At 54.8% G+C, this 121,896-nt stretch overlaps 2 protein-coding genes across 18 annotated transcripts; one reads left to right on the forward strand and one right to left on the reverse strand.

Annotated features, from left to right (window-relative positions):
* The first annotated feature begins 1,308 nt into the window (after positions 1-1,308).
* Positions 1,309-52,969, forward strand: NTNG2 (netrin G2). 10 transcript variants are annotated; one of them, XM_037036515.1, is made up of 12 exons: positions 1,309-1,481; positions 1,562-1,686; positions 5,095-5,218; positions 5,455-6,142; positions 25,453-26,096; positions 41,233-41,405; positions 43,077-43,103; positions 46,912-46,986; positions 48,277-48,378; positions 49,708-49,875; positions 51,290-51,424; positions 52,044-52,969. In XM_037036515.1, exons 4-12 carry the CDS (start codon positions 5,930-5,932, stop codon positions 52,277-52,279), a joined length of 1,773 nt encoding a protein of 590 aa, XP_036892410.1. In that variant the 5' UTR covers positions 1,309-1,481; positions 1,562-1,686; positions 5,095-5,218; positions 5,455-5,929; the 3' UTR covers positions 52,280-52,969. The 10 variants fall into 10 exon arrangements, with proteins under 10 accessions (XP_036892410.1, XP_036892411.1, XP_036892409.1 ...); XM_037036516.1 differs by having other exon boundaries at positions 1,581-1,686; XM_037036514.1 differs by lacking the exon at positions 1,562-1,686.
* Positions 52,970-58,691: 5,722 nt separating this feature from the next.
* Positions 58,692-121,502, reverse strand: SETX (senataxin). 8 transcript variants are annotated; one of them, XM_037036513.1, is made up of 28 exons: positions 121,288-121,502; positions 120,275-120,373; positions 115,029-115,124; positions 114,723-114,924; positions 113,343-113,553; positions 110,434-110,543; positions 109,107-109,326; positions 108,290-108,409; positions 105,015-105,186; positions 104,800-104,887; positions 100,492-104,307; positions 99,859-100,254; positions 97,959-98,058; positions 88,590-88,763; positions 86,199-86,431; positions 83,913-84,080; positions 83,208-83,358; positions 76,975-77,076; positions 76,690-76,805; positions 74,863-74,934; positions 73,055-73,204; positions 72,162-72,269; positions 69,515-69,702; positions 68,812-68,904; positions 66,947-67,111; positions 65,645-65,767; positions 64,685-64,772; positions 58,692-61,405 (listed from the first exon to the last, which is right to left on the reverse strand). In XM_037036513.1, the coding sequence occupies exons 4-28, from the start codon at positions 114,915-114,917 to the stop codon at positions 60,671-60,673; spliced, it is 8,094 nt and encodes a 2,697-aa protein (XP_036892408.1). In that variant the 5' UTR covers positions 114,918-114,924; positions 115,029-115,124; positions 120,275-120,373; positions 121,288-121,502; the 3' UTR covers positions 58,692-60,670. The 8 variants fall into 8 exon arrangements, with proteins under 8 accessions (XP_036892408.1, XP_036892407.1, XP_036892406.1 ...); XM_037036512.1 differs by having other exon boundaries at positions 99,859-100,196; positions 100,425-104,307; XM_037036511.1 differs by having other exon boundaries at positions 99,859-100,253; positions 100,425-104,307.
* Between the last annotated feature and the right edge of the window lie 394 nt (positions 121,503-121,896).

Consider the following 121,896-nt stretch of genomic DNA (forward strand, 5'->3'; position numbering starts at 1 on the left):
TGTCCTCAAGGCTCTTTCTTCTCCAAGCACCCCAACCAGGGGGCTGTCTGCTGGGCGCTGCCGTGACAGCCCACCCTGGAGGAGGCCCCTGGAAGCCACATGCCCCCTGCCAGACCACAGAGGAGCTCCTCCCACCACCCTGGGAGGCAGGCTGGCAGGAAACCTCCCGTTGCAGCGGGAGGGGACAAAGAATCCAGGGCCACCGGGCCTTGCCACCTGGGTGGCCTCTGCTCTGGCCCCTTGGGGAGTCCTCCCCGGCCCTCCTCCCGTGCTGGCAGGGGCCTGAGGCCCTCAGGCCCCGGGTCCCCCCTGCTCTGCACTCCCTCTGCATGGCTTGGCTTCTCAAAAGCAGGGCCCATCAGGGTGGAGGCGGCATGTGTCAGCTGGTATTCAGACTCTGGTAGTGCGCTCCAATCGCTCCCCCTCCCCATCTCCCCAAATCCACCCACCCACCCCTTTACCCACTGCTTGGGGCCTTCTCCGCGGCAGCACTTCGCGGAGGGAGTCAGAGCAGCAGCCTTGAGCCCTTGGCTGTTGGGGTGGGCGGACTGACTCACTTGGTCCCCGCCCCGGTGGCACCGATGGGGCAGCCCCCACGCCCATGGGCGCTGGCACCCGGTCAGGCCCCAGGGCCCGGGATTCGGGAAAGGAAGCTGCAGCCCTGCGGCGCCTGACCCGCTCTGGCTGAGGACGCGCCCTGCGCGCGGGGACCCGCCGGCCCCCGGGCCGGGGGGAGATGTCTAGGCAGCGACCCCCCAGGGCAGGCTCGCTCCCGCGGCCGCCTGCGGGGGCCACCCTGGCCGCGGGCCCGCCCGGACGCCCCTGCTCGCGGCGCCCCTCCCGGGGCCGTGGCGCGGCCCCCGAGCCTCGCCGTATTTCCTCCCTGCACCTTTAAGAAGACCGTTGCTCCGCGGTGGGATGGTGTGTTAAAGCCACACAGAGGAAGTTACGCAGCCCGGATCAGACCGGGAGATAAAAGCCGCGATGGTGATCGTGAGTGATGGCAGGAGGATTTAGCCTCGGCGTTAACTTGGAGCGGAGTGCAGGGGGGCCGTGAAGCGCCCCGCCACCCGGCTCGCCCCGCGCGGGGGGATGCCCCGGAGCCCCGACGAGCCGCCGCGAAGCCCACCCCGGCCGGGGGCAGCCCGGCGCCCGAGCGCGGGTCCTCTCCACGCCGCCCCGGGGGCCCGAAAAGTTTGCACTTGTTAGCGGCGACCTCCCGCTCGGCCGGGGCGGGCGATGCTGGCGGCGCGGGCGGCCCCCTCCCCCGGCCCGCGTCCCCGGGACGGCTGCGGGCGGCCCCCCCTGCGGCCGGAGGGCGCCCCAGCCCGGCGCTGACGGCCCGGCGGCGGCGGGAGCGGCGCGGGGACGGAGCAGCAGCTCGCAGCCCTCAGCCCGCGCCCCCACCCAGCGCCAGCCAGAGCGGGGAGGCGGTCCTCGGCCTCCCGGGTCTCCGCTCCGGGGAGCTGCTCCGAGCCGGGGTAAGGCGGGCGGGGAGAGCCCGGCCGGCGAGCGGGGGGAGCGCTGCTGCAGCTTTGCCAGCCTGGTTTCGTTTTTAAAGAGCTTCGGTGCCCATGCAGGCTTCCCGGGCCGGGAGCCACGGACGGCCGCCCAGCAGAGGCTCGGATGCAAAAGTTATTTGGTCGCGGCTGTCGCTGGCGGAGGACCGGAGCCGGAGAGGGGCGTGTGAGTGTGCATTTGTAGCGGCGTCTTAAAGGAGTCGCTTGTCTTCCGCGCCGGCTTTTCCCCACCAGGGGCTTTTTCCATCGTGCGCGCGTGTGTGCTGGGGATGGAGAATGCCTGGGTGTGTTTGCGAAAAGGAAATTCGCCCTTCTCTCGTGCCACTCCCCCCCCCCAATTTAATTGCCGCCTTGCAGAGCCCCCCCCCATCCCCTCACCCCCTTCTCATCTCTCCGAAAACTGGGCGTGAATTGCACAGCAAAACTCTGGGCCAGCCAGGACTGGAAACTTCTTTCCGAGCCGGGAGGGGTGGATTTCTGAGGGAGGGGTGGCGCAGGGACAGGTTTGGGGACGAAGTGGAGTCGCACCTCGAACTGGGTGGCGCGCAGATGGGGGGCGCGGAAGCGGCGGGAAGGCGGGAAGAGGACCGTGGGCTCGCGGGGTCACCGGCTCCGGAGTAAGTTGCCCGAGTGGGTCCGGGGCGGTGGGCGGGGGGTAGGGGCGGCAGGGTCGCTGCTGGCGGCAGAGCCGCGGAGAAGGACGCGAGTCCCGGGCGCCGTGTCGCTGGGCGTCTTCTCGTGAACGGAGGCTGCGCCCGACGAGGGGCACCCTCGGGGCCGGCCCGGCCTTAATTCAGGGCGTGATTATTCACTGCCCCGGTGGCCTGCACTCAACTTCGGAAGACAGAAAGCAGCCGCGGGTTTGCCCCGCACGTTCGCGCGCCGTGCACGCCGTTTGCAGCCGACCCGAAGCGCGGACTCACCCGGACCCCGCGGCGGGCAGCGGACACGCCCGGGCCCCCGCAGCCCAGCCGAGGCCTCTTCCTCGCGCCCCGTCTCCCGCGCTGAACTTTTCGGGGCTCCGCGGACGCCGAGAGGGCGTGGGCTCATCGAGAGGCGGAGGAGGGTCCTGTTCCGGGCCGGGCCACCGAGGCTCCGGCACCGGGATGCTGGTGGAGCCGGCGGTGAGAGGGGCACCGACGGGGCCCGGCCCGGCGCGGGGAGGGGAGCGGAGGGCCGGAAGGTGACCCCGGCGGGCTCCCCCTTTTCCGTCCCGGCACCACCCCGGCAGGCACTTTCGCCCTCCGTGGCTGCGCCCGCCGGGAAGGGAGCGGAAACCTCGGGGTGGCACGGTCCCGGGAGAAGCCCGCGGCACCCCCTGCAGCGTCCCCGCGGGCCCCGCGCCCACCGCGGCAAGTTTCCCACCAGGGCGCAGCCCGCGCGTCCGGGAGGAGCCAGCTCGGAGAGGCGCTAATTCAATAAGACAGAGAAATCGGAGTTCAGAAATCCCGGTAAAATCTAATTTTCGGGTTTTAGTGCCGTGGCTATCAGCCCCCTCGGCTCCGGACGACTCTGAAGAGAAAATAGAGCGCATCGACTCCATTTGTTTCGGGAGCTGCAGTTTCTTAATAATATCAGGCGAAGATTTATTTTTCAAGCAGAAAACGACCCACCGGGATACAACCTCTTACTCTGAAATTTCCCGGCTGGCTTCTCCCTCCCGCTTCGCGCCTCCTTATTCCAGGGACTGTGGCGTCTCTCCGCCCCCTCCCTTTTTTTTTCTCTTTTGGCAAAAACCGACTGTAATATGTGCGTGCTGAGTTCACAATTCCCCCACGATGGCAGCAACGCCCAGCTGATTGACTAGTTGTAAACACATTTATTACCCCCCGCTCCCGGCAGATTTTGTTGTTGTCCGCCGCCGCCCCATCCCCCCCGCGCCCGTTTTCCAGGGAACGCATGGCATTTAAGCCCACAGAACTGCAATGCAATTAATAGATTTGCGAGTGGCCCCGCGCGCTCATGCCTCCGGGCCTCTCGGCCTCCGGGCCTCGCTGCCTCCAGTCCGGCGCCGGCGGGGCCCCGAGCGGCGGAGCAGCCGCCAGTCCTGCGGGCGGGAGGCAGGAAGCCCGCAGCCGGCGCCCCCGGTGCCCCCCGCCGGCAGGAGCGCCCTACCTGTTCGTGAACAGTTGGGACGCCGCGGCTGGCAGATTTAATTAGGGACCTGCTGTTTCCTGGCGGCACAGAGCTCGCTTGGGTAGAGGGAAGCATCGAAACCTTTGCTGGCCGAGCTATTTTATTTTTACTACATTTTCTCGGGTTGTAAAAATAATCGCCAGGCGGGTTCTTTCTGAGAGTTTTCTAGTCAGAAGCGCATTCAAGGCCCGGCAGACTCGATAACAGGTTTCTCTTACAACAGCCAGAGGTGAGGCATGAGAATGTGGTCCCCGTTGCCCCTCATTCATCTCCATCAGGAGCTGCTTCAGCCGGAGGTGGGGGCAGGGGCCGCCTTAATTCAGATTTACGACCTGGCCCTGGAGCTTGGGGCGCTGGCTTCTCCTGGGGAGGTGCTAAGCCACCAGCCCCCCGTGGGACAACGTCCTCCCCTCTGGATGGTCCCGTGGAGCAGGTGTGTGTTTGTGCCCTGGTGGCCAACAGGCTCCACCAAAGTGTAGCTACCTCTTCAGGGGCCCTCCATGCACTGTGCCGGGCGGGGGGGGGGGACGGGGGGGGGGCCGTCAGGTGGGACTCAGTGCCCCTCTGCAGCGGGTGAGGAATTGTCACCATGGGGTGACAGCCAGAATAATCAATAACGCAGGCGTTCTGCTGTGACTCCCTGCAGTGACCTTTGCCCTGTTGGCGAGTGTTTTGGTCAGCATCCCACACTGGCCCGACTCCCGTTCCCCTGGCGATGGATGTATCAGGTGTCTGAGAACACACCACATCCCTGGAGCCCTGCTTTTTGCAAGATGACATTTGCCTTGGTCACATCTGTTTGGGCTTTTAGATCATTTCCAGTAGCTTAAAACCATAAAGCAACAACCATAACAGCGACCCGTTTCTAAACATGCCCTCTCAGGCTGCTTGCAGAGTTTCGGCCTTGGTCACAAAATCGAAATGACAAATCACTGTCACTCGGGTTGAAGTCTTCAACATCCCTGGTCTCTTGGAGGTAAAGATGAAACTCACCACTTCTGAGTTTGGAGAGACCTGCTCCCTGACCCTGGGCCGCTCTGGGGCGGATCTGTTTACTTGTGCCTGAAGGCACCGCCGCCCCCCACCCCCCTCCCAGGCACCCATATGTACAATCTCACCTCTGCTTTGACGTTTTGACTTGGTCATGGCGTTGGAAAGCAACCATTCCATCTTGGCTACGGGGGGTGGGGGGTGTCTAAGGGAGCCGCCGACCCCAAGCAGGGGCACTCTGCCGGCCTAACGCCCCCACGAAGCGAGGAAAAGACGCCTCCCCTTCTAAATAATGCGCCCAGTTTCCAAACGCGCGACTCCAATATTATAAAAATAACCCAGTTTTCTCGGGAGGCCGCGCTAATGCGGCCTCATTTTTGCGCACTTTGCCAGAACGCTTTTGTTCTCGCACGTCTTTATCCCCCCTTCTCTTTTTAATTCGTTGCAGGTGTTGTTGCTAATGAGTTCTCCTTCCTCTTCCCGTGAAAGACGAGCCAGACTCTTGAGTACCTGCATGGGCTGAGCGGAAGTCCCACAACTTCATAATAAGTTGCCGATGGCTACCAGCCAAGGTCAGCTGGCCCCCATTCCTGCCTGTCCCCACAAAAGCAGAGCCAAATGAACTTCTCCCCAGTTCACACCTCAGTGGCTTTTTTACGGTCCGGTCCAGCCTCACAATCGCTGTCACTGGAAGCCCGAGTGAAAAGAAATCTTTTATTGGTCTGCGATGCCGAGTGCAGCCCCACAGAGGCACATGTGTGCGGCGAGCACGTCCACCTCCTGATTTTATTTTCTCTTTACGACACAGGCCCGAGGGCTGTGCTGCCGGTGGTGTTGGGCACATCACCCATGAAGGGCCCTTCGATGAGCTGGACCGCCTGGAAGGACACAGATTAGCGGCAATCTGACCCGGCCCCATGCCAGGTCCCCGTGGGCCTCCTCCCTATCCCATTTCCACCCTCCGTCACAATTTGAGAGTCTACCTGACTCGATGAGATTCACCTCCGGGGGAGGCGTGATGGCAAGGTTAGGAGGACGCCGAGTCGTGGGCAACTTTCTGACCTGCCCATCAGCAGTCTGAGAGACGCTGGCTCTGGGTTTTCCGTGTCGTCGGCCTTTTGGAGAGAACGGGCTCCTCGCTGTTCCTCCTCGGCAGCCGCGCTCCAGTCCCCGGGACACCTGGCCTCTATCGCCTGGCAGATGTGGCATTTCCATGCCGGGGCCGCCGGTCCCGCCTGACCCAGCTGCTGCTTCTCCGAGGCCTCCCTGCGCACTGCACAGCCATGCTGGGCCTGCTGGCTCTCCTCCTGCCCTGCCTCCCACTGGCCTCGGGGGACTATGACATCTGCAAGTCCTGGGTGACCTCGGAGGAGGGCCCCACCTGGGAGTTCTACGCCTGCCAGCCCAAGGTGATGCGCCTGAAGGACTATGTCAAGGTGAAGGTGGAGCCTTCGGGCATCACGTGCGGAGACCCCCCTGAGAGATTCTGCTCCCACGTAAGTCAGCTTGCTGCTGTTGGGTTTGCTCTGGCCAGTGGGAGGGTGGGGCCTGGGACAGACCCCTGGGATGGGTGAGCAGAGTGGGAGGAACAAGTGCTAGGTTGGCCATCCTGCATTTTGGACTGGGACCAGGTCTCTGCCCTGCCTTGGAAATGTGCCAAAGCCAAGGCCACCCTGAGGACTCTGGGGTCAGGGGACATTATTCTCCGGGTGGGGAAACTCTTAGGCAGTGGACCATCACATCCCGTTCTCTTGGGGAGACCACAGTTGTTGAAGTTCCAGCCTCACAGATAAGCCCCGCCTCCCTTGTAGGAAGTCAGATTCTGGGCGAGTGAGCCAGGTGGATCGCAACCCTACANGCCTTGGAAATGTGCCAAAGCCAAGGCCACCCTGAGGACTCTGGGGTCAGGGGACATTATTCTCCGGGTGGGGAAACCCTTAGGCAGTGGACCATCACATCCCGTTCTCTTGGGGAGACCACAGTTGTTGAAGTTCCAGCCTCACAGATAAGCCCCGCCTCCCTTGTAGGAAGTCAGATTCTGGGCGAGTGAGCCAGGTGGATCGCAACGCTACACTCTGCCCTCCCTCTGCCTCCCTCTGCCTGACAGCCTCTTGTCCCCCCGCATCCAGCCCGGCACACAGTTTTGCCAGGCCCTGCAGGGTATGCCAGGCACCGAGCTGGCAGCTGGTGGGGGGAGGTGTGGTGGCAGTGCAGGGCGTCTGCGCCAGGGAGGCAGGAGCGGTCAGACCAGCATGGGCGGTGTGGCTGGGCCTCTCCGATGTCATCCCCGTGTGCCGTGCAGCAGCCCCGTTCACAAGCAATGGTAACAGCAGCAACCGCAGCAGGGACCACTTCGCTCGCCCCAGGAGTCTGTGGGCGGAGCCTACATCCCTCATTCGCTGAACCTCCGTTCAGCCAGGGTGATTTCTGTAGGAACTATCCGGCGCGGCTCTGGATCCGCGGCATCCCTGGGCCTCTGTGCCACCTTCTGTAAAATGGGGACCCTGACAGCACACACTCCTAGGTTGTAAGGAGGATGTGAGCTAATTTATACATGTGAAGTGCTCGAAATAGGGTCTGACACCAAGCAAGTGCCCCCAGACGGCGGCAGCCGTTGCCATTCCCATCACACAGGCGGAGATACTGAGGCTCAGAGTCACAACCCAGGAAGTGGTGAAAGTTCGAGTCGGATGTCCGGCCCCCAAGTCGCTGGGCTGACTGCCTGTCTAGAGGGGCCTTCCCCACTGGGCCCTGCTCTGGAGGCCCAGTGCCTGGCAGGGGACCAGGCAGAAGCTTACAGGAGGGGCTCAGTGTCATCCTTGGGGTGTCTGCTGCCTCCATGGCCCTGGGGGAGCCGCCTGGTCTCTGGGTTTGTAGCTGGGCTGAGCCAGTGTCCCTCCGAGGCTCCCGAGGAGGCCTCAGTCCCAGGGGACACACTGGTCCCCTCCCAGAGCAGTCGGCCCAGGTGGTTATTGGATGGACTGAGGAGAGAGGGCGGGAGGGAGGGAAGGCCGGGAGCTGGGGGCTGGAGTCCATGGGCATCACAGCACCGGGGTCCCCAGAGCTTCACTGGCTCAGGGACAGGCAAGGAGGCTGGCCCCTCAAGGTCAGGAGCAGGGCCAGGGGGAGCCCAGCTCTGAGCCTGCACCTCAGGCTGGCTGCCCACTCAGCTCACGTGAGGGCTTCGGCGCACACTCCCTGGGCAGAGGCAACCTCTGCCTCTCATGTTAGAGTCTTGACAGTATTGCTTCTGTTAAATATTAATCGTTGCCTTAATGTGCTGGGGGAGGGGTGGGGGCGGGGTGGCTAAATCATAAATCGCTGGGCCAGCTTCTGGTCAAGGACCGGAGGTGTGGAAATGACCATCAGATGCAAGTCCAAGGGCCTCTCCTGGCCAAAGCTGGCTTGGGTGCCCTTGGCCCTGGACCTCCGCCCTCACCCAGAGAACCCGGTGCACCTGCCAGGGTGGGTGGCCCCCCCCCAAGTCCAACCTGAGCCCAGAGCTTGGAAAGAGGCTTTTGACTCCGCCTGCTTTTCCCCCAGGAAGACAGACGGGAGAGGAGGGCCTTGGGGGAAGGAGAGGAGGTCTCTGATGCCTTCCTCGCAGGGGGGCCTCGGCGTCTGTCTGGACACCTGTCGGCTGGACTCCAATGTCCCATTGTGGCCATGCGCAGATCATGAGGATGGGCCTCTGCCTCGTCAGGGGGAAGGTGGCCTTTCTTGGGAGGCAGGCTGGCTTCCGGCTTCTGCAGGAAGGAGGGGGTCCCGTCCAGGTGGACTCACCCCCCCCCCCCCCCCCCCCCCGACAGCGCTGTCCGTTGCAGTTTCTCCTGAACAGGCCCTGTGTGTGTCTCAGTACTGGTCTCCAGGATGGTCTGAGGTGGGGACTGTTCTAATCCCAGTTTAGGGATTAGAAGGTGTTGCCTAAATCCGGCCAAGGTCACCCGGTTTAGAAGGCAGGCTGGGAGCTTACCCACAAAGCAGTGGGGTTCCCCCCTGTCCTAGCTTCAGCATCTTCCTCGACATCGTGTGGGGGAAGGATGCAGCCTGAGTGTGTGTATCCTGGGTACAGTGCCAGTGCATAGTAGGTGCTCAATGTGTGGCAGCTGTCATTTGCTTCTTTTTGCAGTCATTATGCCCTTGATGGTGTCCCTGCTTTATCTCCTCTGCCTCCCTTCTGCCTGGAGGATGCCACGCCCTGTGTCTCCAGGCTCAGGACTGCAGAGGAGCCAGCTCCAGCAGCTCAAACTCCTCCAGTCACAGCCAGTGTTCTTAACTGACCACCAGGGGGCGCCCTAATGGTAGCCGGGCAGCTCACTGCCCCCCTAACCTGGCCATCCCTGGTCTGGTCCCTATTGCCAGGCAACCCTTCTGCAGCAGGTTCTGGGCTGTCTCAACATCCCACCAACTAGAGCGGGAGCCCCAGAGCACCCTGAGAGTGCAGAGGGGCCAAGGGGCAGCTGCCCTTTCCGGGGTTCGGGGTGTGGACCCTGTCTCGCCCCAGGCTTGTGTCCTTCAGCAAAGCCGCCTGAGAACTGAATTGTAAATTCCAGCCTGGTGAGGAAGGGGCAGGGGAAGGAAGACTAAGATAAATGAATAAATAAAAACCGATTGGCTCTAAATGCACAATGAGAATTAATAGGGATGAGCTGTCAACCCAGAGTTCCCGGGCAAGGGCGAGAGGGCTGCAGGAGAAGGGAGGCGCCCGCCACCCTCCGATTTGCAGGGCCTGGCTGGCGGGGCTGCAGGGCAGAGGGCAGCAGCGAAAGGTGGTGCCCGAGAGGGTTCTCCACCCTTGAGGGCAACTGCCACGCCCGGACCCACCTCGGGTGCCAGTCTGCATGAGGAGCAGCCCCACAGTGCTCCAAAAGAGAGGGGACCACCGCCCTAAAAGGGGGGAACCCTTTCCTTATGTCTCTGAGGCAAAAACTAAGAACCCTTGAGCTTCAAGAGAGAGCTGGTAAAGAAGGAGGGGGAGAGAGAGAGAGATGCGGGCACCAGCTGCAGACCAGGCAGGCGGGTGTTCAAAGTGATCCCACAGCTACCAACCTGCAACCCCAAGTGTCCTCTCCCCTTGTTGGAGATGCAGGGTGCCAGGGCCCCCGCCCCCGACCTGTCCCTACTCTGTGTTCTGGCCCCAAAGCCACAGGGGAGAGCACGGGGACGGCCCTGGCAGCCTCTCCTGTCTTCCAGTCCCACCTCTCTGGTCGGCAGACCTGAGGTCGACCTCATGCCTGGCGCAGTAGGCAAGGAAACATGAGCTAACTCCTGCAGAGCCAGGTCAGCAATAAGAGAGACACAGCAGACAGGAGGGACAAAGGTGAGGCCCTTCATCCCACCCCACGACAGCCCTGGGGACGTGCCCCCTCCTTGCCCGTGCCCACACAGTCCCCTTCACCTGCAGCGCCTTCCTTTGCTTTCTTCCTGAGGCCTTCCCGCTCCCCTGGGTTACCCAGCTCAGTTTGGGAGGTTTGGGTGCGGCTCCACCTCCTCCAGGCGGCTTTCCCTGACTGCCTGGCCCAGGTGGGTTAGAACGCCCCCATCCGGGCACGTCCCTGTCATTGTTCTCACTGATGTGGCCTGATGGTCAGTGCTCAGGCCCCCAGGCTGGACAGGTGGAGGTGGACATCCCATGCTGCGTGACCTCTGGCATGAGGCTTAACCTCCCAGAGCCTTTTCTCCTTAAACTGGGGCTATTGCTAAAATACACCCACGGGACTGCCCTGAGCACCGTGCCTCGCACCAGGGGGATGCCCATTCTTTCTAGTTATCATATTCCTAACAGCTGCTCCTGTTTGGTCTGGGAGCTCCTCAAAGGCGGGGCTGTCTTGTTGGTCTTTGCCTCCCCCCCTCCTGGCTCAGCCAGGGCTCAGAAAGCACTTGCAGAATGAATGGGCAGCAGGAAGAAGGGCAATGAGGTCCGGGAAGGCCTTGTGACAGCCGAGCCCTGTGGGGAGCGCTGGGGCTCGACCAGCCTCCGAAGCTGCTGCTCTGTCCCCGAGCGTCCCTGTTCTGGGGGAGTCGTGATTGGATGACACCAGGAGACCTGCACAGCTCTGTCCTTAAGCAGGAAGTGACTTTGGAACCTGAGCTTCCCCCAACCCTCCCTTACAGCCGCTCAATGTCTTGAAACGCCCGAGGCAGGGCCCAGCTGAGGACAAGAATAGTTCCGTGCCTGACATCTTGTTGCACAATGAGGTGGCAGGACAGGGTGGCTCTGCCCATGAGGTCTGGGACCTGGGAGCGAGCCCTTGCCCCTCACTTTTCTGAAGAGAGTGGGTCTGGTCCAGAGCCTCACGGAGGGGAGGGGGCAGTATGACTGGAGCTTGCTCCAGGTGGGGGAAGGGCCTGGGGGAGACATCTTTCCAAAGAGAGTCAGAGACTGCCAGGTTCTAGAACTTTCCAGTAAACATAGTCCCACCTTCCCCAGGCTCATCTTCCTCTTCTGCGTATACGCTCCCCAGCCCTGGTTTTTCATTCATCTTTGTTTTTCTCCACACTCAAGGAGGAGGGGGATGGGGCATGGACAGACAGGCAGGCTGCCCCGCCCCCTGTGGGAGATGAGGACTCGGGGGTCGAGAACTCGGGCAGAAGGGGCTCGTGCTTCTCCCGCCTCTCGGGGTTGTGGCTCTGAGACTCGGTTTTCTTACCTGAAAGTGGGGGTGATGCCACACACGCCTTGAGGGACGCTCGTGCCAGTGAGAGGAGCAGGCATGTGAAAGGGCTCGGCGGGGTGCCTGGCACCAAATGATGTTCCGAGACGCGGAAGCTTTTCTTTATCCTAGAACGTAGCTTGAGAGACAAAGGGAGTAAAGCAGGAAACCCAGACTGAAGCTGATCCTGTGGGCCAAGTGTGGAATGCGGGGGAGAATCGCGTGGGCCCTGGCGGTTGCGGGGGCTGGGCACAGGGGTGGTCCAGGGTGGTCTGTGGCCTTGAGGGGCTGGGAGGGTTCAGAGGAGTGATGGCCCCGGGCGAAAGAAATTGCATGAGCACAGACATGGAGGAAGGGGGTCCAGGTGGCATGTGGGGGGGGATCGTGTGGGTGACCAGGACAAGCCACTCCACCTACTCTGATCCCCAAAGCCATGGGGGTGGGATGTTAGGGTGCCATGTGATGGATGAATAGAGCAAGGCTTCCCAGTGCCCCCTAAATGGCTCAGCCTCTCTCTGTCCGGCTGGAAGCCAATCTCCAGGGTCTAGGGGAAGGCCAAGGGGGTAGCCGAAGGGAAAGGAGCAGGGGACGGTGGACAGGCAGAGGCCTTGGGGGCCCACAGGGCAAGGAGGGCCCCAAGGCTGGACAGGGCTTGGCCGCCTCAAAGGACTAGCTCCGGAACCCAGATGTCACCACCCCAGGAACGGCCCGGGCTGCAGAGCTGTGTCCCCATCACATGGCCCACAACCCAGGCTCCCCTGCCTCTGGCCTGGCCCAGCCCAAGTGGCCCACACAGGTGCCAGGCTTCTTCCCAGGAGCCCAGAAAGTGGGAAGTGGCAGATGAGGCAGGAGCTGGTTCTGTTCAGCTTTGGTTTACGGGTTCTGATTTGCTTTTCCTCAGCATCAGATTTGCTGAAATATATGAAAATGCGGTTCTAATTCCCCAAGCACAGGCTGACTACTGGCGGGGGGTGGGGCAGCGTGTTAGAGCCAGCGCTGGCTGGGAGCCTGGCTGTTCTCAGCCCGCGGAGTCTCCCACTGCTGGGACACCAGGTCAAGCCCCCAGCCTCAGTGTCCCCAGCTGTGTGATGATGCTGGGGTTTGGCCAGATGACCCAGTTACTGGGTGACTGATTGCCAGATGCACCCTGGGGTTGGGGGAAGTGTAGGCTGGGGTTTAGTCCTGCTCACAGACCGACAGGAGAGGGGACTCCAGGCACAAAGCGAGGTTCCAGTGTGAATCCCATCCCCAGCGCAGGGTTCAAGTTCAAGTTCGAATTCCTTTACCATAGTATTCTCATAAATGAACATCAAAACAAAGACGAAGCTAAGTGCTACAAAATATAATGCAACATCTCAAAGAATCTGAATTATCTGCACATGTTGATTGCTGCCACCCCCACACAGCATCGTGTTGGGTTCCGGCACCCGGCGCGAGGATTTGGGGTGCGCCTGTGTCGCTACGGGGCCACCGCCGGTTTGGTTAGGGCCTGGCACCACGCACGGTTCAAACAGGTTTTCTGTGACGAAGGTGTTCTTCAATTTTTAAAGGGAGGTGAAATTTATGTCACATGAAATTTACCCCTGAAAATTTTTATTGCTGTAAAAACAAATATATAACATAAAATTTGCCTTTGTGTCCACTTGTAAGCGGACAGCATCCTGGCATTTAGCATGTTCACGACGCAATGTAACCACTACCCCTGTCTGCTCCTAAACGTCTCCGCCCCTGGGCAGGATGTCTGGTCCCCACTGGCAGTCACTCCCCAGGGCTCCCTCTCCAGTCCAGGGGTTTGCCCATTCCACGCGCTTCACACACAACGTGGGGCTTTGGGGTCTGGCTCCTTTCCCTCGGCCCATTGCTCCCGTGGTTCCTCTGTGCAGTAGCCACGGTCAGCACCTACTCCTTTTCGTGGCCGAGTGATATTCCACTGCATCACCTACCTCAGTTTGCTCATCCACCAAAGGACACCGGGTTGTTTGCGCCTTTTGGCTGTCGTCAACCAAACTGTTACACACATTTCTGTATGAGTTTTTTTATGCACCTATGTCTTCCTTTCTCTTGGGCAAATGCCTAGGAGTGAAATTGCTGGGTCAGACGGTAATTTTTATATTTCAGTTTCGGAAGAGCTGCCAAAGTTTTGTTCCGCAGCGGCTGTACCTTGTCCATCCCCATCAGCCCCGCCCAAGGTTCCAGTTCCCCACATTCTTGCCAACACTTGTTATTTTCCATTTTTGTTTTTTATTCTGGTCGACCTAGTGGGTGTGAAGCGGCATCTCACTATGGTTTTGATTTGCATTTCTCAAGTGATTTGCATTTGATTTGCATTTCCCAAGTGAAATCCTAATGATGCTGGGCATTGTCTGTTTACTGGCCATTTTGTGTGTCTTTACAGAAATGTCTATTCAAGTCCTTTGCCCACTTTTTCACTGGGCTGTTTGTCTCTTTGTTGTTGAGTTGCCCATGTCCTTTACACATTCTGGGCGCTGGGCCCTCGCCAGCCAAGATGTGAAGCCCCTCCCCCACCCTATGGGTGACCTTTCACTCCCTGGGATGGGTCCCTTGATGGACAAAGAATTTCTTAGTCAGGTCTAATTTATCTGTTTCTTCGTTTCATGTCTTATCAGGGAAACCGCGGAAAGTCCAAGGTTATAAGTGTCTGTTCTGTCTTCTTCCACGACTTGTATAGTTTTAGCTCCTCTGGTGAGGTTTTGGCCCGTTTTTAGTTAATCTCTGTACAGATAACACGCTCCATTTCGTTCTCTTGCACGTGGACTTCCGGTTCTCCCGACAGCGTTTGTCGAAGACACTGCCGTCTTCCCCGAGTGCTCCCGGCGCCCTTCCGGAGAGCCGGTCGACTGTAGATGGAAGTGTGTCCCGGCCTCTCACGTCACTGCGCCAAGGCACTGAGCACGGTGTCCACGTGGCCCTCCCAGACACCCTGCATTCGGGGACTCTGCTTCTGTCTCATTGTTGCCATTTCACAGATGTGGGGACCGAGACTCCAACACCGAGTGGCAGAGCCCGGGCTCCAACCCAGACCCCCGTCATTTAACCATAGGGCCACGGTGAGGCCTGAGGACGGGAAGCCCCTGTGCTCACCCCGGCCTCCCCCGGGGATGAAGGATGTGGATGTGCATGTGTGGACGTATGCACACATGCACACACGTGCACATGCACATAAATACACACATGCACTCATGTGCAACATGGAGTTGAGAACACTGGCAGGGCCTCCCAGACCGCCCTGCTGCCCCTGTGAGCCCTGTGGACCGACCCTCTCTCAGGTGCCTTTAAGATTGTGATGTTGTCCTATGTGGCTATGTATGTGTGTGCGTGTGGCCATTTGTGCCCAGCAAGTGTCCTGTCCTTGCCGGCCTGTCCTCCCAGCCCGGCACAGAGTCAGGGGAGGGGTGCCAGGGCTTCCCCCCTGCACCCTGGGAGACCCGGCAGAGTCCGCAAACCCATTTCTTTCCCAGTACCGGGCAGCGTGTTTGCTCCCACGTACCAGCTCCGGGGACTGCAAGACGGCTTTGCCCGGGGCAGCCTGACCTGTTTTTGTGGGGAAAGTGGGGGGAAATGCACCCAACAAGGGACAATACCAGACCTAAAAGTAGAGGTAGAGGGAGCGGCAGGGAGGGGCGGGTGGGTGGCCTCTCTGGGACCAGGTGGTCCAGCCCCCAATGTGGGGTCCCCAAGGGTCTGGCTGCCTCTCAGCCTGGGCCAGAGGCATGGGAAAGAGGGGAGGTAGGAAAGGGAGTGGGGGAGCCAGGTGTCACCCCAAGATGGAGAACTGTCCCATCGAAGGGCGCTGGAGGCAGTAGCCTCAACCGTGGCTGCACAGTGGGGGCTCCTGGGGAGCCGTTATCTGCTGGCCACTGGGACCAAGACCTGTCCCTGAGGGGCTGATGTGGTTGGCAGCTACAGTAGGGCAGGGGGGTCGTATTTTGTGGCTTCCTCCTCTCCTGTGCTTCTCGAAGGCCCCAAGCCTGGGTGGCGGCTGGGTCCTCCGGAGCGGAGAAGGCAGGGCTGGGCTGTATGGCCCCAGACTCTGCCAGGTCCTGTCCCACGCAGGGGTCCTCAGAGGGCTGCACAGGGGGGTCCTGGAGCCCCTGGCACCCCCCACCCAGGCTGCGTGGCCTCTGGGGGGCACCTGGGCGTTGGGGTTTGTTACAGCCCAGGACTGCGCTGGCCCCTTCCAGCCTTGAGCTGCCGCTGCTTCCATTCAGAGTCCTGAGGGGGAGTGTTTGCTCTCAGAACCCTTCCTGGTGTCTGAGCTGCAGGCACCCCATCCTTGCTCTGGCCCCTGGGTGCTGGGGGGCGGGCTCCCCACTTGCCCTTTGTGCCCAGTCACCTTTCTTCCCGGGAGGTGCTGGCAGCCAGCCTCAGGGCCTTCCTGCCGCTGCTGCTCTCGTCAAGACTGCTGGCACCGGGCCCCTCCCGTGGCCTTGTCCCCTGCCCCCCACCAGGCTCCTGGCCTAGGCGACTGCATTAACCCTCCTCTCCCTGGAGCCTTTTGCATGTCTGATCTGGCTCTTTTGCTTGATCACTCTATATGGGGAACCCTCCTCACAGCCTGGTCCATCGGCCTCCACCTGTGCACATCCAGCCCACCATGCTTGCAAGCCTGTCTTTCTGAAATTTCACCACCCCCAGGAAGCCTTTTGGGCTTGCTGTCCATGCCATTCACAGCACCAAGCAGGAGTGACTGCTCTGGTGGTCACAGAAATGTGGTCAACAGCCACCCCCCTAAGGGTTCAGAGGGCCTGGGTTCCCAGATGTGCACCTGGCTCCTGGGGGCCTCTGTCCCTCACCTATAAAGTGGGGATGACCGCTGACATTGTGTCCCAGGAAACTTTCCTTGGGTTGCTATACTGGGCTCCCCAACCTGCCCGGGCACCTGAGTCACCCCAGAGGGTTTTGCTTGGTTGCTTCACTGGATGGTTGGCTTGCTTGCAATCTGGAGCAGAGGTTCTGGCCTCAGGGCCAGGCGTATTTTCTCACCCTCCCCTTCCCTGGGGCTGTGAGGGGCAGCCAGGCCCGATCGCTGCTTCACCGGGGCTGTTTTGTACACAGAGGACACGCAGAAATAGTTGATGAATGAATATGTGAATGAATGTAGGGTGGATGAATGAATGTATGAATGAATATGTTCTAGTTCAGCATTGCCACTCCCACCCTCACCAAGGGCTTCATCCACAGAGTGATGCACCTGTCCAGGTGTGCCCAGGTGTGGGGCAGGGCCAGGGACTTCTTACTCATCCTCTGCCCCCCAGGGGGGAAATGGCTTCAGTAGTAAAATAATCCATCAGAACCACGTGCGTGGTTTGCAGACACGAAAGTCCACCGCACTGTCCCTCGGCCAGGGACTGACCGTGCAGCGAGAGGCGGCTCGGCGAGTGGGCTCCTTCGGAACATGTGGGGGCCCTGGGCACCCCTGCCCTCGTGGGCTCAGCAGAGGGTGTGCAGTGAGCCCCTCCCCTGCACCTCCCTGACCTCGGGCACGAGATCGGGACTGTGCCTTACCTCAGAGGGTGGCCATGACGAGAGAGAATGAAATCTCACGTAGAAGATGACCCCGCGGAGTCTGGCACGATACAGTTCTCAGTGCGGATGCTTCAGGCAGAAAAAGGAGGGGAGAGGCGTGAGAGGGTGGGAGAGGCAGGCACAGCCAAGGGCAGTTGGGTCTGGACTTCATGCAGAGGGGGTGGCTCTGGGACTCAGCAGGGTGGCTGCAGACACACGGGTGGTTTAGGAAGGACAGCTGGTGGCCGGGAGGGCTGGAGGCAGAAGGAGGCAGAGAGGGTCAAGCTTCCACCTCACTCCCCAGTGGGGGGACTCCCCTTGCAGGGTGTCCCCCCGCCAGTCCTCGGCCTCTTTCAGGCCCCAGCCAGGCCCCATTGTTCTGCTTCTCAGTAAGAAGGCCAAGGGCACCGCTCAGGAGAGCAGAGGGGGCTCTGCAAAGGCCCCAGGGACCTGGGGACGAGCAGCCGCCCTCCCGGAGCCCAGCCTCCAGCCAGACCAGAGGAGGGGCCCTGGCCGCCCTGCCCCCAACCCGCCCCCTCCGCAGCATTCAGAACCTCCTTGCCGCTCTTTTTTGCTCCGTGATAAAATATTTATGTCAGCAGGCAGGCCCTCTCTGGGAAGGCTGCCTGTGTCTAGCGTATGCTCTGCACGAGCTTTTAAAGAGCAGGACGTTCTTCCCACTCTCTAAGCATTTTCTGAGTCCTGAATCAATAATGCACTTTGCGGGGCTGCTCTTCCCCGTGCCCGCCCCCCACCCTGCTCTCCTTTCCTTTTGTCTCTCTCCTTTTCCTTTGGTTCCTTTTTCTTTCTTTCATCTTTCCATCTCTCCTAATTTAGTTTTATTTACTTAAAACACAATTAAATGGAAGCTGTTTGGGTGGGGAGGCTCCAGGGGGTGGGGAGGGGCAGCCCCCTGCAGGCCAGCTCCTGGGGAAGCAGGCTGTGCCGGAGGCGCCAGGAGGAGGGGCAGCGGGACTGCCCTACGGCCCTGGTGGGGAGGCTCTGGAGCTCCTGGCCTGCGGAGGAGGGCTTGGGCTAACCCAGCCTCCTGCTCTCCTTTTCTAATCAATTAGCAAATGTTTACAGCATAACCAGAGAAAACAGGACTAACGTGTAAAAGAAAGGGGGCAGGCCTAGAGCTAAGAAAAGATGTGAAACGTGAACTAAAACACATCATCAAACTTTCCAGGGAGTGAGCAGTTCAGTTTGGCCAATCTGTTTTTTTGTGGTAATGAGTTCCCTGACACCAGGGGTATGCAAATGGGAAGGGAGCTGTTCCTTCTCCAAGACACATGCCCAGATGTGTCTGGTCTGCTCACCTGGGGTATGGAAGTCACCTGTGGGGGGAGGGCCCAGGGGTCAGCCAGGATAGAACTTCCCAACCCAGACATTCCTAAAAATTTGGCTGTTGTGCCCAGGACAAAAAAGAATGCATCCTTTTTATTTTTTATTTTTTTAAGGAATAAAATTTAATTTCCTGGAGAGAGTAACCCTTGTCTAGCCAGAGCCTTGGCAAGACCCCAGCCTGCCCCCTCCAGCTGTTCCCCCTGCCCTCTGACCTGGGCTTCCCCTCAGACTCTCCCCGGGACAGCTCCGGGCTCCCCACCCCAGCAGGAAGGCCAGGAAAGGCTCTATGCGGGAGCCAGAGCTGGGGGGAGACGAGCATCCCTGCCCGGCTGCTGGGACAGCCTCTCAGCCAGCTGCTTCCAGCTCCCCTTAGTAACTGCACAGCCCTCCTGGGGGATGCCCGGCCAGTCACCTGCTGTTCCGGAGTCCAGGCTCAGACAGAATGTTCTAGAAGGAGGTATCCCTTTCCCCCCAAACAATGTGGGGAGCCGGGGTGGAGTGGAGAGCTGCCCTGGGCAATGAGATGCAATTCCTTTCATTAGGGCCAGGCCTGTGGCCCCTCGGCAGACCTCTGCCCTGCAGGCATCCACAGGGACCAGGCTCAGGGCCTTCGGGTGGGTTGGGGGCCATCACCGAGGCTCTCCGCCAGGGAGGGCAAGCCCCAGGGCGGCAACCGGCCCTGGCTCTGAGCCCTTCCACGCCTGAGTAGCGGTTGGGCTGGGAAGACACGGCTCCGGGGAGAAACAAAGCGCAAGAAAATAAGAGAAGCTCTCTGGGCAGCTGCAGCTCCTGCCCCGAAATGCCACGCAGGTCGGTTTCCGCAGGTCCCCAATCAGGGAGCTGTGACCTTGCCGATGTGGCTCCAGAGGGAAGGACAGAGAAGCCTGTGGGCGGGGATGGAGTTAGAGGCAGCAGCAAGAATCAATGAAACCAGAGAGGCGGGGAGGGGGTGGGGAGAAAGAGAGAAGGAGGGAGGAGAGAGTTAGAGACAGAGCCTGTCGAGGCATCTAGAATTAGAATCTGCTCCCAGCAGAATCTCCGTTTCCGCTTTGTTAATAATTTATCCCCACTGCAACTTTTCTTACCAATAAATAGGAAATCGTTTGTCAGGGAGAATTCCCATGGCACCACTCTCTCCCCGGAGCAGGGGAGGTAGGGCTGTCTCCACTCCCGTCCCCCCGCAGGGACCTGGGGACCCAGGCTCTGAGGTGTGGAGAGGTCACTGCCAGAACTCAGTCATTTCAGGAATGGGGCAGCTGAGGACAAAGCCCCGCCCAGGGTCCCACCAGGGCTCAGGGACTGCCTCCGGAATCCTAACCCCAGGCCCTCATGGGTCAGGGTGCTCACTACAGATTCTCAGGCCCCGAAGCTCCAGGGGCATGGAGCAGGGGGAGGGTGGGCCCAGGTCATCTTCCTGCCTCCCACCTTTGCTCCTGCTGGTGTGGCCTAGCCTGCCCCTCGGTGCCCCCGCATCCCAGTAATGGGGCGATGGCCGTTCTCCCTGTCCCTCCCCTCTGTACCATCCCCGGGCTCTCCCTGGCAGCCCCTCCACCACCTCCCACCGGCTAATGCGTGTCCCCCCCCGCCCCCCCGCAAATGGACAGGACAGAGGAAGTGTGACGGACAGGTTCAGAAAAACCTGTCAGCTGCTGCTCCCTGGGCCCGCCCACACACCTCGGTGGCAGTGCCCTGGGCTGTCTGCCTCTGGCGGAAGCCCATCGGGAGCAGAGCCCGTGGTTGGGGTGGCGGCACCCCTTCCCTTTTGGGTGAAGGGCACCGTTTCCCAACTTGTCTCTGAGTCTGACTGCCTGGCTCCTTGTCCCACCCCAGCCACCAAGGAGGAGCAGCGTGACCTCGAAAACTTTTCCACCTCTCCTGGCCTGCAGGCTGTAGACAGCCGGACTTGGCTCTCCAGGCAACCCCACGCAGTGTGTAACTCGGCCAGGGCCTTGCCTTTGCTGACGCCATGGGCCGGCAGTGGTCACGATGCGGTCTCCCTGCCTCCGCCACATGTGGGCCGGGCCACGTGGACGCTGGCCACGTGGCATCTAGCATCATTCTCAGCCCCGTGAGGTCAGCCTTCTCAGCCTCCCCAGGATTCCGTGGAGTGGGCAGAACTTTCCGGGGCGAGTGCCCGGGCAGTGCCAGGGGCTGGGGGGCAGCGAGGAAGGCGGCGGAGGAGGCCGCTGTCCTCAAGGCGCTCCCCGCCCTGCAGCTGCGGAGCTGGTGTGGTCAGTGAGTGGCTGAACCCGTTCTCCCCCTGCGCACCCACCGGCTGAGAACTGCTGCCTAGGCCCCCAGACCTGCCTCGCTGGGGCCCGCCGCTGCGAGAGTCTGTCCTGACGCAGGCTCGTGAAGGCCCTTGTTCTTCTTTCTCAGACTTTGTCCCAGTGCCGGTGACGGCCCCTCCACGGGCGCCTTGGTCAGGGGCCTGGAGGCTCACGTAGCCAGACTCCCAGGGGCACGGTTACCTCCGTGCCTGCCAACAACGACCTTCCCACTCAATTACACTTTTGCCGGCAGCTTGTCTGCGGTGTTTACAACCTGGCCTCTGACTCCCGCCGCACCCTTCGCACAGAAAACAACATAAAAGCAAGAACATTTAAGGGACCGTCACAAGGTTTGAAAAGCACGGCAGGAAATGGCTTCTCCACAGAGCTGTGCCTCTGAGTGTCTGTGGAGGCAGCAGAGCCGCAGATGTGAGGGACGCAGTCTCCCCAAGGTCCCCTGGGTTGGGTGCCCCTGATTCTGGAGGAAGTGAGGAGGGGCCGACAGAGGCTCGCTTCTGGTCTGTGGACTGGAGACATGGCAGGGAGGTCCTGGGCGTCACTGGGAGGAAGGTAAGGGGCCCGTCCGGCCCAGCTGGCGCAAGGCTGCCACCATCATCCCAGCCAGCAGCAGTCCCAAGTGTGACGTTCCGGCTTTTCCACTAGGGAGCCTCAGCCAGTGCGTGTTAAATAGTCATCACTACCAACTGGGGACGTTTTCTAGGTGTTTCATACACAGCATCTCACAAGATAGTGGGTGGGAAAATACAGACTCAGAGAGGTAAAGCAACTTTCTCCAGGTCACACAGCTTCAAGGGGAAGAGCTGAGACAGAATCCAGGGCCTTCTGATCCAAAAGCCCATTTCTTTAACTGCTCCAGGCTCCAGAAAGGGGGTCCCCAGCTGGGGGCAGAGGGCTCCACGAATCCCCCTGAATTTGCTTGGAAAATGCAGTGTATCACATTTTTCTGGAGAAAGCTCTGAGGCTTTTCATCAGGGGTACAATGTTTATATATTTTTTGGTGATATTCATGAAATATCTCAAGAAACAGTTACCACTTTAGATAATACAAAGGCCGGCTTTGGTGCCGTCTGAAAGGTTGTGGTGGCCTCAGCCAGGCCTAGCATCGTCCCTGGCAGAGGCCGCTGGGGGGGACTGTTTCATTATGAAACCTGATCCCACAGATACAAGAAGGCGGCAGAGGCTGACCCCTCGGCCTGGCAGCTGTCAGGTGGAGGTGGGGTGGGGGGTACACCCGCTTCCCGTCCCCGGCTGCCTCCTGGAGCCCTGCCAGAGCCTTCCGTGGGAGCCACGCCCCGTGCTCCTAAAGGGTTAAAGAAACCCTGAGATCTTGGGGCAGGAGGGTGGTGGAAGGAAGAAAAGGAGAGGCCTGTTGGCAATGGCTGGGGATTTATTTATTGTACTCGCTCTGCAGCCGGCGTGGGCTGTAAATACACAGGCTGATTCATTAGTTTCTGACCATCTGCTTCCCGGAGTGGGGACGGGAGCAGGGGGCTAGTGGGCCCTGCAGGTTAGGGCAGCCAGCCAGGCTGGAGCCCCTGTCCCCTGGCAGAACTGGCCGTGTCAGTCTTCTTGGTGACAGACAGGCTGGCGAGGCTGGAGTCTGGGAGGGATCCGATGTCCCCCAGTGGAGACCACCCGGAGGAGGGGCAGGGTGAGGGAAGGTAAGACGGGGACAAAGACGGACTGGGGGGGAAAGATGAGGTCGGGGTGACTCATAGCAGTTACTGGTTGACAGAAATAATATCAACAATCAATTAGATATACTAACATTAACCTATTTGTTAATAACTAATTAATATAATGACAATAACAGCCAAAATTTAGTGAGCAGTCACTGAGGTCCAGGCCACATATGGAGACTTCATGACACTGTCCCAAATAAGCACACACACAACTCCCTGGTGGATGCTGAAGGAAGTGACTTTAAAGACCGAGTCCGAGTCAAGCAAGGAGGGCTTCCTGGAAGAGGGCTCTGAGCACCAGGAGGAGGGAGCACAGGCTCAGAGGCAAGATGGGACGAGGTAGCTGGGGAAACGGCGCAACCCTCCATACTGTGCTGACAAATTTCCAGGGGGATAAGGAGACGGGACGGCACCTGGTGACAGTGTGCTGAGAAACTAGGCTCGTGGAGGAGGCCCCGGAGAGCACTTCCAGGGAAATTGCCAAAAACTCAGAGTTGCGGCCTGCCCCCAGGCCGCTCCTCCACCCTGGCCCCCTGTGGCTCGCCTGGGATGGGGCCTGCCTCAGTTTGTGAGGGCCTCGGGGTTAGTTAACCAATAGGTTCATCTTTTCAGGTTCTGGAGGCTTCAAGTCCAAGATCAAGGTTTGATGGACCCTTGAAGACCAAGGCAGGGTTGGCTGCTTCTGAGGTCTGTCCTCTTGGCTCGGTAATGACCAAGGAGCACCCTCTTGTGCCTTTTTGAGTGGTCTTTCCTGTGTACACACACACACACACACATACACACACACACGTGTCTCCCCGGTGCCCAAATTTCTCCTTCTTGTGGGGGCACCAGTCAGGCTGGGTCAGGGCCCAGGCTAAAGACCTTTTCACTTCACCCCTTCTTTAAGGGCCCAAATCCAAATCCAGTCACATGGTGAGGTGCTGGGGTTAGGGCTTCACCATGTGAATGGAGGCGGGGACACAGGTTAGCCCCTAACCATGTGTCAGGGGCAGTAGAAGGAGGTGGCCTGGGCCTGAGCCAAGGGGACGGTTTCTGGCTTGAGGGGAAGGGTGTGTGCTGACCTGGTTGGGAACCATGCCCTCCCCCCACCCCCCCCATGTCTAGGCGTGAACTCTGGGGCAGCTGCGCCCTGCTCCTGGCCCCGAGTGACACAGCCAGAGCCCATTCAGCCTCTGGGTTCAGGGTGCCCCTCCCCACTATAGCGCGGCCCAGCGACTGGGGAGGGGACCGTCCATTGCTGGCAGGCCTGCCTCCCTGGCCCCAGTAGGAAGCCTCGCCTCTGCAGGCCACCGAGCCACCCTGTAGGGCCTCTCACCTGCCCCCCCATTCAGGGGTGTGGCAGCCCAGGGTCCCCAGCTTGACCCCAAGGCAGCTCAGACCTCCTGTAGCTGAATCAGGTTCCTCTGCCTCCTGTGCTGTGCGTGAGGTTGCCAGCATTTTGGGATACCCCTGAGGTTGTCTGGGACAGGAGCAGGCTCTCCCTCAGAAGCCAGCATGGGTCTCAGTTTCCCCCTGTGTTTAATGGGGGTTGGACTCAGTAGCAAGCCCCTCCAACCCCCAGCCCTCTGTGGTCCTGGGAATCACAGGCCTGGCCAGGGGGGGTGAGCGGTGGCTGCACGTGGGTGGGGGGCCAAGGTCAGAGCTATTTCAGTCAAGGAGGCCTTTGTGGAACCCGCCTCAGTCAACCCCAGGGCCAGCCTGCCCACCACAGGGCCCAGGGTGGGCTGGGGACATGTCTGCCCCTAGAGGGATCAAAGGCGGCATGCTGGGGCTGTGGCAGGGACAGGCGTGTGCCACCCAGCCCCTGGGGAGGCGGGAGGCGGGAGGTGGCGCCTCACCGCCCCCAGGAGCCAAATCACTCATTGGAGAGCGAGCAGCTTTAACTCAGATCCAAGCCAGTTGTCATGGAGCAAAAGGGAGACCTGAAATATTCATCAAAAAAGCCGCGAGTGGCCTGGGAGCTGTGCAGTTCTTAGTGACGGGTTTATTTTTTAATTAATAGACTGGAGCTTTTAGAGCAGTTTTCTGTGTGCAGACAGTTGAGCAGAGAGCCCAGACAGCTCCCAGCTCGCTGTCCCCCACACAGCCTTCCCCTTACACCGTCCGCTGTTTGCAGGTGTGTCTGCTCCCGCTGGTGAACCAGCACCGCCATCTATGTGGCCTTATGAACTCATGCCCACAGTTCACAGTGGAGTTCACTCTGGGGGGGGGGGGCTGGTCTGCGGGTTTGGATAAATGCCGGATGTCACGTACGAGTGTCACACAGGGTCCTCCCCCTGCCCTGAAACGCCCCCAGGGCCACCAGCTGCCGTGTCAGTGACATTTTCAGGCCTCCATGTGGGTTAGCACAGTGGGCCGGACCTGGGGAAAGGATTTGAGCTGCCATGGAGGAGAGGTACCGCAGGTCCCCTGGGCCTCCCAGACGTGGGGTGGGGGTAGTAAGCCAGTGGGGCTGTGCCCTGCATTGCTCGCCGGCCTCCCCCACAGGGCCTGCCGGGCCGAAGACCTAGACACCACGGGCCACACGAATGCAACCCCTTGAGAAGAAGCCGTCAGCATCCTGTCAATGTGCCCAGGTCACGCAGGAGGCAGACTTGTAGGCTCTGCCAGGGACAGGTGACCATCGGGCTCTCCCTGAGGGGCTGGGGTGTGGCTCCCAGCTCCTCCGCCCGGGGGCCTTGGGCAGGGCCCTCACTCCCCAGGGCCAGGTTTCCCCACCAGAGGGGGAAGAGGGCGCTCCGGTTCTGAGTGTGGAGGTGAGTGAGTGAATCGGGGAACAGACGCGCCTCACCTCTGAGTGTGGAGGTGAGTGAGTGAATCGGGGAACAGATGCGCCTCACCGAGTGCCTGCTCAGCAGACACTCGCAGTGAGTGTAGGAGCCGCTTGAAGAGTCAGGCGTGTGGGAGTGTTCGCCGCACGCAGAGAGCAGGAGGGCTCACTGCCCGCCCCAGTGGGCTTTGGGGACAGTGGGCTCAGGTGGGCTAAATGCCAGGTCAGGACTGGCGGCTCCCGGTGTCAGGGTCAATGTGCTGAAGAGTTAGCCCTGCATCCTCCGTGCAGTGGCGTCGGGGGCAGGTGGGAGCAGGTAGGATCCTTCCTCCCTTGGTCATCCCTATGTGGGGCAGGGATAGCCGTGGGGTTTCCTGGGCAGCCAGAGTGTGGCATGCCTTCACGAGTCGGGGGCGGGGGTACAAATCGCCGGCCCAGGAAATGCTTCCCTGTGGCCCCTGGTTGGGCACACGGCGGGCCGGGCGTGCACCGAGCAGCCGGTGCCCAGCCTTACCTCCCCCCCAAACCCCGCAGGAGAACCCCTACCTGTGCAGCAACGAATGCGACGCCTCCAACCCGGACCTGGCCCATCCACCCCGGCTCATGTTCGACCGCGAAGAAGAGGGGCTGGCCACCTACTGGCAGAGCGTCACCTGGAGCCGCTACCCGAGCCCGCTGGAGGCCAACATCACCCTCTCGTGGAATAAGAGTGTGGAGCTGACGGACGACGTGGTGGTGACCTTCGAGTACGGCCGGCCCACCGCGATGGTCCTGGAGAAGTCCCTGGACAACGGGCGCACGTGGCAGCCCTACCAGTTCTACGCGGAGGACTGCGCGGAGGCCTTCGGCATGCCCGCCCGCCGCGCCCGGGACCTGCCGGCCTCTGGCGCACACCGGGTGCTCTGCACCGAGGAGTACTCGCGCTGGGCCGGCTCCAAGAAGGAGAAGCATGTGCGCTTCGAGGTGCGGGACCGCTTCGCCATCTTCGCTGGCCCCGACCTGCACAACATGGGCAACCTGTACGCGCGGCTGGAGAGCGCCAAGGGCCTCAAGGACTTCTTCACGCTCACCGACCTGCGCCTGCGGCTGCTGCGCCCGGCGCTCGGGGGCACCTACGTGCAGCGGGAGAACCTGTACAAGTACTTCTACGCCATCTCCAACATCGAGGTCCTCGGCAGGTAAGGCGTCTGCGGGGCGCCGGGAGGATGCCCCGTGTTGCCCGGGTTTCTCCCTGGGGGGAGGCGGGCAGTGGAGGATGAGCGTCCGAGCCGGACGCTGCAGCCCACGGACCCGGGAGGTCTGGGGAGACTGAGTGGGGCTGGGCAGTGTGGGCGGGGCTTGGGCTAAAGCCCAGTGCTCGGGAGGGGCTCTGTTGCTGTCCCCCGATTCAGTGACTGGGCACTTGTGTCCCCAGACCACACTTAGGCTCTGTGATTTGCTAGAACGACCCACCAAGCCTAGCACCAAGCCTGGCCCAGAGGTCAGGCAGGTACCATGCGGCCCAGGGTCCCCACCAGAAATCACATAATTGGCAGGAACTGTCTGATGTGGCCCCAGGCCCCAGGTCGTAAACAAGTCCACTCATCAGGCACGAGGCTCCCAACGGCTCAGCTGGGAGCCAGTCAGGGGCCAAACTTTTCTTAAAAAGAGTAAGTGGAGAGCCGAGGCTTGCTGAGTTAGCCCTTCACTCGCGGTTTTCCACGAGACAGTTTTGAGGACACTTTGCAGGGAGATAAAAGCAGCCTTTGATCCCCAGGACCTGTTCGGATTCTCGGGCCCCGCGCCAGACCTGCTGCAGTCGTGGACCCAGGGGTGGGCCTGGCAGTCTGTGCGCTCAGGAGTCCCCCAGCGGTCCTGGTGCCCACCCACGTCTCAGAAGCCCTGCTGTGATGGCTGGGGGCAGGGACCCCGGAGCCAGACAGCCTGGGCTGGATCCCCGGCTCTGCCCTCCCCTGGCTGGGAGGACAAGGACCACTCTGTGCCTCAGTTTCCCCACCTGTAGAATGGGGATGATGATCCTGCTTCTCTCCTTGGATTGTGCTGAGAGTTAAAACAGTTAAAGTTGACCTGAACAATTACGTGTCTGACACATAACATGTACTGATTTTTTTTAATTCCACTTGTTGGATAAACTAAAGAGAGATCAGAGTAATGGTGTCGGATTGCTGGGGCAGGCGGAGGAAGGCTCGGGTTGAGACTCCAGGCTGCCGGGGCGATGCGGGCAGGAGCACAGTGTGTGCAGGGCCACTCGGAAGCCCAGCAGGGGCAGCCCACAGCAGGCTCTGACGACTGCTGGGTGTGAGGTCTGACGGTGGACGGGTGACTCACCGTGTGCCGCACCCCTATCATCCTGTTTCTGTAAAACGCGTGGTGCGCCTGTGTGCATCTGTTGTGCGTCTTGAACAGACAAGGCGAAGCAGTCTGTGAACACGGGCCCTGGAAGGCCTCCCAGACAGGGGAAAAGCTGGACACGTGTGTGCTGCACAATCGCTGTGCTCGCCCCTGTGGACTGAGGTCAGGCGGGGGCACTGCATGGCGCCTTTGGTCGCAGCCATGCATTTTATTTCACTCAGACTCTGCATGTGTGCTCCAGGTGGGCCGAGGCAAAGGTAAGCAGTTCATGCGGCGGGGTCAGGTTCAAGGCCAGCCAGTGAGCACGAGACAGGTGCACATGCAGGGGCCTGTGGTTCTGACACCTGGACTTCTAATCCCCCCTACTCAGGACAGGGTATTTTAAATCAAGAATGTTCTGGAAGCCTGATGGAGGGCCAGTGCTGTGGACGCCAGGGTCAAGTTTCGGCTCCTGTGCCAGTTTCTCGCCTGTGTGTCCAGAGTTTGGGTGTCTGGTCATCTCGGCGACCTCTGCCTGCCCTCAGGCGCAGTGGTGATGCTGGCCCTCCCTCTGCCCGGCCATCCAGCCAGGCTTAGCGGACCCCACGCCTGCGGTGGCTTCAGCCCCTTGTCTGACTTGCTTTGGGGCAACAGTGTGATCAAGGGACACCTGTAGCTTCATTAGGTGGCGCAGGCAGGGTCCTGAGATTGGGCAGGCTGCAGGGTCCAGGCTGGATGGTGACAGTCTGGGCCGGCAGTGCCCCCAAACCTCCCACGGTAAAGGTGGTCTCATGGGGGGGACTTGCCGACGTGGGGCAGAGGGCACCGAGGAAGGGCCGGAGGGGCAAGAACGAGTCTCGGTTCTTCAGTGTCATCCAAATTAAAAGCACCTGCTGGTGCCAGGGCACCTGGGGGCTGTGTGCCAGGTCCCAGCCCCCTCTGTCCCCTCTCTGTGCCTCAGATTCCCACCTGTAACACGAGGATCAGAGCCCCCTGGAGCCCGCGTCTCTCTGGCAAGGTGGCAGGGCGGTCCCTGCCCAGCAGCTCCCAGGTCCCCTTGGCTCCCAGCCTCTGTGGGTGGCGGCAGCAGCCGTGGTGGTGACAGAAGTATGGCAATTAATTCACAGATAGAATAAGTACTCTTCAGGTGGCTGGTTGGCAGGCCAGCTGCAGCTTGGCTATCGATTAATCAGGTCTGGTTAGATGGTTGGGGAAGGGCTGTGACTGCCTCTGTTTTCCTTTCAAATTCCTCATGGAAGAGCCCAGCTGAGCCAGGGAGCCTGGCAGGCCCAGAGGGACAGGACAGGGTGTCAGAGGTGGGCATGGGGCCCATCCTGAGTGGGCACTGGGGACCCCCAGGGCTCTCGGGTTCTGGGCTTCTTCGGAATTTCATGACCCAGACAGGCACCTCCCTGGTGGCCTGGTCACAGTGGCAGCTGGTATTCATTGAGCATTTGCTACAGAGCCACTTCCTATTGAGCAGATTTAATAGTCAGTTGCTTCCTGCCCCCCACCCCATGGCTGTTGGATCCCTGAGCCCCACAGTGGAGGATACGGCATTGAGCAAGCTGGACCTGATCTCCACCCTGTGCAGCTTTCCCCATGGGGCAGCACGCCCCTCCGACCCATGTTTTCAGACGAGCAGGCAAGGTCAGGGGTGTAAGGCGAGCACACAGCTTAAACTAAACACCAGGCGGCCAAGACCCCGCCCAACATGTCTGAGCCCCAGTCCATCTCTGTGTGGGACCATGTCACCCTCCTCCCTCCTGAGGGCCAAGGTCTTTGATACTGTGGCTATTCCCAGCTCTGTCAGCTATTTCCAACTTCAAGGGGGACCCAGCTGGCAGGGCAGAGGCCCTAGGCTCGTGGGGCAGGGGCCAGAGCAGTGGGAGATGCCTGGGGGATGAGGAACGAGAACTAGTCATGGGTGAGAAGAGGGGCCGAGGAGCTGTGACCCCACAGGGCAGGGCAGCGGACAGCCTCCAGGGCTCCCATGGGCTTCTACTGGACTGAGCCGCATCTGCACGGAGGAGCTCCAGAAGGACCTCACCAGCTTGTGGTGAAGTGATACATTGTAAAAGCGTGTCCAGCATCACGTTCCTCTGGTGAGGTGTCCAGAGAGGCAAGGGACAGCCGCGTGGGGCCAGGGCTGCCTGGGAAGGAGGGCATGACCACACCGGCCCCCAGACGTTGCCACTCAAAAGAAAGTGGGAAGCATGCTCTTTTGGATCAGTGGGGGTTACTCGCCCAAAGGTCCAGAGGGGCCTAGAAGACAACATATGTGGGTAACATGGACCAGGAGAGGCAATAGGGAAGGGTGGGGTCTGTGGAGAAGTGGAGCGAGCAGGCCCCTCCCAGGACAACGGACCAGTATTGCCAGATCTTTCGGTGTTGCAAGAGAAGGCATGCTGCAGATATAGACGTAAAACCTGCCACAATATTTTTGAAAACCTTGCGCAGGTCAAACGAAACACACCTGGGGTTCACGAGCTGCCGGAGGCCCCTCTGCTGTGACGTTTCCATATCTTCTTGTGGCAGAGATCACACAGGCCCCAGACTAGGAGAAGTCAGCAGGCCGCCAGCAGGGCAGGCACTCTGGGCATGCGCAAAGCAGCCTTGCCAAGCCTGCCAACTCCAGGCCTGAGGGGGTTGGTCCTCCTATCCACGCCCCAGGCCCTGCCCAGGGGCAAATTCTTCTGCTCAGAAAATTCTCGGAGGTTCCAGGGGAGGAGTTCAGCTGAGCCTTGGCCAGCCAGGGACAGGAAATGAAGAGTGAGCTCCCCATTCCTGGAGGTATGCAAGCCAAGCAGGGTGGCATTTGTGGGCAAGGAGGAAGCGAGGGCCTGTGCCCCTGCTCTCTTCAGCAGGAGCAGACGTCGATGAAGTGAACAGGAAGTACAGACGCCGTTTAAAATGTAGAGGGTGGTGGGTGCCAGGCATTGTGTCCTCATCCCCTTCTACCTGGAGGAGGCTGAAGTCCTTGGAGAGATGAGACCTGCCAGGCCTCCAGGTCCCGACTGGCTGAGCCGGTAGGCTCCCCCAGATTCTGCTGGGGTCCCTGGGCCGCTGACACGCCTGGTTTTCTACTTCCTCGAGCCCTCCCCCTTTCTTGCCTTCTTGTCTTCTTCCCTAAACGTCCTGTTCCTATCGATCACCAGTAACTGGAGATGGACGGAACTCAGGACAAGAATAGCTGACGCAGAAGGGAAGGGAACCTGGCTCTGTGGTGGGGGCGGGGCCGGAGAGAGGCCCCGCCCCTCACTCGCAGGGCTGTGCGCTGGTCCTCTGCCTAGTCTCCCTCCGCCATGCAGCAGGGGAAACAGGCCAGAAGGGAGGTGTGGGTGCTCAGCCTCCTCTTTGGCCCCCCTATGGGTGCGGGGCCCGGGGCGGGGCGGGGCAGCGCAGGCCAGGCCTTCCTCCTCCTCCTGTACGATCAACTCTCTGCCCAGCGATCTCTCGGCCGAGGGGCATTGTGAGCCTCCTTTGCGTGTTTCCTCACTGGGTCTGCCTGTGACAATCACCGTCCCCAGGACACAGGAAATGAGATTTGGAAGTTAAGGAGGCAGTGAATGTGCCCATTCCCACGGCTGTTGCCAGAAAAACAGAGAAGGATGGTGTTGGCGCGGTTGTGGGAGCTGGACCCGCGTGCCGTGGGGGGCGTACAGTGGTGCGGGGCTGCCCGGAAGGATGCCCATCCCTCAGAAACCAGAGAGGACCCCACAGGACCCAGCGGCTCCGAAGGCACTGAGAGCAGGGACACGAACAGACGTGTGGACACGCACGTCCGGAGCAGCACTGTTCATAGAGGCCAAAGGTGGAAATGGCCGGAGCGCCCATCCACAGGTGATGGGCAAACAAAACGTGGTCCGTCTGCACGAGAGAGAAGTGTCCAGCCTTAAAAAGGAAGGACGTGCTGCCACCACTCGGACGAGCCCGGAGACACGGGATGCCCAGGGATGCCCAGGGAAGAGCCCGGGAATGCCCACGGTTGCCGCCTGACACGGCGGGGGCTCAGGGACAGGGAGTGTCTGGTATTGGGGGAGCCATAAAGTCCATGACATGTTTTCCATAAAATTAGACACATTTTTCACGTTCACCAATAACTTCACTGACTTGGATATTTTGAGTTAGGTCGACTTTCTCCCGCTATTGGCTTCTAGCGGGGGGAGGCCAGGGCTGCGGCTGAACGCCTTCCAGTGCAGGAGACAGCCCCACTGCAGAGAGTTATTTGGCCAAAATGTCAATAGTGCCGAGAAACTTGGCAAACTGCTTTTGACACGTTCGATCAGTCACAGCACCTTCTCCACACACTGCACGAATCTTTTTTTGCGTTTCAGTTACATTTTTACCTTTATTGAAATAATGAAGCACAATACACCGAAGATGTTGAGTGTTTTCTTCCATCTTCAATATTAAAATGGCTGCACAAAAATTCACCAATTTTGATTAAGTTTTTTTTAAATGCACGCTGATACGACAGCTGTCATGATACAATCTAACAAAATTGTTTCAAATGAAGTTAAAGACAACTAAGCACTACTAGATCCAGCAGACGGAGAAATCGTAATGGACTTTTCCGCCGACCCAGTCTTTCCCAGGAGTCAGGATTGACCCCCCTGAACACGCCACTTCCGGGAGCATCACTCTCCAGGACCCTCCCCTGCCACCTGGAATCTCTGGACCTCGTCTCCTCGTCTCCTCGTCCCCTCCCTCAGTCGACGGCTGTGCAGGAAAGAGAAGCTGATTTGAACGTGAGGCTTTGGCAGAGGGTTACCGCCCAGTGCATTGGTGTGGAGCCAGGCGGACGGACCGGGGGACCCAGCGCGGGGCCTCTGGCCCCCTGGCTGGAACAGGCTCCCGCACCCGCCTGCTGGCTCTGTGACTTACAGGCCCTTAGGAGCCAGAATTGAGGCGAAGGAGGCAGGCCGGACAGACAGGGCTGGACTGGCGTCAGACAGGGGAGGAGGTGGAGCCAATGCGGACGCAGGGACGCTCCACCCCTCCGCAGAGGGAGGCTGGGGCGGGTCCTGTTAGACCTGTCCATCATCAAGCACGCGATGCACTCAGAGATCCCCCCTCGTATGTGCCCCCGGTGGACCGCACACAGGTCTCTGCCCTAGCCACACACGTGACTCCACTTCCACAAGCACGCAGGAGCCCTCGGTCAGCTCGGGCCTCTACCCTGGGGAGTCTCAGGGCTTCTCCCCTGCAGGAGTGGCCCGTTCAGTTCTTGGGGTCCCGGAGTCTGGTCCCATTCTGGGGGGAATGTGCCCCCTCTGGTTCCTTCCCAGCCCTCCCACCAATCTCGCAGCCTGCGCAGGCTCCTAACATTGACCCCCATGACTACCCACCCTGGGAGGGGCCCAAGGCAGCAGGGTTTTGCTGGGGGAGTGGCTGGCCTCCTGCCCTTCCATCTTGCCCCTTCAATGTGGAGGATTTTTGTCCCAAACACAAACCCAACCATGTCACTTTACTGCATGGGGACCTTCAGTGGCCTCGAGTAGACTTCAGAATCAAGTCTACACTCTGTGACTCTGCTCACGTGGACGCTGGGCTTTCCCCCACGCCCCTGGGCAGCCTGGACTGTTTCTTCAGGGACACAGCCCAGGCCTCCCTGGACCTCCTTGTCCCCCAGGGCTCAGCTCAGAGAACAGCTCTGTCCCTCTGTCCCCTTCTCTGGCCTTCAAGGAGAGGAGCGCTCCCGCAGCCTTGTCCCAGCTCTGGTGGCCACATGGACACAGCTGGCCTGGCCCCCAGCCCCAGGCCCCGAGAGGGCAGGCTTCTCAGGGACGGCAAGGCCAGCACCGAGCCCAGGTGGGCAGGCTGTGCGCTTGTTAGATTCACCTACTCCCTCAGCCACGAACAGACAAACTCACTTACGCCCATGAACGAGTCTCGCTGCAGGCAACTCTGTCCAGGGAAGGGAGGGACCGGGGACGCAGGCGCTGCAAGGTGGGCAGGGATCCTCCACTGGGCCCATGCCCACCCACGCCCAGCCGCCACACATACACACGTGCTTCCTGGCCCCTCACCTGCACCCACCACCTGGGCCTGGCCCTTTCCTCTGGGGCAGTGGCGCCTCCCACAGGGGAAGGAATGACTTTGTTTCAGTGAGTTCACCTGCTTGTGCCCACCTGTCACCCCCAGGCCGCGCAGCGCCAGAATCCAGCAGCCCCCTCCCTGGGCCTGTGTCCTGTTTGCTGGGAAGCTGCCTCTGGCTTCGTAATGGGTAATAGGATTTACCAGTGGACTGCAGACGGCGATGCACGTTAAAGCGCTTAATAGGAAAGGACTTCGCACAGCCGCCCAAATTTGATTTGGCCAATGAACTCAATTGCCAGCCTAATTACGTTCCAGGAGGAGCGCCAGCCAGCATCCATCCGCATTACCCTGAGAAGCCAGGTCGCGTCAGGCAACCTCGGCCTCCCAGACCTCGTGCTCCGCACCTCTGCTCGCACTGCCCCATCCTGGGGTCTCAGGCCTTGACGGGGCACACTCTCCACGCTCTCCACACTCCTGCACACCCTCCCCTCTAACGCCCGAGGCCTGCTCTGTTCCACTGATGAGCTGGAAGTCACCAGGCAGAGGTGCACCAGGCACCTCCACTGCCCGGAACCCCCAGGGTCCAGGCTCTCCCCTGCGCCCACTGGTGCACACCATGTCTGAGGGGTCCCGGTCAGTGCCCTGGAGTCCTGGTGGGGGCCTGTGAGGGGAGCCAGCGCAGCCCCCTCCTCTCTGCCCAGCTCTGGCACCATCTCCAGCTCATCCAGACTCCCCGCTTCCTTGGTTTTCCCCCAAGGAGCCGATGACATCAGTCTTTCCGGCAGCCAGGGGTTGACCTACATTCCTCTTGCCCGCCCTGCCGTCTGGGAGTCTCTCCAAACACCCCGCTCCTCTCCCGGGGAGGAGGGCAGGGCCCAGATCACGATTTTCACGGAGCAACGGGGCTGGCCCGGGTCCAGATGGCGCTCCCGCCAGCAGCTCCCGGGCACCTCCTGCCGCTCCCCTCGGGGGCCCAGCACATTCGGCCTGGTGCCGGCTGGTGCCCCCACTGTCCTGGGCCCCGTCCTGTGTCCGTCGGGCACCCCACCGGGCCCGGCAGATGGACGGGATGGGGCGAAGTCAGCATGCCAGTTGTCCCCGGGCAGAGGCACAGTGAGCGTCCCACAAACTTGGGGTGTCTGGGACTTTGTTCCCCCGGAGCTGAGGACCGGTGCTTCCTCCAGACTCCTGGGATCTCCTGGGGCTCATGAAGGACTTGTCAGTTCGAGAGCAAGGAACAGCTTACCAGAGCCAGTGGCTGTGGCCATCTCTCCGGTGGGCAGGCAGCAGGGCCGGCTTCCTGGGGGCAGTGGGTGCCCCCCAGGGCAGACCTTGAGAGAGGTCAGGGGTCACAGAGGGCCAGGACTCAGCCACCTGGGCGAGCAGGTGGCAGGTGGGGCTGCCAGATGAGATGCAGGATGCATTTAATGTTGTATTTTAGATAAAGAATTAATCATTTTTAGTACTTATACTAAAAACATCATTGATTGTTTACCTGAAACTCAAATTTAGCCAGGAGTCCTATATTTTTCTTTGCTGAATCTGACGACCACAGTGACAGCAGGGGTGACTCAGAGATGGGGACTTGAGGGTGTCCCCTTTGTGGGCATCCGGGGACTGAAGGACATGTCAGTCATGTCTGCTCTGGTGCTGCCGGCTGCTGAGAGAGGCCTGGGCACGAGGGGACCTGTCCCTTGAGCCTGAGCTCGTGGGGGCTGCAGGGTAAGGCCGCCCCTCTCCCAGGGACCCCCACGCCCACTCTTACCTGCTGGCCATCAGCAATAGCAAATAGCCGAGAATAAGAGCCGGTGTGTCCGGAGGGCCGTCTGCGAGCCAGGCCCTCCTCGGGGACAGCCCTGCCATGTGGGGACAGCCCAGTCCCCATTTTACGGAGCAGGAGACAACAGCCCCCGAGCCAGGTCCTGGCCACCGCACACTTCCCTGGGCCGGCCGTGACGCCGACTGGCACAGACTCGGGCAGAAGCTTCTGCGCAAATGTGGCGCGCCACAGGGTGCCACAAAGGTCTGAGACCCGAAGAAGTGGCATGCTCAAGGTCACCCAGCAAATCTGCAGCAGGACCTGGCGTGGACCTGGCTGCTGACTCAGCATCCACCTCTCTCTCTCCCTCTCTCTCCCTCTCTCCCTGCCCGCCCCCCCCCCCCAGACCATCCAAAGAGTTAAAGGCGTGGGAGGTGGGGAGGGGACAGCAGGCCCGTGGGCTGGCCGGCCTTGCGCTGTCCCTCTGTTCATTATTAAATAATGCTTCCTGATGGATGAGCCGAAAAGTGCTGTGTCGCGGGGGCAGGCGGGCAGCTGACGGTTTTCTCGTGAGATTGATGGTTCTCGAAGGTCAAATTCAGAAAGTGGTTCCCTGGGAAAATTGATCCCGTGGACGCAGGGAAAGGTTTGGGCTGCAGGCACGGACGGGAATCTGGGCGGGGGCAGAAGCTGGTGCTGGGCGCGGAGGTCGAAAAGGGGGGGGCTCTTCCTTGCGCGGCTGCATTTCCTGACCAAGGCTGGTCCCCAGGATTGGGAAGCAGGGCCGTGACATGGGTGGTGGGCGTGGGGAGGGTCTGCTTCAGCGCCCCCCCAACCCAGTCTTCACCACCCCCGTGGAATCCACAGAAGGTGAGTGCTAGGGGCAGGAGAGTGGCCATGAGGTCCCACTCCAGCACCTGATGTCCCTGGGTTCAAATCCCACCTCCTCAGCCAGAGACCAGGCCAAGAATCCTGCATCCTCACCTGTGAAATGGGAGAGGTGCTTCCGCCCTTGCGCACTGGACAGCACCTGTTCATGCAGGAACGCCTGATAAAAGATGTGCTCCCCCTCCCCAGGGCCCCCGAAAAGAAACCCTAAGAGGCTAGCAGCCCTTAGGCTAGGAGGGGGAAGGCCATGCTGTGTTTGGGGGACCTGTGGGCTGGCTGGGTGTCTCTGAGCTGAAGTCCATCCGAGAACCAGCCCTGGAGACTCCCTGGGCTGCTGCCCAGAGGCCTGCTTGAGACCCTTCTTAGAGTGGGCTCCACCCCCTGTGTGGCCGCAGGCAGCTTACTTACCATCTCTGTGCCCCCTTTCCTGGTCTGGCAGAGGGAGCTCCTGGCAGTGTGTCTCCCCAGGACTGTGGTGGAGGGCCGGGTGTTCGCTCGAGGGGCGGTCCCAGGACGGTGCCTGGTGTCAGCTCCTTCGCCCGCAGCCTCTCTCTGAGGTACAGCGTGATGGGCTTGCATGGACAGCGCCAGGAGAGACATTGCAATGAAACTGTTCCCCGGGCCTGGTCACGCAGGCAGCCCCCCACCGTTTCCCACCGGTGTGTGTGTGTGTGTGTGTGTGTTTAGCAAATGCTGTGGCAGAGATCGAATTCCCACCCCAATGACATGCATTTTACATGCACACTCGATGGCTTCGGCGTATTTGCCACGTTGAACAATAGACTGTTTTCATCACCCTGAAGAGAAGCCCACTGCCCTTGGCTGGCACCCTCAGTCTCCCCTCCCCCAGCCACTTAAACACCTGCTGTCTCTGTGGCTTTGCCTCTTCTGGACGTTTTCTGTGACTAGAATGACACGTCATGGGGCCTCTGGGTCTGGCTCCCGTCACTCGGCATGTCGTGTTCGAGGTGGGTCCAGGTCACGGCAAGTATCAGTTCTCCAACCCTTTCTACGGCTCAGTAATATTCCACTGCACAGATGAGCCGCATTTTCCTCTTGTTCACGGACGTTTGCGTTGTTTCCACCTTGTGGCTGTCACATGGGACACGGGTATGGGTGTGCACATTCAAGGTTTCGTGTGGACGTGTGTCCCCATTTCTCCTGGAGGGACAGCCAGGGGCGGAGTCACTGGTCTATGAAAATTCTAAGTCTCACTTTTGGAGGATCTGTCAGATTTCTTTCCGACGCGTCTGCGCCGTCCGACTGCCAATTTCCCCACATCCGCCCCAGCGATCGGCATTCCCTGTGTCCTCGGTAACGGTGGCCGCGGGGGTGAGGCGGGCCCTCTGCGGCCAAGGCCGTGTTGACTTCCTGTTCCCGAGGGTTAGAGGTGGCAAGCGTCTTTTGTCACCCGTTTGTGCACCTTCTCTGGAGAACTGTCTATTCAGATTCTTCGCCCACTGGTAAAGACTGAGTTGTCTGTCTTTTTCTTATTGAGTTGTAAGAGTTCATCATCCATTCACACAATGAAGTCATATTCACGGGATGGAGAGACATCTCTTACCAGAGACACAGTTTGCAAAACTCTCCTCCCACTCTGGGGGTCGTCTGGGTGCTTTCCTGATGGTTCTCTGAAACACCTGAGAATTCTCTCAACTTCTGTTCCGCCCTGAGGCAGCGTTCCAACTTTGTGCTTTTGCACGCGGGTTCCCATGGTTTTTACTTATTTAATGATTTACTTCCATCACTGTACTGGTACGTTTTGGCCTCACCTACGTAATAATACCCCAAGTTTGAGGAGTGTGTCACTTGGAAGAGATCCACCACCACCAGCAGACTGTTTTACAGTTCACGTGCGTCCGCCGGGCGGTCTCGAGTACACCCACCCAGGGAGACACTGACTCCCGTGCTCACTGGGAGGAGGGAGCGTGCCCTGGCGGCAGATCTGATCGGAGGAGGGACTGTGAAGGGCCTCCCTGGAGAAGTGACGTTTGTCCCGGCACCTACACCTCCCCTAGGTGTTGGCTTTAGGAGGAGGGGGTGGGGCCCCCTCCTCCCCGGGTGCTCACCCCGGGTCCTGCAGGGAGGGTGGAGAAGCTGAGGCAGCCTCTGGGAGATGCGGCTGCTGGGAGGTCCAGGAGGGACGCCTGGGTTGGGTCAGGAGTGGCTGCCCGTGGGGCCTTGGGCGGCCTCTCCCCACCTGTAGGCCACTCCCAGCCTCATCACAACCTGCTTCTCGGGTGCTGCGGGGCTTCCTTGCACTTTTAACAACCGAGGGCAGCGTTCCCGCCGAGGTCGGGATGGCTGACTTTCCTTTACGTAGCTGGTGTCTAAAAATGTCTTGTCCTGAGGCCGGAGGCAGGGAGACACTCCTGGTTCCCCACGTCTGGCTGTGTCCCTTGGCCAGCTCCAGGGGGTAGTGAAGGGGAATTGAGAAGAGGAAAGAAACCCTAAAACCTTCCAAGGTCAAATACACTTTGCACACAAAGCTTTGTCACACCGAGTCAGACAGGTTCCACCTGTGGGGTGTCAGAGCCTTTCTCGTGCTGGTGAGCGCCCTGTTTGTTGTGGGGGGGGCAGGGGTGAAGGCATTGGGGAGCAGCGTGTGTGTCAGCTGCTAGGCTAAGCCTGGGACCTTTCTCTGCCACAGATCCCCTCTGGGGTCCCCAGGAAGGAGCGCCCCAGTGCCAGTGGGCGCCTGCCTGTCCCCTCTGTGCCCTTCCCAGGGCTGGGCACAGAGGCCCGCAGTACACAAAGTGGGGAAAAGGGGGGTTACCACGGTTCACCCACAAAAAGAGGGACAATAACTAGTAAGTGGCGCTGCAGGAATGAGCTGCGTGTCTCGCGCGCCCGCACCTGGGGACCCGCTTTTGTCTCTGTCTGCGTGTACGACTAGGGGTCAGAGCTCCAGGGAAACGGGGGGGGGGCTGGCTTTGCCACGCGTCCCTGCTTCACTCCGTGTCAGGGGGACCCCGAGACAGGGTGGGTCCAGGCTGGAAGGGAAGCTGGGTCCATCGCTGGACCTGGGACTTGAGTGCTCTTCTCAGCCCTAGGGTCGTCCTCCTTCCGGAAGGTTCTCCCCTCCTCACCTGAGTAACGCTTGGTCCCCCTTCAGGTCTTGGCTTGAAGCTGCTCTTCCCGGTGCCACCTGCGCACATGTGACTCAGGCCCTGGGGCTCCGGCTCCTCCCGAGGAGCACGGCATGCATTAATGGTCTGATCTTTAGAGAGGGAGAGAGGAAGGGAAGGAGAGGGAGAGAAATAGAAATATCAATGTATGGTTGCCTCTTGTGAGTCCCCTGCTGGAAACCGGCCTGCGCCCCAGGCATGTGCCCTGACTGGGAATCGAACCTCGATCTTCTGGGTCACAGGCCCGCGCTTCACCCACTGAGCTACACCAGCCAGGGCTGATTGCCGCTTTAAAGTTGAGAGTCTTCAGTAATCTTTAGGTTTTCAGTGAGTAGAAAATTGGGTAGGTTGCACAGAAAGTTCCCGATCCCCTACCTCGTCCTGCACGGCCTCCTCTGGTTAACCTCCGGCGTTTGGGACGGCAGACAAACCCACGCCGATACATTATTAACGGGCTTCCCTCTTGGCATTGTAGTTCTGTGGGTTTGGCCACGTGTCTGATGTCAGGTATCCACCATGACAGTGTCACACAGAATCGCTCCACCTGCTCATCCGCCCTCCCCCCACTGTATCTCCCTGCTGGGCCCCACACTTCATCAGAGTAGAGACCCCATCTGCTGTATACCCACTGTCCCCACCTGGAGCGGAACAGGTGCCCTGGAATTGTTTTTCTTTGCATAATTTAGTAAAACGGGATTCTATTAAACATGTTATTCTGCGGTTTGCTTTTCACTAATATTGAAATATATCTTGGACACGTTCCCGTGTCAGAATATAGAGCATTGTCTGTCTTTAACTTGTCACTGTGGAAGATTTCCAACACACCCACGACAGTAGGAAATACCACAGTGAGCCCGGCCGTTACCAACTCGTGGCCGCCCCGCCTCGCCCTGCCTCTGCCTGGGTTCTCCCTCTCTGCCGTCCTGAAGCAAAGCCCAGACAGCAATATTCGCCCATCCATGTTCTGGTGAGAACCTCTAAAACCGTGACCTCAGGACCCTCACTGCACCAGTGCAGGTGCGTTTGGTTCATCAGGTGCAGTCAGTTCGAATTTCCAGCCGTCTCATGAAGACACGTTCCGTTAGTTTGAGTTTGGAGGGTGCGTGGATGAAGATCCAGGTGAGGCCTGCACCCTGCTGCTGGCGGTCTGCCTTCGGGGTTCCTCTCCACCTGGGCCCTCCTCCGTCCAGGTCAGCCTCTGCAGTTCGCCGGCTCAGGGACCTGGGCCGGCCCTTCAGGGCTCCCCTCCCGCCCCCACCCCCCCTGGACTTGGCTGGTTGCATCCCCCTGGTGTTGGTTAGCATGTTTCTCTCTCCCATATCCTGTCTGTACATTCTTCGCTGGATCCAGAGACTTGATCTGACTCAAGTTCAGTTTGTTTTGACGAGACTGCTTCGGGGCTGAGTGGGTCCTTCTTTCTGTCTGGAAACTTCCCTCTGGTTGTCTCTCTGTAATGTGCCAGGCTGTTGGGACCCAGAGCCTTCCATCCAGTGGGGCTGCCACCTGGCGACCTTCTAATTCTGCCATTCCTTCTTCGCTTGTTTGCTGGGATGTTTCTACAAACGAGACACCCCCGTCGACGGTGGGTTGCCCAGAGGTGTAGTCTGTGAGAGACCAGCGGGACAAAGCCTCCGTCCTCCCCCTCAGTTACTGGTTTTCAGAACGACGAGTCACCTGTAAATACTGCAGTGAATGAATAATCCACCTGTGGATGAGCTGACAGGGGTGTGGGAGTCGGGCCACTTTTCTCTCCGCCCTCACCTCAAGGGCGTGGGTGTGGCCGCAGTTGCCAGCGGAACTGGTGACCCAGAGGCTACCGAAGTCCTGGGGCCAGGTCGGTCCAGGACTGCAGAGCGAGCGCGGCTCCTGCTCTCTGTCAACCCACCTCTGCCCAGCGCAGAGTCGGAAGCTGGGCTGCTGCAAAGACAGCCTCTGGGACAAGGGCACCTGGCATCCCGCCCCAACAGAGACGTAGTGAGCCCGTGAACCCCTGATCAAAGAGAGGCCAGCCACTGGGCCCAGGACAGCCCCCATCCTGGGCAAGGACGGAAGTGTCGGTCCCTCGGTGGGAGGGGACCGGGGCCTCTCGGGTCCCTGCGGGGCCAGCCCGACACCCTCCACGCCCCGCGCCCGGGCGCGCTGACTCTCTGCCCTGTGTCCCTGCAGGTGTAAGTGCAACCTGCACGCCAACCTGTGCTCGGTGCGCGAGGGCAGCCTGCAGTGTGAGTGTGAGCACAACACCACGGGCCCCGACTGCGGCCGCTGCCGCAAGAACTTCCGCACCCGGTCCTGGCGGGCCGGCTCCTACCTGCCGCTGCCCCATGGCTCTCCCAACGCGTGTACGTACGGCCCGGCCAGGGCCATGTGCCCCAACCTCCAGCCAGCAAGGCGATGGTCTCCCCACTTCATGACCCCAGGAGTTCAGGGCATCCCTAAGCTGCAGGGGAGGAGGCCCGGGCTGACCTGGGTGGAGCTCTTCCACTCGCCCCACGTGGCGTCACTGGCGCCTGACACTGGTCCAGCGCTTCATCAGAGGCTGTGCTCAGCCCAGCTTCCCATCAGCCCTCCAGCAGCCCTGCTGGGGGCATCACCGTCACCCCACTCTCCAGACAGACAAACTGAGGCCCAGCATCCTCAGTGCCCTCCTGGGTTTCACCACACTTGGTTCCAAAGCCAGGCCTGGGCCATGGCCTCTGGCACCTACCTGGATGACCACCCGCCCTCCTGGGCACGTCGCAGGAGCCCCTGCAACACTCCTGTGAAAGATTTGGGTGACTTTGGGCTGATCAAAGCTGAGGCCCCACCATGAGGCGTGTCCTGGGTGGGAGGGGTCTTGCCAGGTGTGCCAGCACAGGTGGCCTTCAAGGGCGCAGACACCCCTGTCCCCAAGGCACCCTCCTCCCGGGTGCGCCCCCTCCTTGCGGCCTGAACCACCCCCTGAGCCCTTTCTCCAGCCCCTGCCACTCCCTCTCTGACTGGCTACCTCCCTGGTGTTTGCCTGTCCCGTGGCCTCCCCCTCTCTTCCCTGCCTCCTCCCTGCACCCCATTCCCCTTCCAGAAGAGTCCTGCAGCATCTCCAGACCCCCACAGACCAAGACTCAGACCCAGGCCCCACCTTGGCTCTGACACCTCTCCTCCCCCCAGTCCTATCCAGGCATCTGAAGCATCCTCGTTTGGGGTGCTGCCCTTGCTCCCCACTTCCCCAGGGTCTCCAGGGGCAAGGTGAGGCTGGCACACACATCTTCAGCCAAAAGCTTTCTCACCGGGTCCCCACCTTTGCTGGGCCAGCCAGGAGAAAAGCCCCAAGAGATACAGACTGAAACAAGCCCCCCTCAGGTCCCCATCTCAGCAAGAGTCCCCGACACCCAGGGGGCCAAGCCCTCAACTACAGCCCCACCTCCCCCTCCCCTCTGCAGACACAGGCCTTTCCTGACCTGGGGGCTCCGGGCTCCAGGACCTTGGGTGCCCTGTGCCCAGTGACCGCAGCCGAAAACCTTGACTAGCCACGTTCCCTTCCCAAAGGCCTGTGAGGCCATTCACCCCACACACCTCGGGCCCCTTCCCACCCCCACTCTGAATCCAAATGCCCTCCCCTCCCCAAGTGTCTCTTTGGCTTGGATCTTTCTGTCCCTGTGGCTTTGTCCCTTGCCCCCCGTAACACTCATGTTCTCTGACATTCCATCGCCCCCCAGAACAGCCTCCCGCCTGTTCTCTCCAAGCCTCCTCGTCCTGTGTCTAATAAGAGATTAGACACCCCCAGCAGCGTGTGTGGCCCTTCTGAGCATGTGCCCTGATGGGATGAGTCGAGGCTCTGAGACCCAGTTTCTCTGTCTGCAAAATGGGCTAAGTGTGGCAGCAACACATGTCTTGGTCCCTGCAAAGTGGGGGCTCACGATGGCGGGGACTGTAAGCTTCCTCCCCAGGCCCCGCCCCCACCCCCCAGCAAGGAAGAAAAGGCCTGGGTCCTTGCTTCTCCAGCCACCACACTGTGACCCTTTCTCTCCCCATAGGTGCTGCTGCAGGTTCCGCTGTGGGCAGTAAGTACACACCTGGGTCCCCACCCTGGGGACAGTGACGGGGACCCCAATGCTCAAGCCTCTTTGCATGTCCTAGAAAGAGCAAGAGACAGAAGTGGGGGGTCCCTGGCCCTGCTGGGCACTCAGGCCGCCCCCTCAGCTTCACCTCGTGCACCCTCACCTCTGGCTGCTCCTTCCCATCCCTTTCACTGGCCCTGTGGCCGCCCTCACCACCACTGTCTCCCCCTCACGCTCCTTGGTTAGTGCTGCTTTGGAAAGGCCTCTGTGACTCCTGGGTGAATCCTGGCCACCCCTCTGGCTAGGCAAGAGCGGGGGGTCACTGCCTTCCCCACCAGACCAGTGTGAACCGGGGCCTCAGGCCTCCAGAGCAGGCAGGCCACTCGCCGCAGCAGGGACACAGGTGTCCCATGGAAGCAGGCGAGGGAGGGTGGGCGTGGGTGCCCAGCAGACACCACACACCCTGTCTCACTTGCTCCGAGTCGGGTGTGGGCCCACTGGGTGGTCACAGTATCTCATTTAACCCTGGCACCCCCAGTGGGCGTGGCCATCTGCTCCTGGAGTGCCTGCCAGGGTCACACAAGCTGAGAAATGCACTTGGGGAGCATGACCTCCCTCCGCCAGGGCTCTGTGGGACCACACCTGCCCTGGTGGCACCCGTTGGGACACCAGTAGAAGAGGGCGCCCCAGGCGGCTGGATCTGGAGGGGACTCGGGTCCACTCAGTGGGGCCCTGAGCTCTTCTCTAGGCTGCCCCGAGACCCCCGCCCTCTGCCACCAAGCAGCAGCAGGTCCCGGGAAGACCCGTCCCCCAAACCCCCATGGGCACTGTGGCCATGAGGGGGGACCCAGCCACTCCTGTCCCCTCCGTATCCACTACTCGGGCCCCCATGGCCCCAGCAGTCCACTGCCCACAGGTGGGGGCCCAGACACAGCCCAGATGCCCCACCTTCCCCAGTCCCTGCCCGGCCCCTGCCTCTCGCTGTGGCGGGACATGATGGGACATGATGCGGTGGGGGAAGGCGGGCCTGGCTGTTAGGGAAGCTAGGACCCTACAGCCACCAGAGTGTGTGGCCAAGGGGCCTCCAGGCCGTCTGGGCCCCAACCAGGGGTCCAGGGCTCCCTTCAAGCTCCTAGAGTCTTCTTCCTCTCTATGCCACACCCCCCGGCAACAAGGAGCTGCTCGGAAAGACACCAAAACCAGCGTGGCCAGGAGGACAGGGGGACCTCGAAGCGGGGCCCGTGGCAGCAAGGCCACACACAGGTCACCCAAAGTCGGCGCCTGTCTCCAGTGGGACTCTGGCTTCAGCGCCACCCCCATGGGCTCCCCCACACCCAGCTCTGCCCTGGCCCCTCAGCAGCCCGGCCCCCAGGGTGGCCCAGAAGGCAGGGCAGACAGGCCCTGCGCCGGGTGTTTGGAATACAGCTGCAGGGCACCTCGGGTCAGGCCGGGGCCCGGCTTCCCGCTCACGTCAACCGGAGTGGCCACCCCTGGGGCCCACCCTCACAACAGAATTGCAGACATGCTCTCTGGGCCTCACTTCCTCCAGAGTGGGACTGGCCTCTGCTCAAGACGTGGGGTGCTGGGGGGCCCTCTGATCCCACCTGGGGTCGCCCCAGACTGCTTCCTGTAGGGGCCAGGTGCCCTGAAGGGACCTGGGGTGGCATACGTAGCTCTCCCCTCCTTTGTGCTCTTTCAGGGGAGGCACTGGCAGGAGGCAGGGCCAGCCAGGAGGGTGGAGGGTTTCGGGGCAGGGGGTCGCCTGGTGGCCCCGAATTGTCTGCGAGGTAGAGGACGGTGGGGTGGGGGCAGTCTGGGAATCCCGGTGTGGGTTGGCCCGGCCGCCCGAGACTGGGGATTTTCTTGCTGAGCCTGCGACGGGTGGACTGGAACAAAGCTGGTCGGGATGGGTGCTGAGTCTGCCCCCCGTGGTCCGTCCGGGTGGGGGGCTGGGTGCTGCTGCATACCCACTGAGGGCCCTGGACTACGTTTTCCGGGCTGCTTCCGATGTGGTACAAGGCTGCAGGGCCCAGTGCAGAGCAGGACACTTAGGGGAGAGGCCAGGGCCATGAGCTGAGGAGTCGAGGAAGCCTGGACTTGGCAGAAGGAGGTGCCCCCTCCTCCGCACTGGACGTCCAGTGAGGCTGCGGTCAGCTGTTCGGCCTGAGCCCGGTGCTGGGGCCTCCAGGGGGAAGAGGTGCGGGGTGGTGGGCCGTGACCTCAGGTGCCCTGATCAGGGGTCCTCACTTCTCCTGAGTAGTGGACGTCCATGCCTGGACCCCTGTTGTACTGGACCCCACTAAGGAAGGCAGGTGCCACAAGGGCAGGGTACCCCCCACCCTAACTCGAAGCTCTGCCAGGTGGGGGCTGCCGTTTCCCACCCCCAGGAGTGGGCACTCAGGTCCAGGAAGGGGCGTCTGGGCGGAGGGCGTGAAAATGCACCTCAGTGAAGCTGTCGGAGGAGAAGGAAGTGGGACCTGAAAGGGACACCTGGGCAGGATGGAACTCCGGGCGAGGCTTGCGGCTGCCAGCCCGGGTGGGGACGGGGGCGCTGTGAGGTGGTGCCGGCTACACCCGGGCTCCCCCAGCTCCCAACTCCCAAGGAACAGTCGGGGCCTCCATCTGCTCTTGGCATGGGACACAGGCCCCTGCGAGAACGCTCTCCCAGCACACCTGAGTCTGTCCCTGGAGAGCCCTGGGGGCCTTCCCCGCCCCCAGATCCCCGTCCCTGGAAAGGGCCCGAGTCTCTCCAGGCGCCTCCCGGCAGGTGCTTCAGGCTCTTCGGCCGGAGTCCAGCTGGCCCTGGAACTGCTGGCCCAGATGTTTCTCCTTCCTGCCAATGTCAAGCTGTCTGAAGGGCGGGGGCCACCTGGTGGAAAAGGCCACTCCCGACCACTAATCCTTGCCCCCAGGAGGGGACGGGAGAGGCACCACAGCCAGAAGCCTTGGCACAGGTTTTCTGTGCCTCTAATGAAGCCCCTGCCGATGGTGGCCGCGCCCTCGGCTCCTCACTGGACACCGCAGTGATGTCAGTGTGGCGGCGTCCGAAGGCTCCTGGCTCCGAGCTGGAGGGTCTCCCGCACTTTTTAGCTGGTAGATTTTCGTTTTCTTTCTTTACCAATGGGCACCTCCGTAATCCCTTTAGAAGTGGAAAGAATTCCACTCTGGGTTGGTCCTTTGAAATTCAGCGCCGAGCCACGCCCTGACTGGGTCAGCTGCTGCCTCCTGGCTGTGTGTCCGCCCAGTTGGTCTTGGAGATGGCACGGTGGCATTTGGGGGTTGACTTACATAGGGATCCCTGGTGAGAAGGGGCCCCAACCACGGGTCAGAGGGAAGGTGGTGGCCGAAGAGGCAGGCCAGACGCTGGAGGGCGTGTGTCCTTGCACTGGGTTGGACAGGAAGCCTTCGAGGGCCCCTTTGCACACGTTTGATGCCTTGGCCTGAACGGCCACCAGCCAGAGACCAGCACGAGAGGCCTGGGCCCAGGTGTGGGACTGGGTGTCACTCCGCCCTTCAGTGGGGACAGGACCCCACAGGGGGGGTAGAAGAGCTCCCGAATCAGGGTGCCCGCTGCAGACAGGGTGCCCGCCCACCAGGTTTCAGGTCTGTGGCTGCCCCCACAGGCTGCAGCAGCGCCCACGCCGTCTCTCTCGCCAAGTCGGACCTCACTCTCTCTGGCAGGTGCAGACAGCCCTTCTTACAGTGCTGCGTCTGATAAGGGGCCGGGGGCAGTGATGCCTCAGGCTGTCCCCAGGACACCCCCAGCCCTACCCTCTTGCATGACTTGCTGTCTTCTCTTCTTTCCCCCAAGAGTGGATCAGGCCGTGGACAGCAGCCCCCTCAGGGGAGAGACCCCCCTGGTCCCGGGGGTCCTCAAGTGCACAAGGTATGGGGGGAGATCTTCTTAGACCCATAGGACCCTCCCCCTTCTCGGAGCTAGCAAGTGTACATGGTGGGGACCTGGGGTGGGGGCCTCAGGGGACTGAGGGTGGGGCCTTGGTGCTCTGCTTGACCCCCACCTACTTCTCACCTGCGTAGGGTCAGTGACATCACCACACCTTTTAATCACACACCCTCCAAGGTACTGGGGAGCCGAGTGCAGGCGTGATGGAGCGCTGAGTGTCAGGGCTTCCTGCAGGGGGCGACCTCAAGCACGACGGGGAGACAACAGGAGAAGTGCGTCTCAGCCTGTCCGGGTGGCAGGCCCAGAGGGCAAAGGCTTATCAGTGGCATGGCCAAGAACAGCCCACCCAGCAGGGGAAGGTGTGTTGGATGAAGGAGGGCTGAGGCAGCGGCAGGCCCAGAGCCTCGTGCCCTGACTGCAGGGGAGGAGGCGCGCACCGGCTCGTTTGCAGCCTCAGATGGGTGTGCACAGGGGGCACAAGGACCTGCCTGAGTCTCCAAGAAGGGGAGCCACCCTCCTCCCAGCCCGTCCGTTCCCTGGACATCAGACTCTAATGCTGTGGTAGGCAGGAGCGCCATCTCCCCCTGCCCCAATTCAGTTCCCCTCTGCACCGGTTCCAGCTCCGGAGCCAGCCCCGGGCCTTGAGCAGGGCTTTGAGCGCCCTCTGCTGGCAGGATGTTACGGAGCAGGAATCAGAATCAGGGAGGGAGGGTCTGCAGTTAGTTCCCAGAAGCTGACAGTTAGAGGGGGCGGGTGCCATCACTTTCCTGCCCTGCACTGGCTGGGACGTCCGGCAGTCTCGCCGGAACAGGTGGAGTGGGTCCTGGACAGGCTGTGCCCTGGAACACGTGACAGTGGGGAACTGGCCTGGCTATGGCTGGGGCGGGGAGAAGCTTCAGGAGGAGGAGGGACGCCCGAGGCGTGACTGCCACGTGCAGACTCGGGAGGTGACCTCATGCTCAGGGGAGTCTGGGGGGCAGGGATAGGAGAGCAGAGGAGAAACCACGTTTTCCACCCCTGTCGGCTTTAGCACGGGCGCTGCGCGATGTTGGGGGGGGGTCCGCCCGGCTGGGTGTGTCAACGCTCTCCGAGGTGGGGACCAAAGGCAGGCTGTCCTGTTTGCCCCTGGGTGTGCTTCCTCAACTCCGGGCAGGCGGCAGAGCTACCAGGGCCCCCTGGGAGTCCTCACTGGGCCTTCCCTGGGCCCAGACAGCCCACCCCGGGGCAGCTGAACCGGGGCTGACGGAAGAGTTTGTTTCTCATCTCTCTAAGCTGTGGGCACCTTCACCACCGCCCCCACCCCCACCAAGACCTCCCAACCTTTCCAGCTCAGGCCCAAATCCCCTCAAGTGATGCCTACTGAAGAGTTCCCAGGTAAGAGGAAGGCCCCAGGGCCGGTCAGCCCTCCTCCAGTAACACCCCCATCTCCACTGGAAGGAACTGAGGCAGGGTGGAGGGCCGACACCAGGCTCAGAAACCCTCCCGGGGAGCTGGGTCAAGGTGAAGCTGAGCCTGTCTTCTCTCCAGTCCTCCCCCACCCCCCAAGAGAGCTGGGAACAGGCATGAGTCAGAGGCTCTTTTCAGCAGCTGCCCAAAAGAGCCTGTCCTGGCTCCCCTGCGGGATGTGGCCTGGGGCTCATCTTGACTGAAGCAAGATCTGGGACACAGGGGTCACCACACTGCTCCTTGGGACCCTTGGAGGATGCCCTGCCTCCTCGCCCCTGGAGGGGCAAGGTGAAGGGGCAGGTGCAGGAGGCCCATCTCCTCCTGGGCCCATCTTGGAGGCTCATTTCTGTGCGGTCTCCCAGGCCTCAGCCCCTGACACCCGGTCCCCCCTGCTCTCCTGTCCCAGAAGGGAGGCTGGGTCCCCTGGAGACGCCTAGCCGGTGCTTCAGCGAGGGCGGCCTGTACCCCGCCTTGTTCAGGGGCAGCCGCACTGGCTTTCTTATGCAAGGGGGTGTTGAGCCCCATTGGAAGGACACGAAGGAATGTCCCCCATTTTTGCGTCAGGGAAGGTGACCCTCCTCACCAAATCCCACCCCTTTATGAAGGGGTGGAATCCACCTCCAATTCGTGGGGTCTTGCCCCAGGCGGTCACGGGGCTTGCCCTGTGCCTGGAGTGGACGTAGGACTGGGGAGAGAGCGGCCTGGTGCAACGAGGGGGTCCTCCAGCAGAGACGAGGGCCTGCCGTTGGAGTCCCAGACTGGACTCCAAGGCTGGGGGGAGGCGAAGTGGGCAGGCCCTCTGGTTTCAATCAAATTTGCAGAACAGCTCAGGCTAATAAGAGGGTCCTGCAGGTAGTGTTTTTCCTTTCAAACATCTTCCAAAGCAGCACGGGAGGAAGCTTCTGGCAATTTCCATCCATCCTGCCCAGCATTCATGCATGCACCTACCCTTCCATGAGCCTCAGGGGGCATGGTGGCAAACACCCTCCCTGGACGCACAGTCCGGCGGCCATTTCCCCCACCCCCTGCATAGATCATCCCTAATCCCCCTGACATCTCCCGAAGTCTCTGCTAAGAGCACCTCGCCCTGGCAGGCCCAACTCTACCCCAACCCACCAGCCCGACACCCTGCAGGCCCCAAGGCTGGCCCTTCCTTTCCCTGTCCCTCACTTTCCCCGCATGCACGGGGGAGGGGCAGCAGGAGGGCACAGTCTCCCTGCGCCCCTGACGCCGATGTCCCCCGCGCCACCGACCCAGACTGCGAGTGCTACGGCCACTCCAACCGCTGCAGCTACATCGACTTCCTCAACGTGGTGACCTGCGTCAGCTGCAAACACAATACGCGGGGCCAGCATTGCCAGCACTGCCGCCTGGGCTTCTACCGCAACGGCTCCGCCGAGCTGGACGACGAGAACGTGTGCATCGGTGAGCCGGCCGGGACGCCAGGCGGGGTCTGAGAGCCCCCAGGCGGGGCTGCGGAAATTCCCGCTCCCGGAAGCCCCTGAATCTGCGCTGTCGATCAGGTCCCAATTTGGTTCCTCCGGGCCACTGGCTGGGGTCAAAGCCCAGCTCTAGTCCCAGGGAAGCCATCCTCATCCCAGCCCACTCGGTCCCTGGACGTTTGACTCTCCTGCCCCCCTAGGCAGGAACTCACCAGCCCCCTCCGGATTCAATTCCCCTCTGCACCAGCTCCAGCTCCGGGTCAGTGAGCAGGGCTTTGAGCGCCCTCTGCTGGCAGGATTAGTTTGCTCTGTGCATTTGGGCAATTCCCTTCCCTTCCCTTCCCTTTCCCTTCCCTTCCCTTTCCCTTCCCCTTCCCTTTCCCTTCCCTTCCCCTTCCCCTTCCCTTCCCCTTCCCTTTCCCTTCCCTTTCCCTTCCCTTTCCCTTCCCGGCATCCCTGGTTTCTTTGCTTGTAAAATCAGGAGATGGATCAGATCAAAGGTTTTCAACCCTTTTTCGTCGATAAAAGTCAGGAAATTCTCAAATGAAATTCTTCTAATGCTTTATAAGCATAGCCCCAGTGGGCTTTTTTCACAATCTGCTCCAGAACTGGCTTTGGGATCCTGGGCGGAGACAAGCCATCCCAACAGGCCAAAGCCACGGCCCCCAACCAACACCCACCATGACCGCCAGCCCTACCCCGTCCCCAGTAGAGGCCAAAGCTCAGCCCTGGTGCCCAGCCCCATGGGGCTCCCCCAGCCTGCCCCCAGGCCAGCTGCAGCTGCTGGTCTGAATCTTAGCAGTGGCCTTCAGGTGATTCCATCAACTCCAAAGTGAGCTGCCGATGTCACACGGCCAGCGCAGACCCGCGCAGAAACGGGGCTGGGCCTCCAGATCCGATGAGAGGTGCCCCTCCCTCACAGCCTTCCTCTGCCTTAATCCCCAGGCCCAGCACTGGGCTTTGCGGATCCCTGGAGAGGGGACATTTGTCCTGCACTGTGCATGGGCCCCAGGAGACCATCTGGAGAGGCTGGGGGCCTCTGGGGCTGCTCCTGCACAGCCCTGGAAGGACCTACATCCCCTACCCCCAACACACACACCTACCACGTGCCCCACACAGAGGCCTCCGGCCTCTGATGAGGCTCTGTGCACCTTCAGAGATGTTTGGAAATGTCCGCTGTGGTCACAGATTGGGAGACTGAGGCCCAGAGAGGGGAAGAGTCTGTCCCAGACCATGCGCCAGAGGGGGAGGGGTGCCAGGGAATGAAGTCGGTCTTATCCTCCAGTACGGACCCCCGCCTTCTAGCGAGCTCATGCGGACAAGGCTCGCGGAGCTGGTTGGGTGGGGTCCATGCCTACAAATCGCCCTGAGCGCACATGGTGCCCCTGTCTGTCCAGAGTGCAACTGCAACCAGATCGGCTCCATGCACGATCGGTGCAACGAGACGGGCTTCTGCGAATGCCGTGAGGGTGCAGCGGGACCCAAGTGCGACGACTGCCTCCCCACACACTACTGGCGCCAGGGCTGTTACCGTGAGTGCGCGCCCGCCGGTGGGCGGGGGCCTCGTGCTGTGCGGGCGGCGGTGGGCGGGGCGCCAGTCAATGCTGCTGGGGCAGGGGCCTGGCGCGTTGGCAGGGCTTAGAGGGGTGGCCTGATGTTGCCAGAGGCAGTGTCAGGGGTGGTGGGCAGTGCAGGTGGGGAGAGGGCCTGTGCAACTGCGGGTAGGGTGGGGTCAAGTGGGAACCACGAGAGGCTGAGCTCGAGTTGCCTGGGAAGGGAGTTGGAGGCCGAGTGCAGCTGGGGGTTGGTTGGAGTTGGCTGGGAGAGGAAGGCGGAGAGGCCGTCCGAGGAAAGGGCCTGGCGGAGACGCGGCAGTAGCCAAGGTAAGAGGTGGGAGAGCGCTCCAGCCCCACAGAACAGCACCAAGGCCAGTGCCAGGAGCGGGAACTGCGGAGGCGAGGTCTCCTTGACGGTAGTCACCATCCACGCAGGGACGTTTCACGCCAAGTGCGCCCCGAGGCTCCAACACCCCCCTGGTCCAAGCCGTGCCCCCAGGGGCTCGCACACCCCTAGTCTCAGCAGCTCCAAGGTGGCGGGGAGGTGGAGTTGCACTGGGCCTCGACTCGAGTTAATTGCGCCTTCGCCCCGCAGCCAACGTGTGCGACGACGACCAGTTGCTCTGTCAGAACGGCGGCACCTGCGTGCAGAACCAGCGCTGCGCCTGTCCGCGCGGCTATGCCGGGGTGCACTGCGAGCAGCCCCGCTGCGACCCCGCAGACGACGACGGGGGCCTGGACTGCGGCCGCGCGTCCGGGACTGCGCCGCACCCCACCACCCTGCTCGGCTGCCTCCTGCTGCTGGGTCTAGCCGCCCGCCTCGGCTGCTGAGCCCACCCGACGACCCGCGGCCGGCGAGGGCTGGTCTGCGCGCTGCGCGCCCTAGGCCCTGCGCCCCGGGGCCGGGCAACGAGAAGGGTGCGGCCGGAGCTGCTCCCAGGTGCTACTCCGCGGAGTCCTCCGCGCCCCGCCCGCCCCCGCCGTGGCACCTGCCCCCGCCCTGGCGCTGCAGCAGGCGGCGCCGAGGGGTCCTGGCCCCAGCGGCCTGCTATGTTGGTCTTCGGTTTTCTATGTCCCGCAGCCCCCTTCCTTTTATTTTTTGCTGGCGGTGAGGCAGGGCGAAGAGAAACGCTGCTCACCCGACACCCCAGGTCCGCACACACGACTGTCGCGGACACCCCCTGCGCCTGTCCCTGGCCGACCCTCAGCCGGCGGACCGGAAGTCCAGCTGCTGTAACTTCAGCCGCTGACTTCACTCTCCTGATATTCTTTCTCCGTTTTCCTCTGCAACCCACCAGACGCCAGGCCGGAAAGATGCCTGGGCCCAGGGGCTCCTTGTCTGGGGGAGGGAGAAGGAAGGAGAGTTTGGGGGCGGGGCTGGAAACCTCGTTTTGTAGAGAACTATTTTTGTTCGAGTTCACCGCCCCCTGCAGGGAGGGGCAGGAGCGGGACGCTGGCCCCCGCGGCGTGGTTGGTGGTGTGTATCTGGACAGTAAAGGTTTGCTCGCTGCTGCCTCCGGGGCCTGCTTTCTGTGTGTTCACTGGGGGTTTGAAGAGGAGCCCCGAAAACAGCCTTAAAGAACCCATGTCACGTGGAGGCCACATTCTCTGGGCCTTTCGGGGAAGAACAGACAGCCCCGCCCACCACGGGCGGGGCCCGCAGAGCACGCACTCCTGAGCCAGACGTGTGGCCCTGCCAGGGACCCGCTTATTCCCCAAAGTTGCCCCTCTCCTTTCACCAAAACCAAACCGAACCCGGTTTGCCGCACTTTTCCTCAGCTGTCCTCAAGGCTGCAAGCGCGGGGCGGGGGTCGGCATGGCTGCTGAGAAGCCGAGGGAGTGGCCGGCCCAGCCTTCGGGTGCACCGTCACTTCCAGGCTCAGGTTTAGAAATCAGGACGGTTGTGCGGCTTCAGAACTGCCGCCCCCGCGCCTCAGGCCCAGCGTCTGCGGCCGGAGCCCCCTGAGTCCCAAGCTGGGTCAACAGGGAGGGCCACGGGGGCCCAGGGGCAGCTGGAGAGCTAAGTGCTGAAGGATGGGGCTCATCCGCAGAGGCCCTGTGCCAGGGAGGGTGTCCTGGGTGTTTCCAGCTTTGGGGGTTGCACCCAGATTCCCTTCCCCACCAACTTCCTAGCGGCCAGGCAGTGACCCAGGGCCGCCTGGGTCCTCCTGGCCCCTCCAGCCCCTGCCCTGGGTGGGTCAGGCCTGCCGCACTCCCTCAAGCCCCCCAGACAAGGCTAAGCGCCAGCGGAGCAAATCTGGCCTTGGGAAGGAGGTCGCAGCAGGCACTACAACCGCTACTGAGCAGGCCTGGCTGCACTTCAGGGCCGAACCCACTCCTAGCCCCGCCAAACAAGTGCCTTCTGTGTGTCCTGGCGGTGCACCACCTTGCTCACCGACGGAGCCTGGGGACGTGACACTCGTCCAGGGCTCCCCGTGCCTGGGAGTGGCTGCGGAACAGTTCTGGCCAGTAAGATGGAAGCAGGGGTGAGGGGCTGGGCTTCCAGAGAGTTCCTCGGACACCTCCCCTCCCCCCCTCCACACCCGGCCTCAGGGCCCTGTTCTGGCCCTGGCTTTGCTGTCTCCCCTCCTGCTGCCGCTTGGTCAGCAGGCTGTGGGGAGGGCCCACCTGGTCACACCGGGCGTGAGACCCGATGGAGGTAGAAGGTGGAAGCTGCCGTCCTGAGGCCCTGGCAGGGCCGGGGACCTGCCCTGGTTGCCGACCTCCGCACTTCTTAACGTGACAAAAAATAAACTTTGATTCAATTAACAACTGGAATTTGGCTTTTCTGTTACCTGCAGACTTAGAAATTCCTCAGTCATAGGCTCCGCCCCCCAGCCTTGAGTCCACAGAAACCCAAACCCTTCCTCCCCGGCTGGTGACCCCCACGGCACACACCGTTGGCCACGAAGACCCAATTCCAGCAGCGTTAGGCCGTGGAGTCAGGACCTCGCCGCCTTGGGCCTCCTCCTTCCAGAACAGGACCTGCTGACCTGCCTGCACCCCCATCTGCGAGTGAGGACAAGGGACAGCAGACCCAAACCCACCCAGGGGGACTGCCAATGCAGGCTGCTATCTGTAAACAAGTCGCCTTCGTCCTGGTCACCAGGGCACTAAACCATAAGGGTCCAGTCGTTCACCATCCACCTCCACCCTCCCATTCAGCTCCTGGGCTAGAAGCACAATCTAGGGCCTGGGCGTGTGGACTCCTTAGGGAGGGAGGGAGGGCATTAGGATGGAATGGGGGGCTACCCCTGCAGCAGGCTCTGGCGTACCAGTCACACTTTGAGGTGGGGGCAGCCTCCTGCCTCAGCCTGCTGCTGGGAGGGCGGCTGTTCACCGGCCAGTGTGGAGGGGGGTAGGGGAGCAGGGTGGGGGTCCCAGAGAGGAGCTCTGGGCTGACACCAACAGCTTCTACCACCCCACCCCTGCCCCGCCTTGTGTCACTCTGGGTGTGTCCCCGGGAGCTTCCGGAAGGGTGTGGGAAGAGAGGGTCCTCAGTGGCTGAGATGTCCTCCTCGACCCCTCCCAGGCAGACTAGGACCGGAGCTGCACCGGCCTGCCTGCACACAGGGAGTGGCACCCCAGAGTGGCACCCCAACCAGAGTGGCACCCCAGCCCCTGCGGACCGGGCCCAGCCCTGATCCCAGCCGCAGGCTGGAGGGCGGGCTGCCAGCAGCCGGCCACTGGGCAAACCCGGACATCTAGCAGGCAGCTGAGAGCAGAGAAGGTTAGCAGAGCCCGCGTCCTCTCCCAGCCGGGCGCCCTGGAGCCCAGAGCTGCTGTTGTGTGGGCTCTGAGAGGGGAAGAGCCGTGACTCCCCTCTCCTGTCTCGGGACACAAGGCCAGCGTTCGCAGCGCTGCATGGCGTGGCGACCTTCGTCTTCCCCGGGGACAACTTTCTCCAGCTCAGTGCCACCAATTCCAGGGGCCAGGTGGCCCTCAGGGAGGGGCCTGTGGTGTGCAGGGTGGGAGGTCTGCAGCAGGCCTGGCCTGGATCCACTGTGTGCCTGACAGAACCAACCTCCCCTGGCGATAGCCAGCACTGTCCTCGGACATTGCAAACTGTGAGCAAACCTCACCAGAATCACGGACCGGCCAAGGAGAAACGGCCACACCCATTTCACCAGAGGTGATGTGGAAGCTGGGAGAGTGGACAGAACTTGCCCCAAGTCCCACTTACTGAGCAGCAGAGGCGCAACAGCCTGACTCCAGAGCCCAGGGTTTAACCCAGACCAGGGCTCCAGGGGGGGCAACCCCCCAGGGCTCCTGCTCGCGCCCTCCCCCTACTGCAGCACAGGGCCCTGGGGAGCCAGGCCTCAGCGGCACGGCCTGGCCGACAGTGGACAGGCCTCAGCGGCACGGCCTGGCCGACAGTGGACAGGCCTCCCCACCCACCTCCTCATCTAAACAGGCAGATGCTGCCCCTGAAATTCTGCCTTCTCTGCCACCTGGTCCAGCTGTGCAGTATCTGTGGGCACCGGGGGAGCGGCAGTGGGCACCATTGGCAGGCTGGGCCGATCTCCCCCTCATCTCCATGGGGGCCCCCCTCCCCCCATAACCCCCAGCACAACTCAGGCCGGAAGAGTTCAGGGAAAAGGCCTGGGGAAGAAAAGCTCTGCTTGCCAACTTTTCCTTTACCCAACACAGATCACGGCTGTAGGGAAGTTAGAAATGTAGAAAGGCGAGATGGTAGTTTCTAAGTTAAAATTACTGATTCTCCACCTAGTGCTGGCTAGTGACTGCTGACTTTCTCTGACACCTGTCTCCAGTGCTTTTCCGCGAAACACAGCCACACGCAGCAGCCTCCCTGGCGTCTGTCTTACCGATGCGGGCAGAACTGAGAGCCACTCACCCGTGCAGCCTCTGTCTGGCCGTGGCCACTGTGGCTCTGGGGGCACCCTGGTCACAGAACCGAGATAATGTTCCCACAGGCAACTCCAGGTGACTCAAGTGGAGAAGGCGATTTGAAGGCTCTCGGGTCCCCAAGCCCCGGAGGACCAAGCTAGATAGATGTGCATGGAGGGCCCGATGTGCACTGGGGCAACACCCAGTGTCCTGCCTGCAGTGGCCAGAGAGCCCCTGCTGCCGTCCCCGTGGGCACCCGCCTGCAGACCTGCCTCCAGCTGGCAACCCAGCCTCGCCCCCTGCCGTGTGCCCAGCCCTGCGTGTCCGTGACCATTGCTTCCCACTCCCCCCAGGGAGGGGGGTGTCTGTCCCTGACCAGAGGAAGGGTGCAGGAAGCAACAGACCAGCAGAGAGGGCAGGCAAGTTGCCCGGGGTCACGCAGCCCAGGAGAAGCTGAGCCCAGATGCAAGTCCAGTCCTGGCACAGAGGCCCAAGTAGGTGGCACCAAGCCACACAGCTGTCCCCCTCCCCTCTACGTCACTTACATTCTAAAACAGCCCCATTTTGCGCATGCGCCCCCCCCCCCCGCCCCCGGGGCAGCACTCAGCAGCAGCGTCCTGCACACCAAAGGTGCTCTTTGGAAACAGACAGGGAAGGCACTGCCCCAGCCTCCAGCTTTCTGCCCCTTCTCAGTGCCCTCTTCCCCACTCAGAGCCCGCTGGCCGAAGGACTCTGGCTCCTGGCAGGATGTGGCACGGCCTGGCCCACACTCCCCTTGGGTGGGACAAGGTCTGGCTGGCACCTGGAGTCGCTGTGGCTGTGCTGCTGGTGGCCCAGTTCACAGCCGGCCCCATGCCCACACTCCCGGTGAAGGAGACGGTGGTCCCAAAGGCCGCCTGAGTGACCTTGGGCAAGTTACTCTGTCCTCTGTGTTCTTCAGTCTCCTCTCCTGTGAAAGGTGTTCAACATGCTACCTCACAGCGTGACGGTGAGGATGGAATGAGCCTGTGCGTGCAATGCCCCCGACAGTGTGGCCCATACTGGCCCCCGGCTGGCTGTAGTAACCCATCTCCGCCCCCCATCACGGGGGTGCGGGACCCCCCCACTCTACCATGGTGGGGGACAGCGGCCCTTCCTACTAGGAAGGTCAGGTTCTCACACTGCTGTGGCGAGTACGCGGGTGCTGATGTCACCACCGGCCTCTCCACCCCTCCGGTTCACGTGTGCTGATGGGACTTTCACAGAGGGGTCGAAGAGCTGGGACTGTCCGCCAGTGGCCTGGGAGTCACTGTGGACACACCTAGTCCCCAGGTCACAAAGCCCCAACTGGCTAACCTCATCCACTCGCCCCCAGATGACTGACCAGGAAGTCTAGGGCAAAGCCCAGGAGAGGAAGGCGTCATCGGCTCCCAGGGGACTCCAAAGAGCAGCCCAGGGGGGACAATGCCATCAAGCGCCTCTCTGCAGCAATGCTGCTTGGGAACGGGCAGCTGTCCGCAGGACTGAGGCTTGGGCTGCGAGGACGCCAGCACACTGGGCTGCTGCCTGCTGCGCCGGGGGTACCACTTGTGCCGGTTACCTTGGCCTGCGCCCTCTGCAAAACAGTGACAGTCACTCAGTCCTTGAAGGGTGACAAAGGGGTTCCGGGAGCACAACGACTGCCTCGCGGAGCCGCACGCCACCGTGTTCCCCTCAAGCTGAAGCTCAACTTCGGCTTCCTCCTTGGACTATTTATTCCTCAATCAATGAGCGGGGGTGGCGGGGGGGGGGTGTCAAAAATCACCGCTCCAGCTGGGAGGTGCTCCTGAGCATCAGGCCACTGCAGGGCGCGCATCTCTCAGAAGGTCAGGGTGTGTTCACTGTGCCCTGTATCTCCCCAAAGTCACTTCCCCTCCCAGGCAATCTGTGCAACCTGCTGGAACGAGCCAGTGGCTGGGTGAGGCTCTGCCCCCTTGCCCTGGGGACAGTGCCACCGCGGCTGAGCGCATCTGCCCTCCTTGACGTCACCCCTTTTCTAAAACGCATTCCAGTCTGCAGCCATCGGCAGCCAGCCTGGACTGGGACATCTACACCCCGCCCCCGTCGGGGGTGCCCCAGCAGCTCTTTCCACGGGTTCACTTGCCCCCACCCCCAATCTCGGCCTAACTCTGGGGAGCGAGTGTGCATTCCTGGCGGACCAAACTTCAGTGTCTGGCGCACCACCATTGCAGGCTGGCCGGTCCGTACCCCTCGGTTCCTTCCAAACAAGACTCCAGAGTGAGCTGGGCAGCGAGAGGTGGGGCAGGAGGCTGGACAGCAAGCCAGAACAAAACGAGTCCAGTGGCAAGTCCGGTGGGTCACCTGGGAAGTACGCCGTCCCTTGGATTAGTGACACAGAACTCCCAAGCCACGTCAGTCGTGTTTCCACATTTTAATTCTGCAGTTTTCTCTTAAAATTTAGGTTTTAACAAAGACAACAGATTGAGCGTTTGCCAAATCCCTGCTAGGAATTCAGAGCATAGAAAAGTTAAAGATACAGCAAAAAATTATAATGTGCACAACTAGCTTCAGAAAATAGTTTAGTGCATCTCGGTTATAAAACTCCTTTACAGATTATTCACACGTACTTATCGAAACTGGCTCCTGATACTACATGAACCATGAACTGTGCACAATCAACCCAAGGCAAGTTACACCGGAGAGGCAGAGTGAAACCCACTGGTGTTGGAAGAATGGACAGTGAGAGGAGACACGTCCTCACCACGCCCGGGTCAGGACGAAGGCACGGGCCCTTTCTCGCCTTGCAGTGAGCTGACCGCCCGCAGCGACACTGCTGTCAGTGACAGCCATGGAAGGAAAGGCCGCGTGACACACATGAAAAGGCTTTATGCAAATGCTCTTAGCAACTGAACAGGACCGGTTTCGGGGCAAGGCCAGGCAGGCTTGTCCTGCGGGGAGGAGCCGTGTGGGTCCCCACCTGGATGGTGCACAGGGGACCGGTGCCAAGCTTTCCCGGCAGTAACACTACTCGGGCCTGCGGTTCTCACTTCCAACCGTGGCCTGGCCTCCGGCACCAGCTCACAGCGTTTTTAGTTCCCAGCGGTCACTGCTGCAGGAATCTGCGAAACCGAGCGTTTCCCAAGGTTGCAAGAAAGTAAACTTAAGTGACAATGAGGTCTCGTGCCCGGGCACGCGCACGAAGCTCATGGGGCCCCAACCCCACCCTGCACTTCCCTTTCCGGCTGGGCTAGGCCTGCCTCTCCCCAGTGCCCGGGAGGGTGTGCTCCCCGCTGACGGGAGTGCCGTCTGGACACCAGTGAGGGGACTCGAGTCACGGGAACGTGCAATGCTGGAACTTTTTTTGGCAACCACACACTCTTTCAAGAGCTCCCAGTGGTCTACTACAGCAGAGACTTCTGAGTAGTGCAGAGCCCCGTCTGCTTACAAAGCAGACAACAAAGGTGGTTTCAAACAGGCTGTTCAGCTCCAGGGCTTGTCCCCCCCCCCCCCATTAGCTGGTGGGCTGGAGCACGTCACCCTGAACCGAGCCCCAGCACCTGCCAGCTGCGGCTACTGCACGTTCTCACGTGCGTGCAGTGCTCCCAGGCAGTCTCTGAGTGCTTTGTGCCCCTCCCCCACCCAGGTCTCACACCCACTCACGACGGCCGCTTCTGTGTCACAGAAGGCCAGGCCCCTGCCCCCACACCTTCTCGCCGGTTAACAGAGCTCCCAAAGGCCGCAGGAAACACCAACTCTCACCCTGGTCTGAACTCCGAGGACCTGCACCCTCTGCCAGCCTCTCTCAGAGCAGGTGTCCCGTTCCCACCCGAAACAGTGCGCCCAGCCTGCCCTTGCGGTTCCCCGGTGGCCTGGTGACCAGGACCCCTTGGGAAGACGTGGCCTGACCTGCCAGAGACCTGCCTCACAAGGGCTGAGAGGGCCTGTCCTCCTCCTGCTTTTCTTTCTTCTTCTAAAATAAAGTAGATTCTGGTGAAAGAAATCAACATTTTAAGCAGGGGGAAGAAAAGCGATCTACAGATTGAATTTTAAAAGGACTTTGCTGTTTGCTACACAAATGTACGTTTCAGCTTCTACGGCACTTGCTCAGTCGGGCCTGACCCTTTCACGGGAGAACCAGAGACCAGTGTTCCAAGCCTGTGGCCTCCGGGGCATCACGACTGGCACTCATGTGCCCTCTGGGGGGGGTTGCAACAGACGGGAAGGTGCCGAGGGCGACCGGCAGGCCCAGAATCAGGCTGTGCCCCCCACGTTTCCAGCAGCACATACAACACTCCTCTAAGGAAAAACAAGTCTTATCTTATCTGGCCAGTCCTAGTGGCCGGTCACCTGAAACCGGCGGTACTTGTGGCCAGCCAGGTCCGTCACCTGGCTCTCCTACAGTTTTCTCTTCTTTGAACTGCTGTCCTCCTCCTCCGGTCTCCTCCTGTCCCGGCCAGAGTTCCTCTTGGGGTGGTGGCTCACAGGACTGGGCATCTGCTGGTCCCAGTCCCCGAGAGCCCCGGCGTCCCTCTGGTGGCTGTGCCCCCACTCCTGGTCGTACACACTTGGAGGTGTGGCAGCGGTGCTGGCAGCAGGAGGTTCACATGGCACGTACGGTCTGTGGATGCTCCCTGTGGCCGTGGACCACTCCACGGTGCTGCCCAGCACCTGGGGGCTCACAGGGAAGCCGGGCTCGCCCAAGGGAGGCGTTGCTCCCTGGTGCCGGGGGCTCAAGGGCTCTGGATCCCTCAGGCATTTCCCTTGGGCTTTGGAGCTCAAGCCCATCCTTTTAAGCAGTCGTGGGTCCCGTGGCTGGTCCTTAACAGGAGGCCTCTCAGGGTCATTGGCAGCAACAGTAACAGCAGTGTCCTTAGGGTCAGGGGGCGTGGTGCACAGGAAAGATGCGAACAAAGCCCTGATGATCTCGCTGTCTGGCCTGCTGCTGGGCGAGCCGCCCTGGAGGCTGAAGCCCTCCAGGGCCAGGGACGGGGGGTGGGTCAGACTCCGCTGCAGTGCAGGCTTGAGCTTCAGGATCTTCGCCGCATCGCGCTTGTAGTTCCTGTCGCAGGTCTTGATGATGGCGCCACGCCTCTGCGCGTCCTGAATCAGGTGGTTCCAGTGCTGATTGTCCTTGAAACCAAGAGAAGGGGGAGAGAGTTACAGCCGAACACACACTCAGGTGCTCAGGAAGCACAGGGTCCAGCTCCGTTTCTGAACAGAGAAAGCAGCAGACTCCCCCCACACTCTGCAGAACCCACCGCCGGTTAGAAAGGCTCCGAGGGCCACCAGCCGGCGCCGGCCCGGCAAAGGCCTGCAGAGAGAGGTCGTCACGGGCAAGGAGCAGCAGCCCCGGACAGCCACCTCACGGAGCTGTTTCAGTGTCACCTAATTAAGTGACATGCGATTAAGAATTCAGTGGCACCAGCCATACTGCACGTGCTCAGCGACCATGCGTGACCAGCAACACGTGTGCCGGACAGCGCAGAGAGAGTGCCCGTCACCCAGGAAGTTCCCTGGGTGTTGCAGATCCAGCCCCGCCTGTCTCTCGGCGGATGACATCTGAAGAGGAAGGCTTTGGCTTCAGAAAGCCCCAGCTTTTGAGTGCCTGCAGCTAGTCTAGAAAAAGGCCCATAGCTTTCACCCAACTCCCAAAGGCCTCCCAAACTCCAGGCCCCAGTGCCTTCATTCGCTGAAGCCCTACCCCAAGGCCACTCGCCAGCAAGCCGCCCTCTGCCTCTGCTCTGGCGGAGCTGAGGTTCTAAAAGTGCGTCTGAGGAGAGAACCTGCCCCCTCCCCGCCTGCACACCTCTCTTTCCCACAGCAGCTTCCTCAGCAGTATGTGGAGAGAGGACAGAGGGGGCCCGAGGGAGAAAGGCAGACACAGGCTGAGGAGAGACGGAGGGAGGAGTCCGGCTGCCCGCAGCCTCTCACCGCCGCCCAGGAGGCAGAGGGCGCAGGGTCACTGCGCACACGGCATCACCTTGGTGGGAGCAGGTCACTGGGCCTCTCTGCGAACAGCCGTGTTTCATGTACTGATTCTGAGTGCTCGCCAGGTCCCACTGTCCCAACCCTGAAGCCAGAGCCACCGCCCGGAGTAGTACTGTGCGCAGTCTCCAGGAGAAGGGCCCAGGGCCAAGCGCCCTGACCCCGGACTGACAGTCAACAAGCAGGTGCAAAGAGGAACGTGTCCCAGCTCTCGCCTGCGAATCCATCCACAGACGCCCACTGACCAGGCAGAGCCTTCCCAGCCTGAGACGCTGGGGAGCAAAGGCGGGGCTGGAAGCCGGAAACCGTGGAGGCCGAGCTGCCAACCTGCTAACAGCGCCCAGATCACACAGACAGTGTGCACGGGCAAGGATGTGTGTCCTGACCTCAGAGATGGTGAGTGATCGACACCGAAAGTGGGTGACTTTTAAGAATATCTGAACCTATTTACTTTATTTGTATTTTTTATGTATCAGCCGAAGTGACACGATAAAAATCTGCCTAAATAAGCGTAAGAGAGTTCCTTCAGTAAATATAAAACGCAAGTTTTCAGCAAAAACCAGGTGACATGTCCCAGCTGAACAGCGGCACACTGAGTCACGCTGCACGTCGTAACCAACGGCTCCCCGGACCAGACCCATGACGCCAGTCCTGCGGCTCCATGGGGGCACGGGGATGAGCTCCAGAGGAGTCATGCACCCCACGTGCCCCCAACAGGCCCATGGGAGTGGCACTGGATTCAGGGGCTCCATCCCCCCACCCTCCCCGTGGCTGAGACACAGGCGGAGGCAGATGGCCTGCTGCCGCTGCAGCCAAGCCTCCCGCACCCACACGTGGTGTCTAATCCCACCTGAAGACCTCAAAAACTGTTTGAGAGAGGCCATTAGTCTTGGTTTCGCAGAAGAAACCAAGTGCCTCTACCACTGGTGTCATCTCTGTAAGGGAGACACAACTAAAGAACAGCTACAACAAAGCCACCCCCAAGACAACAGAGGTTGGGACACCCAGATGGTAACCTGGGAGTGAAGATAACGTCATAGCAATAGGTCAGTGGTCGGCCAATGTGTGCCAAGACTCTCTAAGGGGCGGGGAGGGACGAACCCTGTACAAGAATCACTTCCTTCGTCCTCCTGGGCTTCCCCGCCCTTCCGCTCTGTGCTTCTCGTCCACCCTGATCTGACCACAGGGTGCAGCATGAGAAACTCCTGGGCGCCAAACGAAGGGGACGGCACAAGTCGGGGTGCCCCCGAGAGTTCTTTTAATGGGGCACCACTAAGAGACATTGCTCTGGTACCGCCTGACTCTTCAGGTTTGAACATCAAAATGCAACTGCGTAAAAACAGTCGTCGTAATAGATTATTCAAGTGACAGAAAATCCTTTTTAACATTTAGATCCTTAAGGTCACAGAAAAAGATTATTTTTTAAAGAGCCTTTTACTTCAGGATAACTATAGATTCACAGAAATTTGCAAAAAGAACACAGAGACGTTCCATGCACCCTTCAGTTTACCCAGTTATGAAAAATTTTTTCTAACTTCAGTTCATATAAAAATTTGTGTGGCAGAGAAACAACAGCAGACTAACAGAAAGGTCTTTAATCACGCACAGCCCCACTCGATCTCCCCCACAACGAGAGTGAGGGAAACTCAGTGTCACAGAGCAGAAAGAACGGCACTGACCTCTGTGCCATGACATGCACTTAGGAGCGACATACTAGATTTATTTTTAAAAGCTTCATTGTAAATTGTCGATATTTATAACACACTGGAAACAAAGCCTTTAATCATAGTTAAAAACAGGAGGTACGCAGCCTTAAAAAATTATTTCAAAGGGACACACAAACAGCAGAAGCTGAAGACCCCAAGAGGGAGTAAGAAAGTGAACGACTGCCTTTGAGCGCCCTCTGGTGGTAATGACCAACGCGGGGAAATCTCTAAGGTAACTCACGACTGTCAGAGAAATTAGGAAAGCGGAAAGCTGTTGCCCCTAATGAGACAAGAAGCAAAACACGCTTTAGCCAGTTGTGATACCAGCAATCACACTGCACGTCTCTCTACCAAACAAGTGCTGCCCCACCTCCCCATCGCCTTCCCGAGAGGAGCGTCTGCACCGGGTCCACAATGAGTAGCTGGATCACTGCACACTCACCTTGACAACCCTAGAATGTACGTGCAATTTTTTTACCAGGCCACCTTGAGAGGGCTCTGACTCCCCGGGCCCTGGGCTGAGGCAGGCGAGTGGCCTCTGCGATGCAAGCCCCAGGGAGCAGCTGCTGGAGGACGCACAGCGGGAAGAGGCCCCTTCCATCACATCTCCGTGGGCCCTTGCACTACTCCCACACTGACAGGCAACGAAAACTAACCCCAACCCACCACCGGTGATGACGGCCATGCTGGGCCCCCTGGTCTCCAAGACCGCACCTACCATCAAGGTCCGCAGGTGGCCCAGGATGAAGAGGCTGTACTTGGCTCGTGTGATGGCGACGTTCAGTCTCTGCAAACTCGCCAGAAACCTAGGCAATCGAAAACAAAGTTACTTCTCTCTACAGTGTCTTGGTGGTTTTAGTGTGGGCGAGATGCAGGCAGTTTTTAGAGGGTTTTCTGTGGGTTCCTTTGACTTTTAAAGTCACAGTGCTCTCTCACTTCTCTTCCCAACGCAGGGCACCTGGCGCAGAAGCAAGTCCCACCAAAAACAGTGCACAAAACCCCCAGTATCTTCCTTGAAATGGATGCACCTGTCGGTTTCCTGTTTTGACTTGAATGAGACACTGGGGATTTTGACAGTATGACTTGTAAACTTGAAAGACGTCTTTAAAATATGGGACTTACACCAAGTTTAAATGTACCCAAGAGCACTAAAACGCTGTGGAACTGGTGCACAAGCAAATGCAACAACAGAGAAGAGCGTCAGAAGCAGCAGATCTGGCGCACGGCGCAGATGGAACGTCTGGTCACACGGTCCCGAAACAGGCGGCCTCCACGTGTGCACACAGTCCACCTCCGGGCGGGGCAGAGACGAAGTACGTGACGGTTTTCTTGAAGAGCAACTAAACACATTTACAACCTGTAAATTTCCCCCACCACTTGTGAGAGGGAAAAACCTCAGCGTGTGAGACTCAAGGGAGTTTTCTGTCCCCACTACACACCCATGGCGCCCCCTTGGCACCTCTGGAAGTAAGCTGACAGTGGTTAAGGTGAACAAACTCGGCCAAAGCAGAACACACGGAGTGGGGGAGGAACAGGCCCCTGCCAACATGCTCGATCCAATGATGCATTTACTCTCATTACTCACACCGTGTCGTGGACTCATATACAAGTTATCAGGGCAAGGAGAACCAACAGTGGGTTAATTTCACAGCTGGAGAAATCAGTACCAGTTACTCACCCAATTGAACCTTGCACAGTGTTCGCTCTGACACACGTAACAATAATACAGTCTTTCTGACGACCCTGAAATGCGTCCACGGTATCTACCTCTGCCGGCCTAGTCACAAAAGAGAGACATTCACTGCAGAGACACACGCATTAAACACACATGTTCCGGCAGTAGTCTTCTTCAGGAACGTTTCCGTGGTATCTGTACTTTCGGAAACACAGCTCACACAACACGAAACTCGCCATTTTCAAGTACCGTCACCACGCTGCGCTTGAAACCACTGTCACTGATGGCACATCTCCACCCCCCAGAAGAGAATCCCTGCCTCAACTGCCCCTCCCCACAGGCCCTGGCGACCACGAACCCCCTTCGTCTCCATGGAGCCACATGCCACGTGGCCTTCATGTCTGCCCCCCCCCCGCCCAGCACGTTTTCAAGGCGCACCTGCACTGTCACAGGTGGCACGGCTTCCTCTCCCTTACGGCTATTTGTCCAGGTGCACAAATAAAAAGTTTGTTTATCCATTTACAAAGCCTGTTCAAAGTGCTTGATTACTAACTTTGCTTTTTTACATTTTAAAGGTCTGTTCAAATCTTTTATTTTCCTAAAGCCAATTTTGGTAGTTCGTGTGTTTCTCGGTCAAGAAACTTGAGTCAATGGAGTTCCAATACTTTTTAATTTTATTGAGGTAGAAAAACGACAAAAACGTAATCTTCACTCGGAGTTCCGACACTTTTTAATTTTATTGAGGTAGAAAAATGACAAAAACGTAATCTTCACTCTATGTGTAAAGACACTAAAAAGGTTAATGAAGGGTGTCTGAACCGCAGCCCATGGGCCACCGGCAGCCCAACACAAAACTGTAAATTTACTTAAAATACTGAAATACTTTTGTTACGCATCACAATGTATTTACTGCGTGGCCCGAGACAACTCTTCTTCCTCCAATGTGGCCCAGAGACACCCAAAGGCTGCACAGCCCTGGGTTAAATCAATCATTCTAGGTGACAATGGGACTCCCTGCGTCTCTCGAGAACTGGGACTGAGCGAACAAGCTGTGGACTAAATGGGAGGGAGCAGCCCGGAGAGCTCTGAGGCCGGTCGCACCGCCAGGTGTCGGGGGGTGGTGGGCGTTCCAGGCAGGGGCTCCGTGCACCGGGCTGTGAGCGTGCCCACCTGCAACCCTGTGCCCTGGGCTAGACCACGACCCCCATCTGAGACTGTTCCCCACGTTTCCTTCCCTTACAGCCCCTCTTTCCTCCAAACTCAGCTTAAAAACTAAAAATATCTGTAAAAATGAAGATGCCTCACCCTTTTCCTTCAAATTCTTTGTCCAACTCCTTCTGAATCATTATCTTCTGAGCCTTGTAATGGGTTATGATGCCAACGTTCCGGAAAGTAATGTCCTTTCTTTTGTCTTTAAGAAGTTTAATCAATTCTATGACCACTTTTATTTCTTGAACATTCACGTAAGAGCTAAATAAGATGGACAAAGGAATGCGTTGAAACGGACAGCAGTCTGACAGTCCCTGACCGTCTCCACTACCTGAAGTCCCACTGTGCCTCCGTGACAGGAAAGGCAGCTTTTACCGCCACTCACACTCAGTGGGGACGCAAAAGGCTGGTTATGCGGCCCTTAAGGTTGTGTGATCAAATACAAGATAACTGTCTGGTGAGACAAAGTTGTGAGAGAGAAAAGTTTTAAGTCAACGGAGGCATAGGCACCAATTTCCTAACACCTGGGTAAACCGCTGTTGAAACAGGAAGAGCAGTGGTGAGAACAAAAGTATAACAGAGAGGATACAAACAATAAAGATTTGCTATCTTCCATATGCTGAGAAAAGTGCTTCAGATGTGTTACCTTTTTTTTCCATCCTGTCCCGAGGATATGTTTTATTGATTTTAGAGACAGAGAAAGACGGGGGGAGAGGGAGGGAGAGAGAGAAACATCTGTGCGAGAGACAGACAGATCAGCTGCCTCCTGCACGTGCCCCAACTGGGGATCGAACATGCAACCCAGGCACATGCCCTGACTGGGAATGGAGCCCACACCCCTTTGGTGCACAGGACGATGCTCCCGCCAGCTGAGCCCCAGCCTACACGGCTGTGCGAGTCGCACACCACACACGCAGGGGTAAGCCAGCCACAGAGACTCCTGCAGCAGCCCTATCCTCACTGTCCTCCTTGCTGGCCTCCCTCTGCCCTCCCAACTCGTCACCCCACAGGGGACAGGGCATGCAGAGGCATGGTGGGGGGACACTGCATGGTCACTGCTGTTCCCGAGGCTGCCTTGTCTCACTTCAACAGCCTTTGGTGACCACCATCCTAAGTTCAAGACTCCCTGTGCGGATGACCCAGCTCACTAGTGCTCTCTTCCGTCCTTATCATTTCTGTTCTGCTCAGTCACCTCTCAGGTCAACACCCGTCTTGTGCCCTCCCACCCCCACAATGCTCAGGGAGCTCAGCTCTCAGTCCTCTGCTCTGTCCCACAGTCCCTCTGGCAGCATGAACGCCGGCCACCCGCGCCTCTGCATTTCCAACTGCCCTATCTTTAGGGACTAGTGTCCAATCCTCTGAGGGCGCGGCCTGCTCTGTGGCTCTCAGGACTCAGGTGGGTTCACATTTCCTCCAGCGTCATCGTGCACGGGGGCGTCCACACCTGTTCCCACCAAGGCAGACCCCAGCTCCTCCAGGTGTTTCCCAAAGAACAGCCCCCACCCCCTCTGCTGCCACTCCCAGACCCCCAACAACTCGACACATGTTGAGTCCTGTCCACCCTCGGTCTCACACCCTATGCCGGCCGAGTCTACGCTGCTCCTTCATAACACTTAACCCAAACAGCGCCATCCATGGCCTTGGCAATCACCCATCAGAACAGGAAAGAGCCCACTCAGAGCTATGGCCGTGGCCCTGACATGCTCCAGTGCCTACACCACACGGGGGGCAACACAGTCTCCACTGCACACATCAGAACCCAGGGGCTGAACCACGGACAAGGGTATCAACGGTTTGCCTTTTAAACCAGAGACACCAGTAACAACCTGGCTCAATAAAACCAGCCGCACTGCCATCAGACAGAGGGGTGTGTGTGGACAGTGTTTTGAACGTAAAAATGACCAGAAAGACCACAGCAATTCTGGGACCTCCCCAGGGAATGAGAAAAGAGGGAAACGTACTCATTGTCCCGCCTCTCCAAGCCGTCTCCGACATCGAACACGAGGTAGGGCTGAAACGGCCACTCGGATGAGCACCGAATGGTCTCCGTCACTCTGCAAAGGGACAGACACCGTTCAGAGCACAGGTACCCACAGGTCAGGTACCTGAAAAACACTTAACTGTTAGCACCATTTTCCTCGTACAGGAGGCAGCTGGGGAAGTAAGGGCACCAGAAGGACCTTCTTCTATTGGAACGTGCTTTGGTGCAAGGTGGAAAATAAATTTTATTTCTATTCTAGTGCTTGAGAGAATGAGCAATGTAATTAAAACGTAACAATTACAGTGGAAAGTTACTCATAACACAGGAAGTTAAAAAAAAAGCAAGCCTCTGAATACTATATAGAGCACGCTGTGATTTTTTTTCTTTTTGAGCTAAAAAAAATGAAAAAGACACACACAGCCAAGGACCAGAGAAGATACACCGAAATGTCACCAGTGACTACTTCCGGGCGGTGTGAACACCGCTGGTTTCCCGCCCTCCTTTTTTTGCTTGTCTACACTTGCCGTAATCAACATGACTTCTATAATCGGAGAAGACTATTAAATTTTGGATCGATGCTTTTTTACGACAGGACTTAAGCACACAGTAGAAGAAAAGATGGCTCTTCTTTCTAAGCAGCTGGCCCTGTGCATGAAACCAGCTGACGAGGAAGAGGGGCCCACCTGTGGGTCTTCAGGCTCCTGCCGTACACATAATTGGAGGGGAAGAGGCAGATGTCGGGGTGCATCCTGTACTGGACGTTCAGCTGCAGGACCGGCAGCCTGCCGCTCACATTGTGCTCTACGTTCTCCTCCAGCAGCTTGCAGAAGCGGGCCATCATCGACTGGTCGTAGCCATGCTCCTGTGCTTTCTGTTGGCAGGAAAGGAGCCATCACTGAGGGTCCGCCTGTCCTCTCCCCACGGGAGCAGTGACAATCACTGAGCTCCAGCCTGCACGTGGCGAGGTTCGGGGCCCACGCCCGACAACCAGAGGGTCAGAGAAGGAAGACATTTCTGACACTGGTCCTTGAAAAGCGTGCAGCTTGGCCACAGAGGTTGAGGCCCCGCCTCTCCCTCAGAAAGCCCACGCTCTGCGCATGGAAGGGGCGGGGCTTTCCTACTGACCACAGCTGAGGCTGCACTAATGCCAACACCTGTCTCAGCGATGCCAGACCAGCTGCTCTGTCCCCGCTCCCAGCTGAGCTCGCATCCCCGCAGCCTGGAAGCAGGCCGCCTGCATGACGCGGGAAGAGAACGCTGTGGTGTCACCAGGGCTGCACCTGGGGATGCACCTCCCAACACTGGCCTCCTGCCGAGACTCAGAGAGCACGGCCTAGAGCGGTCCGGAAGCGGAAACGTGCTCTGAGAAGAGAACGAAGGTGGGACCCTCCCAAGTGAGGGTGGGTGCTGGCGCTGCAGGTGTCCCACCCACAGCTGGTGGGGTTTACATCTCAATAATAAATTATTTATATATGTGATCTTAACTATACCAAGTAAATATTAGTAGACATTTGACAACATCATTTACACCCCCTGAAAAAAATGTATTCAAGTTAGCCAAAATCTCACTTTGGCTCTTCTCTCTGGGAGAAAAAAGGACTTACATGAGGTAACACGGGTACTCCCGGAAAAAGAGCCGAGCCCCCTACAAGAGCATGGGGAAGGGCCTTCCTGGTCTGTCTGGCTGACTGCAGAGACACCGGCCGTCACGAAGCCGAGCCCTCCACACGCGTGCATGAGCACACACCTGAAAAACGCCTGACATGCACCCAGGGCACACGCCTGTGTCTGTCACCCACTGGGACGTGAGCTCCAGGAGGGCAGGGACTGCAGCCTGTTCTCTGTGCTGTCGCCCCGGCACCTGAGTGCGGCCGGCACTCACTGAGCACAGACTAAGGGAGGGGACATGTGAACACACGAGCGCCCTGCAGGCTTGTTCAAATACTCAGAGCTATCCACAGCTATCGCCCTGGAAAAAGGTCGAAGAAATTAACTTTGTACTTATTTTCTGAACTTTCCTCATTTTCTGAACTTTCCTCAATAAGCCTGCATTATTTTTGCAATGAGAAGGAAGCCCCAATAGATTTTTCTCATTTTTGCTGTTTTTAACCAATCACTAAAGCGGACCCGCGAGCTGAGGCCCATCAATAGCCCTTCCGTCCCACAGCCCTTCAGAGTCCAACCAGTACATCTCGGAGGCGTGTGCTGCCTCATTTCAGAGCCACGGCCTGGCCCTGATCTGATGACCCCACACCCCCACCGCCCCCCGCCTGGCGTGCACTGCCAGGCACCAGTGTCACCGGGACAGCAGACACAAGAGGCGGACCACGAGGCAGGTGCTCACTGTCGCCTTCTCATCCCAAGGGCACGAGGGCCACAGACAGTTTCTTGTACCACAGAGCACCGAATTCTAAAACTGGAAACGTACTCTAAAGATAATTTCTGTTTATAATGTTTTCCTCAAATTCGCACGTATATAAATACAAGTCAGTAGGCTGGCTTTTTTAAAAAAAATATTTTATTTATTTATCTTTAGAGGGGAAGGGAAGGAGAGAAGGAGAGAAATACCAATGCACGGCTACCTCCCGCGAGTCCCCCGCTGGGAACTGGCCTGCAACCCAGGCATGTGCCCTGACCGGGAATCGAACCGCGATTGTGTGGTTCGCAGGCCCGCGTCCAATCCACTGAGCTACACCAGCCAGGGCTGGAATTCTTTTCCTTGGTTTTAAAAGTTCTTCTTTCAGCCCTGGCTGGTGTAGCTCAGTGGATTGAGCATGGGCCTGCAAACCAAAGGATCGCGGTTCGATTTCCAGTCAGGGCACATGCCTGGGTTGCAGGCCAGTTCCTAGCAGGGGGCGCATGAGAGGCAACCATACATTGATATTTCACTCCCTCTCTCCTTTCCTTCCCCTCTAAAATAAATAAAATCTTTTAAAAAATCCAAATTTCCAGAGATACACTTAAAAAAATAAGTTAAATACAAAGTTTTTCTTTCATTATTGTTGTGGTGTTTATGTTCTACAAACAAGTCAGACACGAGCCTTAAAGCAGCGGCACACGGCCTGTCCCAGAAAAAAAGGGGCCTGGGGGTCACTCCCGGTCCTGGCACTGCTCCTGCCACGCACACACAGACACGTGCGTGCACACAAAGAGGCGTTTTCAGAGACGTGACCTATTAAGACTCAAACTGTGATTCTTTTTCCCAGACTTCCCAACACTTTCCCCTGCAAATAAGAGATAATGATCCAACGAAGACTGCCCCCACCCCCAACAGAAAAACACCAAAGCAGCCCCTTCCACATTAACACAGTTGGAACGCAAGGAACTCACCAGGGAGATGACCGTCGGGGGGAGCTGCTTGGGGTCCCCCACGAGGATCAGCTTGTTGCAGCGGTGGATGAGCGGGGTGAGGGTCTCGACCTCACAAGCCTGCCCGGCCTGCGGAACAAAGCACGGAAGGAGACTCGTCTCAGTGGCCTGTGCTTTCCAGTCGGCCGTGTGCCGTCGGCCAGACTCGCCAACGCTCGAGCTGCTCAGAGAAGAGCCTCACTGTCCTGCGCCAAATGCTAGAAGCGAGGGTTCTCGCAGAGAAGCAAACAGCAAGGTAAGCACTCTTCACTAAAAAGCCCACAACACACATTTTGAGGCCGGCCACCACTCAGGTGCCAGTGAGACTTGGAAGGCGACGGAATGCCCCAGGTTTGCGGTCCTCGTTCGGCTGCCACTGCGTGTCCCCACCCACTGGAATGGTCCCCAGGAGGCCTTTTGATGGCAAGACTGAGCGCTCCTGCCACTGCACGCCGTGGCCTTCGGCCCTTCCTCACACCCTCCTCCGACTCCCACTGGGTGACTGCGGGACCGTGGGCCTCCTATCGCTACTACATGCCTGCTCATGAATGAACCCGGATAGTGCTGTGGCTCCGAGCTGTGCAAAGGCACATTTAAAATGCTTCAAAAGGCAAGCTGAGATGCCTCGAGGAGAAGCTTAGACCATCCTTGGACGGGGTTTTGTGAGGAACAACTGGGCATCCTTACGAGTAAAACCCAACACTGGAAGGGTGGTTTTGACTGTGCGGAGTCCTTGGCCTATGTCAACATGAACGAATACACGTGTCGTGGCAGGTAAATTCAGAGGCAAATGCCACTGTGTAGACATCTCCCCAGTCCATTTGTCTACGACCCCTCACGGCACTGTCCAGGCTGGACAGTGACTGCAGACTGACCTCGTCGACGATGACACAGCTGAAGGGGACGCCACCCTGGCCCCGGAAGGCAGACTCGAGCAGCAGGCCGCCGCTCGTGCTCAGGGTGCAGCAGATGACGTGGGACTCCAGGATGATGATGCTCTGGGTTTTCTGTGGGCGCCCTTGAACCTGAAACAACAGGCAGAGGCTCGTTACTACTCAGTTGTACACAAATTCTTGACTACAGTAGGCCTATTTTTACTATAAAACACCCACCTTTACTATGCAACAGAATAATATTTAGTAAATGCAAGGGGAAAACCTCAACCTACAAAAACAGCAGAAGCATTCAAGAAATCCAGAAACCACCAGAAAAACGCACTGCTTTGCAGTGCAGTCTAAGCTTAGAATCAGATTTAGGCACAACAAGAAAAATCTACCCAGGGTCTGATTTTGTCGAAGTCGACGACAACCCTTACAGCCACAGATGCATGGGGACAGGTACTGGAATTAAGCAGAGAGTAACTGACTCTACCAAGTTGTGAAGAGACTGAGTAAAAGCAAGGTTGGAACTAAGCTTGCCTGTGTTTTTCGGTTTGTTTTTATGTAAGGATCTTCTTCCTTTTCAGAAGGCTAGCACCAACTCCAAGGCCTGTAAAACTGACAGGCCCTCTCCTCCCAGGTAGAAAACAGCCCCGCCCCCCCCCCCGCAGCATCCAGCCCTCCCTGAACGCGGGGATCTGGGGCGCCAACACTGCCATGCAGACGGAGACCCTGGGACTGCGACTCAGCGCGCCCGCCTCAGACCGAAAGTGTGGCTGCCGGTGGATGGGACCGGGCCATGGGGCAGACGCCTCCCACTGCCCACCGCCCGGGTCCAAAGCCATACACTAGCGCTCTAAGCAGGGACTCAGTCGGCCTGTTTCCGCTCCCAAAAGCAGTGGTGGCCCACGGCCACACAGGACACACCCAGCCTCAGGCTCCAAGGCTCGAATGTGAGCCCCGGGGGTGGGGGGGTGACTGTGGTCCCCCAGGGCTCCTGTGCTGATGCTCTGCCACCCATCTCCTCTTGGTCATCAATGAGAAAATAGACAAGCACCATGGCCATAAAACAATGTGACTAACAACAAAAACCGCGCTGCCTATGAACATGAACTTCATCCTTCAAAGTGGGAAGACTGAGTTTTGGCTCAGTTTAAAATTTTAATGAAAAGCTCTCCACCTAAGTTTAATTTAAATAAACTGCTAATGGAAATACGCATTAAATTCAATTGTATTTATTTAGCCACATAGAGAAGGCTGACAATACACTGAAGACAAAAACCTCCTTAAAAACACCGTCATACCACTGGGTTGTCTTCCGCGCCCTTTCGCCCCCAGACGAAACACCGTGTTATCTGAAGAAACGCAACTCGGAGTCCCCAGCGCCGCTGCACTTGAACGCAGACACGCGTTCTCCTCTTTTTGTACCGCAACACCCACAAACCTGTTTTCGTTATCCATCTGGCTCTAAGTATCACAACTGACTTTGCAGTTGGAGGGGGAAGGAAACAGAGCATCTAATGATAGGGTTTTCAATACACACCCAGACCTAGAAAGAGAAAGCTATTTCATGATCACTTACTTCCTAGAAATCTCAGGTGGTGATAAGAATTCATTATCACGCTCAATAAACAAAGGTAAATATACACGTAATTATACCACTATCTCCACTTTTGTATTTGTTTCAAATTTCTAATAAAAATGTTTAAAATGTAATTGATAAAAGCCCACTGCTTGTCTGAACTATGTAGTAATTACAAAAAAAAAGAGAGAGAGAGAAAAATGCTATATAGTTAACCACTTACCTCTTTAATTTTAGAAGCGAGTTCCTGCCTTTCTTTGGAAACATGAGCAATTCTTTCATCTAGTTCTCGCCTCTGGAAGAAATTAGGGCGCCATCACTGAAACTGAACAGGCACCCCAGAACGCTCGCTGACGGCCCGCTCCCCTTCCAGCGGGGAGCCTGCGCTCCGCCTGCAACACACACACTCGCCGGTATGCTCTCCCTCCACGGTTGAGGCCCTGGCACTCTCTCGCGTCGCCATGGTCTGGGCCGAGTTCAGCTCCCCCGCCACACTGCCGCCTCCACACCCGCTCGGTGTGGCCCAGCAGCCCACAGACCTTCTCAGACCCCGGCCCCTTCCCACAACACGTGCCCGAGGCAGCCCCAGAGGGTTTCTCTGGCAGCCTGGACACCAGCTGTCTTTTAGCCACCACCCCGCCCTGCTGGCACATTCCCCCTCTGTGCTCCCCAGATAAGGTCTGTGGGTTGAACCTGCCCATCCAGCTCCAGCTTGGGAACCCCAAAGCACTCCACCCTCAGGCCCTGATAAAGGCATGTGCCCCAGGTGCTGCACACCTGTTGGCCCTGACCTCCCGTGTGGCCCCCCAAGGCAAGCTGTGCCCTTCCTCCAGGACCTGAGTAATAAACTTCGCTATTTCAGCGTCTCTCCTGGTCCGCTGCTGCATAGTGCTCTCCACCCAGCACCCTGTGCTCCTCTTAGCAGTCCATGGGAATTTGATAAATTCTTCACTGTGTAGGATGCCCTTAGGTCCAGTGTATGGTGTGTGAGCTACTTCTGAGCACCCAGGCCCTTAAGCCAGCATTCCTTCACTCATTTCTAGGTGGTTCAGATGAGGCCACCAACCACACCTCAGTCATCTCTGGACACAGTGACAGGCCTATAATACAGACCTGGTCGATTACAGCACCCAGCCCCTTAAAAGCATGGATTAGAGCTGCCTATACACCACAGACTAACCTGAGTTTTTCCTTGGAACTGATGCATGGGTAACAGGAGGGGCTCTCTCCACCTGGGGCTTTTCTGAGCTGGGTGGTGGAGCCCAGAGATGCTGGCGCCCATCTTCTCCAGGAGGAGAGATGGCTGACACACAGATGAGCCAACCAGAGGTGTAGAGATGACAACACTGGCTGAAGTTAACCCACTCCTAGATGCCCCAAGTCAAGATGCCAATGCGTTCCCTCTTGTCTAACTTGAATTGAGTTTCTTCAACTTGTAAACCAAAGCTACCTAATGAATTCAGTACAGCTTTAACAGAAGGCAGGCAACAGCGAACTACAGCCTGTGGGCCAAACTCAACTCACCACCTGTTGACGTAAATAAAGTTTGACTGGAACACAGCCACACCCCTTTGTTTATATGTATCTCCTGTTGCTTCTGTGCTACCACAGCAGAGCCAAACTGAGGAAAGAGACCTGCAAAGTCTAAACCATTTACTGTCTTGATCTTTTCAAAAAGAGTTTGTGAAACCCTGATGTAAGACAAACCACTTTTGTGTACATTTTTATCAACAAATTATGCTATTCTACAGTGAAAAATAGCATCCAATACTCATCTAGTTTGTGATGATTTATTAAAAACATTAACCAGCTCTAAGCCTTGTGCGGATCAGTGGGTTGAGTGCTGGACTGTGAACCACAGAGTGGCCAGTTCAATTCCCAGTCAGGACACATGCCTGGGTTGTAGGCCAGGTCCCTGGTACGGGGCAGGGGTGAGAGAGGTAACTAATGGATGTTTCTTTTCCTCTCTTCCTCCCTCCCTCCCCTCCCCCTCTCTCTACAAATGAATAAATAACATCTTTAAAAAATTAACCAAAAAATGTCTAAATACCTGCATTTCCCTCCCACCTCGGCACAGAGCACGCTGACGGGAAAGGTCATCTAGCTGATGGTCTAGGTACTCCTTTCTTCTATGCATCTCCTGAACGTAAGATGGTAAATCTTTTTCTTAAAAAAAAAAAAAAAATCAAGAATTATATGCATACCAACAAGATTTCAACTAGTCCTCAAAGTCGGACTACCTCCAGGGTCTCCACAATACGTTACAGGCCCAACCTCACCCACTGCACTGAAGGAGACGGAGCCAATGTTGGCGTGAACCTTACTCAGTACTCACTCATTCTGTGGTTGACTTGGTTGTCCAAACTGAATTTCAGGACCTCATTATTAATCGACTTTTCTGGCCCCAGACGTACTAAATTGATATCTCCACAGTTTCCTGTTGATAAAAAGCATACTCATGAGTTTGAAAGGACTCTGCCGACCTCCGCCCACCATGACAGGAGTTTCTGAGCCAACACATGAACAAGCACCCGCAGAGGGGCCGACGGGCACTGGCCTACGGGGGCGCCACTTGGGGCTTCACACGTGCCACTCCAGAGATTCTTCACAGCAACCCTGTCGAGGGAGAACTTCTCATTTCTCCTCGTGAAGGGCAGCCAGGTCGGACGTGAACACTACACTGCAGACATGAGATTCTATTACAGTAATCTTTCTCAAATTGTTTTTGGGGAAAGTTTCCATGGTTCAATACATTTGAAAAATGGTGAGTTAAAACAGATTTCTTACCCATAGGATATTTCAAAAATATATAAAGACTTTACTTATACACCTTTGAATTTCTGAAACAATCTTACTTGATCATCGGTCCTTTTCTGCAGAATACTTAGAGCAAAGTTTTTGAAACTCTGCTCCACATCACATTCTACTCCACTAACTAGAAACACCCCATAAGTTATCACAGATGCCCCTGAGTTGCAGAGTGAGTTCGTGAGAAGGCGAGACAGACCTAGGAGCCAACAACGAGAGAGAGAGCTGGGAACCAGAGCGGACAGCCCGGAGCTGCTGCTGCGGCCTCCCAGGGGTGAAGGGCGAGAGATGGCCGCGGTCTCCGTGCTCAGACGGTTCTTAATCTGCATTCAATAAAATGCAGAGATTTAAACATCTTTGGTTTTACAAAGTTGAACAAATGTCTACATTGGCGGAAGCACCACTCCAATCAAGGTGTAGAAGTTTTATAACGTGGGCTTGGACTTCAGGGACTGCTAGCAAGCAACAGGCCTAATAGGCAGCGGGATGGAAAAGAAATGAACCTGTCCTGTCCTGGCTTAGCTGGGAAAAAACTCATTCTCTTCTGGGACTTTGCAATCACAGGCCTGCACCGCGTGCAGATATACGGGCTAAACGTACAATACAAAGGTGGCCCTCAGAAATACAGCTGAGATTTTAAAAATGAGAATACAAAGAACAACTTTATACTAACATATTTGAAAACCTAAGATAGAGCGAAATTCTTCTGAACATGTGAATTAGCAAAATTCACTCAAACCCAGAAAACGTGAATCAAGCCTTAACAATTACTGACACTGAGATCGCAGACAATAACTTACCCTCTGGTCAAAAACACGAAGACAAAACAAAACAAACAGCACTAAACACAAATGAACCTTCCAGGGAAAGACAGTGCTATGTACAAAACATTCCAAAGGAAAAACTACTTCCCCTCAGCTCCATTTTTAGTTTGTGTAACTTCAACACTAACACTTGAAAAAAATATGACAAAGAAATCACAGGCTGGCCTCATTTATGCATTTTAAAAATTCTAAATAAAACACCAGTAATCCAAGCATGTGTTAAAAAATAGTAACACAACCAAATTGGCTTTAAGAATCAAAGATAGTTTACCATTAGAAAAAAATAATTTACCACATTAATAGATTAAAGAAAACTTCACTACCATTTCAAAGAATGCAAAAAGAAAAAAAAGGCCCCCAAATGCAACCAAATTCAACACCCACTCCTGACAGAAACTAGGAGGAGAAGGGAACGCAACCCAGTGAAGGCCACATACCGGGAACGCAGACACAGAACTCCCACTGCATGGTAAGGTGTCATTTCCTTACACGACATCCTGCACGACGGCAAGGCATGAAAAGTGGTGAAAATGAAATACTGAGAAAGGAGGAAAAAGCTCCCTCTACTGACAGAAGCTGTTTGCTCTCTAAGAAAAAAAATAGCCTGGCTGGCGTAGCTCAGTGGATTGAGCAGGGCCCTGAGAACCACAGGATCGCAGTTCGATTCCTGGTCAGGGCACATGCCTGGGCTGCAGGCCAGTTCCCAGCAGGGAACTCACGAGAGGCAACCATACATTGATATTTCTCTCCCTCTCTCCTTCCCCTCCCCTCTAAAGATAAATAAATAACAAATTTTTTTAAAAATAAATAAATGAGCCCTGGCTGGCGTAGCTCAGTGGATTGAGCGCGGGCCTGCGAACCAGACGATCGCGGTTCGATTCCCAGTCAGGGCACATGCCTGGGTTGCAGGCCAGTTCCTTGCAGGCTAACTACCAGCAGGGGACGCACAAAAGGCAACCGTACATTGATGTTTCTCTCCCTCTCTCCTTCCCCTCTGAAGATAAATAAATAAATAAAATCTTTAAAAATAAAATAAAATAAATAAATAAATAAATAAATGAAACACCTGCCCCTCCTGGCTGGCCTGGGCCCTGCATGTCCTGCGTGCTACCCGGGTCAGGTGCACTGGTCCGACCGGATTCCAGAAGAATTCAGCACTGTCTAGAGAACTGAAGACACGCAAATCCCCTCACTCCAAGATTTTCGCTCTAGGTACACAGGCAGTAGAGACCGGCGACCTGCACCTGTAGTCTGAAGTATACTTCACCCACCAGCAAAGAAAGAGGTTACTTACCCTCCCTACCTGTCCTCTGAGCTTGTCTAGTTTTTTCTCCTCTCTTTTATCTTGTTTAAATACACTCATTCTGGTCACCCTAAACTGATTTGCAGCCCACCAGCAGCGGTCACAAGCCACCACCGGGAAGCACCGCGCAGAGAGCTGCAGGAGCAGAGACACGAGGAAGAGCCCGGAGCCCGCCCCGCGGCGGAGTGCCCAACTGGCCGCGCCAGCTCGCCTGCGCCTGCCCGGAGAACAGCACGCCTAAGTGCATGTCGGCTGCAGTGAAGTCTGGAGTAACAATGGGAGAGGCTTCCTGTCAGGATGGCAGAGCAGGCAGACCCAGCCCTCTGGGCTCCAGCAGCAGGGTGGCAGCTTGAGGGGCACCAGTGGCATGCAGGGGGAGGCGGAGGTGCCTGGCAGCAAGGTCAGCAGAGGCCATTGTCCCTTTTCTAAACTTTTCCCCCACAGAGCTGACAATCTGAGACTCCATCAACCTGGCTAACTCTGTGTGACCTGCCTTGGAGATCCCTGGAGACGGGCCCACCAACTCACAGGCCCACCCAGGCCGCTTTTCCATATGAATGGTCTCGGCTCAAGTGGCAGAACTTCCTAAATCTTCTCAGACAAGCAGCAGCTGGCCTCAGTGAGCCCCAGGCCCAGAACTGGGAGCCAGATTCACAGCTTGGCTTCCCAGCAATCGCCAAGGCTGGCACAAAGAGCAGCCGTCTCAGATTGCCTTACAGCTCGGGCAGGGGGCCCAGGCAAACACGGGTGGGGGCGCATCCTGGCCAGCACTCCCCTCCCCCGGGAAATCCCAGGGCCGGCGCCCCCAGAGGACAGCTACAGACCATGTCAGAGCACCACCACCCTGCCCCTGCACAGCTGATCCGCCCGGGAGGACGGAGGTGGGTGGTCACTGGTCACAGCCAGTCCTTGCAGCTGACCGGCCTGGGTGAATCCTTCCTGTCGATCTGCCAACAGCAACCAAGGCTCAACTACCGGAGGAGGGTGCTCTCAGCCCACATGAAGGGCCGCACCTTGAGTACCCACCTTGGGTGACGGGAGGCTGTGCCACTGGACCCTACAGGACAACTACTGTACTAGGCCACACGAGGCCACAAGTCAGGGAGTCACAGCAGCTCTAGAAATGAACACAGGGAGGCTGACAAAACGAGGAGACAAGGATCATGGCCCAAATGACAGAACAGCAAAACTACAGAAAAAGAGCTAAATGAAACGGAGATAAGCAATCTATCAGATGCAGAGTTGGAAACACTGGTGATCAGGAAGCTCAAGGAACTCGGTGAGGACCTCAGCAGCATAAAAATGACCCAGTCAGAAACAAAGGACATAAGAAACATCCAAAGTCATGAAAAGCAGTGATCTAGAGCCAAGATTGCTCTACCCCGCAAAGCTATCATTTAGAATCAAAGGGCAGATAAAGTGCTTCCCAGACCAGAAAAATAGTAAAGGAGTTCGTCATCACCAAACCATCATTATATGAAATGTTAAAAGGACTCATTTAAGAAAAAGATCAAAACTATCAACAATAAAATGACAATAAGTACAAATCTATCAATAATTGAATCAAACAACAAACGAAGCACACAAGAAGAACAGAGACAGGATCATGGCTACAGAGAGCGTTCTGACGGTTGGCAGATGGGAGGGGGCTGGGGGAATGGGTGAAAGGTGGGGGGAAAAGAAGTCCAAATCGGCAGTTACGGAACAGCCATGGGGAGGTGAAGTACAGCGTAGGACATGGAGCAGCCTAAGAACTTATACCATGACCCATGGACGTGAACAAAGGTGGGGGCACTGCCTGAGGGGAGAGGAGGTTGGTGGGTGGAGGGGGGTTAAGGGGGAAAAATTGGGAGAACTGTAGTAGCACAGCCAATAAAATATAACTTCTTCAAAAATATTTATTATTTACTTTTAGAGAGGGAAAGGGAGGGAGAAAGAGGAAGAGAAACATCTACGTGTGGTTGCCTCTTGTACACCCCAACTGGGGACCAGGCCCGCAACCCAGGCAAGTGCCCTGATGGGGAATCGAACTGGCAACCCTCTGGTTTACAGGCTAGCACTCAATCCACTGAGCCACACCATCCAGGGCCAGTAAAACATAACTGTAAAAAATGAAAGAGAAGCTAGCTGTCTATCAACAGGTAACAGACACACGGTGCATCCCCACAGCGAAGCGCCCTGCAGTGGCTGACTTGAACGGCCGTGCGGACAGAGGGACATGCAGACTGGTCGCCCGCACAAACGAGACGGTGACTGGGAACGCTGCAGACTGACAATGTGCTGTAAGTTTTACAAGCTCATGAATTCCCTTTGTAGGCAACACACTCGTGGTGAAAAGAAAATAGGCGTGGCCCCTCAGAACAAAATGGCGGGCCCTCCCGCGGCAGGTGTGGCCTTCGAGAAGGTGCTGGCCCAAAGGGCGCCCAGAGAGGTGCTACTGGCAGCGTCTAGGAACTTTCCCGAACACGAGGCCAGGGCGTTCCCCGCGCCCTTTCCCCACCTTTCCCGAGGGCCACTGCTGCTGCAGGCGTGGCAGTGGAGGTGCACTCGGGAGGAAGGCCACACACAGGGCGGCCACAGAGCGAGGGAGCCCAGGCCTCCAGACTCGCAGCAGGACCAGCGCTGGCCTGCCCATCTCTGACTGAGAAGGAAAGACATTTCTATCATACTCAAGCCACTGCATTTGGAGTCGCTCCTACTTGCGGCCAACTCTAATCCTAACTGATAAAAGGCTCGGTCAGGTAACCTCTTCAAGAAAAACGAAACTTGGTCAGGAAAGACAAGACGTGTGAGCTCGAGCAGCAGCCTAACAGCCCCAACCACACCACTCAGAGCGACGCAGTGGGCAGGGTGCTAAGTAAACAGGAATTCGCCATCCGCGTGCAAGCGCCTGAACGCCTGCGGTCGTGCTCTTCACCAGCATCAGCTGGGCTGAGAAAGTGACCTGTGGGCACCACCCACCCTACTCTGCCGTCTCCCCTCCTCCGACATGCGCGCAGAGGGCTGTCTGGTGCAGCCCATGGGACGGGTCTCCCAAGTGCTGACACAGCAAGTGCCACTCTAGCCTTGTAGTCACTGCGTGTCTGCTAAGCCCCAGGCGGGGTCTCGCACCCAGAAGCTGCCCTGAAGGAGTCAGTAACCCCTGCCCTCGGGGAGTGTGCCCCCCTCCAGCTGTGCTGAACTAGCTATAACAGAGCAATGCCTGCTGAAACCCCCACACCCACACCCCTCCCCCGCCTGTCCTGAAGTGCCCTCCAGGTTTCCCCTAGAACCTACTTCCTCTGAAAGCCCCCGCAACCCTCACGTGATGGCGTTGAGGGCCCCTGGAAGCTGTCTGAGAGCGCCCACAACCACTCCCCCGGAGAGCTGCGAGCCCCACGCTCCGAGCGCCGCTGCGCCCACTTCCTCCCGGACCCACCTCTCGGAGGCTGTACTGCTGCAACGCCAGCGCTCAGCACAGCGCCTGGCACCGAGGATGCTCAGTAACGTCTGCTCAGAGTCCCCAGGGACAAAAAGGCCACAGCCTTATGGAGGAGTCATGACCAGATCTGGCTTGCTTTGTCATTGAGAGCTACCCACACTAATTGCCCAAAACACAACAAAACAGATCAAAAGTCCACGCAAGTATCATACCCATAGGATTCTTCTTGTCTTTACACCTTTCTTTAAATTCGAGGATAATTTTTTTCATCAGCTCGTCCACGGCTGCGTTGGAAGGTGCACACACGAGCACACGGTTCTGCTTGATCTTGGCGTTCGAGTTTTCATCAAAGTGCCCTCTCCTCTGGTTCCACAATTCGCCACATGCACCAGACCGAGAGACAAAAAATACCAGTGAGCTCTATTATGTTGTTCTATCCTTTTTCTCTATTTCCACGTATGCTTGCAAGTTCCCCCCTCACAAAGAGTTATAAATACACAAAAGCACCTACACCTCACATTGATATGAAAATCACTCTGGCATAAAACCTTACCCCAGCTCCTCTGCACCTCACCTTCCTAGTCACTCACTTCACTAGGCTGTGTTCACTCCAACCGAAACTCCGCCACCCAGGGAGACACTCAAGACGGTCTCCGAGCAGACCGGACCTGTGATGAAGCCAGCAGACCTCCATCTGGCCCTCAGGACAGTGTCACCCGAAGCAGCATCTCCTGCCCTTTTTCCTTCTTAGAACCTTCCTGCCCTCCGCTATACCCGCCTCTGATAAAACTCCACACAGAATCAGAGAGCTACCCAGACGTGAGGGAAGAGGCGTGCCAGGGCTTCTCTGCCCGCAGGCTAACTCAAGCCGAGTGGCAGCGCACCCCCAGGCACAGCGCTCACCCCCCCGCCCCTACCTCTGTCAGCAGGCGGTACAGGAGGCCGACGATGGTCTTTGATTTCCCTGTTCCGGGTGGCCCATGAATGAGGCAGATCTTGGCAACTGCCGGGGAGTGTTTCACCATGGCATAGGCCGTTTCTATCGCCTTCTTCTGTTCTTCGTTGAAATCTCTTAGGTAGGCAGTCTACACAAAAGACGTGAGTGAGGACGGGCAAGACCCCAGAAAGACCTGCCCTCCAACTCAAAACCACTCTTGCCACTGGCAAGACAGGTACTTGGGAATGTCTGTAGGCTTCGGCCCGTTGACAAAACCACAACTGTATTTCTACTTGTGATCCTTATCAAGATGACGACAACAGCCGTTACCACTGGTGTGGTTCAGCTGGTTGGAGTGTTGTCTCCTAAACCAAAAAAAGGTCACTTCTTCGAGTCCCGGTCAGGGTACTTGCCTGGGTTGTGGGTTTGGTCCCTGGCTGGGGGGGCACGTGAGAGGCAACCAACTGATCAATCGCATAGATGTTTCTACTCCTCTCTTTCTCCCCTCCCCTCTAAAAATAAATAAATAACACCTTGGACAAAAGATTATGACAACTGTTCTTTGCTACTTCTTCTCTGGTCCCTTCCGCTCAGTCAGCTCTCTCCTTGCACAGTGAGAACAAGTGACACAGTGCGAAGAGCATGGGTGTGGGGTCAGGTCTCCGTCTAAACCTCGGTTTCACCCACAGGTTAGGTCTCTCAAAACTCCTCACCTCTCAGCCCCAGCCTCTGATGCCCTCTCACTCTGGGATTCCCAACTGTGGGAACTGACCGAGACGAAGGACACAAAGCCCTAGACCACAGCAGAGGTTCACAAATGCCCCTTCCCCGTGGTCTTTCTCCGCGCTTATTTCCTGGCACGTACCCACACCTCTCCCAAGGAGACAGGTGCTCGCGCATGGTGACAGTGTCATCCTGTACTCACAGTGGCACTGCTCTGCTCCCTGCTCCTGAGCTCGCACCCCTAATGACATTAAGGTCCCACTGCAAGGTCCCTCCAACGTGCCCACGCAGCCCTTCAAGCACACTTGCGATGGTTTCTGGGGCTCTCCCCTCCTCCTGAGGTGAGCGGACTACCTTGACACCCTGCCACGTCCAGTGCTAACCAGGTCGGCTGACAGTCACGGCTTGGGGACAAAGGCTTCACAGAAGCGTTTTCTAACCATGTCGGTTGACACAGTCACGACTTGGAGATGACAGTTTCACAGAAGCGTTTTCCAGCAGGACGGATGTGGCATTAGTGGATATATGGTGTTGCTTTTATTCTTACTGTTTCTTAGTATTCTAACCTTTGTACTTCTGATAATTTGGAATCTCCTAGAATTAATGACCACTCTCAGAGAAAAAACAACAGTTGGCTCAAGTCCTAAGCAATATCACCCTGGCTGAATTAAGGCATCGTACTTTACTTATTTGTTCCTGTGAAAGCCACCCAAGAAAGAACAGTTCAGGGAAAAATATGTATTCCCACAGAACTGCCTCATAGAATAGCAAAAACCCCTTTAAGAAAATAGCCCCTGATTGTCAAAGAGTTGTTAGAGTAACAGCCCCTCCTTTACCTTGAATAGGAATATGTATCAATTAGAATTAGACAGGCATAAAAACAGAAGAAGCTGGTTAGCTATTACAAACTAAGCACATAGAAACAACTACCAAGGAGTTAGAGTCCACATTATACAAAAAACATTTTAGACAGCAAGATAGATAGCTAAGTTAGACATTACAAAGGCTTATAATGAATTTCCTAACCTCTGCTCGGTCTAAGGGTACCTGTTGCCCACGACAAATTCTGAGAACTTTAATAAACAGTAAGACATTCAAACTGTGTACACAGAACTATTTCAAATTGTCTGATTAATGGTTCTCCTGGTCAAAATAACTTTTGTTTAACATAAGTGACACTATGGGAACTTTCGTACTTTTCCTGGTTACCTTTGTATTGATTTTTTTCTGCTTAACTGATCATGCTATGCACCTGTAAATGTTAATCTATGCCAAAAATGAAAATATAAAAAATCAGCTTGTACTTGCAATAAGTGGAACAGTGCTTCACGTGCCTTTGAGCTGGGTAGCTGCCTGTTACCCAGAGCCGACGCCGACTCTCACCTTAGATAAGCTGCGGCTGGACCGTGGCAACACCCGCCCAGCATCCCCGTGTGCACATGGGCAGACACACGGGAACGCGCAGCAGACAAACAGTGCCTGAAGCCTCACCGTCCCGACAGGACCCTTCTGACTGCCCTGCTGCCACACACCCAGCACTCACAATTCTCTCAGATGCTGTCGTCAGTAGGTCTTTTGTACAGAAGTCCATGGGGTTTGGGTTCAGGATAGCTCTTGCCAGCTGGTTCCGACCATTCAGCAATGTCATGGCTTTCAATTTCCTTTGTATGGTTACCAGAGAACTGATTACAACACATTTTACAAATTCATTTAGATTGACCGGCAAGTCATCTTGAGTCTGGATGCAAAGGAAACATTCGTATTTCCCATTACGCACTAGTATCAAGAAAGAGAAAAAGCAGTTTCAGTGACCAGTGAGTAACACTGTCCAGCTCGACAGGTTATTCAGAAACTGTGTTCTGTCATGGATGCTTCTCAATGATGTGATTTAAATATTCACGCAGTCAACCCTTCTCAAAAGCCTCCTAGGAACCAGGCCACATTTGGACCCTCCAGAGGCTTCTGCTCTCAGGAGGAAAAGGCAGCCCACGGATGACAGCTGGGAACGAGTGCTCTGTGGGAAGCAGCAGGGGGTGGGGGAGGTGGGCATGTGGGGGCGGATTCTTGCAGGCAGGAGTCGGGGAAGGTCTTCCTGACCAGGTGGCATCTGAACAGACACTTGCAAACAGCCCCTCGGGAGGCTCCTGCCCTCATCCAGGTAAACGCTGATGGCTGGACGGCTCAGGACGTAGTAGCCGCGCTGGGCCTGGGCTCAGGGTACATTGCAAAGGAAGAGCCGACAGGTCTGCTGACGGACTAGATGCAGGGTGTGAGAGAGAGCACGAGATCGAGGGTGAGCCCCAGGGGTCTGGCCTGAGACACAGGAAACTCGGCCCCACTAACTAAAACGGGAAAAACCCCGAGGACTAGCAGGTGTCGGGCAGAAAATCAAGTATGTCTTTTTGGATGGGGTCTGACCTGCGGAGACGTCTGACGCGTAGGTACAGGGGAGTTCGGGGAAGAGGAGCGCCTCAGAAACACAAACTTGGCCAGTGCGGGCAGTGCAGGAGTCAGAGGCACCTGCATGCGCCCCATCACTGCCCTGCGGAACGTGCTCCACCCAAGAGCTGCGCTCTGACTGCGTGCACAACAGTAGGACGTGTGACAGTGCAGCCTGATGCCGAACTTGGAGACGCTGACAGGAGTTGCTGTTTCTAAAATGTAGTGCAAAAAGGCAAAGCAGTAACGAAATCGTCCTCTCCTCACATCGCTGGGACCGAGGCAGCTCGGTACAGAATGAAGAACGGGCACTTGGCTGCAGCGCTGGGCCCACCACTGGGTGCTGAGGACGGCCTGGGCTGAGGGCTTCCTGACAAGCAGGATCAAAGAACTCGTCCTGCTCTGCAGGTCTTTGGGGAGGACAGTAAATGTGACAGGAAGGACAAGGCACACAGTGGGTAACCACTAAACTCAAGCTAACATTATTTTGCTATGCTACCCTAGGGAGAGAAGTCCCTACAACCCCCAGGAAACGGTAAACCGCTCAAGTTGCCTCACAATTGGTTATATGTTCAGTCTTCACATTAATCGTGAGCCAGAACACCAAGGGTAAAATGTGATTTAAGATGCAGCAAACAGATCTCTCACAGGTTGTATGTTTCCTAATAAACACGAGATGAAGAAACACATATACGAAAAGGACATTACGAAGGAAAGCTTTTACATTATAAGCTTAGAGCAATAAACACTAGACCTTCTCCTGATGAGTCTAGAAAAACCGTGAACGAAGGACTCCGAGGCAAGGAACCAGCCTGGCAAAGCAGGCCCCAAAGTAAACATGCAGCTGACCCCGAACAACGCAGGGCTTGCAGCACCCATCCGCCTCCTCGAATACTCAAAAGCCCGTGTACTACGTCTGACCACCCAAAAACTTAACCCCCATATCTTTAGGACTGTAAGATGTACCAGACCATAAGATGCACCTAGGTTTTAGAGGAGGAAAATAGAAAAAAAAAATTTTGAAGCAAAAAATGTGGTAAAATATTTAATAACCCCTATGACCCTGCTCCACTGCCCACCCCCCCCCACAGCGAGCCAGGCAAGCTACATTCGGACTATAAGACGCAGTCCCCTTCGCTCCCAAATTTGGGGGTGCGTCTTATAGTCTGAAAAATACTGCTGACCAGAAGCTGTACTGGTAACATAGTCGATTAATACATATTCTGAATGCTACCTGTATTTATACTGTATTCTTACAGTGAAGTAAGCTGGAGACAAGGCAGCATTACTACGAAAATCGTAAGGAAGAGAAAATACACTTACAGCATTTACTGAAAAAAGAACCTGCATACAAGGGATCCCGTGCAGCTGAAGCCCATGGTGGTCAAGGGTCAGCTGTAGGGCGAATACGGGGCTGACGAAGGACAGTTTGGGGGAATCTAAAGATAAGCTGAGAGCCGACGGGCTTCCCTTCGATGTCTCGTCATGTACTTACGGACTGACGTGCGGCGGAATTTATGGACGTAAGCACAGTGGTATTCACGGGGACCCTGGATGGGGTTCCCCTCCACATCTCTCTTCTCTCCACTCTCCCTTTCAGGAACCAGAAACACCAAATCATTCTCCTTCGGATGAAGCTGTTTAGCTAGTTCACAATCCTCAAGAGAAACTACAGAACAGTAAGAAGTCAGTATTTATCTCAACAGAATCATTTTCATTAATTTAAACAAGGTCAACTAGAGGACCCTAAACCCTGCATGTAGAAAGCACTAGTAGTTCAGACACACTTCAAAATGGTTAGTCTACAAATACTGACTATACAGAACCATCAAATTTTTCTTAAAAACTGTTTAAAAGGTGAACCAGATGAAAACATAATATTCAGAAGTAGCTGATACATTTCCTTCCCTTGACATTTATTTTAGTTTTTAACCAAGGAATTTTCTTTCTTGTTCCCCACTTTTAAAACCCCCTGGAAAAACCCAGAAACAGACCCCAGTATGTGTAAGAACTTGAGACCTGCTGGTGCTGCTTCAGACAGGGGAAGAGGGGTGCACCCACTGATGGAGCCGGGAACCCAGAGCCTGCCCGGGGTGACCAACTCCGGCAGCCATACACTGAGCTCGAGCACGAGGTCCGACACTAGGCAGACCAGACCACTGAATCCAAAAGGGTTTCAAACACAGAACGTAAGAAACACCTATCTGAAGGCGCCAGGGAGCAAACACAACAGCGAACCCCTGTGCTGAGACCCAGAAGGGGTGAGCGCAGTGCTTCCTACAAACATTCCAACTGCCCAGGAACTGCAGCCCGCAGGTCAAGCATGCCTGGGGTGACCTCACTGGACTAGAGACAGCAGCTGGAGGCAGGGCCTGCACCAAGTGGGCCCCTAACAGGCCTCCTGCTTCAGGTTCAGAAGGACTACGCCCAGGGATGAAGCTGCCATCTCCTGGGTATTCAGAATAACTCAGTTCCTTAAACGGGATTAAGATGACACCACCTTGCTAGTGCCCTCAGAAGCCCGTGGAAGTGAAAAACAATCCACTCTGGTAGAAGACAGTGTACCACCCTAGGACTCAAATGCTTCTTATAAACAATGTTGCCAAGACAAGACCAACACACATCTGCGACAAACAAAGCCCGGGGAGAGAAGACGGCACGAACTGGCGCGGTCGATCAGTGAACGAGGAGGACTGCGCAGGGGCTGCAGAACGGGACCCACACACTGAAACGGAGGGAACGCGCCTGAAGCAGCCCACGAGGTGGGACGGGGACACACGGAGGCAGTCCTGTAAGATTCTGCCTTGTGTACAGAGATGCCTAACATAGCTATTAAAACCATCGACTTGGATAAATCAAGGATGCACACTGTAGGTTTTAACCTAACTACTAACAGAGTAAAACAGGTATAATTTCTAAAACAGAAAAGAAAAAAATAAAAGTTTAAAAATGGAAAAAGTATAAAGAAGTAATCAACCAAACAAAAGAAGATAATAAATGCAAATATGATTCGGTTCACTTGTTTCTATTTTTCATTTCACAGCTGGCTCTTTGTTATTCGCCTGTTGATTTAATGACTCAAGTTTCATGCACCAGAAGGAAGCCCTCAAGACCAGCAAGCCTGCCCAGCCGCTCTGGATTGACACGGAAGAGCCAGTTGCAGAGGACTGAAATACAAGTATGTTTAAGTCAATGCATTTAGAATAAAATAATTTGTAAAAATCTCATCGGTCAACACCAGTGTTTGCAGTGAATTAACTATTTTGAAAACTGATCAAGAGTCAAATAGTCATTCTACGTTTTTTTTATAAAGTATAAAAAAGTAACCAAATAATACAGAGATATTTCTCCTCACAAGAACTATTCCAGCTAACAAATAAAGAAATGATCAAATAAAAACAGCATCATTTTGTGTCCTTGCATAAATTAATCAACAAGGCTTTAAGTATAACAGCTGTAAATATTACAGAAAAATAAATCAGGACTTCCTGTTGGGACTTCCTGCCAACATGCAGGCAGAGGTAGACATACTGTGCCTCCTCCCACAACCAAAAGGAAGACACCAAATTTAAAAACAAAAATTAACCGGAACTGCCAGAAAACTGAACTGTATAGAAGTCCAACAATCAAGGAGTTGAAGAAACATGCATTCGGACAGGTAGGAGGGGCAGAGACGGGCATCCGGGCGGAGAGGACTCTTGGCAAGGCGGCAGCTGGTGGACCAAGTGGTCCCAACTTCAAACGTTCCAGGATCCAAATCATAGAGGTACCAGAAGGAGAAGAAGAGCAAGAAATTGAAAACTTATTTGAGCCCTGGCTGGTGTGGCGCAGTAGACTGAGCACTGAACTGTGAACTGAAGGGTCACCGGTTCGGTTCCTGGTCAGGGCACATGCCTGGGGTATGGGCCTGGTCCCCATTTGAGAGCCTTATGAGAGAGGCAACCGATATCTCTCTCATGCTGATGTTTCTCTCCCTTTCTTTCCCTCTATCTGAAAGTAAATAAATAAAATCTTAAAAAAAAGGAAAAGAAAACTTATTTGAAAAAATAATGAAGGAGAACTTACCCATTCTGGCAAAGGAAACAGACTTCCAGGAAGTCCAGTAAGCTCAGAGAGTCCCAAAGAAGTTGGACCCAAGAAGGAGCACACTAAGGCACATCATAATTACATTAGCAAAGATTAAAATGAAGGAGAGAATTCTAGAAGCAGCAAGAGATAAGGGGACAGTCGCCTACAAAGGAGTTCCCATAAGACTATCAGCTGATTTCTCAAAAGAAACCTTGCAGGCAAGAAGGGGCTGGAAAGAAGTATTCCAAGTCATGAAATCCAAAGACCTACAACCAAGATTGCTCTATCCAGCAAAGCTTTCATTTAGAATGGAAGGGCAGATAAAGTGCTTTTCAGATAAGGTCAAGTTAAATGAGTTCATCATCATCAAGCCCTTATATTACTACACGAAATGTTAAAGGGACTTATCTAAGAAAAAGATGATCAAAAATATCAACAGTAAAGTGACAATAAACTCACAACCGTCAACAACTGAACCTAAAAAACAAAAATGAATAAGTGAACTAGAATAGGAACAGATTCACAGGAATTGAGATCACATGGAGGGTTATCAGCAGGGAATGGGCGGGGGGAGAATGCGGGAGAAGGTACAGGGAATAAGAAGCGTAAATGGTAGGTACAAAATAGGGGGAGGGTAAGAATAGTACAGAAAATGGAGAAGCCAAAGAACTTATATGTATGACCCATGGACATTTACTGGGGGGGGGGGAATGTGGGGGGGAGAAGTGGTAAGGGTGGGAGGGGTGGTGCAGGGTAGAGGGGAATGAAGAGAAGGAAAAAATGGTAAAACTGCAATAGCATAATCAATAAAATATATTTAAAAAGAAAAAATCAGAGATCAGGCATGTCCTTATAAAGAAAAATGCCACCATCAATGAAAGTTTGCCAAAAATAATACATCAAACTTGAATCTGATCAAACCCATAGATCCGACTTCCGGCCAAGATGGAGGCATAGGTGGAAACACTGTGCCTCCTCCCACAACTAAGTTTAAAAACAACAAAGTTTTAGTAACAAAAATGCAGCCAAGACACAGAAAATTGAACTGTATGGAAGTCCGACAACAACGAACCATTCAGCCAAACCAGTCCGAACAGACCAAAACATTATGATGCACAGTTCAAAATACTGGTGATCAGGATGCTCACAGAATTGGTTGATTTTAGCCACAAATTAGAGGAACAAATGAAAGCTAAACTAATTGAAATGAAGGGAAACGCACAGGAAACCCATAGTGATGGAAAGGAAACTGGGACTCAAATCAAGGGAGTGAACCAGAAGGAATAAAAAATTACCAAAAAGAAAAGAATGAAGAAACAAGAATTCAAAAAATTGAGGAGAGGCTTAGGAACCTCCAGGACATCTTTAAATGTTCCAACATCTGAATTATAGGGGTACCAGAAGGGGAAGAGAAACAGCCACGGATGGAAAACTTATTTGAATAAATAATAAAGGAGAACTTCCCCAGTCTGGCAAAGGAAATAGACTTCCAGGAAATCCAGGAAGCTCAGAGAGTGCCAAAGAAGTTGAACCCAAGAAGGAACACACTAAGGCACATCATAATTACATTAGCCAAAACCAAAACGAAGGAGAGAATCCTAAAAGCAGCAAGAGAAAAGGGGACAGTCACCTACAAAGGAGTACCCATCAGACTGTCAGATTTCTCAAAAAAGACCTTCCAGGAAAGAAGTATTCCAAGTCATGAAATCCAAAGACCTACATCCAAGATTGCTCTATCCAGCAAAGCTTTCATTTAGAATGGAAGGGCAGATAAAGTGCTTCTCAGATAAGGTCAAATTCAAGGAGTTCATCATCACCAAGCTCTTACTATATGAAATGTTAAAGGGACTTATCTAAGAAAAAGAAGATAAAAATATGAACAGTGAAAGGACAGCAAACTCAGTTATTAACCACCACACCTAAAACAAAAGCAAACTAAGAGGACACTAGATCGGGAGCGGAACCATAGAAATGGAGATCACATGGAGGGTTAGCAACAGGGGAGTGGGAGGAGGAGAAGGGGGGAGAAGGTACAGAGAATAAGTAGCACAGACGGTAGGTAGTAAATAGACAGGGAGAGGGCAGGAATAGTATGGGAAATATAGAATCTAAAGAACTTTTGACACATGGACATGAACTAAAGGGGGAGATTGTGGGGGGAGGGGTGTGCAGGATGGAGGGGAATGAAGGGGGGAATGGGACAACTGTAATGGCATAATTAATAACATATATTTAAAAAAATTTTTAAAACCCGTAGATCTAATGATCAATTTATAGGAAACGCAGAGGATTAAAAAAACAGTGCACACCACCAGCGAACAGCAAAACACAGGCAGGGAGTGACCCTCTAGGATCAAGGACTCCATTTCTAAGTCACAGAGGGAAAAATTAACGAGAGTCAGTCACAGAACCGCACCGACCAAGGTCAATGAGTGAACTTAATTGGGGTGTAAACCAGCTGAAAAAATCTGTTATTTATGAGGAAACTGGAAATTTGAACATCACTAGCTATATGATACTAAGGAACTGTTAATATTTTTGCAACAAAGTATTGTTTTCTTATGATTTTTGAAGTCCCTATCTTTTAGATAGTCACTGAAATGAAATTACAAATGACGAAAAAATCTAACCAAAGAGAATCTGCAAAACTTTTCCACAGAAAACTATAAAACATTACTGAAAGTAAGCCTAAATAACGGATGATACACACTTTACGCATCAGAAAATCCGTGTTAGAAAGACGCCAGTTCTCAACAAGTTTTCACGTTTTCTTCTCTAACATTCACACAAGAGCGCAAAGGGACACTGACAGCCAAGGCGTTCTTATGGCAAAGCAAGGCAGAAGGATGGTTTACCGGACGTTGAAACCTACAAAGGACTAGCTCTCTCTGCTTCTCGGTCTCAAGCTTTCTCCGGCAAGGGTGCGTGGATGGCCGTGCCTCGGCTGCCTGCATTTCCCAGTGGAAGGTATCTGGACGGGAAGAAACTCTGGGCACAGCCTAGGGTCAGGCCGGCCTGGCAGAGTGACAGGCTTCTTCTCCTTTGGGTGTTCTAGAGGAGACAACCTCTGTGGCAGAAACCTGCCATCCTTCTGAAATTGTGTAGCTTTTGAGTCTCATGTTATTTTAGTTTGTAAGCTAACCCTATAGAAATAAGATAATTAAAACTAACAGGGGGAGTGATAGGAGAACCCCAGTGTTTTGAGAGTTTAGCCTTAACTGACAGGCTTAAGTGACTAATGCACGTGGAAAACTGTCATTCCAAAATTGTAAAGCTTTGGCATAAAGACTCCTTTCGTTTATCACCCCCGCACCCCCAAAACAAAAAACCCTGTAACTTATAAAGCAAGATGAGGCAAGTGGGCCACGTGACTCAGGCACCAGTGAGCCCAGAAACAGGCCCACATGTTAAGTGGAAACAAAATCCACACCAAATCGGCTCTGCAGAGCAGAGCAAGGACGGTCTCTTCAATCAAGAGCACCACACCGGAGGACTCCGTCTTCCCTTGAGAAGAACAGAACAGACACGCGACCCTGCATCTCACTCATGCACAAAAACCAATTCCAAGGTGCTGGACACCAAATCCTCTGGAAAAGGGGTGGGCAAGCTTTTTCGGTAGAGAGCCAAACCTTTTCTGTGCAGGCCACATACGGTGCCTGCTGCTTACTCATCCTCTTGTGTTTCACCCCCCTCTCAAATGTACTCCTTAACCTAGGACAACATGGAAACAGGATACGGGCAGGTCTGCACACTGCTGTTCGCCGACACCTCTCCCTGACGGTAAGATAGCATCTTCAGGGCCCACAGCAGGGAGGGGCTGTTAACTGAAGCACAGGGCACTAACCTCACGCCCACATCCACTTACGTTAAAAATAAGAAACTCTTTGGAAGAATAAAATACAAATTTTTTAGGACATCACTTGTCCTTTAGGACATCATCTGGCTTGAGAAAGTCAAGATGTGAGCCCAAGTGGTAGACACGCCTGCATACAGATTCTATAAAGAACTGCTACAACTCAGTGAGAAAAAGACAACCCACTGAACAGGCACTTTCTCAAAGAGGTTATGGAAGCACCTACTAAAGCCGTGACAAGGTGCTTGACCTCACTACGACAAAGGCTATTACAAAATAAGTGCATGAGCAACCATCAGCACACAGCCCGTAATGGCTAAAACAAACACGACACCGCCACGGACGTGCTGGGGGAGACACGGCACCACGGGACTGAGCAGACACTGCTGGCCAGCACTGCGCTGCACAGCGGGCTTGGCGCTGTCCACCTGTGCCGAACTCAGGCACCCCGAGACCCCGAGGTCCACCTCCAGACAGGTGCGGCCAAGGGGCCTTCACTAAAGAAAGCACTGAGGGACACGAGGGGTCACAGCAGTGTTACCCAGAGCGTTGTGTGAGACAGTGAGCACGGCAGGCCCGTGGCATCTGCAACCTCCCCCCCCCCCCCCCCCCCCCCCCCCCCCCCCCCCCCCCCCCTCTCTCCCTTTTCTTCTNAAAACCTCCCCCCCCCCCCCCCGCCACCTCCCCCCACCGCCCATGCTTTTCCCTTTGCTGACTTGGCTTTGTAGCCCTTCGTCACAGTGAGTCACAGCCAGAAGCACGAGAACATGTTGCGTTCTCTCAGCCAATCACTGAACTCCAGGATGGTCTTGGAAAACCGACACGCAGGTCAAAGCTGCTGGGGAAAACGTCTGCCTGCGATGAACTGTGATGTGCTCACACAACGCTACTCTAGCACAACGACGAAAAATGACGCATGCGCACACAGAACTGATGAACTGGACAGACATGCTACATAAAAGCAGCCGGAGACCAGAGTAAATACTATGTAAGTCTATCGTACGATCGAGATAAATGCCAGTCAGCCAAACTAGTGATTTAAGTATTGTTTATAACAATGCTTCCAAATTAAGAAGAAAACCTCCCTAACAGAACAAAGGACAAAGGGCACCATCACCCCTGCCCCTAACCCCCACTCGATCACAAATGACCAGTGAGGCTCTGGGGACAAAACCACAACCTCAAACGAGACACGTTTCCATACATAAAACTGAAGAGGGAGCTGACACAGCGAAGGACCGAGACGCGCACTCTCACACCCTGCGTCACAAGTGGAAATGTGCCCAGTGGCCGGGCAGAGGCAGTCTGAACGGACAGTGTCGCATTGTGCTGCCTCGTTGTGGACCTAGCACAGACTTACTCGTGCGTGTGACATGGAAAAACCGTGAATAATGTCCACGTCTAACTCAAGAGTGGCCAGTTAAATGCAACTATGGAATACACTTACAACGGGATACCTGCGGATATTAAGTCTACTGTCATTATCCTTTCAATAACTCTGAAAAGACATCGGTGATACAGTAAATGAAGTCAAACGCGGGCTTCATGAAGGCAGAAGTTGTTTTCTTTTTTTTTTTTTTAATATTTTTTAATGTAATGCCTAGAGCTTTGTTGTCATATTAGGCTAATGGGCACTTTTTAAGCTTTCTTTCTTTTTTTTATTTTACTTATTTATTTATTTATCTTTAGAGGGGAAGGGAAAGAGAGAGGAAGAGAAACATCAATGTATGGTTGCTTCTTCTGCATCCCCTGCTGGGAACTGGCCCCTGCCAGGAAGTGGCCTGCAACCCAGGAATGTGCCCTGACTGGGAATCAAACCTCGAGAGTCTGGTTCGCAGGCCTGTGCTCAATCCACTGAGCTACACCAGCCAGGGCCTAGAAGTTCTGTTTTCTTAACAGCTACATACCCAGCATTTACAGTGAACTGTGGTCAGACAGCATTTACAGGGTGGACAAGAGTAGGTTAACTGTTGACTGTATGGCAAATAATAATAAATAATAGCCCTGGCTGGTGTGGCTCAGTAGATTGAGCATCGGCCTACAAACCAAAGGGTTGCTGGTTCGATTCCCAGTCGGGGCACATGCCTGGGTTGTGGGCCAGGTCCCCAGTGGGGGTCATGCAAGAGGCAACCACACATTGATGTTTCTCCCCCTCACTTCCCCTCTCTCTAAAAGTAAACAAAATCTTTTTTAAAAGTAGAATATTAAAAAATAAGAATAAACTGTTTTGTATACTTACAGCTGCAAACCTATGTTTGCTACACCCTGTACAAAGCCAATAAACATCTGAATGAAGGGTCACAAAATCGGTGACATGATCTCCCCCACCCCCCACACACAGGCAGGCAGGGGAGAGCCCAGCAGTAGGACACACAGTGGTGCGCTCACAGGGCTGACTCTGTGTGGCCGCAATGGCGGTGGTCTCTTTCACTGCTGGCTAGTATCACCTGATGCCCTATAATGCACATGCAGTACCTCTCCCCAAAACAGGCATATGCTTGCTTTCTTAGGTGACTCCATGGAGGAGGGCAGATTTGGGGGAGTGGGCAGGATTCATACTTCCTATGTTAAAGACACCTAACGCCTACATGTGATTATGTGCTTCACACTAATCATGAAGTGAGAAGACAGACAGCAGGAGGATCTTACTCAGAGTCTATACACAGTTATTACAACCCACCCCTCAGCCCGCCAAGCCCATGCCCAGCTTCCATGGACAATCCAGCCTGCGGTAGTCTCTTTAGAGAAAGAGTAAACCCATACGTTTATTACCCATAACTGTCCCAGTAATTACACTCATCAAGACTTTAAACAGATTCTTTATAAGAGGCTACTTTAAATCCAGCTGAAGAAAACTACGTCCCAGAAAATTTGAACATTTCCTTGAGCAGAAATCTCTAATTACTACCTAGTATGTTCCAAGTTACATAAGAAAAAACTTACCAACAAACTCCCAGTATTTTTTGTATTCTACAGGAAATTTTCGTAAATGCAACTCGTAGAATTTTTCTTTATTTGGAGAGCTGATCCATTCCTGCGCTACCTATACAACGCAAATACAAAATAAAATAAAAAGCAAATTAAGAAAGCCAAAACATTGTGGAAAGCCAATACTAAATAGCAAACTTTCCAAAGTAAGCCACAGTAAAACCCAGAACTTAGATCCCAGGTGATACAAACACTAAAAATTAATTTGGGACTTCCAGCTTCCTGTTCAGCATGTAAGGATCTTAGAAGTTGTCACTCTATCCTAACACATAAAAAGCTGAACAAGGTGAAAAATTAACTTCTGTTACACCCAACACAGAAGTGAGGCTGCTGCCCCCAAAACTGCAGACATGCAGGTGGACACAGTTAATCTCTACTTATCAGAGCGCAACCTGCACGGAGAGGCCTCTGGGTCAAGACAGGGAAACCTGACCTTGACTGGACAAACTGCAGGAGGCTCAGTATGAACAACTCTAAACGTTAAAAACGCTGGGGGAGCCCAGTGTAAGGGGCCCCACACTTGGTGAGTTTTGCCTCTTGGAGCTCTACCAGGTCCCCACAGTGAACACTGGAGAAAATTCCCTTTGCTTCCAGCAGAGGGAGGGCACAAGGAACTACCGTATTTTGCTGTGTACAATGCGCACCCACATTTTTGGCCCAAACTTTCATGAAAAAAGTCTTTCATTTTAATTTAGCTCAATTTTTTATTGATTTATATTTAGGAACAAAATCAGTTCATATTCCAGGGTATTATTTTGCATATGGATATCATTATTACTTTCCAAAGTTACATTTTTACTGCATAAGCGTAAAGAATTAAAAACATTTACATAGAGACAGAACTGGGACTACCCACATACAATGCACATCTTTATTTTCCCCTAAAAACTTTGGGCACAAAAATGCACTGTACATGGCAAACTGCGGTCCTCTGAAACACTGCACACTAGAGCATTCAGATCTTTGTAACTGCTCTGCTCTGGGGGTAAACATCTCACCAGCGCCTAACTTGCTGGGCTTCTATCAGAACCTAATACACTTGGGAGAAGAGAACCAACTGCAGCCCACTTCAGACAGGGTGCCCCACCTAAGGAGGCGGGGACTGACCACCGAGTGTAAGGCACTCAAGCCAGAGGCACACAAAAAGACCAAGGTCGAGTCCCAGGATGGCAGAACACGCCCCTTCCCAGACAACCCCCGTACTACAGAAGGCTGACTTACTGCCGCTCCATTTCCCAGTACATCACGGCCACCTTCCAACAAGAATTAAAAGGCATACTTGAAGGCCACAAGCTCAATTTGAAGAACAAGCATCAGAACCACAGTCAGACATGGTACGGATGTCAGGACCATCAAACCAGAGAATTTAAAAAACTATAGTTAATACACTAAGGGTTCAGTGGAAAAGGTAGACCGTGTAAGAATAGATAAGTAAACAGAGATGTACAGGGTCTAGCACAAATAACACCCCTTTTTTGTTACAAAATCTTTTACTATAAAACCATAAGCATATATTTCTGCAATATAACAATATCACACTCATGCACACCATATGACATTTTAGGTGAAATGTTCGTATTAAAAGTAAACGATTACACCCGTATCATTACCACACCAACCACATTCAAGCCAGTGCTACTTCTGCCAGACCCTGTACATGGTAGGAAAGAAAAGAAAAGAAGTGCTAGTGATGAAAGTGCCAGAGCAGAGATGAAGAACAAGGATGCCTTTGATGGCCCCAGCAGTAGCCCTAGACTTGGCCGAGAAGACTCTGAGCTCGAGGCTACAACCCCGGAAACTACCAAAGCTGAGAAGCAAAGACGGGGAAGCAAATGAGAAGCAAATACATACTTACTGTTTCAAAAGTATTCACTACCATCAAAGGGAGAAAAACTTTAAAATAATCGCTATAGTCTTGAAATCTGACAGGCACAGATCTTGAGATGGTCTGACAAAGACTTGCTGGGAGCCCACACTGGTCAAAGTTCACAAACATCTCATACTTCCATTTTAAGACCTCTTTAAGGAAGGTGTCAGAGACGGACTGTGATGAAGCACTGTCCAGAGAAGATGAAAGAGGTTTGCTTTCACCAAATGGGAGTTTGTAAGCTTGCCTGCTGGAATTACTTGGAGTTGGAGAAAGAACGTTGCACAAACCCTTCACTTCACCCAATGGCTTCGGAGACACCGGAGACCGAAGAACGTTGCACAAACCCTTCACTTCACCCAATGGCTTCGGAGACACCGGAGACCGAGGAACGTTGCACAAACCCGTCCCTTCACCCAATGGCTTCGGAGATACCGGAGACCGAGGAACGTTGCACAAACCCATCCCTTCACCCAATCGCTTCGGAGACACTGGAGACCGTGGAACGTTGGACAAACCCGTCCCTTCTCCCAATCGCTTTGGAGACACCGGAGGGACTGGAGAAGAATGAACATTGCACAAACCCGCCCCTTCTCCCAATGGCTTTGGAGACACTGGAGAGGCTGGCTGTGGTACTTTCAAAGCAGAGCGTCCTCCACTTGACTTATTTTTTACAGCTGAGAGTGCTGAGCTACTCTCCAAAGACTTAGAAAGATGAGCAGTTCGTGAAGTACTACTTGAGCTAAAAATCTTAGTGGTGGAAGGTCTCAAAGGTTTAGATGCAGAAAGAGGCAGGCCAGGTTTGCGAAAGACATCTTCATCTGCCGCTTTGGCCTCCGAGTGTTTTGGGCAGCAGTCGCCCTGAGTTTTCACAGTTTCGACACAGCCCTGGTACTTGCATTTTGTGCTACTCAAAGACTCCAACTGAGGCTGAAGTGCGGAATCTTCTACCTGAACTCGGTTCTCTCCATGGACTTCAATGAGTTTATCATCATTCTGCATTTGTGAACACAAGTCCATATCCTCAGGATCGTGCTGTGTTAAAAAGAGATCATTTCCCTCCATGTCACTGTCGTTGTCATCAGGTTCTGCCTTCTTCGAAGCTGCCACCTCTAGGTGATGTCCCGTCAGGTCCCTCCTACCTGGAGGGTCTTCTGAAGTGGAGACCGTGACTTCATTCATTGGTCTTCTTCCATTCAACACGGGGGAATTACACAGGTCTGTGAGACAAGCACCAGCAGCCACGTGAGGGGCAGACCGTGCACGCGCAGGTCCTCGTTCAGGAGACGTGCATTTTACTGACTGGTTTCCACTGCTGTGAGCCGCGACCTCAGTCCCTCCTCCGTTGCTACAGCCCAACCGGCCCGGCTCGGGTGCGACTGGGTCAGAGTTCTGCGCCGCCGCACGTGGTCCTGCCCTCGCAGCGCCCGCACGCTTAGGATCAGAAAGTCCCTGTCTGTTTTGTTTAGATCTCTGTCTCGTCTGCCTTTGAAACTGAAGATCTTGACTCACAAGCAGTCTCTTATCTTTCACAGGGAGAGTCTGAGGAGAAATCAGCTTAGTCTTTTTTCGGGTGTCAATGACGCCAACAGTTTTACCGTGGTCACGTAACTGCACTATGCAGTCCAAAGACCGCTGCGACAGCTCGAAAGCCCGGCGACGGCCCTTCTTCAGGCCGAGCCGCTCCACAGTGGAGGCTGGCTCGGGACACTGGCGGTCCTTCTTTGGTGGCACTATGAGAGGCACTGTCCTGCAGCTCAGGTAATGGGAGCTCTTACTCTGCCCCCTTCTGGTGTCGGAATGCATTTTCTTAGTGGTTTTAGGAACTGGGACTCTCCGGACGGGTTTGGAATAAATACCAGGCTTTGGCAAAGGCTTCTTCAGGGAAACCGAGGCGGTTCTCTGAACACCTGCTTTGGGAGAGGTCCTTACGCCTGTACTTCTGTTATTTTTGGTTGGCTCACTCCCATTAAGAATGTCAGACTGGTCCTCATTTCTGACTGAAGATGAAGGCCTTCCACCATTTTTAGCCATGGGTCTTTCAATTTTTCTTCTTTTAGGTTTTTTGACTTGAACTCCACAGAACTCCTCACCAGTACTACTGCTTTGTGGCTGTGCATGTTCAGTGCCCTCTGTTCCTTTCTTAGTGACTTCTTCAGACATGGGGTAATCTGTATCGTAGCCCCAATCATTTGTGATATCTGCTACCGGAGTCCAACACGAACTTTTTTCATCCCTTTGAGGAGAATTCTTGTTGTCTGGTTTATCTTGCCAAACCGAAAATACTTCCTTTTGGCTTTCAAACTCAAAAACCTGAGAATCGGAGTCCTCAAACTCCAAGGGGGAATTAGTCTTTTCTTCTTTTGTTACCTTCCTTTCCATGTTCGTATCAGCCATTAAAGCACGGTGCTCTGGACATTCTTCCTCAGTGCACATTTTATCTTGTTTCATATGTTTCTCCAAACCCACAACTCCTTCATCATCACCACTATCATCAGAATCTGAAATAATGATAATTGGTCCACAGCAGGTTTCCCTGACATTACTGTGGCTGGCTCTGAAACCTTTATCATCTTTCACTTTTCTTTGTAGCTGGGGCGAGCTTTTTGGAGCTGAATCTGATGGAAACGTAGTAACACTGGCTTGAGCCATCAATGACAATTTGTGGAGATCTCTGTCTACCTGAGAATCTGTTAAGGTGTCAGCCTGAAGAGTGATACTAGGGAGCTGTTCTATCAAGTCAGAAGAAACCTGATCAGCACCCCTGCTTACTTTCTTTCGCCTTGATTCAGGCGAACTCACAGGATCTTTAAAAGGAGATGCTCCATGCATGGAAGTATTGGTCACTTCTGCAAACAAAACCGAATCTTTAGTACTGACGTGACATTCCTGTATTTGACAATCGTTTTCATGGGAAGAAAACCCCCCTAACTCTTCCTTCTTCAATCGTTTCTTTTTCAGCAATACACTGTTAGGAGACCCGTGCCCTCCGTTTTTATTTTCCAGACTCTGATCGTCAGGGTCTAAAGTGAGATTGTGCAGGAAGCCACCCCCTTTCTGACCTCCAGCATCTGTCCTTGAACAGACCTTCTCAATGTCAGATTCGGTCGGGTCTCCTTCTAATTTCACAGTACTAGTGACCAAAGTACTCTTCCTGTGCTGCTGCTTTATTACATGTGACAACTTCGCACAGATTTCATTTTTCTGTGCCCTAGTTTTTGCTTTTAAGGTTCTGCCAAGAACATTATCCCGTGAAGAGAAACCCTCCTTTGATGTGGAATCTGTACTGGAATCAGCCGACTGGCGCATGGACAGAATCGCTCCTTGGTCACCCCCCGCTTCTGGACCATTTCTCGCAGTACAGTTCTGTGGTGTACACGAGGAATTATCTTTTACTGACTTCTGCTTCCTTTTAACTTGGTCATGGGCTCTTTCAGGGAAAAGGTTTTTACTGCTCTGCTTTGAGCATGACTCAGCTGACAGATGGTCCTCTAATTTCAAATCATTTATATAATTCTTCTCGTTACCCTCTTCCACAGTGTCACTCACTTTGCTTAGTATGCTACTACTCTGTTGCACTTGACACACATCAGCTCTCACAGGTTTAGACGAGGTCGGGCTTTCCAGACAACGCAGGTCTTTCTCACACGCCTTCCCTACCTGCTCACTCTCTTCTTTAACACAAGACGCAGGAGGGGTTTTACAGGAAGGAGCCAACTCCGCCAAAGTGGTATGCTGAGGTACTTTGAGCCTGATGTTCCTGATAATTTGCTTTAAACAAGTTTGTAGCTCTTGGGTTTCCTGACTAGTCAGCTGCCAACCTAGAGATAAGTTTCCTCGCAGGAATAAGTTGAGTTTATCCCAGAATCGCTTATAAAGAGTTTGCTGCCCAAGCTGACAACCTTCTTTAAGGAGACTTCTAATCAGCTGCACACAAGCAAGCTGGACCGAGTTAGACGGCATTGGATGCAGGGACAGAGAGGTCACTGCTGTTCCTTTGGAGCCGCTGCCGGCCGACTTCTCGGAACTCCGCACGAACGCGGTGGTGGGGAGCTTGGCACACTTCACGACAGCCTCCACCCACTGCTGGGAGCTGACCCAGAGCAAGTGCAGGCACTTTCTGCTTCTATGGAGCTCGATCACTGACACCAAAATCAGGAAAAAAAATTCAGTGACTTTGTCACACGTGACAACTGTTTGGTTGAGGACATCTTTGACTTGGGAGTGTAGATGGTGAATAACCTCTAGTATATAAACCACTCCAAGGTCCTTAAGGTCCATGAGGGACTGAACAAAAGGGATGAACCACAGAAACGTGCTGTTGTGAACGCGCATGTCTTGACCAATATCTGACTGGAGTACATTGGCCAATGTCTCCATTTCTTCGTACATGTTCGGGCAATAGTCTGGGCAAATGGCTGATCTCCACCCCGAGTCCTGAAACACAGAAACTGGCATTCAGACAAACAAGCACCATTCCTGACAGGGCCAGCACACTAGCTGTAAACAAGAAAATAGATGGCTCAATTCTCCCATTCTGGTTTCCACATACACATTCCCCAAAGAAATTGAAAACGCAGTTCAATTTTGAGGGTCAGGTTGCACGTAAGGTAAGTTTACAATGCCTCCATGTACCTGGGCCCTCTTTCCAGTAGCTGGCTTTGATTTCTAATCATGTCACTTATCCACCCCCACCCTATATATTTCCCATCCTTTCCACGTGCACTTAAAAACCCACCTTCCAAGGTGTGTGCACGGTCAAGTCCATTACTCCCTCATGCACAACCCGTCTGGGTCAACCAGAAAGCCTTTGTGCAGCAGCTGACTCAGAATAGCTGCACAAACCAGCAGTTCGACTAATCATGCAAAACATGATTTTACAGTATAAAGACCATACAAGATCATCTAAGTTCTCAAAATGCTTTATACCTTTTTGGTCTTTTCAGGATTGTAATTGTATACAATCTGGCTGCAAGTCACCATATCATCCAAACATGGCTCTGGCTCGGACTTGGTCCTTAAACATTAAGAACAGATAAAAGTTACAGAAAGGAAGACCAAAGAGAAAACCAGCTATTGTCAAGATACAGCAGACTTCCTCAGAGAGATTAATTTGAAAACCCTGACACACTCACAGAACTAACCTCACAGAGCTGTTCCGGATATTCTCGATCTCTCTGTTGTAGCTCGAGTTGTTGATGATGGTCTGGAACGCCTCGATCGGATCAATAAGTTGACCCCAGACCTTGGACCCCAGACGATCCAGAATCACCATGAAACAGTGCAATGCTGGCCAGAAAGGATCTTCACTATCGTCTGAAATACAACGGAGTTATTTTAGAAAAAATACTAAAATTAAGCATTCTTTTTTTTGAGAGAAAGAAAGAAGGCAGAAAGAAACACTGATGTATGAGAGAAACATCAACCAGCTGCTTGTCAAACACACCCTGACTGGGGACTGACCCCGCGACACGGGCATGCACTCAGACTGGAAATCGAACCAACAGCCTTCAGCTTTGTGAGATGATGCCCAAACCCACTGAGCCACTCTGGTCAGGGTCGAGATTTAAACATTCTTCATCTGGTAGCAACAAAACTCAAAACAAAGTAGCAAGTAATTGAAAATAAAGCACTGCCAATTACAGGCTTTCAATGCTGGCAAATTTTGAAATTGCCTTTGCATTTTTCCAAGCAATCCTCTATGCCTCTGGGTTTTTAAAAAGGGAACACACGAACATAGTCGAGCTAAACTCAACTTTCTTGCCATTTGCCATTCCTGAAACGATCTTTCGTACATGACTTCTCCCAGAACTCCCTCCCTTCAATAACCAACAGAGGTGGAGGAAGGAAAGGGAAAAAGAAAACCTAGCATTCACAGGTGTAAACAGAGCCCAAGTCACCAGAAACCCCAACTCGTGTGGCCCTGAGCTGCATTCGCTGCCTGCCACCACCGTGTCTCAGTGTGGCTCTGCTGGTGTCTCCATTCACCCGGGGCCAGGGATGTTCCTGACTGACAAACTCTAACCTCCAGGCGTTTCCCTCTTCTCCGTTGGACATGCACCAGCAAGATACTGCCCTACTCAAAGACCTTCATTTGCTCCTTAAAGTCTGCTAAGAAAACTCCAAGTCCTCAGTCAAGCACATTTCAGGTCTGCCTCCTCTGCCTCTTTCCAGCCACACTCCCATAATCGTTCCCTCTCTGCAGCAAAAACGGACAGCTGCTTCCTCTCAAACAAGAACGAGAATGCCACCTGTCAAAACCCCGTTCATTGCAGCCCAGCCCAAAAGCTCCCGCACAAGCCCAACACCCCTTGGCCACTCGGCCTGCTGCAGCACGCTTCTGGCGCAAGTGCTCCGACTCCCTCGTCACTGTCCCGTGACCCGGTCTGCCTAGAACCCTGCCTCACTGCCCTTGGGACTCTTCAACTCTACCGTATCACACAGTCAGCCCTGTAGACCTGGCCGTACACTTTTTTACCCTCTGCTGCAGCCAACACACTGTCCAAGGTCTTGTCTCGTCAGCTGTCAGATGGAGGAAGAGCGTTACCAGTCAGGTTCAGACAACGAAGACAGGACTGAGAGAGGCGTGGCCCTCGGGGGGCGGGGCTGGCCAGACAGGAAGAACAATGACATATGTGCTGGCACACAGGAAGGAGTGAGTGACGTATGCAGGCACTACTGGAAAACAAACCAGCAACAACCTTAATCAGAAATAATCTAGCAAGAAAATACATGTGACCCAAAAAAAGCATAATAGTTACATATCTGAGCTCTCCCACAAATGAGCTTATATCCACACTGAGATTGCCTAAAAAGAAGTTGGCGTGAACAAGCTGCGCTCACTACGTCCTCACAGGTTTTGGCACACGTGCTCTGCAATGACTGCATCTGCTGCCAGGAAGGCAAGGAGAGAAACACCTATTTAAGCACAGACCCTCCCTAATCAGCTTGGTACAACCACGAGCAAAAGAAAGGTGGGGTCCAATACTGAACTTGACTGAAGCTTTAGACCCTGTGTTCTAGACTCTCGATGAGCAGCACTGTCCTTGACAACTTTCTGTGATGAAGGAAATGTCCTACCTTTGTGCTGTTCAACACCATAGCCACCAGGCACATGTGGCTGCTGAGCTCTGGAAATACAACTAGTGGACCTGAAAAAACTAAATTTTTAATTTAAATTTAAATAGCCACATTTGGCTAGCAGTCACTATCTTGGACAGTGAAACAACAGAGAGCCAAAATGAAATGAAGGACCAGGAAACAGACAGACAAGGGGACAGGGGAGACCGCCACAGTCTTGGCTACCACGCCACCAGAAATTCATCTCCAACGGAGTCTGGTCTTCATTTTACTACCAGCTGGGTGTTTCAACACTGAAAAGTTGACTTCCTTGGGCTTTGATCTCTTCTTTTATGAAAGTAAGGTGCTGAATTAAACTCTCAAGCTCCCTTCTGATTTAGAGTACTGAATCGGTGACCTAAACCAAAAAATGTCCATCTTCTTTCTTCACACCCTACACCCTATTCTGGCAGTGACACCAACACTTTACAAGTGTGTCATAACCTGCTGGGGACTGCTCTGCCTGGTTTCAGGAATTGTAGCTCTACTCTCCACGGCTAAGGATGAATGAGTGGCCTCCAGAATTCGAGCCACAGGAGACAAAGCTTGTCTCTTGTAGCAAATGCTGCCTCAGTTTCCTCTCCCTGCCCCCAAAGCTTGGTCCATGTTGATGACAGGTAAGTCTCCTCACAGTGGAGAGCAACCTAAGCCAGACTCGACCACTTGGGAGGCCATGATGGAAGGACTCAGGGGGCTGCAACAAAGAGCAGGCGATAAACCGACATCATCTCCCCCTCCATGTGACATAGCCCAAGTCCCCATGTTCTCTGGGAGAAGTACTTCCTGGCTCTAATCCCCTTAAGCCTGAATACCTGATGGGGAGGGGTGCAGCCCTTGCCTTGCTAAAGCGTGGGGGGTGGGAGGGATCTGGCATCACAAAGAATTCCTTAAAATCCTGTGAAACCTGATCTGCTAAGAGTGCTTTCATTCATATGTTAAGAGTCCGAACAGGAAACCCTAAAGTTTCTGCAAAACCCCCTTCCTGACAGACTCTGACTCAGACTAAGCCCCCAGATTTCTTTGAAACGTTATCTACTATTTGATCCTTGCCGCCCTGTACTCCTCTGTATTAAAACCCAATAAAAGCCCTTAGAGAAAGGGGCTCAAGGCCTTTCCCCCTGAGAAACTGGCCACTACTCAAGGCCCTCTCCTTCTGAAGGATCGGCCACCTCTCCTCCCCAAGCAGATCATGTCTTAGTAGTGTTTACTTCCATCCGTGGCAGACAGGGGACTCACGGGAAAAGTCACCCCCACAACAATCCTCGGTATTCCAGAGCGTTTAGCCAATGAGGCTGATTACCCTGCGACTGCCTCTCCATGGTGTGCAGTATTGACTGCATAAAGTCGTTCTGCTTGTCGGGGCCCAACAGCAGCGAGTCCATGGCCTGCTCCTCGAGAATGGTCAGCAGCATGCAGAGCCCTGCAAGAGCATGCAGAGTGTCTGTGAGGAGACTGGATCACTCACCCCAACACCGCTTCCGGTTTAGTGGGCAAAGGGGTCATGAGGCAGAAAGACGAAGTGAGAGAAATGCAGCTCCCCAAGCACTGAACTTTGGTATTTTCATACACAACTGCTCCGAAGTAACAGGACCGCAGACTGACTTGAGGATCAAAAAGGGAACATGGTACAAACTTGGCTAGAAAACAATTTCTGAGATGACTACCACACAATCCCTATTTCCTGAAATATAAGAAGGCTTCAATTTTAAGATCACCGTATTTCCATTATCAACCACTGCCGAATATGACATGTGATTAGAAAACCTAGAATCAATGGAGTAGGGTGGAACTATTTGCAGACACAAGCCTCTTCTAAAAAAGAGATCAAACCATATTATAGTCAACCACTCTATTAATATTTCTTGACATCTAAAAATGCTTCAAATTAAAGATCTATTTGCTATCCTTGCAAATGTACCTCTTAAACAGGTGGTTTCCAGGATAAGCATTTAACATCAAAATGTCTAATGCCCATATCAATTTAATGAGACTGAAGATGGAAATCCTGTACTTAGCAATTTTGGTGAGCTTACCCAAAGCGATCACTTCCTTTGCAAGGTGCTCGAGAGCGCGGCATGAAAACACCAATTACCCCTGTGCAGGGCGACAGCACTCACCCAGCCAGTAGTTTTTGTAGCTGGCAGCATCGTACATGTGTGAGGGCAGGAGAACCAGTTTACCCTTCTCAAGGACGGACGAAGTATAAATGTCGGGATTTTCTAAGAGTCCCAACTCAATGACTCTAAAGAGGCACGTCAAAACCTCCTGTAAGTCATAGTAGTCATCCCGCTCCACCTTCCCCAAGCCTTTTGCTGTCAGGATCGCCCAACGCCGAACCTAGAAGCAGAACACATGCATTACTTCACTCAACAGGCAACTGTCTACATCTAGGAAGAAACCAGCCAAGAAAGCAGGATGGCCTGTAGGTATTAAAAGACACCAGATACTAATTCATGCAATGTGTGAACCTTCTTTGATCCTGATTTGAATAAACTAACCCTGAAAAACCCTTATGAGATTATCACTTCCATCCACGTAAACACTGGGTAGAAATGACACTGGAAAATCCCTTCAGGTGGAGTGATGGTATTGTCCGCCCCCCCAAGTCCTTATCCACTTGCAGTCCAGTGGGCAGAGCAGGTGAGTACGCACTCGCTGCCCCCCATAACCACCCCACATCGCTCCTCAGTTACAGAGCCTCCACTCCTGGGAACCACCTGAAGGAGCTGAACAGAACTCCCACAACTGAGGACATAAGGACAAAGCCATGTTGAGACTGCAAAAATTAATAAAACATCTTCATCTTTTAGGAAGATGTTCTTAAGTCGGTTACGGATGAGATGCTCGGATGCCGCACATTCGCTGAGCAACCCAAAGGGGGCGTAATACTGACTCTGTACTGACAGCTGGTGGGGCCCAGTGATGAACATACCGGGTTCACCACACCATTCTATTTTTTATGTTCGTAGTTTTCCATAACGTTTTGAAAAGGAAAAAAAATGAAAACAAACCTCAAAGGAAAAACTTATGCGACCCACTCAAGGTCAGGGTTCAGCGCTATTCTGACCTGCGCTCCTTCCTCCTCAATCCTGGCACCTGGGAACTGCATTCCCTGCCCTGCCCTGCCCTCTACCCACCTCTTGCCCTTTAGAAAACCTCTTCTATCAGCAAAATGATGGTTTCAAACACTGTAGCTGGTGTTCACGTGTGTTCGCTGTGGGCCAGGCAGATGGGGAGAGCAAGACAGAGCAGTCCCCCGTCACTGGTTCGGGCTGCACGTGGAAGAGTCCAAACCACCCCCTTGTTTGCCTTCTAAGCTAGAGCAGCACCTGTCAGAAGTATTCTGACAAACATTTTAAACAAAATACACATCAAAACTTCAATTACAGTTGTCTGTATGTGTAAAAATGCCACGCCCTTCCACTGCCGGACACCCACACTCACCATTTCATTAGGATGGACCAAAAATAAATAGATCCCAGGCTGCTTCTCAAACACCTGGAAGGAGCAATTCGCTTGTTCCATCCGACAAAGCGCTTCCACACATAACTCATCTAGAGAGAAAAATGAGGCAGTAAACACATGACATACATTCTATCAGCTTACTGATTCCCTAGATCGGGCTCCTGCAGGGGTTTTACAAGTTAGATGGAAACCTGCTCCTTGTGAACGTAGGAACGCTACGCACCTGCCACCGCACGGTTCTTGTGCCTCAGTCTGACCTTACTAGTGCACACATCTGTTCATTTTCCATTCCTGAAACAATTTTCTCCACAGGTATCATCTTAAAATATCTCAACAGATCCAATTCCATTTGCATTTTACATTTTGATTTATGCTAACTTTATCTGGTACTAGTGTGATAAACTCAGTCATCTTCTGCCCTGGCTAGGAGGCTCAGTTCGTTAGAGCATCACCCCACAGACCAGAAGGCTGTGGGTTCCATCCCCAGTCAGAGCACCTACCTCGGTGGAAGGTTCCATCTCCAGTTGGGGTGAGTACAGGAGGCAACCAACTGGTGTTTCTCACATCGATAATATAAATATCTCCCCCCTGCCCCATCTTCCCTTCTCCCTCTCTATAGTCAATGCAAATATCCTCAGTGAGAACCAGAAAAAACAAAAAAGCCTGCTTCCTTCCCCCACCTCCAGCCCCCCAACGGCTATTCTGTCCAACTCTCGTTTACTAAAGAATGCATTTTCCCCACTGGTCTGAAATGCTACTATCACCAAACACTAAATTCCCAAATACACCTGTCTTACTTCTACAGCCTGAACCGTTCCACTATGCAAGCATTGTTCTAACTCCTGCTGCTTCATGGAAACGTCTTCATTCATCTTTCAAAGGTGTCTTCCAGCCCTGGCTGATGTGGCTCAGTGGATTGAGCACCACCCTGTGAACCAAAGGGTTGCTGGTTCGATTCCCAGTCAGGGTACATGTGTGGGTTGTAGGCCAGATCCCCAGTTGGGGGTGCAGGAGAGGCAACCACACACTGACATTTCTCTTCCTATCTCCCTCCCTTCCCCTCTGTCTAAAAATAAATAAAATAAAATCTTAAAAAACAAACAAACTGTCCTCTATAGACCCACACATTCGCCCTATCAGATGAATCAACTTTAGTCTATGAAGCTTCAAAGAATAAAATAAAATCTTAAAAAACAAACAAACTGTCCTCTATAGACCCACACATTCGCCCTATCAGATGAATCAACTTTAGTCTATGAAGCTTCAAAGAATACTGTTCGTGGTGGTGGCTGGCTCCAGGGAGGAGGGCATAATGGTCTGAAAAGCAGGAGGGGAGCCCTGGCCAGGCAGCTCAGCTGGTGAGAGCACCCTCCGGGTGCTCACCCTGAGTCTGCCAAGGCTACAAGCTCAGCCCCGCGAAGGACACACACAAGAAGCAACCAGTGAATGTGAGGACGAGTAGGGCCAATCAGTGTTTCTCTCTCAAATAATTAAAAACTCTATTAATGAGTGAATTAAAATAATAAAATAAATAACGACAAAATAGAAAAACACAAGGAGCACCTGGGGCATGGACACTGTTTCTTTATCTGGGTGGTGGCCATCAAAGTGTGTTCAGTTTGTCGGAAAACATCAACTGCACTAACTTTTCTGGATGTAGTAGTCTTTAACAAATATTTGAAAAATGACCTGTTAGAATTTTAAAATCTATTTTGAATATAATGTATTTAGATGTAATCAACTCTTTAGATCAACTTCCAGTTCACCAAAAATACAGAGGACAAGTGAAGTAATACCACATGAAAGCAACTAGAAAAATTCAGAGAGCAGCTTACTCTACAGGGTAACTGTGTGGTCTCAGCAAGTCAGTGAAAAGAAAACAGACAACGGCCACTCCAACAGAAAGGTGTGTGTGTGAACACACTGTTTCAGAATGCATGATCCCAGACTGGACTCTAATTTACGCAAATCAGCCCAAAAGCATATTTTGTGTCTACTGGAAAAATGTGAACACAGACCAGATATAAAAATGCCTGAAAAGTGTCATCTGGTTAAATTTGATAGATCAGGAAATCGTCTTCACATCTGAGCGTGTCATACTAAGAAATGCAACCATAAGCCCTGGCTGGTGTAGCTCAGTGGACTGAGCGTGGGCCTGCGAACCAAACAATCGAGGTTCGATTCCCAGTCAGGGCACATGCCTGGGTTGCAGTCCAGGTCCCAGCAGGGGACGCATGAGAGACAACCATACATTGATATTTATCTCCCTCTCTCCTTCCCTTCCCCTCTAAAGATAAATAAATAAAATCTTAAAAAAAAAAAGAAATGCACCATAAATGACCAAAATCACAGCGGCAATAACCTGCCAGGCCATCATGAGTGATGAAAACGACTGCAGCCCAGTGGTCTCAGTAGGAATGATCCTGCCTCTTCCCGGCCCTGCCCTCAACACCCAAAGGCCCAATGCAATGCCTGGAGACATTTTTGGCTATTGAAACGGGAGGAGGAGGGGAGCAGAGGCCAGGGATGCTGGCCCACGCCCTGGGGTGGGCAGAGCAGTCCCCAAAACAAGCAATTACCCAGTCTAAAATGTCCATAGTGCCAAGGGTGAGAACACAAGAATAAAAATTAACTGAATGGAGAGATGGATAAAATGTATAACAAAGCAAAGAAAGCAAGATGTTGGCAACTGTGGAATCTATGTGGTGTTCATTATATAATTACCTCCTTTATGTTTGGAAACTTAGAAAGCAAAATGTTGGAAAAAATACTAGCAAGCATCCTACTCATATGTTTAACAAAAAGCTTTTTGTATAGATAAACCTAAATTCTCACATTTCGTGAAACACTAAAACTGATCTCACTCGTGTAACACCCAAGATACTCACTGACACGTTCGTGTAAAAGCAGATAAGGATATCTCAGGATTTCAAGAAGAGGAACTCGAAGCTTATTCTCAACGTCTTGGCCAGTGAAGTCAAACAGCTGTGCCTCTCCGTTGTTGTCCACTATATATAATTCGTCGTCGTCTTCAATTTCTCCCCTCATGGACTTTTCAAAGTGATTTATGAGACGTAAGGTTTCTAACTCCCACAAAACCTACAGGAAAAGAAAGATGGGCAGTGTGCTTTATATCTTGTTATCAACAAAATTATACTGGATATGATGAACTTCCCAAAGGCCCTGAGCTAAGCATAAAAATTCAGACATTTGCCCTGGCCAGTATGGCTCAGTGGACTGAGTGCCAACCTGTGAACCAAAAGGTCACCAGTTCGATTCCCAGTCAGGGCACATGTCTGGGTTTGTGGGCCAGTCCCCAACTGGGGGCATGAGAGAGGCAACCAATCGATATCTCTCTCACACATCAATGTCTCTCCTTTTCTTTCTCACTTCCTTCCCTCTCTCTAAATAAATAAATAAAATCTTTGAAAAAATCCAGAAACTTAAAGAAGTACTAAACCTCACGTGTTCTATGCAACTGAAGAACCACCAACCACGGCCACGTGCACAACACACATAGGCACACAGCGCACAGGAGGGTTGGCACTGTTCATGCACAGCTGCGCCGTCAGCAGCTCAACATCCCTGCTCAGTCAACTGAAAAGGAAATGCGAAGTCGGAGCTTCTGCGTCAAAGCCGAGCACTAGGCCTTCTCTGCTTTCCTGTCCACATTCCAGCCATCGGTACCCACAATGTCTTCAGCATAAAGACGCTGGTTAGCTTCATAACTAGGAAACTTTGTAAACGCAAAAGTTCCCCCAACAGATTCCAAACTACTCATCTCTCCCTCTTTCTACACAGCTCTACACTCTGTGTTGTTTTTCATCACATAAATGCAATAAGCCAAATATTCAAAGCTACAAATTTAAAATCATATGTTTAACTTTGGTCACTATGACTGGGAAATATGCTTGCCCCTAGAGATTTTTTAAAAATAAAGAGAAAGAAAATCAATTAAAAAAACAGCCCAAGCCATTCAGACACATGAATTTGTAACACTGTCAAATACACTGACATAAAACATAAACTAACTCCCCTCTACATCACTTCATCTCATAGAACTGTTTTATGTGAGGCCATAAAATTCCACTTTAGGTTTCAATTCAATCGGCCAGTGATCACTGACTTGGCACCTACTATATATAGCAGGCAATGAGTCAGGTACTTCTAAGTTTAAAGGATCAGTCCCCTGGATGCTCCCAAAGGAGCTCCAATTTGTTCTGCTGGTCGTCAAGCTCCGACAATATTCCCCACCTGACGTGACTTACCTCGTGCAAGAAGGGCAGCTCGTCCCGTGCCCTGTGGTACTCAATCACACACTCTAAGCAGTAGCAGAGGTCTTCGTCTGCGGTTTGGAACTCGTCCGCTGCTTGGAACTCGCTGCCCTGGGCCCTGGACGCGTAGCGCTGCAGGAAGTCAGTGGTGGAGGCGCCACCCGGCGTGCACCAGCAGCACGTGCTCATCCTGAACCTGCGTCCAGAGCAGAGCGCAGAGCATCAACAAAAAGACCAAACACTTCGGGCCTACTCTGTGCAAAGAAAGGTACGCTCCCTACTAAGGACCCTCGTCCTCACCTTAGGATGTGCCTCCACCACTTCCAGAACAGTCTTCTAGCCAGCTTGACAGTTACTGACTAAACTCAACTCTGAGAACACTCAAAAAAGCCTTTTCTTTGACACATGAAAAATATAATAAAATGAAAGCATTTTGTTAGTAATAAACATAAAGCAACATACAGCTGTCCTACAGAAAAAGCTCAAAACTATGTGTAATAGTGATGGAAAATATACTGAGACAGAGAACTATCTGTTTCCAAAGCACAGACTCGGCAGTGTTCCGCTGATGAACTTGCGCTGAGTCAAAAGCTCAGGGAGTATTTTACATTCCCGAAATCATGTTCCAGAAATCCCTGGAAACATAAAAATCCATACAAACTAATCCATACCAGTACCAAAAACTCATACAGAGAGAAGACTGTCGCTTGTTTAGACAGTGCATTCATACAAATGAATCTGCCGCAGGGATTACACTCACTGCTCGCCACGCACTGGAACAGCAACAATGCTAACCTGCCGCGACTAAGCTTGACACCTATTTTTTGGCTGTCTCCAACTTTTTTGTTTTTATACAATCAGAGCCTCTACCCAAACTCACCCACACTCAAGTGAAAAGGTTAAGTAAGATTACATACTTTTCCAAATATCACCAGTCTCAAGGAGAGCAAAGTAGCAAGACTGGACCAGGAAACCCCCAAAACCAAACGTGCCAAAGACATGAGTGAAGATCTACAAGGCAGGTTTATCAGAACTACAGATGGCACGAAATCGAAGATTATCAAAGAGGATGGAAGCAAAATCCAGAGAGATTCCCAACTCAAATGACAGGTCATAAAAATAAGCTAGGATCTTGCTCAATGCACATAAAAGCAAACAGGATGGACACTGTCAGTAACCGGGTATTTTGGCTAACAAAAGCAAATGTACTTATTAAAATAAACAAATAAAGGAGACAGAGAGGAAAAGAGGAGATGGGGTTGGGAAAGGGAAAACACAAGGTGGACTGGAGCACCCCAGAGTACCAGGAAGGGCTCAAAGCGTGAGAGGGCGGGGCCTGTCACAGGGCACAGGAGCCAACCTAAACAAGCTCACGATGGCCGAAGCTCAAGCGTCGGGAATAAAACCAAAGGAATGACTGAGTTATGGCCCACATTATAAATACACATGAATCCACAGTAGTATAAACACACGACTGGCTGAAGAAACAAATGTGGGAGAAAGGACATATCTTCCTTTTAGAAGAATTCCAAATAATATACTGTTACTCGCCTCGCCATTCCAGGAGACAGCCCTTAATCCCATCCCATCTTGAATGTGGGCCGGACTTGGTGAATTACCTCCAAAGAAGGGAGTATGGAAAGGAAAAACAGTAATTTTACAGTGGAGACACCTGGCAACCACCACCTTACCCAGGTGATCGAGGTTAACGCCATCTGTGGAAGTCACGTTTGTAACCCAACACAATGTGACCGTGACGCCACTCCACCTCCATACTGCGCCTCTCCAAATTCCACCACACCCTCTACGCCCGAGAAAACACCAGACAAACCCAAAGTGCTATGTAAACAGCTGTCAGCCAGTTTGAAAAGAGAAGAAACGCACTCCCAAAGGGAAGCACAGCAGTATTCATTTATATGGAGCTAATAACTGATTGGGAAATGGGCTTGGCAATTATCCAACAAACCGCATCTTGAGAAACTTGGCCTTAAGTATCCAGCAAATGTAAAATATCAGCCTAATAGAAAACAAAAGCGACAAACCCAACTGTAAACTTAACCAACTTCACCTAGGAAACTAGAGGGCCCTAACCTACACTCTCCCACTGGGGTGACGGCCCAGCCCTCTCTGCCCTCAAGCACAGACACACACGCACACGGAGAGCTGCAACACATTATCACTAGTATTAAAATTCAGGGAAATCCACGGGACAGAAATGTCTAACATGTTTCCTTTCGGGGAGAGGGAAGGGACAAAAACGGTGAAGAAACATGAACTGAGTACTTGGGAACCTTCACTGGGCAGTGTGAGGGTTCCGAGTGCGCACCGCCCAACACTCAAGAGTGCAGACAGAGTCTCTACTAAGGACATCTGCTGAGGCTTTGGTGGCCTAATGCCAGTTCTCTAAAATAAACTCATTTTTTAAAAAATCCTTTCTTCTTACACTCAGGATTAAAGACTTATACATAAATGCATGAGTATAATCAAATACATGTATTTGTCTTGTGAATCAATTTTTAAAATTTATTAAATATTAACTATGTACTTTTTCATGCTCCTAAAAATAATTTAGCCCAGCTTTCAACATGAAAGTACTACATATAGAACAGGACAAGTAAAAAGGAGATTTTTTAAAAAGCAAGGAATTCAAACTTATTTAGAAGAAACTTAATTTCACTAAGTCCTAAATTAGGAGCTTCCTGAAAAGCAAAGCACAAAGGTAACAGGAGGATGTGCATACCCTGCCCTCATTTGAAAAACAGAAACTGCATTAACTTGGCGGTAGTGCCCCACCCTTCCCTGACACTAACGCTAATTACACCACATTTTATTAATGCCTGCAAACTACGGACTACCAAGAAACACAATGAATAGCGTTAGTTTCTGCAAAACGTAAAATTATTGCATTCAAAGAAGAGTTTCATTTTCCTAAAAGGCCAGTATCACAAGACCAGGAAGTCAGGTCTACAGAAGCTGGTTTTTTTCCAGTGATCTAACTCAACGTGGGGAGTGAACTCACACCTAAAAATAGAAAGTGAAACTTCTCGGGAGATTTCTCAAACATCAATTTTGAGCATGACTTGGCAGATAAATGATTGTAGTCCACTGAAACTTTGAAAAAAATGACAGGACCAAAGTAAAATAATAACTTTAAACATATACAATCTATTAACAGAGCGGCTAGCAAATGAAACCTTCCATTAAGAAAACCACTGCCCTGGCCAGTGTGGCTCAGCTGGATGGAGCATCATCCTGTAACTGAAAGGTTGCAGGTTCAATTCCTGGTCAGGGCAACGTGCAATCCCTAGTCCTGGCGTGTCCAAAATGCAAGCAATGTTTCTCCCTTTCCTCTCCTCATTTTCTAAAAGCAGTGAAAAAATGTACTCAGCTGAAGATAAAATAAATAAATAAAAAGGAAAACAGGAAATGATGGAACCTGATTTTTATTTCACTCAGAGAGCTAGGCTACTCCCACACTAAAAGCAGAACTAAATTTTCTCGAACCAAATGGAAGTCACTCCCATACAATAGGTAAACCCCATGGAACCTACAACGCCCAGCGAACAGTGCTACAGGGCACACCAATGACAGAAGCACGTTTCTGTGAGTGCCTGCAAATGGCCACATGTGTATGGATATGTCCCCAAATCTAAATTCATCACAGGCCTACTAACTAAGCCCAGTGAATTCTGAACGGAGTATATTATAATTTTCCTTTTTAGGGAAAACTACTGGAAGGTGACCATGAATCCTGTTAAGTTTTTGCCCAATTGGTTCTTCTGGAGGTCAGTTTTGTTAATTCCATCAGAACCACAGATGGGGTGTCCAGGGAATCCTGAAGCTGCAGAACAGAGCTAAGAACCATTCCCCAAGGATCAAAAGGAGCCCATCTTATTAACGTTGTACGAGGGAGCGGAGGTGTCAACACCACAGGATGCTCCACCAGAGGCAGAGCTGGAACTTTCCAGACCTTGCCCCGGAGACATCATTTTTCAGTATTAGCTGGCCGGAAACTTCAAATAACAATAAACTTTTTTTTCTATCCCTCTCAGGTAAACTTCTTGGGAAAAAAATCCAGATTCATTTGCTCAGCTCCATTGCACTCTGGTTCCTACCCTTACATTCACTGAATGCTTTCACAGAAGTCCTTCCTAATCTCTCTGTATTACCAAATCCAGCAGGCAGACTGAATTTAAAATGTGCAAAGAGAAAGGAGAAAAAAAAAGAGAAGGAAAAAGAAAATGCTGGCCATGCATCCCTTAGCCAAGGGATGCCAACACATCGTTGTCCTTGCCGCCCCTCCACTCAATTCCCCTTCACTGTCGCCTTTTCCTTTTTGCCTCTGTAAACTCCAGCAGCCTGAAGGCGGTCCTCAGGACTCTAACCTCTTCATTTACCACCCTTTCTGGGTGACCTAATCCAAACCACTGCTTCAACTGCTGCCTGTTTTGAAGCTTCCCCAAAACTGCCAGGGTATATACAACCTTAATGACATCTTAGCTCCATTTCAGCTCCTCAGTAAGCGATGGCCCAGCCTGCAAGTCCACAGAGACAGGCGCACCGAGGTCCAGCTGTGCAGGGAGTCTCTGTTCCCCTCACAGGCACCTCCAAGCAAACGGAACCAGAGAAACAAAGTCCTCCCCAAACAGGAGCTCTTTTCTGTACTCGTGGCATTGCTACCCCTCTGGTTTTCCAACCAGTGTCCTGCGAATCACCCTGCCCTCTCTTTGCCCTCAGCCCCCAGCTCTGCGACCCTGAGTCCACATCCTTGATTACACTGTACTTCACTTCCCGTGAGACTGCCTCTGCCTCGGTTTAATGCTGCACGTTTTTATTGTTGGTCTGGGTTATAGAAGAAGCCTGAACAGGATTCTTCTGCCTCTTGTTCTGGCCCACCACCAATTCTTCTTCCAAAATGCTGCCAAACGGCAAAGAAAAAAACTGAATTTTGAAAGCACAAATGACTCCTCCACAGCCTTGGGGTAAAATTCACATTTTTGAGCTCAGCACACAAGGCCCTCCTTGATCTGGCTTCAACATCACCTCCACACACTCGCTCTCCCTGAAATGTTTCCCAGTGCTGGGGATTCCCTGCCTTTATGGAAGCTCATCCATCTGCCTTAAGCACCCACCCTTCACACCTCCGCCGGTTCTCACCCCTGAAGGCACACCAAACTCACCACAGAAACTTAAAAAAAAATGAGACACTACCGATAAATTCAGACTCAGTTTTTAAAAACAACTCCACCAGTGATTCTGATCACAAGCCACATTTGAGAGCTACCCGCACACAGCCACCCCACCCCAGAGTGCCCCGCCCCTTCCCGGGGGCGCTCACCACCTTCTGCACCGTCCTAGGGCTCCGCACGTTTCTACCGCTGCTCTCCCGCACTGGGGAAGCGATTATTCTCAGAAACCCTGAATCTGTAGTGCAAGGATCTATTCTGCATAACTTCTTTTTTACTCCTGCTTGGCACATACTGCATGACAAAAAAAAATGTCCTAAATGTTTGCTTAAAAAATAATTACCACGGCCAACAACTCACAGAGACGGGATCCTCTCGGCCGCGATTCCTGGGTGTGTCTGTGAGAGGGCGAGAATCTGCCTCCCTATGTGCCCAGACTCTGGCCCCGAAACAGCATTTCTGAAACAAGAGGAAAAAAAGAAAGCAGTGTTTAGTATACTCTCCCCTGATTTTCACATCAGTGCTACTAGGTGGAGCCAGATGTTACCATTTGGTGAAAAAGCGCACGCTCACCGAACTCCGACAACTTGCCTACTGATGATGGTGCACCTGGATGCCCGCCGGGAGGGGGCTCTCGTGTCCTCGTGTCCCCCCCCCCCCGTCAGGACCCGCACGGTCGGACAGGCNCCCCCCCCCCCGTCAGGGCCCGCACGGTCCGACAGGCCCCCGGTGGGCGGGGCACACGCAGGTGTGATCAGCCTCAGGATCCGCACTAACTCGTCCCTATCCCCGTCCACGTGAAACCCTCCCTCCTATATCCGCAGGGTTCTTTTCCCGTCCACACTCGTGCCTGGTCCCCTCTGGGCTCCCAAGGGGGCGGGGGGGCAAAGCCCCTCTGACCGGCCGTTCGTGATTCACCACCTTCCGGTGGAGCAGGGAGGGCTCAGGTGGCCAGTCGGAGGAGGCACTCTCTCCAAGGGAGAGACCCGGAGCAGGCGAAAGACAGGGGCGTCCAGGGGACCAACACTTTCTGAAGCGAAACCTGCCCAACGACCCCCACAGACACCACACGACGCCCAAACCAAAACGGCTCACACGATACCGCACTGTGGACAACGCCAAGGGAGAAGTGGGGTCCCAGCGCCTGGGATCCTGGTACGCAGGAGGCACCAGACGACGACCCCCCAGACGCTCCTGCGGTGCTCCTGCAGCGCCGTGACCCTCCAGAGAGCGTCCGAGCTCCCGCCGCCCCTCCCCCACCTTCCCCCGGCCCGCCCTGAGCTCCCGAGCCGCGGCGGTTACTCCAAGCGGCCCCGCGCGCACAGCCGCGCACGCTCTCACGTGTGCAACCTCCAGCCCGCCGCTCTCCTCACCCAGCCAGGCCTCGCGTCGGCTGCTAGCCCGGCTCCATGCCTCTGCTCCCTACTTCACCCAGGGCGGAAGCGCAAGTCCCCACCTCACCGCCCAACACACGGGCGCTCGGCGAGCAGAGATCCTGCCCCCGCGCGCCGTCGGCCGCCCGCAGGCCCCGCCCCGCCTCCAGTTTGTTTTGGTGCGCTGAGGGGCGGGCCGTGGGAAGAGGGTCGCCAGGGCTCCGCGAGAGGGCCGAGCACCCGGCACTCCCGTCACTTCCGGGACACGGGGCTTACCAATCAGGAGGGCCCGCGCGGTGGGGGCGGAGCTTGCCGCCCCGGCGCGAACGCGGCCGGGTCAGGCACTTCCGCCTCCGCCCCGGTAGGGGAGGTGCCTGACCTCCTTCACTAGGGTTGACCTAGGTTCCTACCTTGCCTTCGCGCGCTGTCCTTCGGTGTGTTCAGCGCCTCACCTGTCCCAGGAGGATGTGTTACAGATTGCGAAGGAATTTCTGTCCTTTTCAGAGTTCCCTTAAAGACCTAACACATATGTAGTGCACGTGGAACGGAGGGATAGACGGACTCCTATTACAGATAAGGGCTACATTAAGTACTGACACTCGGGAAAAC

This window comes from Sturnira hondurensis, unplaced genomic scaffold (genome assembly GCF_014824575.4).
Source record: "Sturnira hondurensis isolate 20B ecotype Veracruz unplaced genomic scaffold, ASM1482457v3 Scaffold0022908, whole genome shotgun sequence".
In the NCBI taxonomy this organism is placed as follows: Eukaryota; Metazoa; Chordata; class Mammalia; order Chiroptera; family Phyllostomidae; genus Sturnira; species Sturnira hondurensis.

Excerpts from the sequence above, each read along its gene's own strand:
- NTNG2 (XM_037036515.1), top strand. The coding sequence starts at position 5,930 with ATGCTGGGCCTGCTGGCTCTCCTCCTGCCCTGCCTCCCACTGGCCTCG. Across the intron at positions 26,097-41,232 it reads AACATCGAGGTCCTCGGCAG|GTGTAAGTGCAACCTGCACG; the intron begins GTAAGGCGTCTG and ends GTGTCCCTGCAG. Across the intron at positions 46,987-48,276 it reads GGGGTCCTCAAGTGCACAAG|CTGTGGGCACCTTCACCACC; the intron begins GTATGGGGGGAG and ends CATCTCTCTAAG.
- SETX (XM_037036509.1), bottom strand. The coding sequence starts at position 114,917 with ATGAGCACGTGCTGCTGGTGCACGCCGGGTGGCGCCTCCACCACTGAC. Across the intron at positions 109,327-110,433 it reads TGGTCCATCCTAATGAAATG|GTTCGGCGTTGGGCGATCCT; the intron begins GTGAGTGTGGGT and ends TTCTGCTTCTAG. Across the intron at positions 108,410-109,106 it reads CTACAAAAACTACTGGCTGG|GGCTCTGCATGCTGCTGACC; the intron begins GTGAGTGCTGTC and ends ATGCTCTTGCAG.